Source organism: Microtus pennsylvanicus, chromosome 3, assembly GCF_037038515.1.
Source record: "Microtus pennsylvanicus isolate mMicPen1 chromosome 3, mMicPen1.hap1, whole genome shotgun sequence".
Lineage (NCBI taxonomy): Eukaryota > Metazoa > Chordata > Mammalia > Rodentia > Cricetidae > Microtus > Microtus pennsylvanicus.
This window is the reverse complement of record NC_134581.1, coordinates 105,549,992-105,671,887: the sequence shown is the minus strand read 5'-3', so window position 1 is coordinate 105,671,887 and position 121,896 is coordinate 105,549,992. Positions and strand designations below refer to the sequence as shown.

The window sequence follows — 121,896 nt, the reverse complement described above, 5'->3', positions numbered from 1 at the left end:
TCTTTCATTAGGCAGACTGTCACAGTAATGGAAAACTAACCCACAAATTATTTCCTTGCTTTTAAAAATTAAAATTTTCTTTAAAAAAATCAAGTAATTGTATTAAATTAAATCTAATTTGCATCAGCACAGTTATATTTATCCTAGCAAGTAATTTTTAAAAGATTCTCTAATTTATAAAAATATTTTTTGCCTTAATTTGACTCTCCATATGTGTGAGAGACTAAAGCGGAGTCAGGTAGAAACCTTCCTCTAATATTTCCCATCTTGTATCCTGAGTAACAGAAAGTCACTGGCATCCACAGTCCCCTTTACCCAGATCCTGCTCCCTTATCAAACTCCATCTCCACACTCCCTTCCTGCTTTGCAGGGGAATCTGAAGGAGCACGGGATCTGGAGAGGAAAGTCCTCTGTTTCAAACACTGCATCCAGCAGTGTTTGTGTCTAGTTCTTTTTGAGAATCTCCCAGTCTCCCCCACTCTCTCTTCCTTGCTGTCCACGTGCCTGTCAGTCACAGACCCACTCCCAAGCCACACTGACCCACACTCTTGTCACAAGGGATCTGAAAACTTCAACTCCATCCCCATTCTCCTCTGTATAATGATGGTCAGAGGTGGAAAGAAATGTAATTTTCGGCGTTTTCCCTCCGCTTCCCCACTTGGGGTGGGGGTGGGGAGCAGCTGGTGGTACCTTTCTCCTACCAACCATTTGTTACTGGTCTGTGATCCTTTAGCTTTCGCTCGTATTAAATTTGTTAGATTGTTTATATGCGTGCTCCGTCTTAGACAAGCTTTGTTCTAGGCGGTTTACGTCTACAACTCACTCACATAGAAGGAAGCTGGTGTAAATGCAACAGGAGGCAGTGGAATCTGAGTCTCCTTTGCTTCACAACGGATTCTCAAGTATGCTGTACCTTTTGCTATCTCTAACCTCATTCTTCAAAACTCTTAGCCCTGGATCTCCCCAGGTCTCTCCTTCCTCCTCACCCCCTCATCCCAGTCTGCCCACGTTCTTCTACTTTTCTCGACTCCACCGCTTCCAAGGCTTCGCATCCTTGCGTCTTCTCTATGATATACGGGCGTTCCCTTCCCTCTGAAAATTTTCCTGTCAGCTCAAAGTCTCCACCCGGCTGGCCGACTCCCTCTCCTCACGCAAACCTTGCGCTGGGCTGCCAGGGCGCATGCGCAGGGCCCGGCTCAGCAGGGCCAGGGGTCCCGGCTCCCAAGAGCCCCCGCGCGCGGTGCAGGCTGGGGGAACATGGCCGCTTCCGGTCCCGCACTGTGGCTGGTGCTAGGCTGACCGCTGCCGAGGCCCTGTACGCTCCTCCCTGTGCATCTCTCGCCCGCTGCCGCAGAGGGTGCGGCGGCCTCCTGTTCTCGCGCCATGGAGAAGAGCTCGAGCTGCGAGAGTCTCGGCGCGCAGCCCCCGGCGGCACGGCCACCCAGCGAAGACTCACTGTCCAGGTGGGGACGGAGGCCGGGGCGGGCGGGCGGAAGGAGAGGAGAGGCCAGCGGAGGCCGGCGGAGGGGCAGGGGCCGCTGGAGAGATGGAAGGGGCAGAGTTGTGCGGGGACGGAGAGGCCGGAGCCTTGAAGAGGGGGAAGCCGCGGACAGCCGGTGCGGGGATGGAGAGCCCGGCCGAGCCTTGGCTCCTCGGCAGTTTCTCTATGGCCTCTACCCTTCTCATCCCTATCCACTTTCCGCTCGTCGAGGTTGCTCCAGTTGTGTTTGAGGATACAGCGTTTTAACTTTAACAGGAGGTCTGTTGTCAAGGGCTTGGTATTTTCACTCTTCTGTCCTCCTTGTCACTGAGTTTGGGGGCCACCATGTCACCAGACAAGTGGCGTTTGGGGACACTCTGGGACAAGTATGCTTGGGACACAGCCTCACAGAGCCAGTGTCTTAGCTTAAACATCAGTGATATTACCAACGTACTGTGCATTCTATGTGGTGTTTGTTTGGAACTCTCTTTAACTTTAGAGAATCGCTTCATTATAGGAACGTTTTAGCATAGTTTTAGCTTAATGGAGACAGTCACAGGTGATTCTAATGTACAGGCAGGGCAGACTATGCTATTTCTACTAGTGTATTTTAGCTCAAGTTTCGTTAGTCTACGAAGGACTACAGGTAAAGTCTGGATGTCTGTCTCGTCACTCTAACGTTGTACTTTGTGTTTTGTTTTTATTCAGAGAGCAAATAAATTTTCTTATGAATTCGCCTTCGTACACTCTACAAAATAATCTTTTATAGTGCTTCATGCATCACACAGTTTCTTTCACCCAGTAGATTGATAAATTGAGTACTATTTAAAAATTTTTGTGTGTGTTTATGCTTGCATGATTTTATGTATACCACATGCATGCATGCAGGAGACCAGAAGGTCAGAAGGGGATATCAGATTCCCTTAAACTGGAGGGCCAGGCAGATGTGACGTGGGTGCTGGGAACTGAACCCTGGTCTTCTGCAAGAGCAGCAAGTGCTCTCACTGCCATCTCATCAACGTTGACTTAAATTTCTATTGAGTTTAGCTACAAGAAAAATTAAGCAAAAATGATTACTTTCAGTTTGTTGGAAAATAGAAACTGTTTCCTTAGCTAAGCAAAAAAAAAAAAAACCCTTCAAATTTATAACTGAAGTTGATAAAACACTCATCTCTGATGGTCTCAAATGCTTCTATGATGAGATGAATTTGGATGAAATATTATGTCTGAACAGTTAAATAGTTAATAGATAGTGTATTTTTGTCCTTTCTGGGAAGAATTTACAAAGAAAATGAACACTATAGCTTGTTTCAGGATCCCTTTGTTTTGGTTTTTCAAGACAGGGTTTCTCTGCAGCTTTGGAGCCTGTCCTGGAACTCGCTTTGTAGACCAGGCTGGCCTCAAACTCTCAAGAGATCTGTCTGTCTTTGCCCCCCGAGTGCTGAGATTAAAGGGATCCATTGTTTCTCTAAAAGAACATACTCTGTTGAAGTTGGTTTAAAGGGTTTGGAATGTCTGTAGTTCCTACTAAAAGTGTGTTGTCTTGATGAAGTGTGATGGGTTTTTTTAGAGTTGTGCTGGTTTAACTTTTCTTCTGGGTCAGCATAGATCTGACTGATCTTTTTGGCTGTAGAAGACCATTTATTTTTCTTTATTCAGATAGTTTCTAATGAACTGTAGTAAGCAGTGTTTGTGTTGAATCTTGCTTTGTATGGCCCTCTTTAGGCAGATCTTGCCTACTCTGCACACATGTAGCCCCCTCCCCGCCAGGGTGTTGAGACAAACTTTACTTTATTGTACTGGTCATCCAACTGTTTCTATAATTTTACTTGTGTTGGTCTCACTCTGATTCTTGGTGTAAGTAGGACTCAACGGAATATAAATATAAATACGTCCTTGCATAGGCCAGTTGTGAAGGCTGGGACAGACCTGTCCTTCAGCAACGTATTGTACTATTTTACCACCTACTTTAGTTTCTGTCTTCCAGGCTGTTAACTGTAGATTGCACTGTCTGAGTAGGTTTCTTTGATGTCTGCTTTTTACAGTGTGTCGTCAGATGCTGTCTATCTAGTAGGTGCTCTGAACATTGAAACAAAGGAACGTTGATGTATGCTCACCACTGGTCTTGTTGGTTGTCCTCATTCGGAGGATTAAAAGGGACTCTCTCCTGTTGTGACTGACCTGAACAGTTTGACTTCAGGTTCATCCTCAGCTTTCTTGTCTGTGAAGCACTGGTGTGGTCTTTACTGACAGCATATTCTCTCTTCTATGCAAGGTCCTATCCATGTGTCCTCCCCTTGTTTGTCATCCTTCAATCTTGGTCACTTTGACTCCCTATTCTCTAATTTTCCATGCCAGTCACTTTAATGTGTCTTTTTTCCTCACCGCATATTCTTGAGCTGTAGTTATTCTGGGTAATACTTGCTTGTCTCTGGTTATTTTGATTTATCAGTTGTTTTCTAGTTGATAAATAATTTAGCATGCATACTCCATGCCCCATTAACTTTCATTAACAAAACAAGATTTACACACGCACAACTGATTGCTTTTTCTTTGGGGTGGGGAGGACGGCTCACTGTGTAGCCCAGTCTGGCCTTGAACTAAAAAATTTTCTGCCTTAGTCTCCTGAGTGTTGTGATTACAGGTGTGCACTATCCTACCCTTCAACTTAATTGCATTTTTAAAGTTGCATATCTTTCTTAAAACTATCATCATTTGAAATAGTGAATCCTGGGCTACTGTTTCTGTGGATTTTAATTATAGTCTAAGGTGGTAAAGAGTTTCCGGGATGCCGAAAGCATATTTTGTTACAAAATCTCATCTGTAGTTTTAGCTTGAAAGTGATATGTTGGTAGGAAGTATCTTTCAGATTTTTTCGGTAGTGACGGGTTTATATCATCACATCCTTGCCTATTCAGTGGTGTGTTTTCTGGGGCAGTGTTAGAAGTTACTGCTTCAGGACAGAGTGACTGTCTGGTGGAGTGTCTCCTTTGGCATTGTTACTGCTGGCACTGAGTCAGGTACTGATTGTAGTGGTAATCTAAAAATCATTTTGAAATTTATTATTTCTAGACCATAAAAGAGCTTTAATCTCTATGTAAGGCCCAATATTATTATGAATTTACGAGTACTTATTATCAAGATTTTGTATGAAAGTTAATCCTGAAACTGGGTTTGGGTCCTGTATACTTTGTTGTTGTTTATTAAATCTCATCTTTAGAGGAAATTTTCTGAGTATTATTAATTTTCAGTTGTGAATAACATAAACAAAACTGTAGGCTCTAGGACTTTTTCTGAAAATAGGGATCCTAATATAATGCATTATAATATGACACATTTATAAAATTATTATATGGAGAAATAATGTGAGAGCATAAACAAACCAAACCAGCAACCTGACTTGTCCCCAAGGGAAGGCAATAACTCTGGAGGGCACATTGGTTCAGAAGGCAGGAAGTTTATTTTGGAAAGCTACCAAATTAATGCTATTGTATTAAAAACCACCAGGGCCTAAGATTGCATGTGATTGAGGATTTTGAGTAGTGGAAATTCCCCAACAGATTCTAGAATAGAAGGTTTTTCATTTTTAGGAAAACTGGCTTTGAATTTGTAAAGTACTTGCTATATTTGTGTCAGGACCTGGACTGATTTCATAAGAAGTCAGGTTAAAAGCGGGGTTCTAAAGGTGGTGATGTCAGAGCACAAGGGACTATGGGAGATGCCCTCCTAATGTAGCCCCTCCTGTCACTCTGTAACACACAGCTGGCTGCTGACCCCTGTACTGTGATGGTCACTGGAGGCCACTGAAAGGACAAGTGACCTGACTCCTCGCTGGGTGCACAGGACCCATTGGTAGGAACCACTTTCCTTCACAGACTATGCTTCTGTGAATAACCTTGAGCTCTTTGAGGACTTTTCAGTCCAGATACTGAGCTTCAAATGTTAAAAAGTGAACTTTAAAACATGCTTTAATGTATAAGCCCCACCCCCAGCCTAAAACCTAAAACCTGGTATATGAGAAATTCCTTCTTTTTAGGGTTAGGCTGTGTGTATGTGCACCTGTGCTTGTCTTCTCTCTCTCTCTCTCTCTCTCTCTCTCTCTCTCTCTCTCTCTCTCTCTCTCTCTCTCTCTCTGTCTCTCTCTCTCTCTCTCTCTCTCTCTCTCTCTCTCTCTCTCTCTCTCTCTCTGTATGTGTGTGTGTGTGTGTGTGTGTGTGTGTGTAAGAGAGAGAGGGAAGGAGAGAGAGAGAGAGCACAACTGTGTTTGTGCTTGTGGAGATGGAGGCTGATTTTGGCTGTCTTCCTCTTGTCCTCCATCTTACTTTTGGACAGGGTTTCCTACTTAGCCAGGAACAGACTGTTTGCCTGGAGTGTCCAGCCCAGGAGTCCTTCCCTCCTCACCATCAGCCGTTTTCCACTTCCAGCACTAGAGTTACAGATACATATGCCTGGCTTTATCTGTGGGTGCTGGGGATCCAAACTCAGGTTTTCATGCCTGCACAGCACACACTTTACTTACTGAACTGTTGCCTAGGTCCCATGTTTTATTGATATTTAGTTATGTTTTGTAGTGCTCATGAAGGAACCCAAGGCTTCATGCATGCTAGGCAAGTACTGTACCTTTGAGTTATGCCCACAGTTGGCATTAGGTTTAGCACGGTACAACAGGAAACATACACTAATGATGATTTAATCCAACAGATTTTTCTTTTCTCACATGAAAGTCCACAATTGTAATGCAGTGGATCTGAGTCAAGAATCTAGATTCTTCATGTGTTTTAGATTACAAAATTGCTATATGAGCCACGATGGCAGGTAGAGCCTGACGTTGCATTTTCAGATGAAGGGACAGTTCCTCTCTTTAAAAGACATGCTTTAGCGATCACAAGTTGCTTTTAAGCTACTATCCAGTTGACTCTTGCTTGGTCCTGTGGCCATGGCTAGCTGTAAGACGGTCTAGGATATTAGGTTCTGTAGGCTCTTTTTAAAGGCCTTGTGCTAAGGCAAAGCGTGGAGGTTTTGACTTAAGGAATAGAAGAGAGAGAATATAGGAGACAGGCAGTGATTCTCCCTCACACCAATGAACCATTTAAAAGCAAGAAGCACGTTCCTATGATGCTCATACAAGCTGGAAATGCCTCTGATTGCAAGGCAGTGGTCACAACAGAAAATGAGTGGCATCAAAGCCATTAACAAAAACATTTTAACCTTAGCCACATGGTGGTGGTGGTTTTGCAATCCTTTGATACCATCACTCGGGAGGCAGAGGCAATTCTATGTGAGTTCTCGCGGTCAGCCTGGTCTACAGAACAAGTTTAGGACAGACTCCCAAACTACACAGAGAAACCTGTCTCAAAAATCAAAAAAAGAAAAAAAAAGGGAGAAAAAGAAAGGAATGTAGGAAGGAAGAAAGAAAAACAAAACCAAAACACCACCACTACCGCCACCAACAACAAAAAGTCTTAACCTAACTTTACTAACAGTCTACATCTTTCTTAGAATGTGGTTGATTGTTAGTCTGTTCCAGCAGCAATGCTTGCAGAAAGTCAATCACTGTTATTTTAAGTACCAGTGGCACTGGCCAGACAGGGGCTAGGGACCCCTGAGAGTTTCCATACAACTTACAGATTGTAAGGGATGTGGTGATAATAGCATCGAGGTCCGAGGAAACTAGTCCTCAGGGCTCTGCTTCTCTGAGACACACCCACCATGATTATGCTAACCAGTGAGAGTTTTCCGTGAGTTCCAAAGCTGCTTGCTGTTCCTCTCCATGGTTCCTGATGGCAGCAAATGAGTGGCTGTTCAGGCAGTTTTATGTGTCTCACCTCAAGTTTGCGCTTCTGTAGAAAGGACAATAATTGATGGACCAGTGACTTTGGGCCATAGTTTTCTTAAACTAAGCAAAGACACCTGCCTGTAAAGGTCAAAAATAAAGTTAATCTTATTTTATTAATATTAAAAAACATTCGCTATATCAAAAGGGGTAACAAAAATAGAAACATCCAGGGTAAGTTTTGCTTTTCACATGATAGTTGTTACAATAGCAAATTAATAGAGTTAATAAACAACATAATGTAAACAATAGCCCTGAATGTTTGTTGTAGGCTTACTATGTGCTGTGATGCTAGGTTACTTAGGTGCTCTTCTCACGTAAGTCTATATTAGCTTGACAGTATTAAATTTTCCGTTTTACAGATAAGAAAACTGAAGATAGAGTGGATTGTCCTTGGAGTCCAAGTCTGTCTGGCTTCAGGGTCTGTATGACACAGAAGTGATTGTACCTGAAGATTAGGTGCCTGAGGTTCAGACAGCTTTGCAGTTAGAGGACAGTTCCTGTACAGATTGACACTGGCCATGTTCCCTGTGGAGAAACGGGAAGTCACATTGGTGAACTGGGGATTTTCTTTAGCTTTGAGTATTTCTTCTTCCATACAGAAAGCAAGGTGCTGGTGTCATATAGTTTTCATTTGCAAGGACAGTTTTCTGTTTTGAAGATCACGTGAATTATGCAAGGGAAGCCTTTCCCCCTCTTTCCCTGCCCCTGAGACTTTGCACAGTCATTTAGAATACTTAACTCTGGGCTCATTCAGTGTCTGAACCCCTAAGTTCCTTTGTGTTTGTTTACAGTTAATGTGTTAAGAGCCATTGACATTTGAAGATCATCAGAAGTGAAGATAAAAGATCTCAAAAATTATAATGTAAGTGAATGGGAAACTATGAAAAATGGACAGACATAATTGCCAGTATATCTTTGGAATCTGATGTTATCCCAAATGAAATGTGTGCACATGAGTAATCAGTGACTTCAAACTTTAATCTCAGTTCCATGTCTGGTCCAGAACATCCTGTGATTTCTTGTACCTGGGGAGAGCAGTCATTAAGTTTTAGTCACCCAGTAATTTTCCATTAGACTTTGGGGCACGGGGGTGCTTCTGTGTACTTCCTCCCTTTTCTTCCTTTGAAGTTTGATGTGAGAACAGGATGAATAGGGTACCAATTGCATTTATGTGGAGACTTTGTTTTCTGGCAGTAGATACGTATGTGGTTTATGTTGCTGCCATGTTGTATGTCTTCGTCATAGAGAGGACAGTTAGAGGCAAGTCTTCTCCTCCCTTTCCCACCTGTTCCTTTCTTCTCTGATTCTTCTGTGAGGATTCACTATGTATTACTCTATGGGCTAGATCCTACATTTTTATTTCCCTCCTGAGAGTCTAACATAGCCCAGTCTGGCCTCAAACTCACTTTGTCTCTGAGGGTGGGCATGACTTCTGATCCTCTTGCTTCTATTTCCCAGGCACCAGGACTACAGGAGAGCGTCATAGCACTTGGTTTATGGGATTCTTCAGATTGATTTCTGGACTTTTTAAATGTGAGGCAAACTCTCTACCAATTAGTTCTGAATTCTTGATAACTTGATGCTGTGATAGCTATATTACAGTTAGGTCCATTAGCATCTCTCTGAAAAAGATGCTCTGGAGACTGCACATTCTAGTTAGGTGGTGCTTGGTGAACACTTAGTTTGCAGTTTCTAGCCTGTTCTGGATCATTGGGAACAGATCCAAGGATCTGTACTGAAGCTTGAGATCCGTTAGTTCAGATCCATTTTGTACTCTCAGTCCACTCCAAGTTTGCAGATGATGGAAAGATGTTGGGAAGTTTATTGATCCAGTTAATTTGGGGAGACTGGGAAAGCTTAGTGTTTTTTCTCCAAAGTCTTCATGGGTCATGTTGTATTTTTTGTTTGGCTAGACAGCCTCACTATCCTTCATGTTTATAGGCCCCTCCTCTGTCTTAGATGTTAGTTAGCATCATGACCATTGTCCCTGGAAAAACCCAGAAGCCGCGGATGTATCATTTTCCTGAAGATTGCACACTTTCTCAGTCTTTAGCCACATGTATGGCTAATTCTGATTTTGAAATTATTGGGTAATAATTTTGATGGAGAAAGAACACTTCTTTTTTAATGTTAGACATTCATACTCTTGTCTGGATTGAGTGTCCTATACTTTTGAAGATCTTCACTCTTTTTAGAGTATGTAAGTGGGAGGTGCAGGCTAGCTGTGCTGTGAGCAACTCTGTTTATTGTTTGTCTTCCTTTGGGCTCTGTGAAGCAGTGTTGGAGTCATTGAGTTTACAGAGGTTGCCTTTGAAATTAATTGTATTTGTAGTATTTTGTCACAGTGTATTTGTAATACATTGGCATTTATTGACAACTTTAAGGAATGTTTTGAACCATACATTTGGAGTTAATTTTTTTAATTTACATATTTCATATTGTGTCTTACAGTTCCTGAAATATACCTTGTATTTTTAAATGAAGTTAGCTCCGTTTTTAAAAAAATATCCAATAATGTTGGAATTATAAGAAAGTTAGATTACTAATGTTACTATTCAATTTCTGAGTGTTTTGAGATATGTCTTAGTTTAAGGATGCTTTTCAGGTGTTAATAATTTGCTTTTGTAATGTGGGAGACCAAGCCTAGACTAGGCTTGCACATGCTCAAAGTGCTTGTTTAAGTAGCTGTTCGTCTCTATACATTCATTATCCTTGGCTTTCCAGATGCCAATTCCATTATCATTGATGTTGTACCCATAGGCTCAAATTTGCAAATAGATCATCTCCAGAAAGGGACTTAGCCTGCAAATGTAGCTCATTGGTAGAACAGTGTTGGGCATTCACAGGTTCAATCCCCAGCATCATAAAGGAAAAAGAAAGAAAAAAGAACTTTATTATGTAGTGTTAATTCCCTTCCAAAGGAATTGACCTAAGAAATTTCATACATGCTGAAAGATACTTCGGAATGACACTGTATTTCTTGGATGACCTGGGAAATGTGTGGAAACCTAGAATGTCACAGCTGTCACTTACGGAGTTGCCCTAGTATTTACTGTATTTATTTAATTGTATAAATTTAATTTAATTTAAATGTTTGCCATTGATTTAGTTTAAAATCAGAATGAAAAATGTATACACTGGTCTCTTGACTTGTTTCTTATTTCTTGCGCTCAGATTTTACTAAGTATTTAAGCATGTTATTAAAGTAATCTTTACACAAATAACCTAAATTCTTTCACTGTATAAGAGTCTGTGATGTTGTCTACTTGACAGGATCTAGAATCCCCTGGAAGAAGGGCACTTGGCTTGCCTGTGGGGAATTATCTTGATTATGTTATTTCATGTGGGAAGACCCTTTTTAATAGAGGTTAGGACTACTCTCTGGGCAAGGTCACGTAAGACGAAGAAAGTGAACTGAGCTCCAGGACATGCATTTCTGCTTCTTGACTCTGGATGTGAGGAACCTACTGTTTCTGACTCCTTAAATTGATTTGTCAGGTCTTTTATCACAGCAACAGAACAAGTAACTGGAACAGAGTCTTAGTGATCAGTCCATTCAGGCCATCACCTTCAACACACAAAACACTCAAGGATGCTGTATTGAAAGACTTCTTCCAGGAACTAGTCACAAGAAAATGATTAACAAACAAACAAATAAATAAATAAATGAGCATCCACTCGTCTGTTCCGTCTAAACCCAGTAGCTAATAAGCGTGCAACTAGATGTCCGTTTTATAGTTGCACAGCTCTTTTGCTTGTGCAGTCTGTGATTTCTCAAGAGCCCTGATGATAGATAACAGACTCAAAATTTTACAGTGTCCCTACTAATGAAAGATGGAACTGGAATTTGGATTTTCGCAAAACTGCTCTGCTGTTTACAAAGTGCTCTCCCAATATAAACTGTCGAGGGGAGTGGTGAAAGTTCCTGGGGTGTACATTTTGCTGAATAAAAGAAATTTCTTGTTGGAAACCTGATGTCAGGCTCAGTCAGCCCCATTACATCTAGCTACAAAGATCTCCCTTTGTCTAGGTTGTCTCTTTCTCTGTTCATTTAAGACTACCTCAGAAAAGTAAAGTAAAAAAGACTTTCCTTAGTCCTGTCATAAAACAGAAAAAATGAAAAAAGCAAGCTAGTAGTTATGACTCTAATGGCCTGTTACTCTAGCAACCAGCTAGTCTGGAATATAGGGAGCCGCGTTCAAAAGTCGGTGCACACTATTGTCGGGAGTCATAACTCAGGTATTAAGTTTTCCAGGCTGGGAAGAGGATGGGGTATGGTGTGTGCTTTCTTAGTGATGGGAAAACAAGCAAACACAACCCAACTCCACTTCTTCATCTTCACCCAACACTTTGAAGTCTATGGAAAGTTAGTTAGTTGGAAGGACAGTGACTTGTGAGTTATGTGTGCTTGACCTGGGAAAGTACCTACATAGCCTAAGGAGTGAATGACACCAGTTCATTTAACAATGAATTCACATTTGCCTGTAGCATGAGAAGATTATACAAAATGTCACTTATTAAGACACAAATGAGGGCTGAGGAGGTAACTTGGGTCAAGAACACTTGTTGCTCTTGCAGAGGACTCAGGTTCAGCCGTCAGCACCTACATGGCAGTTACACCCACCCCTAACTCCAGTTCCAGGGGATCCAACATCCTCTTCTGACCTCTGCAGGCATTAGGCATACGTATGGTGCACAGATGCGCATGCAAGTAAAACACGCACACAAAATAGACAGATGTGTGGAGTCTCAATGTGCATGTGTTCTCTGTGCTTGTTGAGGTCAGTGTTGCCCAGATCGAAGCTTTACTAAGCTGACTCTAGGTAGCATGAATTATAATCAGAAAAATTCAGTTTAGATTATTTCTCTCTGCTAACTTATGTGTGAGGAGCTTTCCCTGTAGGCTATACATGTAGTCCACTTAAGTACTAGCTTAAGCTGCTCTCTGAGCATGTAAAAATCATTTCAAATCAATGTTTTTTAATAAAATACACTTTGAGTTAAGTTATGTTAGTGCTGCTGTGGCTGCCGGGCTAGTGCTGGTGCTGGTGCTTAGCCCAGCCCTGGCCTTACCCCACCTCCTGTTGACACTTTGATTACAATGCTTTGGTGCTTACCAGTTCTGTCAAACCATACTGTGGGAAAACAAGTCTTGCAGGCTGTTATCAGTATAAATTAGCTGTTAGATTTATGTTGGAACTAACAGATCACATGCACTGAATTGATCTGGAAATAAAATGATACCAATATAACTGTGTGTCCTGGATGACCTGTTCTTACTTTGTTCTCTAAATGAAGATTCATTTCTGACATACAGTGTGATAACACATTGTTTCTGACACCTCTCTTGTCCTGTAGATTGGTGACATTTAAACATCAGAGCTGGCATAGCATTTTAACAGGACACAGTACTGTGTTATATATAGTGAGGTATCCTCTGTTTTGGAGACAGATATTCTGACAGTAAGTTTTTGTGTTGCAAAGCACACTGCAGGCTTTTATTACTTTAGTAAAATTTTCAGCATGATGACTAACAAGCACAAGCTCATACAATGGTTAGGAAGGACACTGCAGTCCATTGTGTGGGTGCTGAGAGCAAAATTAGCATTCCTAGAAAAGCTTTCTCCCAGTCAGAATACAGAACGCATTCTTTAATATTTGTGGGCGACAGCATTATTAGGAAGAAAACATTCTGAAGGTACCTCTCCTTTTCATGGGATACTCACCAAAAATGGAATTGTCAGTGAGAGAAGCTGTTTAAACAAGGCAAATGGTTTAGATCTTACTTTAACAACTGTGGTCAGCTGAGCCTGGGCGTGGAAGAAACATGGCCGACAGATCCTGAACCCTCTTGAGACTTGTTTATGAGGACTGAAAAGCAGGTGACGTGATCTAACTTTCTGGGCTGTTTTGAGTTAAGCATGTGTGATGCTAGTAACGTTTCCAGTGTCTCCGATGTTCACGCTTACGAATAGTGGGTTAGCAGGAATCAAGCATGAATGTTGGAATCTGTTAGTGCTTGGATTTTATTTTCTGTCTGTTATTGTTGAGCGCTGCTAGTGATGAATGACAAGGATGTAGTATGATTTTATTAACAATCCAGCAAACCAGGTGTCGGAGACAGTACTCTACTGTTGTTTTCATTAAAAGCACTGGTGGTAGACTTGGCCTTGTGATTGAAGCTTGAATTAGTCTTGAATGAATTGAAAGTTGTGCATGGAGTGTGTGCGTGAGTGTGTGTGTGTATGTGTGTGTGCTTTTAAAACTCTCTCCTAATATTTGTACTCTAAGGTTAAGTGTTGACTAGAATTATTTTGAGTTTAGAAATTTGTCAGTTTTCCATTGTACATGAAGACACTTTACAGTGTCAAGCTAGTGAAGATGGACTTTTATGCCTAACTGTTTAGTTTGATTTTCTTTTTTTAGTGGTTCCTTATTTCTCATTTCATCTTGTTACTTTTCTAATATGGAGCTCTTGTATTTACACAATGCAGTTGTTTAACACTTTCTACTAGTTCAATATTAAACACTGCTTTTATATAGTGTCAGCAGTTTATTGTATGGATAAAGAAAGAGCTTAGATTAAGTTGATTGGATTTATTTGTCAGGTGGTGAAACCAGGATTCTTGGACTGAAAGCACATGTTTCAGCCACTGGATTCGCTGTCTTATTCTGGGTTTTCCTTGTTTCCTTTACATCTTTTATGAACCTTCATCCTCACTTTGGGCTGTGATGAGATGCCAACGTATCAAACTAGCACCTTGTTAGCCTGCCGGTCTCTAAGACAGTGAGCCTACTTTTTACAATACATGATACACAATAACATATGTTGGTTATATAGCAGAGGCAGAAGGAAAAGAGATTTAAGAAGTTCCTGCTCCTCAAATGGAGAGAAAGAGGGAGAGAGTAGGAGGGCAGTTAGCTGACCCTGCAGTTGGAGGGAGAATTCCTCAAACTCCGTCTTTCTGGGAAGCTGAGGTAGTGCTTCTAGGTATAGGGATGTTTGAGGTGGTGTATGAATCCTGCTGTCTTCAGACATTATTTTTTTCTTTAGCAGCATTAACAAAAGATGCTTAAGTCTGGTAGTCTCAGTACTTCCTTAGGTACACATAGACACTGGCATTCATTTGATTAGGAGGGATTTTCTCAATTTGCAAGTTTGTGTATTAACCACTTCTGAAATATGTGTAGCTGGGGGACAGGGGCTCCCAAGTAAAAGAAATCCCAGTAAAATAGAAGTTTCTTTATGTAGTCTTTTTATATTGTTTAGGACAGAGAAATTCCCGCCTGCCTGTTGGGTTACTGTTCGCATCAGTACTGCACTTTGTGGTGGTGAAAGTTCTGAGTGGGACAAGGAAGGGAAAGAGCACTATGGTACCGCAGCGGTGAGCAGGTGTGTGAGGGCCACTGCGGCAGTAACGGGGTCTGTCTGGTTCTTGTGGATGAAGCACAACCACTGGCGGGGGTGGGGAGGGCTGGGGACAGAGACTGAGTGCTTTTGCTGCTCTGTGCCCTCTCTTACTGTGTATTTGTGTATTTTTTCAGAGGTTTGTGGGAAACAGAAATTAGCATTCAAATAACACCAGCTTTATTCTCCTATGTAGGAACTAAAGAGTGTAATTTGGGATATAAGGAGAAGAGAACTTAGATTGACTTCCATTTTTTAAAGTAATGCTGAAAAGATAAATGCATTTGTGGTGGGCATTGAGCCCGTGGGTCTTACTTCTGCTAGGCCGCACACAGCCATTAAGTTACACCCAGCATGTTTGTGAGTTGTTAATGGCCTTCTTATGGGATATTATATTAGAGTAAAATCGCAATGCTGTTGTGAGGGTACTCCTCAGAGGAAAAGCTGTCTACGTGAATGCTGTTGTGAGGGTACTCCTCAGAGGAAAAGCTGTCTGCATGAATGCTGTAAAGTACAATTGATGTCTTGGATAGTGCTGGCTATATTCTGACCAGCTTTGCTATAATGTTCATTAATTTCTAAGATTGGTGCTGTTGATGCTTCCTGTTTTGGCATAACATGCTCACCTCTCTGAAGAGATACATTAATGCTCTGGGGCACGGAGTGTTGTAATCACTTCATTGTAGAACACAGTCAGTTCTGTGTTACTTTGAATCTTACTGGTACTAACATGTTATCCAGTAATGGCTTTTAGTATATGTTTACTAAGTGTGTGTATGTGTTTGTATGTTGTGTTTATATAAGTGTTGTGTTCATGGGTATGTATTTGTGTTTATATGTGTGTGTTTGTATGTATGTATGTTTATTTATATGTATGTGTGTGTATTTATATGTGTGTGGGTATTTCCATTGACAAATATACAGGAATAGAAGAAGATTGTAATTTTTAATTTAATTTTAGCTCTTAACTCTAATCTTAGTTCTTAACTCTGCTTACTGGCTTGGGCCAAAAGGTCCACACTGATCGGGAATGAAAAACAAATGCTGCTGCAGATTGAGAACTTTTGCTCGGGGAAATATTCATTATAATTAAAGAACGGTGCTAAGGAACAAGGTTAGCATCTCTCAGATATTGACATTGTGTGTGTGTGTGTGTGTGTGTACATACCGAAGAGGGGAGAGTTGGGAACTATCCACTATCAGGGGCTGAAGAGTTATGAAGACCCTGAAAACTAGTTCAGCACAATGGTTTCAGTGTTTACAACTATGGTTCTCAGCCTCAGTCAGTCTTGAGCTCAGTCTCTCTACTGGCACTGCTGATCATGGTAACTCTTCTGTTTGCTTTATTTGACGTAGGATTTCATCATTTATCTATAGGCAGGCTAAAACATGCTATTTGCCTCTGCTTTCCAAACTGTAGGGTGACAGGCCTGACATTCCACATCCTGCTAGCTGTTTCTTGATGTTTTGGTTGTGAGCCTAGCCTTTAAAAGATGAGCCATATCTCTAGCCCCAACTGTTTCTGTAAGAATCAAATTGTTAGTTTCACCCATTTTAACTTTACACTTCTGTATTTAACTGCATGGTGATCATCTAGGGTTTCTAGTTGTTGGGAGGAGTCCTTTTCTCATCTTCGTTAGAATAATAGTGGGTTTGGTATTGCTTGCAAGATAAGGTGCTATACTGTTACATGTGTTATTTTATTTCATCATCCTATGTATATGAATAGCTCGTAGCATGGGTAACAACTCAGTAGATATTAAGTAATTTATCCAATAAATTTAAACGTGTGAGTATCTACTGTAATGCCAGCTATTGGGCTAGGCCAGTGTTTATCATTCAAGAAAATTGTTACCCTCCTAAGGAACATTTTTAAAAATACATTTCTCTCTGTTTTGCCCCTTCCCCCCATGCTCACAGAGTGAATATGATTTTATCTACTTTGTTTTGGGATTGAAATAATAAAGTTTTCATTGATTGTGTTGGTACATGCTTATAGTGCCAGCACTTGAGCAGTGGAGATAGAAGAGTCAGGAATTCAAAGCTAGCCTGGGCTACGTGAGACTTTATCTTAGAAAACAAAATAACTTTAAAATTTTTTTTGTTGTTTTGTTTGGCCCTACCTCTAAGGGCCATTTATTCACACCTATGGCGCTCATGTTCTCCCATTGGGAATACAGATTCTTGACTCTGGGGATCCCATGATGACCAGTATAGACAAGATGTGGAATCCTTAAAGGTTTGTACTTTAACGGATATGGGAGACAGAATAAACACATAAGACAAAATGTGATGCTGTGGAAAGAAAGGAAGGAAGCAGGTGGAGGATGGGTTGGTAACAGTGCATTTTAAATAAGAGAGCCCCATGTGAGCAACAGTTCTGACAGGAACAAAGGGAAAGCAGGAATGTGTGCAGGAAGAGTTATCAGGAGTGGTGCCCAAAGGTGCAGGGGAGCCCTAGAGCAGATAGGAGATGAGGTCAGGACAGCAGCAGATAGTGAAACAATGCGTGGTCATTTTAAGGACTTGGACTTCCCTAGCAGTGGCATGGGAAGCTTAGGATAGTTGAGAGGAGATGAATGATGATCAGCATCTTCCAAAGGCTGCTGTATGAAGAATGAATAAGAACAGAGCAAGGTATCTGTTTAGGAAATCATTCCAGAAGAAGATGGCACACTAGCAGAAGAGGTGTGTCACAGTGGAGAAATGTATGTGTTTTGAAGGCCAAATAATTTCTTGAGAAAGTGAAAAGTGACTCAAGTTTTTGGTTGGAGGAAGCGGAAGGCTAATTGCCATTTACTAAGATATGAAAGACTTTGGAGCTGGGTAAAGAAGCGTAGAGTTAGGTTTGGGGTCTGTGGAGGTACTTAAATAAGTCATTTGCTGAGAGTCTAGAGAGAGCTCTGGAGTTGACCGGAAGTCAAGCTTCCCTTGTTTAGAGGTGGTGCTATTGAGAGACCAGATGAGATTATTAAGGAGGGAATACATATAACCCCAGGGAAAAGGCTCAGGGTCCTGATGGAGGTAAGGGACAGTCCAGTGTGAGCCTGAGGCCTGGAGGAGGGACCATTTCAAGAGACAAGAAGAGTGGCTTCTGAATAGGGGGAGACTGACTCCATGGGCTCCACATGTGACTCAGGTTGTCATCCTAGGTGAGGCAGCCTGAGGTACCTGGTGTAAGTTGTCAGGGCAAGCCCAGGCATGGTGACTTCCCCATGTTGTCAGCAGTGCAGGTGATTGTTCTCATAAGCTTCTCAAAAGCTGCTGGCAACAAAATTAAAGGATACTGTTTGGAGTAGTCCCACAGGTTGTTTAGGGACTGTGATCTTTGAGCTCATAGAGATCCAATCCTCCTGCCTCTGCCTCCCAAGTGGTAGGATTAAAGGCCTGTGCCACCACTGCCTCTTCGTGCTAGAGTCTTAAAGGAAGTGTTCTCTCTAGCCTCTTAAGGAGCCTTTGCCTGGGAGAGGGGCTCTTGATATATCGTACATAAATGCACACACACAGGACTCCAGAAAGCACAAACCTTGCTTTTCTTTCACCCACCATCTTTCTCTAAGTTTCTTTTTTATTTTATCTGTGTGTCCTCATCGTGGCCTCTAAGGGGTTTGATTTAAATCATCCAGTCTTTTGATCCTTATTCTTTCACTCATGTATTTACCAACAAGGACTTTGCAAATATCTGCTTGTTGCCAACTGCATAGGAGATTCTAGGGACAGAATGGGGGTAAATAACATTCTTCTTTCTTGACATTCCCCTTCCTTCTTGAAATTTGCGGTCTTATGGGATGTAGTAATTTATTAAAACACAAGCTATGTAGGAGCAGATTAGGATAAGTGGAAAGATACAGAAGCATCAAGTGTCATGAGCTTGCTCTGTGGGTCCCACATCTGACAGGATTCATGAGGAGATGATGTGTAATAAGTCTTTTGTCCTACCAGCCAGCTCCCAAATAATGACATGGAGACTTCTTATAAAAACTCAGCCTATGGCTTAGGCTTATTCCTAGCTAGCTCTTAAAACTTAACCCATTTACATTAATTTACTACATTCTTTTCCATCTTGAACCTCCTGCCTCTTCTCTGTGTTTTCCGGCATCCCTTGCATGCCTAGATTCCTCCTTCTCTTCATTTCTTGCCCCAGAAATTCCACCTATACCTCCTGTGTAGCTGTTTGTTCAGCTTTTTTTTGTTTGTTTGGTTTTTTTTATTCTTTTTTTAAATTTATTTATTAAAGATTTCTGTCTCTTCCCCGCCACCGCCTCCCATTTCCCTCCCCCTCCCCCAACTAAGTCCCCCCCCGCAGCCCGAAAAGCAATCAGGGTTCCCTGTCCTGTGGGAAATCCAAGGAACCCCCACCTCCATCCAGGTCTAGTAAGTTGAGCATCCAAACTGCTTAGGCTCCCACAAAGCCAGTGCATGCAGTAGGATCAGAAACCCATTGCCATTGTTCTTGAGTTGTCAGTAGTCCTCATTGTCCGCTATGTTCAGAGAGTCCGGTTTTATCCCAGGCTTTTCCAGACCCAGGCCAGCTGGTCTTGGTGAGTTCCCAGTAGAACATCCCCATTGTCTCAGTGTGTGGGTGCACCCCTCGCGGTCCTGAGTTCCTTGCTCGTGCTCTCTCTCCTTCTGCTCCTGATTTGGACCTTGAGATTTCAGTCCTGTGCTCCAATGTGGGTCTCTGTCTCTGTCTCCTTTCATCGCTTGCTGAAGGTTAATATTCAGGAGGATGCCTATATGTTTTTCTTTGGGTTCTCCTTATTTAGCTTCTCTAGGATCACTAATTATAGGCTCAATGTCCTTGGTTTATGGCTAGAAACCAAATATGAGTGAGTACATCCCATGTTCCTCTTTTTGGGTCTGGCTTACCTCACTCAGGATAGTGTTTTCTATTTCCATCCATTTGCATGCAAAATTCAAGAAGTCCTTGTTTTTTATTGCTGAGTAGTACTCTAATATATATAAATTCCATACTTTCTTCATCCATTCTTCCATTGAAGGGCATCTAGGTTGTTTCCAGGTTCTGGCTATCACAAACAATGCTGCTATGAACATCGTAGAGCATATACTTTTGTTGTATGATATGGCCTCTCTTGGATATATTCCCAAGAGTGGTATTGCTGGGTCCAGGGGTAAGTTGATCCCGAATTTCCTGAGAAACCGCCATACTGCTTTCCAAAGTGGTTGCACAAGTTTGCATTCCCACCAGCAATGGATGAGTGTACCCCTTTCTCCACAACCTCTCCAACAGAGGCTATCATTGGTGTTTTTTATTTTAGCCATTCTGACAGGTGTAAGATGGTATCTTAAACTTGTCTTGATTTGCATTTCCCTGATCGCTAAGGAAGTTGAGCATGACCTTAAGTGTCTTTTGGCCATTTGAAGTTCTTCTGTTGAGAATTCTCTGTTCAGCTCAATGCCCCATTTTATAATTGGGTTGATTAGCCTTTTACGGTCTAGTTTCTTGAGTTCTCTATATATTTAGATCAGACCTTTGTCAGTTGCGGGGTTGGTGAAGATCTTCTTTACGCCAGTCACAGCAATACACCTTCACACCATGTACATGTATCCCCACAATAGTTCCCCCCTTTTGTATAAATTAAAAGGAAAGATTTTAACTCTAACATAGTAAAACCACATACAATAAGAACAATTATCAACTAAGAATTAAATTCACAATTGCTTAGTCCATATGTATTTGGCAGATTTGGAGAAAGTACTGTATTATCTATTTTAGTGAGTCCAGAGTTTTATACTTAAACTGTTTTCTATCATAACTTATATTACTACCCTAAAAATATCTTCTTAGGTAAACAACTTAAACTTTTATGTTTCTTAGCCTTACAAATTTACATCTCTTATGTAAGTTTCTTTTCTGAATTTGGTAACAAAGAAAACTAGAACCATCTCATCTTCATCAGAGACCCCAGAAGGAAATAACATTATCCGAGTAAACAGTGTGACTTCCAAGACTAAATAAATGACAGAGTCATCTGGATGCCTGGGTAGTCACCAAAGGTTTCTCTGCAGTATTCAGACACCCATCCTTGGTCTACAGGCTTAGGATATCTGATAGACTTTTCTGTGAGGAAAATTTAGAAAGACTGACTTACTTTGTCTTGGCAAAGCTCAGCAATCTTTTTTCTTTGTGTCCTGCTTGTCCAGTTTGTACAGTGTATTGTCATCAGTCAAGGCAAGGGCAGTTTCTTGCCCAAATGGCTAACTTTGACACAACGGAAGTGAATTCCACATGGAGATTCTTTGGTGCCCACCATCCTTTTATGAAGTAGATTGGTGCTGCCAGGAGCAGATGTGTCTCACTGTCATGAAAAGCAGGGTATATACTTCAGTAAAGATGGAAGAGCTTGGTCACCTGACCTGGCTCTCAGCCAAGATGGTGGCGAAGTCACCTGACCCCAGTCAAAATTGCAGCAGCCACGTGTTGTATGAAAAAGCCATAATTTTTGAGCTGTAAGGATTTTAAGCCTAATAAGAGGGACCTAAAGGTGTGATCTACCCTGTCACTGAGCCACAATGCCACACCACAAGCTGCAGAGGGGAGCAAAAGGCTGGAACTGAAAAAACTGCACCATGCCACGGCTTGAATTTAAAAAAAGTCGGGGAACATTGATGGTTGCTATTCACAGCCGAAATCATGAAAACCCGCGAAACAGCAGCACCTCAAGGCCTATAATGGGAACATCTCACCGTATAGGTGGGGTGCAAATCAGCACGAACACCCAGGACCCATGAGCTGGCCGACCCCTAGCTCCAGGTGGGGTGTTATGGCCTGGCTGGATCTGGTTGGTTGAGGTGACTCAGAAACCAGAGAGACCAGAGGCCACTCCGAGTGGCGTTTTACGACAAGGGAAGAAGAAGAAAAGAGAAGAAATGGAAAAAAAAGATGAAGAATCTGAGGAACCCTGGGTCCTCAGTTGGATGCACCGCATGGGGAGTGTACAGTGCTAGTGCGGGTTGACTGGCCCTGGGTCAGTCCAAACATGATTCCAGTTAAGGGAAGCAACCGTAGCAGAACAGGGGAGACTCACCGCTTGAAGCCAGGAAGCGGGTGGTGGGAGTTGAAAAAAACCGTGGTTCAGGGTCCTGACCCTGGGAGAGGAGTTCTGGGCAGGAGCGCCTATCCGAGTCACACGGCACCAAATGTTATAAAGTTTTGCTGTGGGTCCTGGCAGCTTGCGTCAGGTCCACAAACCAAGGTGGCTGGTCCCCTGGGCGTCCCCAGCAGCTAGCCATGTGGGCGATGGGTAGGCAAGAGGCAGACAGATAGGCACACCATGCAGATGGGTTTGCTGTAAGCTGCCGGGGTCCCAAGCAGGGACGGTGCCCAGGACCACGCAGACGGTCTCCATGTGACTGCCAACGGTGGGCGAGAGAGATGGATAAACATACTATACAAAATAAAGTTAGACATTTATTAGATGGGTTATGGAGAGGAAGGAAAAAAGGGGAAAGAGAGAGAGAGAGAGAGAAAGGAAGAGAAAGAGGAGAGAGAGAGAAGAGGACAGAGAGAGAAAGAGAAGGGGGGAGCCGGAAAAGGAACAGAGAGAAGCCAAGATGGCGAGGGAGGGATGCCACCATGGGCTAAATAGTGAGACTAATTTAAAAGTGTGTTTGTGTGTGTACTTATGTGTGCACGTATGTATATTTTAAATCTGCATTTTAAGCTTTAATGCACTGTCTTTTCATTTTTTACTTTTTTTAGACTATTTTGTGCTGCTTTAGATTTTGTAGAAATAAAAATAAGAACATAATTTTTATCCTTGAGGACTGAGTTACATATCTGAGACTAATAAATAATAAGATAATAAAATAATAAAAATAGAATGTGATCAAGTATCAGAAATTGTATAAGAATTTAAGAAAGTAATGTAACTGTTGAGTGTGATTACTTCCATAGTCATTCAGGACAGGCTCAGTGAGAGTCTGGAGTCAAATGTGCAAAGGGTCCCGGGCTTGTCTACACCTCCAGCTTTGCCGAACCACACATGGTTCCTTGGATGTTCTTTGTTCTTTGATGTTGCCATACCTTTGTAGCAGTTTTTTTACTCATGAAAATTTATTGGATGACTCCTTATTTTTAAATGTTCAGTTTTTTAAACTTATAATACTGTGTTATTCCCATAAAATAGTATTAAATGATACATTGTGTAAAAATGGAGTAAAACACAATGTATGTTACAGATCCCCCTCACACTCAAAAATTCTAAGGCCCTCCTACACTTCTTTGTGGATGTAAAGACTCCTCAAACAGCATGTGAATACATTTTTAAAAAAGAAAATAATTGGGAAAAAATTTAATAGCACTGTACTAACCAGCCTTAAAACCAGGGCTGACTCTAAATTGAATGCTGACTTTTATAAGTAGATTATCAATAATGCTTTGTGGTCTTAGAGCATGCTCACGAATCAGCACCTGAAACACAAAACCGTCTGTAATTACCACTTTAGTTTGTTTACTGAACCATCTGGTTTATATCCATGGCAACATAACTTTTCAGTAAAAACTATGTGGCTGGGTTTTTTTCTCCACCCAAAACCTACTCACTAATGTAAAATATTAATCAACCCGCTAGTGAGACACTAACAAGAGAAATTCACAAAAATAATCTTTAAGTCTTAGCTATTTTGTTGCATCAACATAGACTGTTTGGAGTGCCAGTCAGATATCATGCCTATGTACTGTGGACAGAAATTCCTTGCAGTGTTTTTTGTTTGTCTTTTTTAGTGGCCTGGCAGTTTGCTCTTTCAGGATTCAGCTCAAATGCCCTTCTATGTTCCTAGGCCCTGGGGTGGGGGTGGGCTGCTGCAGGAAGACTAGGTTCCCTGCCTGGTAAAGGCATTGACTACTTGCACCTAAACTGAAGTATTTTTACAAAGGGCTGGAGTACAGCTCAGTGGAAATACAGCCTGGAATGCGCACGGTCTGGTCCAGCCCTTGTGTTGTGTAAAAGGCTCCCATCATGTGCCATTGCCTACGTTCTCCCTGAATTTTCTGATGTGTGTGGAGGAGGGAGCTCTTATCACGTGGCCTGTTTATTCATTTGCATGTTTTATCACAAGCTTGTGAGCCACATGTACATGGGGACTATGCCAAATTTGCCTTTGACTTGCTGTGCCTGATGTAATGGTTTTGCATATTGGAATGGTCTTTAATTTTTTTTTACATTTATTTATTTTGTGTGTATTTGTGTTTCTTTGGATACTCATGTGCATTATATTATATTAAAGAACAACTTGTGGGGAGTTGGGATCGAACTTACATTGTCAGGCTCTGAGGCAAGCACCTTAACTTGTTAAGCCATCTCACTTACCCCCTCCCCCATGGGTAAATAACTGGATGGAATTCAGAGTACTAGGAAAAGTACTAGGAAAGTCTGTCCAGACTTGAGTGTCAAGCATACTTAACTCTTAAAGAACAGTCTGTAATTTTTCTGTCTTTAGGAACCATGGAAGAGACAACCCAGGACCCACTTACAATGCAGTTTGCGTTAAATATTGGAGTTATAAATGCTTCCAGAGCAGGTTGCAGTAAATATTAGAGTTATAAAGCAAACATCTAAAATTGGTCAACATAGCCCCATTTTCCAAACATACCGTGTGTTTTTATATTTTGTAGTGCTTCTACTTCTCATTCAGAGAACTCGGTGCATACGAAGTCAGCTTCTGCTATATCTTCAGATTCCATTTCAACTTCTGCAGACAACTTTTCTCCTGATTTGAGGGTATGTATGCTGCATGAACATACTGAGGATATCAGGATATTCATACTATTCAGTGCCTGGCCAGCACTATCAGTAGAACCTTTAGTAATTATGTAGTTACCTAATAACAGAGAATTTTCAAAGACCTCAGTCTTTACAAGTTATTCCAGACCAGACTGGCAAGTTTGAATGCTTACTTACTATTTTAAAAAATTTATGTTTCTTTCCATAAGTTAATACTTTTAAATATTTTGTTTAAATTTTTTTGTGGTATTCTTTTCTTGATAGCTTCCATATTAAGAAGGAGTAATAGCTATCATGCACTGAGAACTTACCATAAGCCACCAGTTGCTCTAAGTGCTGAACTTATATCATCTCTTGTAATACTTGTGATGTTCTCTCATGTCTCCATAGTACCTCAGATTAAGTAATTTGTCTAGGAACGCATAGCTAATATCATAGCTCATCAGTTGTATTGCCAGTTGCATTAGTCAACGTTCTCTAAAGGAACAGAACTGATAGAATGAAAAATATATGTGTAAATGAGATTTATTAGAGTGTCTTGCAGGTATGATGTGAGTAGTCCAATGAAGGCTGTCTACTGATGGAAAGACCAGAAAACTAGTAGTTTGTTTGTAATGTGAGACAGTGGTCTTGTACACTGTAAAGATTTGTCACTTTTTTTTGGTTTAATAAAATGCTGATTAGTCAGTAGATAGGCAGGAAGGATAGGTGGGGCGACCAGAATAGGAGAATTCTGGGAAGAGGAAAGGCTCAGTCTGTAGTCATCACCCAGACGTAGAGGAAACAAGATGAGAAAGAATGCTTCACTGATAAAAGGTACTGACACACGTGACTAACACAAACAAGAACTATGGGTTAATTTAACATGGAAGAGTTAGTTAATAAGAAGCCTGAGCTAATGGGTCAACCAGTTTATAATTAATGTAGGCTTCTATGCGTTTCTTTATGACTTAACTGCTGCAGGACCGGGTGTGACAGAAACCTCTTATCAACATGTGCAGTCCCAGTCTGGTTCTGGAATCCCAGAGAATTTATAGAGAGCTCCTGGTCTTTAGTTAGGCTCTAGAAGTAGATTCTAACAACAGTGAAAGAATGCCTCAGCAACAGAATAGATGAACTTTACCAGCAAGAGTGAGGACAAGCAGGCAAAACACAAAAATGTCCTTCTTCTATGTCTTTTAAATGGCTGCCACCAGAAGGTGTGACTTAGATATAATGCTGATCTTCTCACTTCGAATGATCTAATCAATAAAATCGTTCATGGGAGTGCCCAGCTGCTTGGGTTTTAACTGATTCCAGATATAGTCAAGTTGACACCAAGATTAGCCACCACATCGCTGTTTTGTCCTGTTGAGTCCAATTCTATAGTTTAGTTACTTAAGCACTAGTGTGATGCTCTCTGGCAGCAGAGAGGAACAGTTTCTATGAGCTGAACCCTGTACAGCCGTACAAAGGCATATTTATTGATTATTACACTAAAGTTGTTATTTGGGTAAAACAAGTTCCTCATACTAAAGCCCTGATCTCATCTGTGTGTTTCATGAAGGAAATATCACACCTTAGTTTTTATTGTGTATTGTGTGCAGTACCCAATAGTGCAAGATGCTCCAGGTATGCCAGGATTGTCCTGACTGAAGTGGCACCACAATAGCTGCTTTAGCTTTTTTTCTATATAAACTGATTCGCCCATTAGCTCAGGCTTTGTATTAGCTCTTGTAACTTATATTAGCCCATTATTTAGTACATGTTAGCCACATGGCTCAGTAGCTTTTTCAGTGGGGCAGGTCACATCCTGCTTCTTCGGTGTCTGGACAGGAATCTGCTTTAGCTTCTTCAAAAGAGCAGCTTAATAGATAACAAAAAACAATCACTATTTCCACAGTGATTTTTTAAGTACTTCCAGAAAACAGTTCCATTTTAAAGTTTAACCATAGTGAATTTACTAATTTTTCCTCATGGTGGAGAATATAAATGTCTTCAGCAGGGAAGTTCTTTGCTGTTGAATATTTATTGAGAATACTATCTTTTTCATGTAAATAAATACATGAAGATAGTTTAGGAGTATCTATAAAGGTTCTAAAATATTTGTCATTATTTTTGTGAAACTTCATGAAACATTCGATTAGAGGCATTTCTCCAGCTCCAAGGGTTGTCTTCAAGGTCTGTGAGTGCCTTGCTAATGACAGTGGCTTCCTGCTCTGTTGACTGGAGGGAATGGTGCAGGCTTGGTGCTAAGTGGTGTGCTGTTGTTGTTCTTACTAACACTGATAGATATGTGCTTTGTAGCTATTTTTGTCTGTTGTTGGATTAATAAATTACTTTAAAAAGTACTTAAAAAAGTAAAATAGGGCAGAAGCTTGATTTTGAACTGTTTTGATCCACTTGTCAGATCTTACTAATTAAAAACAGAATTGGTTGGAAATATAATCTTTTCAGTTAAAAATAAAATTTGCCTCTATTGTCACCATCTTTACATAAAGCAGTGGTTCTCTACTACTGGGACAATACTCTCAAAGATATTTATGATTCTTAACAGTAGCAAAATTTCAGTTATGAAGTAACAACAAACTAATGTTCTGGTTGGGGTCACCACAACATGAGGAATTGTATTAAAGGGTTTCTGCATTAGGAAGGCTGAGAACCACTTGGCGGATAGACTTCTTTCATTTTCTTAGGATTCTATATATACCTTAAGTAATAAGTGGTTGGCTCAAGCTTGGGCATAATGAGGATCAGAGTGTTCATTTGTATGTAAAATATTTGTTAGTCTTATTAGGTCAACTTAATTTTAGATCAGTTTAGAGTTGAAGAAAAACTGCACACTGCTATCCCTCATAGGTCGCATATGGTTTCTCGTGTTGTTAATGTCTTAAGTTATTAGTATGGTGTGTGTCGCATATAGTGGACCAATACTTATTCTGGTTACTAAGGTAGCCTTTGATTCAGATCGCCTTAGTTTAACCCAGTGTCCTCTCTTACCCAGATCATTTGACCTTTGTGTTTCTCAGGCATCCCAACACTGTCCAAGTTCAAAGACTTTGTTTGCAAAAGTGACCAGATGTTCTCTAGAATACATACCATTTTAATTATTGTTAAACTGGGGTTCCAGGTCTTGGAAAGGCCTCAGAGATGAAGTGCTGTCTCCTCAGCCTTGACAGGGTTCTGTCCTGTCACCTCATTCACCACCACCATGTGCACCGTACTGATTGAGGTGCTGAGTTTATTCCGTTATAGTACTGTCTCCTTATACCTAGTCTTCGGAAAGAAGTTGTTGCATACAACCCTGTAAAGTTTCTTTTGCAGCCTAACAAGTGGCTCAACAAATCTCCCCACTGACGCAATAATCCAAATCAGACCAAATCAAACTGAATAAGAAAAATCCCAGGTTTAATGGATGCCAGTGCTTCCAGTGGCCCTCAGGCCCCCCCGGGGAGGAAGACTTGGAAACCATGGAGAGGGGAAAGGAGAACCAGATGACCAAGTGTTGGTTCTCTGAGAGGCAGTTTAAATAGCCTGTGGAAGTGGTCTTGACCCTCTCTGGGGAGGAGGGGGGTCACCATTTGGCAGGTTTTTTTCAAAGGTAGAGTCTGGACTGCAGCAACTCCCAGGGGAGGTGGGCTTGGTGTGGAGCTTCCAACTACACATGCCAGACTCCTTGGATAAAGGGGTATCGGGGCTTGGGTAACACTTTCAACCAAATATCGCAGACTTTTTGGATAAGGATGTTAGGGGCTGAGGTGATGCTTCCAACCAAACAAGCCCATCATTGAGACCTGACCCAGGGCAAAACATCTATGTAGAGCTTTTGGTATTATTTATGGGAGATGCATTTCTCTGCCCTCCTTTTTTGAGTTAGTTACCTAGTCATTTACTTCATTATGGGTCTTAATATTAGTGTACACCTTACAGTGACCAGTGCTCTCACTGTGGAAACTGCCACTGGGAAGATATTTTGGTAAGGTCCCACACCCTTGGTGATGTTTGAAAGTTTACTTTTTGCGTTGTGAGGTGCTCTTCTATACTGTGCCCTGGTTGTAGCACCATAATCTAATTTTTCAGAGGCTCCTGATTTCTTTTTATCTTTGATTTATTCTTTGCTATGTAAACAACGGATCTTGGTTATATCTGCTCTTAACTACCTGCTGCAATTGCCCCTACCACCTAGTCAGCTGTCCCCCTCACTTCCTGTTCCCTCCTCTACCTTCCCCTCACTCGCTCTGGTGGCTTCTTCTTACACCGGTACCCATAGCTGCAGTGTGTTTACCAGTGTAATGGCCACCACATATCCAAAAACGCTCTCCAGAGTTTTCCTTTCCATCCTTTGGCTCTTGCATTGTTTCTGCCCCTTCTTCTGAGGTGTTCCCTGAGTGCTCTCTCCCCCACCCTATGTGTGTCTGTGGGGGACTGGGGGATGCATGACTGGCAGAGTGGGGATACAGATGCCTATTTAGGGCCAAGCACTCAATAGTCACTTATTCTCAGCATTCATTACTGACCACTGTAGAAAATAGCATCTCTGGCCAAGAGGGCGGCAGTGGCACTCATGTACAGCAAATATTTAGGGGTCATCTGACACGACAGTATGGCCATGATTCTGTGTCTGTTTCTTGGGAAAGTAGAGCATATTTCTCTGGATCAGGATTTAATTTAATACTTTTTTTCTAATAAGTTGGGAAGAAAAGGGTTTATTTAGCTTACACTTCCACGTTGCTCTTAATTGTTGAGGAAATCAGGACAGAAACTCAGACATGGCAGGAACCTGGAGGCAGGAGCTGATGAAGAGGTCATGGAGTGGTGCTACTTCCTGGCTTGCTCCCCTGGCTTTCTCAGCTTGCTTTCTGAGCACCACCAGCCCACAGTGGGCTGGACCCGCCCCCATTGATCACTAATTTGAGAAAACACCTTACAGCTGGATTTCATGGAGGCATTTTTTCAACCAAGGCTCCTTCCTCTCTAGTGACACAATACCAACCAGCACGGGCTATTTATCAGTATGACTTAAAAATTCTGTAAATAATAAATGTACACAAGGATCTGACTTTGTCCATTGTAAATGCACTCTGCACCCTTGGCATGATTCATTTGGAAGGGGAGTGGGCTTTGGACTTCCCTACCGTTTTTATGGAACCTAGACTGTTGTTTTAGCTTTGTGACTTTGAATAAGTTAACTGCCTTTTGGACCTATATTTCCTCACCTATGAAATGGGGATACAAAACTTGCTTTATTTTTATGGTGTTTTTAGGATTTATTGTGAAAATAAGCAGTTTTTGATATGAATGCAAGATCTTATGATTCTTAGGCAATCAGGAAATACTTTTAGAAAAATAACAGATTCATATTGTATGTGGCATCATTACAGTTTTTATAATTTGATTTAAAGTAGCGTAATAAGATTATAACTTCAAATAAAAGCAAACAGTCTTAATGAAATTTGAATGAAAATAGCCTTTGAATAAAAACTGTTTCCTTCTTGCACACCCCCGTCTAGGTCCTGAGGGAGTCAAACAAATTAGCAGAAATGGAGGAACCAAGCCTGCTTCCAGGAGAAAACATTAAGGACATGGGTCTGTAATGGTATTTTTAAATTGTCTCTTTTGACTGTGCACAGCTGCTCACTCCCCTGTAGCTCCCAGACTGTGTGCTGCAAATCCAGATCAAAGTTGTTGGGAGTGTTCCTGTCTGACTATTCGGAAATAGGCAAATTTATGTTATTCTTTTTAGATTGTTGCTAAATTCTGTGAAGAAAAGTTTAGTTATTTTGAATTACTCCATTCAGATACTGGGTTGTCTAGCTAAACACATTGAACAAGCAATTTTTATTAAAGTGCAGCCTCTCATTTGCTACTTTTTATAATTTCCTTCCTTGGATAAACTCAGGTTAATTTTTGAATGAAGTCTTTCATGTCCATTGCAGAACAGGCGTTGTGTTTGGAAATGGTCTGCTGCCCAGTGCACTGCTCATAATTTAGATTCTACAGTGGGAATGAGCGGAAAAACTGTACTTTTGTGCTCTTGTTTTGTTAATGCTAGCTCACAAAAATACTCCTAGATTTTGAAGAGTAGAACATTAGGAGGGTGAAGAAAGGACTCTCTTTTCTAAAGTAAGCACCGTCTCTCATATATGATCAGTCATACTCTTTTTTCCCTGAGTGTCACTTCTAGTGTAAAACAGGCATGCCAGAGCTAGGACGTGCCCTCAGAGGGACTGGTGGTAACTGCCAGCTTTGCTTCTTAGCATTGCCTGCCCTTAGGATTTTGACACTAACTTCCTCCATCTTTGGTCCTCTCAGCCATGTCTATGACTAAGCTTGATCTGGTGATCTACTATTGAGTTTACGTATATCTCATGGGATGCTAAGTAATGAGAGGAGTAATCATAGTGATTCTTAGAATAATATTGTGGGAAAGACATTAGCTGCCTCAGCACAGGGGCCTTCCTAGCTAATAAAACCACAGCTCACCCAGTTGAGCCCAGTGCTGCTACTACTTCCACTAAAGTGTGTGGTCTTAACAAGAAAATCTTTTACATGCCCTGGGACTTCATCCACTATGGATTTCCTTCTTTTCAGTTGGTTATATTCACTTAGTAGATTTACCCACATATATGGGTTAATGACTACAAAAATATGTGTTCCAACCTGAGCCACCACCCTTCTTTAAGTGAACAAGTGCCTCTGCTTCTGTCTGAACCAGGCTCAGCTGTCCCGGGCATCCCTCCCTATTCCAAATGTTAGCCTCAGCCTCATTTTTTATCTCACCCTCGGGGACTGCTGTCTCTGCTTCTGCTCTTTTCCCTGAATTGTCCTCTTGGTTACCACACGTAGAGTTAGAGTGTACAGAAGCAGGTCCCTGAGACCGAGTTGACGTGGAGTAGTGGATAATGATAAAGAAGTCTGGGCGTGAGTCATTAGCACATGATGTCTGCTGAAAAGAGGGAGGGGTTGATGGAGTTGAAAGCTACGTGCAGAGAGCTTTGATGAGCACTGACACATGGTTCCATGAGAGGAGAGCTGGGCAGAAGTATGGTGTAGAACACCCTGGGGAGCCTTCACTTGAGTATGCTCTGTGCTTTGTGCAAGGCTGGCTGCCAGGGTCTCCTGCTGCATGAGTGCTGCTTTGTTAACTCCCACCCCATCCCTCTGCTTGCCACTGCAAAGACTCTTGTGTCTGCATGTCTGTACTGCTTGAGTGCTTCTCTGACCCTGGGGCTCAGTGGACTTGTCCTTCTCAGCATTACTTCTTGGATTATGTTTGTTTGTTTGTTTTTAAACATGGTCTTTCTACATGGCTGTCCTAGGGGAATTCACTATGTAGACTAGGCTAGCCTCAAATTCATGGAGATCTGCCTGCCTTTGCCTCCTTAGTGCTAGCATTAAAGACTTATGCCACCATGCCTTGCTTTTTTCTGTGTGATTTAAACAGGCTCATTACCCTCTTCGTGCTGGATCTTTTAAAGTATCTATTAGGAAGTCTTCCCTTGGTCTCTAACTAAGATAAGGAGATCCAGGGTACCTCAGGACCAGTTGGCAGCATCATTGTTGCCAAATTTAAAGAATACCTAACATAACATAAAAATGTTTAGAATCATCTTCACACAGTTATTCAAAGCATAAATTTACTTTAAAAAAAGTCAGAAGGTTGACAAATGTGCATGTCTTCATATTAAAACACCTTGGATTTTACATTGACTTAATATAAATCTTTGGTCTCGGTGCTTTCTTTAGTAAAATTGAGGACTGGTGAGGGGGCTCAGTGGGTAAAGATCCTTGCAGCAAAAACTGACAACATGACTTCAGTCCTTGCCAACCACATGGTAGAAGGAGAGTTCATACTTCTGCAGCCTGTTCTCTGACCTCTACATACATGCTGTGGCCACGGCATAAACACATCCACATACACATACAAATAAATGCAATAAAAAGTAAAAATGGTAGTAGAAGCATTAAGTGAATACTGTAGGGATTAATAGTCTCAGAGTATTATGGTCTGGTATTCCCACGCTTCAGTTATTTAGCCTTTAATGTAGGGGTCAGACGCTGAGCAACAGTGCTGTTTCTGGGTCAGCTTTGTGAAGAGGCATCCTGACAAGTCAGAACTGGATCCAAACCAGAGTGCTTCTACCCTTTAAGTTCTGTGGACCATCGCTGGCTGGTTCTGCCCTTTACTCTGTTCAGGGTGCTAGTCAGAGTCTCCTTCCTCCCTGGTGTGAACCTGCTAAAACTATCTCTCAGTACCTGTAGTGAGAGAGCATGTAGAACAGTGTAGACTGGTGTTGGCAATGTGGCATTGCTGTAGACCTCTGTGTTTGCATAGTCCTAACAACTTTGGGAACACACACATGCATCTTCTCTCCTTATCACAAGAAGGGCGTCAGTGGTGACTGTAGGAGAAGAATTCTGACTGCTTTTCCTGCGTAGGAAACGGGCTCTGATGGCATCCAGAACCATTTCATTGGCACCAATAAACCTTTTTTAGGTTACAAAAATCTATCTTTATATAGTGGTGGGTTTATATGATTTTAAAAGTTTCCCTATAATGAAACATGCATTGGAAATTGATTAAGAAAATGTAGCTGACACTTCTGGTGGAGCTGATTAGAAGTTTAGAGACAGTTGCTGAAAGACTGATCTCATTTCAGATCCCATGTAAAGTGGTCAGCCTCTCAAATGGACTAATATGGAGCAAGTCAGGAAGCTTCAGTGTCTTACAGATTGTGTATGTCCATGTTGCCCCCAGAGCACCCTGGGGAGGCTTGTAGAAGGTTTTGGTTCTGCAGAATTGTCCTGCATTTTCTTGGGGGGATAGTCTGATGTTTTGCTCTAATAGTGGCATGAAGAGAATCTTTAATATTTCAAGATTAAAAGAAAATCCCTGTACTGGGCATTATAAAGTCTGCCATGGTGAATGTCTTTTGAGCTAGTGGTTGCGCTTACCATGTTTAATCATGTGGTACCTGTTTTTAGAACTATAATGTCATAGAGCACTATCATTTAGCATGTAATAAACATTTATTATGTTTATTTCTAAAATTTGATGTCAGTTACTTGGTCAGGAATATACTATTTTCTTTTTAAAATATTTTATTCCAAATTGCCTGGAGAGCTGACTCGGTGGCTGTGAGCACTTGCGGCTCTGGTGGAAGACTGGATTTGATTCCCAGTACCGCCCGGGCTTCCGTCTGGCACTCACACAGTGCTCTTGCAACACATAAAAATAACATGCAAAGAAATGTTCCTCTGCCGCAGTCTTTTAATGCCCCAGGCGTGTAGTCAGCTCAGAACTTTCTCGTGTGTATATTGTGGTCATTGTTTTTAAGAGAATTAGTGCAGACTGAACTCTGGCTCAGAAGACAAAGTGGTAGGTGCAGGTGGGAAGCTGGGAGGTGAGTGTTGTCTCTGTGTTCATACATTGACAGTCTTCCTGCCACTCCAGCCTGTGGCTTGCTTTATTCAGTAGATACAGCAAGCAATCTTTGCTCCTACTTTTGCTGTGTCAGGAGAGGCCCCTTCTGCCTTTCTGTTTATTCTACAATTCTTAGATTAAGGCAAAGCTGGAAGCATGGATTAGGCTTCAGGAGGTTTTTTAAATTATTCATTGTGTGATTTATTTTGTCATAATTAGATAAGCATTAAAATTGATTTTATAAAATGTGCAAGCTGTTTTTAATAGCACCTGGCATCAAGTAAACTATGGCTATTTTGTCTTTTCAGCCAAAGATGTGACTTACATATGTCCCTTCACTGGTGCCGTACGAGGAACGCTGACTGTCACAAATTACAGATTATATTTTAAGAGCATGGAACGGGTGAGGCTTCCTGGGGTTGGCTTTTGCCTGTACATTTGCATGGTATTTGGGGTGAGTTTGCTCAGTTGTGATTTAATTTTTATTATTGAGACAAAGTCTTAACTATGTAATCATAGCTATCCTCTGTAGACCAGGCTGTCTTGAAAGATCTGCCTCCTCAGTCTACAAGTGCTGGGACTAAAGGTGTGCCCTCCATGCCCAGTTCATTTGTGGGTGATTCTTGATTCACAAATTTCTGGTTAAGATTTTGAACATTTTTGGGGCGATGAGTGTTGGAGATTGATTGAACCCAGTGTCCTGTTCTGTTCCTGTTATTCAAGCACTTTACAGTTTTTTAGAAGTTGTGTGTTTTCTTTTCATCTTGTAGGACCCCCCTTTTGTTCTAGATGCTTCTCTTGGAGTGATAAGTAGAGTAGAAAAAATTGGTGGTGCATCTAGCCGAGGTGAAAACTCTTATGGCCTGGAGACTGTGTGCAAGGTAAATGCTACAGTTACTGGTGTGGTTGTATTTGCTTTGTAAAACTATTAAACAGAACCTATACTTGGAAACTGGTATGAGTAGACTTCATACTGGAAATTATTTCATAGTAGCAAATGCTGTTTGCTAGTCATGAACATGGCACTTAATACCAGGATCTAATCATCACCAGTGCCCACCTCATTCATTCATTCATTTTGGTTTTTGCTTTGCTTTGTTTTCCTGAGACAGGGAAAAACAAACATATCTCTGTATAGCCTCAACTGTCCTGGAACTTGCTCTTTAGACCAGGCTGGCCTCAAACTCGGAGATCTGCCTGCCAGGCGTGCACCAGCACTACCTGGCTTGTCCAGATCCCAGTTTCAGACCACATCACTTATGTCTTGTTCTCTCGGTGCCCTAAGTAAGAGAAACAGTGTGTGTATCGTCCAGAACGCTTGTGTATGTTCATCTTAGAAGTTTGCTGAATCTGATGTTAAAATTAGTGACTCAGTGACTGGCATTTTCTTCCTGGTGTCAGAAGAGCTCCAGGAGTGGACTGCTGTCGTCTCTTTGCACAGTACGTTGTTCTTGTCATTTCTCTTCAGCAGTAAAGGTACATAAAGTGAGACCGTGTGAAAGAGGCTGACTTGGAGATCTTAGCGTTTTAGAAATGTTTTTCTGTGGGCCTATAACATTACAGTTGGGTCTCTGCTGGAGAGAGGATATCCTTTACTAGAGAGTTTACTGGAAGACATAAGTTCTCAACTTCAGTGTACACATGTATTTTCACAGAATGGTTTGGCTCAGATTTGCAGTAAGCTATTTTATTTGTATTGAAAGCACACTGTGTAGTGTCTCTTCATGGTATTTCATAATTATTTGGTGTGTGCTGTGCCAGGAACAGATGGGCACTCTTGTGTCTTTCTGATGTCAGAATTGTTGAAAAGCAGCAAATTCACATTTTCAGATTTTGACATCAGTGTGCCTTACAGTCCTAACTACCCTTGTAGCCTAGCCAGTCTTAATTGTGGAAATGAACTCTCAGGTCACACAGTAAATGTTTCTATATATTGTTTGGCATATATGTGGGTTACAGAATGAACACACGCTAAAGAGGCTGTGGTGGAATTCAGGAGGTTTCAGAAGTAGACAGAGAGTCTGTGTCCATAAGGAGACCAGTGCTGGAGGGAACAAGCTGCCACTGGGATGGAGGCCAGCCAGGGCAGGAAATGGGTCTGAAGCAAGGAATGCGCAGTTAGATTCAGATGGGAGAGCACACAGGCAGTTAGGAATTTGAGTAGGTTAGCCCAGCCAGAGCTCCAGGAACAGTTGGGGACTTCTCAGTTCTTGTCACACCAGGTTTCAGGTGATGTGGAAGCCATGGGGTCCAAGTGAGGGAACTGTATCTTTTTCATAGTCTGCTGTGTCTGCTAAGTTCTTGGCCTTGGTTTCCCTAATAGGATGTTAATATACCCTTATATAGTATGCCCTTACAGCCTCGATCCACCCCGGTAAACTTACAGGGTAGCTCTCTTTTTCTAAGGAGTAAATCTTCTGTCAGTCTGTATTGGGTGGCTGCTGTTTCTGAGTCCTCTTGGGGGTTGCAGTCACCTTCCTCTTAATGGAGTCTGAAATTGTTTGTAAAATGGAGTCTTTAGGGAAAAGCTCAGGATTAAAAACAAACAAAACTATTTTATTATTAATATATTACTATCCCATATTGTATAATTGTATATTGTATAATATGGGATAGCATGGAATAGGACACAACCTGATCTCAATGGTAATGAGACTGTAACATAGTAAATTCAACTTCTGCCTAGGTTAAAATACTTAAATAAAAATGAATACTTCTTGGGGGCTGGAGAGATGGCTCAGAGGTTAAGAGCACTGGCTGCTCTTACAGAGGTCCTGAGTTCAATTCCCAGCAACCACATGGTGGCTCACAACCATCTGTAATGAGATCTGGCACCATCTCCTAGTGAGTATATATATAATAAATACATTTAAAAAAAAGAATACTTGTGAATCATTTTACATCTCAAGATTTTTCATAAATGCTATGAGAGCGTAACCTAGACTACGAGTGCCATCCTGCTGAGCCTGGGATAGCTGAGCACATGAAGGAAGAGCCCCTGCCATCCAAGTGTAGAGCTGGCTATTAAGAATGTCCCTGAAGTGGAAGGAGTAGTTCAGGCAGTTTGGTCCTGTCTGCCTAGCAGAGGAGACATAAAGTGAGCCCTGGGAAACAGTAACAAATAAGAAAATGGTCTCCACACGTGATGGAAATGTAATAAGAGCTGATAGTGGTTTTTATTTTTAAACTCAGGTTCTGGGAATTGAACTGAGGTGCTTGTGGGGCAAACATCTTATCTACTGAGCCATCTCTCTCACCTAGGACAGGACAGATGTTGGTAGTGTGTACTCATCAGAACTCACACCATTTACTTCCCCTTTGGCCCTGTCTAGCCTAGGAGCACAGGTCTAGACTCTGCCATGTAGTCGAGTACTTTGTGTTTCTTGTCTTCTCGGTGAACCAATGCATCCTATATGTAGAGCTTCTCCTTTACCCAACATTTCCAAGTAATCTTATTTGCTTATTAAAAAGGAACACAGTGATTTAACTGGATACTGTATCTTTTCTAGGATATCAGGAATTTACGATTTGCTCATAAACCAGAGGGGCGAACAAGAAGATCCATATTTGAGAATCTAATGAAATATGCATTTCCTGTATCTAATGGCTTGGTAATTGTTTTTTGTGATCTGTATTGTAATTATTAATGTGAACAAACTCAACTAGGTTGTCCATTTCCTCCCCTTTGTGTTCCTGCTTTGGCACTTAGCCACTCTATTTCAATAACAACATCCTATAATTATGTTGATTTGAGGGGAGGGGAAAACTGGAGATTAAACCCAGGGCTTTGCACATGCTAAGCAAGTGTGATACCACAGAGTGGTTTTGTTTATTTATGTCTTTATTTGAGACAGGTTGTGAAGTTGCACAGGCTGGGTACTCCTGCCTCAAGTCCAGGAGGCCTAGGTTATAGCCTGTGCCACCATCTCAGCTGTCTTGTTAGGGTTTCTGTTGCTGTCAAGAGACTCCATGACTGCACAACTCTTATAAAGGAAAACATTTCATTGTGGTAGCTTACAGTTTTAGATGTTCAGTCCATTATCGTTTTAGCAGGAAGCAAAACAGCATGCAAGCAGACATGCTCTTAGAGAAGGAGCTAAAAGTTCTTACCTCTTTACTCACAGGCTACAGGAAGTGGTCTGTGGAGCTGGGTGTGACTTGAGCATATATGAGACCTCAAGGACCGCCTCTGCAGTGACACACTTCCTCCAACAAGGCCACACCTCCTAATAGTGCCACTTCCTTTGGAGCCCATTTTCTTTCAAACCAGCACATCAGCTTATATAATATTTTTTTTTAGGATGTTTCTGTGATTAAAAACTTTATGTAGTCTTCATTAGGGTTTGAAGCTAATGAATTTGGGGCAGGTGTAGTCCAACAGTATTGTGACAGTGCTAGGTTCCCTCATCTGCGTGAGAGAATTTCACCTCATGGCCGCCTTCTCATATGAGAGCCAGGACTCTGTGATTCCAGTATTGGGGTTAATAACTAGATTTCTCACTTTAGTTGCAATTTATTTCTTAAACACCATAGTTTTTTCTAGTTACATATTTAAAGTGCTTGCATGCTAAAGTGTGAAAAAGTTCCTTAGTGTATTAGAACATAGAGTCACTCAGCTGCTGCTGCCTGCTGTTGGACCAGTCATTTCTGTTGGACAGTGCGTTGTTTGAGATGTTGTTTATTACTTAGAATTAAACCTACAAAAACTACCAAGATATTTAAAGGAAATAGATCAGCATTTAGTAAATTTCATGAGCGGGTCTTTCAGCATTTCTGTACTTTTTAAAGCATATAAAAATATTTAGTATTGTAAACAAATTTAATCATAACACTCCAACTATTTAAAAAGGGGCAATGTTAAATACTCTTGCAGATAAGTAAATAAAACAAATAATTATAACCTTTTAAGGACATATTTCTGATTACTTTTTTAAATGTCTCTTTAAAGCTGTTAACTGTTTATTTTGTAGCCTCTTTTTGCTTTTGAGTATAAAGAAGTATTTCCTGAAAATGGGTGGAAACTGTATGACCCCCTTCTAGAGTATAGAAGGCAGGTACGTGCTTTTGTATTCCAGCTTTTGTGTTCTATATTATTTTCATTACAAGCAGTAGGTCGAAGTAAGATGTTCTTTCACCGTCTCTTCCTTTTTGGTGTAAGTGAAGGCTGGCCCTGGTCTGCTTGGCTTCTTTCCCTTTCCTTTGAGTTGCTTCCCAGAATACACTAGTGATCTATGAATCTTTACTTACCTAGGAGTTTTAAGTATCACTTTGTTTAAAAAAATGTTTGCTCAGTATAAAGATGAAAATGGGATCAGTATGTAGAAAATTTAATGTTCTTATATGCCTTAATATTATTCACTCAGTTTTTTTCTTCTTAGGCATCCTATAATTTAATTATGAAAACCGTTAATTGTACTGCTTCTAATTTAGCTCTGCAAGATTCTAGGTTTTACTCTTTACAGACAATTGAGTAACACTTTCTCTTGGGCTAATGGCAGTATTGACCTACTTTGATCAGTGCCCATATATTTTAACTTCAGTGTGTGTGTGTGTGTGTGTGTGTATGTATGTGTTTGGTCAGTACTCATACATTTTAACTTCAGAGTGTGTGTATGTGTGTGTATACAAGTATGTTTGGTCAGTGTCCGCGTGCGTGCGCGCATGTGTGTGTGTGTTTGGTCAGTGTCCAAACATTTTAACTTTAGAGTGTGTGTGTGGGGGGGGAGATTGGTCAATGTCCATACATTTTAACTGTGTGTGTATGTGTGTGTGTGTGTTGTGTCTGTTCATATTTGCTTGCATGCTTGTTGTGCAATAGGGATTGGTTCATGGCCTCACATGTGCTAGGCAAATAATCTGTTACTGAGCTATATATCTCCCTTTTACATTAGATCAAAGTTTAATTTCTGTTGATAGCTTTTCAGATATTTTCTACTCATCTTTGATTCATTTAAACTTGATGAGTATTTATTAAGGCCATATGTGTCCCGTCTGTTTTTCTTTACTGGATCTGTTTCCTCTGCTTTTTGGAGCAGTCATCTGTTGTTTCTTTGGTATTGTTATTGCTTGTGCTCCAATAGGGAAGGTACTGACCAGTTTTCTCACTGCTATGTTATCAGAATGTAGCAATGCCTGACATGTCATAGACAAGTGACTGTTGGATGATTGAATGCATGAAGGCTAAGGAAGGAATTTGCTTACAGTGTGTGCTCTCTGTGTTAACTAACAAATGTTTGTATACTGGTTTTATTTACTAAACCATGTGGTACTTAAGCACATGGTGTAAAAGTACTAAATATTATCTTCATTGCACAAGTAAATTGGGGCACAGGAACATTAAGTGATCTGTCAGTGCTCAAATAGTTATTAATGTGACAGTTAGGATTTGAGTTCGCAGAATCTTATTTCAGTAGGTAAGTTAGGATTAGTCAGTCAGACTAATGAAAGATCCAATCTGTGAGTGATGCCTGTAAAGACGTTCACACAGACACAGGGTCACGCTAGAACACCAGACTCACAGAGTCTCAGAAGTAGCTGGAAGAAAGAATTACTCTTAGCTGGTGAGGTGGCATTAAGCACACAGCTTGGAGACCTGAGTTTAGTCCCCCAGATTCACATCAGGATAGAAGCAGAGAACCAGCTTCAGTCAGCTGTCCTCTGGCCTCAGTGGGTGAGCTGTTGTCCCTAACTTTACCCTTCCCTGTGCTCACTCCCCACCAATAATAGTAGCTGATTTCTTTGTATTACTGTCTTTGAAGGCAAAAGTTTGACTGGCAGGTTGTAGAGTGAAATGTGCTAACTAAATTTGCCAGTCATTGTATATATCCTGCAGAATTGGAAGTGAAATAGAAACATTTCCTGACAGGTCTAGAGGATGTGCGCCTGTGTATCTACCACAGCAGTCAGTCATCTCGTCACCACCTGAGAGGGCGCTGGTGAGAGCAGGACACTGCCTTCTTCCTGTTCTCTCTCCCTCCCCAAATATGCGTAGCACAGGCGCATGCCCTCTGATAGTATTTAATGAATCGATAGGCTACTAAACATTTTATCTGATCCCTGCCCCAAATGCAGACACCCTCCCCCCTTAAAATATGTGTCTTCCTAAAAGCCTGGCCCTGACCATTTGAGCAGTCTTAAGATGAGAACTGGAGAGAGGTGAGGTTGACTACTGTCCTGGTGTGTCTTCTATTTTAGCTGACAGTTTGTCTTGTGTTTTGTGTCATTTAGGGGATTCCAAACGAAAGCTGGAGAATAACAAAGATAAATGAACGCTATGAACTTTGTGACACATATCCTGCCCTCTTGGTTGTGCCAGCAAACATTCCTGATGAGGAGCTAAAGAGAGTGGCATCTTTCAGGTCACGGGGTCGAATCCCAGTAAGTAGGCTGTGCACCTTGATGAGACTCTGTAGGTCCATTTCAGTACAGGAAGATAATGGTCATAGCTTTTATATGAGAATATCAGAGACTGAGTTAAATTGTAAGTTAAAACAGAGTTGCCTAGCTCCTAACTAAAAAAAAAAAAAAAAATTGCCCTGTGCATTGATTACTATTCTGTATCACATACATATTTTTTAGTCATGACAATAAATTTTTTTTTCCCCAAGAAAGTAGGAAACTTTACAAATTGATGATGTGTAACTGACTGTATCTCAGTAGAGCAGATGAAATAATATTAGGAGAAAAGTGTAGAATCTGAGTATTTTACAATTTTACTGATATGTTTAGTTCTGTTTTAATGTACTTTTTTCTAAAATAAGATTTCTCAACAATGAGTTTTACAGCAGTATCTGATTAGGAAGTAGGCAATTCTGTACCAGTTGGCTATAAGAAGGGTGACATGTTTTCCTGGCATTCTGAGGGCCCCTCAGCTGTCCGGGTCGCGGTCTGCTCACTAGGAACCTCACTGTCAGGGAGCAGTGTCATCATGTCCCTTTCATTAAGGTTTTATCCTGGATTCATCCTGAAAGTCAAGCCACAGTCACTCGCTGCAGCCAACCCATGGTGGGGGTGAGCGGGAAGCGCAGCAGAGAGGACGAAAAATACCTTCAGGCCATCATGGACTCCAACGCCCAGTCGCACAAAATATTTATATTTGATGCTCGGCCAAGTGTCAATGCTGTTGCCAATAAGGTGAGTTTTTGTTGTTGTTGTTGTTGCTGGCTCACCTTGTCTGTGCTGTAGCCTGTGGTCAGACCCTGTGGAGGCCAAGAGAAGTCAGACTATTCTGAGGTGATGATGCTGACTTTCCAGGACTGTATTTCATACGTGCTATAGAAAATTCAGTTAATGCGCTTAGCTAAGTGAAGAAAATGCTTTAAAACATCCCTGAATTTGGAACATCATTAACTTTGCTTATACTTCCAGATCTATGTAGTTGTCCATAAATATTTGAAATGAAATGGAATAATTTTTTTAAGTTAACACAGTTTATGTCAATGAAAACTTTAATGTCTGATAATAATCTCAGCAAACGATAGATTTTTTTTTTGACCTCCCATTATGAGTGGTGCTTGAATGGCCATCCTTAACTCATGGAGGAGGATAGTCCTCACTCTGCAGCCACACAGTTGACACGAGGGTGCTGGAAGCCCAGATATTCTTTGCAGATGAGCTGAGGGAGGACCATGATATCCTCAGTCATTGCAGCTGTAAACCATGGTTATTTGGTTTTACCATTTTTTTATCAGTTAAGCTGATTACCTTTATTGGGGTTAAAACTACAACCAAGTTCATCATAAAAGATTTTGTAATGAAAACTTCTTTCATTCAATGAGTATTTAATAATTTGAACGTGTAAAATCACAGGCAGTTTCAAAAGTACTTTCATTTGTACTATGAACATCACACAGGCATCATCCACAGACATGCTTTATCATGACTTTAATCACACTGTTTAACAGGCTGCACATCGCCAACTGTCTTTCTTCTTTATGCTATCCCTCTTGATATTTTACAGAATGAGATGCATTAATGAAGCCTGTAGCCAGGAAGTCAAATGTATTCTCTAGCAATGCTGATTTTCCTCCCTAAATTCTAAGCCTTGAATAAAAGCAAGAGTCAGACTTAGCTGGGAGGAGAAAAGGATTAGAAGGCAGCAAAGTGTTGATGTGGTCACTTCCCCCCCCCCCCCACGTCACTCTGGAAACCCTGAACATCACGTGTGAAGTGTGCAGCAGGAGAGGAAGAGCCGTTCTCACAGCTGATGAGTCACTGGTGTGACTGCTGCCGTGGCCAGGGCCCTCTGGCAGTCCTTGGTGCCTTGCACTCACCGCACATCTTTATGCTGCTCTGCAGGTGTGCATCTCTGCACTCTGCACTTTCGACTCTTCTGGAGTACTCTGTTCAGTGTCTTAGGAGTCTGGGTGTGTGGCCTCCTCTTGCCTGTCCACCTTTTCCTTCCATGTCACCTGACTGCATAACAGCTTGAGTTGTTTTTATTTTGTTCCCAAATCTCTGAGACAAACCTAAGGTTTATTCAGATTTAGGTTCCATTGTTCTGTGGGCCCCTGCTGACCACTGAATCTGAGTTACTTTGATTAACTTGGGTTAAAGTAGTACTTTTAAATATACTGGTTGAATTCTTTTTATAAAGAGATGCTTTGTCTTCGAATAATCAGGTGAATGCTTCTTACTTCTCAGAACTGAAAGGGGTACTGGCTGCTCAGGTAGGAATTTGTAGAGATTATGGTTCTTGCCTTTTTAGACCTACTCAAGTTCTTAGCATGTGGCTTTCAGGATGGAAGGGCCCTCCCAGTTTGGTGTAGTCTCTCACTGGAGAGCCAAGATTAACTTGGAACTTGCAGAGATCTGCCTGCCTCTGCCTGGTGAGTGCTGGGGTTAAAGGTGTTAGCTACCGTGGCTGGGTTAGCTACACTTCTAAGATTAGAGAAGAAAGGCAAAATAGCCAAAACAAAACTAAGAACTATGACTTTCTTGAGGTCTTCTGTCTGCGGTCACCTGTATCTATTATAGTCTGTTGCCTCCCATTCACTGATGGCGGTCAAGCGGTCAGCCTTTAGGGCTCTTGGTAGTCTGCCCTACACTTCCCTATACTTGACATTTTGAGACTCAGTAGAGTTTAGTTTTAAATGATTTTCCTGTTTATTCTCTAGTTGCCCTTTAAAGAAATACTTTACCCTAAGAACGGGTCCACGCCGGTAGTGTACTCACAGCCCTTCGTGGTCTGTCCCTTGTCTGCCACGGGTTTGGAAAGTAGCTACTGCCACGCCGTGGTGGTGTGTGTTCCTTCTGTTTCTGTGATGGCCTCCTAAGGCCAGTAGTTACCACTACCATCTTCTGAGATTCATTGCAACAAAATTTCTCTATCCTCAGTCTTACCTGGTTAGTTACTTTTTTTATATCCTGGGGTAGAATAACTGCCGGGGTCCCTGTGAGCGTGTGCCACTTACTCCCTGAGGCATGCTGGGAGAGACAACTTCTAAGGCCTCACATTATAAACATCTTCCCACAATACCCCAAATTGTACTAGCAGCTAGGGACCAAGTATACAGTACATAAACCCATGGGTGACATGTTCAAACCACAATACCATTCTCACTCTCCAGAAGTCATCTTTGTTAACATGAATTACTACATTAATTTTTGTAGCCGTCTTGAATATAAACTACTTTATAGACTAGAAATCTGACCAATTTTTAAAGTTAGTTTGGAATTGAATTCAAAGGTGTCATAGTCATGATCATATTAGTGGAGTTGTTTCACTATCCTCCCAATTTGTTTTAGTTAAGGCCCTCAGAAGTGTGATTTTTATATATGAGTTAGGCAAGATGGAGGATTTTTTTAAACATAAAAGTATAATATTAAACTTGGGAAAATCAGATTCTTTTTCAGCTATAGCTTGTTTTGAAAAGCATGTATTTTCTTATTTTATAGATTTATGCCAGTGGGATTCTGTTTTATGTGTTAAATTTAAAATGAATTAGCTGCTTATAAGTAAACTGTACAAGCTAATCTTGTCAGTTTGATTGAAAAGAGGGCTAGCGTTTCTATGAGGGCATTTTGAGAGATAAAAGCTTTGACCTGCCCAGTGGGTCCATACACTTTTTGATTCAGACTTTAAATTTCGGAATGGTTAGTATACAGGAGGTGGAGCTTAGCTGGTGGAAGCAGACTGCTTGGGGTGTACCATTGAGGGATGGCCCTCTGTCCCTCCGCTACTCTTCTCTGTGCCCTGGCTGACATGGGTGAATGGTTTTCCTTTGCCATGCTCTTTGCCCATGATGAACCCCATACTCCAGAAATGTGGGGCCTGCCTGTGAACCTGAACCCTGTCGAAGTGACTGTGAGGTATATATCTCCCAAATAAATCCTTCAAGTGTTTTCACAGCAGTAGAACACTAACTTGGAAGTCATAAGGCTACAATGAGTTTTTCTATTTTTATTTTTGGTTGTGAGCCTAGCCTTTATGGCTAAGCCATTTCTCCAGCCCTTTTCTATTTTTAAACGTGAAATGATGTGAAAAGAAAAACAAGCTTAAGTGGTCCAGTATAGGGTTTGTGCATATGGAGTTGATGATCTGACTATTTCAGTAAGTTTGAAAGGAAGTTTTTGTAAGTAGTTAGAGAGTTAGGGAAAATTATCGTGCTGATCTCATAGGCTTAGAACAGGCTCCGTTTCAGACATGGTGTGAGGTGGTGTGTGTTTACTCCAAGTGGTCCTGGCCTCCTGCTTCCCAAGGGTTTCCTTATCCTCAGCAGTGTTCATCCTATTTCATACATTTTAGAAATTTTATGGCCTTTTGTAATGGATTTTCTGTGATGTGTGCCATTTGCAGGCAAAGGGAGGAGGTTATGAAAGTGAAGATGCCTATCAAAATGCAGAACTCGTTTTTCTGGATATTCACAATATTCATGTTATGCGAGAGTCATTACGGAAGCTTAAGGAGATTGTATACCCCAACATTGAGGAAACTCACTGGTTGTCTAATTTGGAATCTACGCACTGGCTGGAACACATTAAGGTGTGAATTTGCTGCTATTTCTCAAAGCCCCTTTGTGTGCCTTGGCTTTTGGAACTGAAGTCAGCAGGCAGGACCTGCTGAGCAGTGGAGCCAGCGGCAAACACACGGGTCTGACAGGACTGCAGCCTGTGCGCTGCCTGCTTCTGCTGCTTGTTTTCCTCTTCCATCTTGTCTCTCCATGCTCAGGATGGTAGTGTCTTTCACTTCTAACAGTCTCCCCATATTATACCCATTTCCAGTCTCTTCGGTTCTCAAACTCCACCCCACTGAAAATGCCATTCTTCATTTATTTGCCTGGTTTTGAGGCAAGTTCTCATTCTGAAGTCCAAGCAGTTCTCCACCTCAGACTCCTGGAATTACAGGCATGAGCCTTGGCACTTGCCTCCTGTTTATTGATTGTTGATGGATGCTTCTTGTGATGAGGTGGTTATATGTAATAAACTATTAAGTTTCTTTTAGGAAGTGTCTTCTTGCCTTATGACTGAGGTGGTTATATGTAACAACTATATTAGTTTCTTTTAGGAAGTGTTTTTCTGAACTGTCATTTTACAACTTGTTTCCAGCTCATCCTTGCTGGCGCTCTTAGGATTGCTGACAAGGTGGAGTCAGGGAAGACGTCTGTGGTGGTGCACTGCAGTGATGGCTGGGATCGCACAGCTCAGCTCACTTCCCTGGCCATGCTCATGTTGGACGGATACTATCGCACCATCCGAGGATTTGAGGTCCTCGTAGAGAAAGAGTGGCTAAGCTTTGGACATCGATTCCAACTGGTGAGTAAAACACTGATTTTACTGTATGTGGGGGCTTTGTGTGCTCATGTGGGCATTTACATTTGTGTGCAGGTCAAGGGTTGTTGTTTTCTTCCTCAGTTACACTGCCTACCCTTTATTTAGAGACATGGTCCTTCACTGAAGTACAGTTCACAGATTCAGGGTAGGCTGCTAGACAGCAAAGCCAAGAGCTCTGCCATGTCTGCCTGTCTATGCTGGGGTGACAGGCAGGCATATTATGCCTCACTTTTACTTAGGTGTTGGGTCCAGACTCTGGCCTGTTTTTGTGGTAAATACGTTACTGAGCCATTCAGCAACATCATTTTCAATGTTTCACAAGCATCTTGTGCAAGATAGAAAATTGGCCATTTATCCAGGAGAGTGAAGTCTCAAGAGCACTATTCTTAACGTCATGCATTCTGAACCCAGGGTGGGCCATCTATCAGGCTTCTGACTTTCGTGATCCTTTCCTAGAAATTCAGCTATTACTAATGGTTGTGGTGCTGTCCCTCCAAATACTGCTAGCTTCCCCTTTGGGCTTGTATGAAAATGACAGTGGTTCAGTTATATATAATATTGCTAATGTAGATCAGGGTCTAAAATAATTAGGAACCAAAATAATGGATTAAAATATTCTGGGGTCCCAGTGGTTAAGAGTACTTGCTCTTGTAGAGGATTTGAGCACATTTCCCAGCACTCAGGTCAGGTGGCTCCCAAGCACTAGAAGATCTAACATTCTTCTGGTCTTTGGGTGTCAGTCTTCACGTGCGCACACTCAAACACATATAAAAATAAAATTAAAAGTTTAACTAAAATTGACTAAAATTGGACTAAAATCTACCTCCATAATTATGCTTTCCATAAATTTGGAAAGTGGTGCAGATTCTCTTATGGAAATGACAACATTTTGACTTCTGTATTATTCAAAGTTTATTATTTATTTAGAACTTGTGGTTAAACCCAAAGCCATATACAGCATAGATAAGTACTCTACCACTTAAAAAAAACAAATGTTTTATTTTGAGACATGGGTCTTGCCAAATTTCTAAGGCTGAGCCCTAATGTGCTTTCTAGTTCTATTTGTGATCTAGCCTCAGCATCCTGAGCACCTGGACTTTTCTGTCTGCACCACTGGGACTGGGCTGATTATTTTTATAGTGAACTCCAAAATTAGGAGGTTCTGAGAATGTGTTGTTAGTTGGAATAAAAAGTTTGTTTATCCATGAATCCAAAGTATGTATCTAAAACAGCTAAGGTGTACCTGTGAAGTTAGTTTTGTATTCATATCCAGAAACAAGTGTATATCCTTTTCTGAGGCCGTCATTCCACTTAGATGCTCTGCTGGAAAGTCTTTGTGATAATGAAATGAGGCTTCCTGCCACACTCCCTTTGGAGACAAATGAAAAGCATTCCTTGTTGCTTTTCAGATATTTGACCACAGCTGTCCCTCCCCATCACCCATATGCTTCCCCTTTCCAGGATGAACATCTTGGTCTTCTCTCCCCAGTTGTCCACCAGCATTGCTTAAAACTGTCTACAAGTGTGGTACACACAATTTATCTCAGTTCTTTAGTGAAATGGGATTATGTCCTCCTTGAAAAGAGAAAACATTTCACCTTTGCATCCCTGTGCTATGCTTTGGACTCAGAGCCTTCTTCAATGGGATGTTAAATGGCGTCCGTTCAATGCTGTATTGGAATCAGGAAATCTGGGAACAGCAACCTTGTCACTCTATCCATCTGTGTCATTTGTATTGGAATTAGAGTGAAGACTGGGTCCTCTTCCCAGGAAGAAGTAGGATGAGCAAATGTCTGGGTTGAGAATGAGTAAATGAACAAGGCAAGAGTCTAGTTGAGAGAGAAGCCAGAGTATTAAAGGCCTAGAAGGCACTGAGGATGTGGGTCAGTATCTGCATAGATGTTCTTTAGTATTACTCTTTAGAAGGGTTTACTAGCAGTGTTTATAAGTAACTTGAAAGAACTGCCACCTGAAATTGGTTGGCTCTTTTGAATGTCAACTGTCAAGCAAAACTAGGCATCTGAGGCACCCCCCTTAGTGCCTCATGTTTTCCCACTCTCCTCTATACAATGTACTTAACAGAAAACACTCTTTAAAACAAATTCCTTCAAAGTGCTATGTGTTTCAAAACCATAAACTCCTTGATTGCTTGCCCTGGTCACCCATTTCACTCTTTTTTTTATTATGTTAAAATAAAGACCATCCAGTCAAGAAGGCATGCTAGTGATTAATGCTACAATCAGTCTATTGAAGTTTATTAAGAAAAATCCTATGTAGGTAATTTTTGTTTGTTTGTTTATTCTTTTAATTTTTATTATTTATTTATTTAAAATTTCCACCTCCTCCCATCCTCCCATTTCCCTCCCACTCCCCCTCCCCCCATGTAGGTAATTTTTAAGAGCCTTTTTGGAAAATTATGGATGTTTTGAAATCTGTCAAAACTTAGCAATAGTAATAAATTTCTTAAGGTTGTGGAATCCAGAATTTTTTTTTTGTCCCTCCTAAAATCTTTTGGTCTCCTACATTTTCTATAATTTTTTGTAACATTATGCATTGGTTATGCAGAAAACACTAGCTCATAGTTATATAGAGCCGCCTGATTTATTATTTCATTGTGTTGTATCAGGCATATGCATGTGGTTTTATCAGAAAAGTGGATATGCAAAAATATACTGAAACTTTTATCTTCAATGATTAGCATCAAATACTGTCTATAGTATTTTACATTAAGGAAAACAATCTGCAAATTCTTGGAAAACATCCATCAAATATTCAAGTCTTTTGGAAGCCACAGTTAACAATAAAATGTTATTTCCTCCCATTCAGATGCACAGTGTAATAGCAAATCACACATGTGCCTTCTCCATTTTGTCACAAGATTGTTTACTCATAGGAAAGACTTATTAACAATTTCTCTGCTTTGCCAATGATATTGTCTTAAGAAAACTTGATTCTTTTCCTTCAGTTGTGAGCATCTGGCAGGATAGAATACATGCAGCCTACTGTGACCCATCACCACTGCCCAGCTTGACAACCAATAGCAGTATGTATTTACACATGAATACCAGTACTGCACCCTGGGAAAGGCGAACCAAAGCCACATTTTAGGATTATGACATGTATGCCTGCCCCAGAAGTTTTATACCCCAGTTTCTGAATGAATCCTTGCTTTGGGATTTTCAAATTGTGCGGGTGAGAACCCATTTGTATGAAGAACATACAACAAACCCAAGTATTTCTGAAAGTTCTTAACATTTATGCTAATGTAGCTATCTCCTGAAGAGGTGCCCTTTGTCCAGTGACCTTTCATAAAGAATATCACAGGAAGTTAAATCTCTAGGACAAGAATCTGGGCTCTAAGAACTGTCTGTCCTCTGTTTCAGAATCTAGTTTTCTTTATTAAAGTAGTAATGTGGCAGTTTGCATGTGGGAATGTTATTTTTGTTTGGTAGAGTTGTGATTTCTACTTTACAATACTTTCAAAAGACTTTTTGAAGAAATTAAAAATACTAACCAAATTATACTTTTAGAAAATAAAATTCTACTAAATAAAATACCCTACATGTGACATTTCATTCTTTGCTTCAGAGAGTTGGCCATGGAGATAAGAACCATGCAGACGCAGACAGATCCCCTGTCTTCCTTCAATTTATCGACTGTGTCTGGCAGATGACAAGACAGGTATCACATCATCCACTATCCCCCCTCTCACAGATCCCTCTAAGCTCAGAGTGAGGGAGACGTGATCACTGACTGGTCTATGATTCTTGGGTAGAATTCCCAGTGATTACAACTGTTGTTGTTGGGTATTAAAACTTGTTTTTAAGAGAAATACTAATGAACAGTTGGATACTAGTAGCATCTCAACCAGGGGGCTGATAAAAATGAAAAGATTCCTCCTTTGGTCTTTTGCTCATTGAAAGCTCTATATACTTTGCGAAGGAAATTGAAGAAACAAGCTATGTTAATTCCAGCCAAAACCAAACACTATTTTGAGTCATTTTAACTGTTTTAAAAGAAGTGTTGGGACAGAAACTATAAGGTAGGGATCACATAGCCCCTTCTCAGTCAGGGAGCTATCAGAACCCTGTAACAGTCTTTTGGGCAGCATGCTTATTTAAAGCAGCTGTGTAAACTGTTTTGGTCTAGAAAGGTACTAGAAGATAGCACTTGGTTAGCGATAGGAAGCAGAGCCTCGGGGTCTTGAAATGGTTTTAGGAGTAGGGTTAAGCCATAAGGCATAGTTCTTGTCACTGGAGACATGCCAGTAAAACAAGTAAGGCAAGAATATGGCCCAGCTGTCAGATTGGTAGATGCACCAAACCCTAACAAGTATGACCTGGGAGCTGGGACCAATTAGGGTGTTGTTCAGATAGGATGGGAAGACTTTTTAGAAATGCGATATAATTAAAATCAAAAGGGGGAAAAAGCAAAAGTTGAAAGCATCTTATCAGTATATTATCTAGCTAAAGAACTGTTAGCAGTAAACTACATGTCTCCAGAGTTGAGTTAGGTTGATAGGGACTGTTTCGAAAATACCAAGGCAGTATTTTTCCAGGTTGTTGTGGAATCTTTCACAAACTCTAAGAGAGACTTACAAGTAAGTTTGTGAATGATTTTGCAATACTGATAGAATGGATTAAATTAAGCTTTTTACTACCTTTCGGTGGTAATTCCTTTGATGGTCCTCCAAAATTGGGTTGTATAAAATTAAGACACCCACTGAGGCTTGGGTAAGGGTGAATTCTGTGTTGGACTGATGTGAATCAATCACAAGGACCTTTTTGTCTTGTAAGTTATCTGCATAGCTGTACAGATACTTACTTCTGTGTATTTACTGATCACATTTGCTGGGTACATTTGATATTATTGATTTATATGTATACAGTGTTATGCCTGCACACCAAAGGCGGCACCAGATCTCATTATGGATGGTTGTGAACCACCATGTGATTGCTGGGAATTGGAACACAGGACCTCTGGAAGAACATCCAGTGTCCTTAACTTCTGAGCCATCTCTCCAGCCCCACATTTTATATTTTTAATTCTTAGAAATAAGACATGTTAGCTGGATGGTGATGGTGCACACCTTTAATCCCAGCACTTGGAAGGCAGAGGCAGGCAGATCTTTGAGTTCGAGGCCAGCCTGGTCTACAAGAGCTCTTCCAGGACAAGCTCCAAAGCTACAGAGAAATCTGTATTGGCAGGAAGAGGGGGGAGATAAAAAAAGAAAAAAGACATGTAGAAAGCATGAAGACCAGACTTGTCAGAATTGCTTTAAGTCATAGATCAGTGGCTCACAAATATAGGGTCAAGGCAGAGCAGGCACAAAACCAGCATTAAGTCCACTCAATACTGCTGCATTAGAGTGACTCAGAGGAAAACAGATTATAGCTTAGGTAGTTTCAGATGTGTTAAAAACTGCTTTAAAGAATCTACTCATGACAGGGATAAAGATACTTGAAAAATGTCTCATGTTTGTTTGTGGTGCTCAATTTGCAGTTCCCTACTGCGTTTGAATTCAATGAGTATTTCCTCATTACTATCCTGGACCACTTGTACAGCTGTTTATTTGGGACCTTCCTCTGTAACAGTGAACAGCAGAGGGGGAAAGAGGTAAAGTATGAGCTCTGGCTCTCACTCTGGTATGTATTTGGTTTTACTATACCTCACAAGATGTACTAAGATTATTTCTACCCATGAAGTGGGGATGAAGGAATCACACCTATAATCCCAGAAAACTCCAGAAGGTAAGGGAGAAGGATCACAGATCTGAGGCCAGCCTTTTAAAACAGACCCCATCTCAAAAGAAGTCTGAAGATGTAGAGGATGCTGGAGATGTACACTTCCGTGATGGATTGCTTCCCTAGGTCTGTGAAGTGCTGGGTTCAGTCCTGCTACAACAAAAACAAACAAAAGAACAACTCTGTAGAGGCGTCACTGTAGGTGGTATCGGTAGCACCTACCATGCACATCAACTTTTATTCTGAATACTGTCAGAAAATAGGTCATTCTGGGATAGTACTCACAGTGAAAAGCCTTGCTACCAAGTTTAGATGTTAGACTCACAATACCCATCATGCAAATTCATTTTTGTTTTTGGTCAAACAGGCAAATAGTGTTAACTTTTGTGAAAATTAAGTGCTTCTTAGATCGTGCCTTGCAGGTATAGCTGATAGTGAATGTATTTCTGTGCATATGCTCTCCATATGGAATGGGGTATTAGATAATCACAAATAGAGCACAGCAGTCTTCTAACCACTGTCAATCTTTTGAGACACCCCCCTTAAGTCTTAATCATACAACTTAAATACCATAACCCCTCTTTTAAAGTGATAATTTAATGATATAACCACAGAATTTGGACCATCACCATTTAATTTAGAGCATTTTCCTCACAACAAAGTCATCCCATACCTGTTTGTCCACATCCTCTCAGGTCTGGGCAGATACTAACCTGGTCTCTCTATAGATGGGCTTTTTGTGAACATTTCATTTGAATGGAATCATCACCATGTGACCTCCATATCTGGCTCCTTGCATTAATATCTTTTCAACATTTATATCATAGCACTCACTTTCTCTTCATGGTCAGATAATCTTCCATTGTGTGTACCCATCAGTTGACGATCTTTTGGGTTGTTCTTAATTTGGTTGTTGTGAACAGTACCGCTTTAAACATATGGAGCACTTTTGTGTGGGTGTTTGTGTGTGTGTGTGTGGGGGGGGAATGTGTTTGTGTGGTGGGATACCAGAGAGAGTATTGGATGCCCTGAAACTGATGTTTTGAACTATCCAATGTAGATGAATTTTGATCTTATCTCCAGCACTGAGGCACTTTATGTACAAGTATTTTTCAATCTGCAAAGACTAGAATTGCTGGGTGCTTCACATAAACTGTAACTTTATTTTCATTGAAGTAGGTCCGTTCCCAAAGAGTCAGCCCTTTCCTCTATTGTTGATTTTAATGACCATGCAACACTACACAAATTTCACCTAACGCTTACCTATTTTTCCTTCTTGCAGAATCTTCCTAAGAGGACAGTGTCACTGTGGTCCTACATAAACAGCCAGCTGGAAGATTTCACTAATCCTCTTTATGGGAGCTACTCCAACCATGTCCTTTACCCAGTAGCCAGCATGCGCCACCTAGAACTCTGGGTAGGCTATTACATAAGGTGGAACCCCCGGATGAAACCACAGGTACAGACTTCCAATATGCAGTATGACTCTACTAGGTCCCACTCACAACCCCCACTCTGTTCATTAGTTGGGTGTAATCCACAAAGTCACAGACACTGCACCATCTGACAGTCAGGAGACTTGTCTCAAGTGTACACACCTTCAAGAAAATAACTTTATAAAAGTCTAAAAACTGTAGGTCAATAGTCCTGAAGAATTTTAACTAAATGGTACACATTAGTATCTTCCAGAAACACATACGGACATTGAAAGATCAGTGGTGTCAATAAAACCTGAATTTAAGTCCACTGAGGAACTGAAGTTTGGGGCTGTCCAACTGATGAGACAGCCAGTGTCATATAGCACAGAAAGTGGTTAAGATCTTGAGGTTGGCTGGGATTCCTATTGCAGTGATTTTGTTTGCTCTTGCAGGAACCTATCCACAACAGATACAAAGAACTTCTTGCCAAAAGAGCAGAGCTTCAGAGAAAAGTAGAGGAACTTCAGAGAGAAATTTCCAACCGCTCAACCTCCTCTTCAGAGAGAGCCAGCTCTCCTGCACAGTGTGTGACTCCTGTCCAAACTGTTGTATGAAAGGACTATTAGGTCAGGGGCATCGTTGCCAGGAATTTGACATTACAGCACCTTAGCAGGCTTAGGGTAGAAAGCCTTCTGTGTTTTAAATCCATCTATGGGAGAAACCTTTAGATGCTGTATTTATTTCAAGTCTCTCTTAGATGAGTTTAGAAACGTCCGCTGCAGGTGACAATGGAAATTATTTCATTTGTAATTAAAGTATGACACTAATCTTAAGCCACCCAAAGAATACTAAAGTACTGGAATTCTGTATCCACGCATGGGAACAAATTTTTAATTCAAAAATATCTTAAAACAACTGAGTACCTGGTAAGATCTCTAGGCGGCAGAAAAGCAAGAGCAGCTGTTCTTATACCCAAGAGCGTATGTGATCAAAATCACCCTTCTCAAATTTCCTAATTTTTGTGGTAATATAGAAATTATTATGGCATATCAGTAGTTAAAAATTGCTGCTGACATTGTAATTAGGGTATTTTCAACAGCAGTTACTAAAGGTTGATGCCTTATATATGTGCTTGGGGGGAGGGGGAGTGAAGGGACAAAGCAGTAGCTGTTATCCAAGAATTGAAAGAACATTCCACACCTTCAGACTAATTTCCATTTGTATGCTTATCACTAATATCAAGGAAGACATTTTAGAAACTGTTACACCACTTTATCTTAATGCTAATTGGCAAGTTTTAAGACAATATTTTAAAACCTTAAAAGTCTGACTTTAGTGCTATGTTTAAATTTCACATGAACACTTTACCAAAGAACACACTGCATGTAAAGACTTACAATCTCAGTGCCAGCAAGTAAAGCCTTGTTTCTCTACTCACCAGAGTTGGGTGCTGGTGTGAACAGTTGACCTCCTGGTGTCCATTTACTCTGTCTAAGAGCCATATGTAATGTACTGTAACAAAGGAGCTTATTACCACTGCGTCTTTTAATTAAATGCTTTCAACTTTTGTCCCTGTCCACAGTTGTCTAAAGTATCTCCCCCAATCCAACTACCTAGAAAGTTCAATTTGAGCCCATCTTTCCTTGACTCCTAAACAGCCCTTTTCTGAACTGTTGTCCTGTTGTTGATGCTAGAAAACACACACACATGCATACAGGTCTCCCCATCCCTTTTATTTTTGCTTGTCTGGACAGTGAACCCAGAATCTCATACTTGCTAGGCAAGTGCTATACTACTGAGCTATATCCCCAGCATATCCAGTATTAACAAAATTGGTACTAAATGATTTGGTCTGATATGGAAATTTTTAGGAATTATTTATGTTACTAACCAGTATTCAGATAAGGTTTCTATAGTAGTTCACACTTTCCTCTCCAGACTGTTTCCCTCATGGAAACTTTTATCATCTTGGTATGGCACAAAGGGTTGCTGCTGAGATCCAGACATTAAAGATGGTCATACAATCACTCAAAAGCAGAGGAATATAAGTGAAACTCTGTTGTGTTTCCCTTCAAAACCTTCCGATGTCTTCTATGATCTCCAAGAAATCATTGTGGAGTCTGCACACTAAAAGCACTTTCTGTGGAATCCAGCTGCATTCCTGGCACTCCTTTGTTGGCATCTTGTACAGAGTACAAAGGAGCTCTGCTGTGAATGAGCAAGCAAGAAACTGAAGCAGGCTCAAACCCAAAGCCCACAGTTTGAATCCAGCTGGAGATAGGTAAGATTTAATCAGGAGTTGGAGCCATTACCACTCAAATGACAATTATACAGTTTAATGTCCTGATATTCGAACATATATTAACATAAGTGGAGCAGTTGAAGTGATGTTGAGATGTAATATTTCCCATGTCATCAGAGCAATTTATCACCTTTCTGGGGTCTATGGACTCACTGTTGTCATTCATTGTTGCTGCAAACCTGCTTGTCAGAAAATTGCACACACAAGTTTATATACAATTTCAGATTTATAAATCTCAATCTATGTAATGACTCTGAGAATTTTAACTAGAAAATTGTAGCATGAATAGTGCATGTTTTTAAGCTGTAATCCATAACTTCCACTTGAGTTCCTTTAGTATATGGCTAGCGTGTTCACCAGCCTGTCTAATAAATCAGTCAGTCATACTGGGCATAGGTGGAAGCAGGAGAATGACAACCATGCACTAAATACTGTTTCTTGATCAGGATACTAATATGCACTCTTGAGATTGGACAACAAATGACACTTTTGTTAGCTGGCTACTAAGTGAAGTTTAAAAATTGCTTTATTGATTTCAGTACCAAATTTATAAAGTTTAACATGTCGATCTATTCAAAAGTATAATTTACATTGACATAATGATAGTTGTGTGTGTTCAGTTCACACACTACCCTTTATTGTATATGCTAAAAGCAATGGGATTCTCTAAGAGTCAAGATTAAAAAAAGCCAGTGCTTAACTGAACAACATGATTACAAATAGGCATTGTCTAAAAACTGCAGCCGTGTACATTTCATAACATCCCTCCTAGTTCTTTACTCCAATATTTCATTTATTTCATTAACAGCTGTTTCTAGTTTCATGAAGATGTTATATATTTCATGAGTAACTTACTTAAAATGTTTTGGTCTTTAAGAGTCAATATCTGAAATACCAAAAAGTAGAACAAAACAAAGTCCTCTTAAATAAATAAATATTTAAATACAGAAAACCTCTATCAGTAGTTGAAACAGTACATTTAATGGTATTTGGAGAAGGGAAAGGTAGTGGTCACTTCATGCCATGGGAAGATTTTAAAAACGAGACTTTTCAAGCACTGACTCTGGGGAAAGCCTCATATTCTAAATTTTCAAACCCAATTTACATATATTCCTACTTAAAAAACACACCCACGGGTAAAAAACTGGTCATCTGTTTACAAAGTGCAGTATAGAGGTCATAGAAACAGGGCAGCTTCTCAGGCTGTAAAACTCCATTTCCATTTAGTTGTGCTGCAGAACACAAGAGATTATAATGAAGCTTGGGCCCCTTAATACCTGCTAGTAATGGCAACATTAGCAAGCATGAAACCTGGAAATTCTATCCAGTAAGGTACATCATTTATGATCTGATATCAGTAATCCCAACACAGATTACTGCTCTGCAGTGAATTCTGTATGGTTTGCATGTCCTTCAGTAACTGAAGATTTTTCCTGCTTTTTTCTCCAGGTCTGTGTTTGGCAAAATCCTTCTTACTTGTGGTCCTTGTGCCTTCAGATGAGCGACTGCTGCTGTTTCCTTCTTCCTCAACAGTCTTTTTGTTAGCTTTTAATTCCTTCTTCTGCTTATCTATGTTTTGTTTCTCCAGCTATCCAAATAGTCAAGGCAGGGAAAAAAAATCAAATTCAATAAAAACATTTTCTTTTAGCTCAAGTATTTTGTTTTTGACACACGGTCTTGCTATATACAGTCTTAAATTCTTGATCCTTCTGGCTCTGCCTCCTGAGTGCACCAATACCTTAAACAGTCTTCCTCTAACATTCAAATGATACATTCTAGGCAAGGTTTTTTTTTTTTAAGCATATAACCTGCAGAAATCATCAATCATTCAGTATTCTAAGTACTTAAGTATGTAAAAACACTAAGTAAAGGTAGGAGGAGGTGTACTCACATTAAATAAACCTCATCAGGGCTTTCATCTAGAGAACTAGACTGTGGTTTTGAGATTACTGTGGAGCAGAGCCAGAACAAAGGTGGAGTCCAGTTCCTGGACTGACAATAACTGAAGTTTGGGAATAAGTGGGCAAAGCTGAAGTAGGTTTTGGTATGAGCAAACATACTACTTTTTCACATATTTAATCAGACTTACTATGTTGAAAACAGAAAAACTCTAGGTGTGTTGTAGACAATTTAATTTGGTCAAACTCAACCATTTAAATTATCCATAAGTTAAAATTTATCCATAAGGCTAAAGATGTTAAATATATTCAGTAAAGACTTATGAAACCTAAGTGAGAATTAACACTTCTTTATTAAACCACGTAACACAGACTGACTGTTCCTCAAGAATAGCCTGGACAAGTAAACATACCTTAGCATCATCAATTAATATAGACCAAGGGGGAAACTTAGTCATGACCAACAAGTGAGGGGAAGGAGTTACCTGGGCTTGGTATTTTCGAACTTTAGTTATCTGGTTGGCCTTTGCTTCCATTCTCCCCACTAATGCCTCCAATTCACACTCCAAGTTGTTTTTCAGTTCCTCAGTCGGTGACTCCTGGATGAGTTTAGCAAGCTGCTGGTGATCACTACACACAAAACACAAGTGCAGCTTCCTTAAGTTTCTCATCTTTAACAATTATATCCTTTAAATCTCGGTATGAATGACCCACTTCTTCCAGGGAACCTGAGTTCATTCAGTTCCAGCACTACACTGATACATAAGTGGTTCACAACCACCTGTGACCTCAGTTCCAGGGGCTTTGGTGTCCTATATTCTGGCCTCCTTGGTCACCAGCCCATATGCTATACACATAAATAAATAATACAAAATGAAGGTATACACAAGTATTCAAGTTCGTATTCATCCAGGGTTGTAGACTAATATACTTGTATTTGCTTTCTTCTCCCTCCATCAACATTTCATATAAAGAAATTCTACAGGAGGACACTGGTTTCTAAACTGTCCTAACTCAGTGACATTTAGCTAACCCTAAAAACTATTAACATTCACATAGCATTAGCCATCTAACAAAATTAGAAAGGGAGGTGGTAGCCATGTCAGTTACGTTTATTTAAAATAACTTCTAGCCACTGAGCTAGTTTAAGGATTATGCTCAACACCTGTTAACAAACAAAATTAGGATTAATAAATTCAAGCAACTAAAAAATAGGATTTTAGAGCCAAATGTAATTTAAAATTAAAAAACTTAAAACTCACAAGCTCATTTGCCCAAATTCATCCTGTAGTGTCTGTAAGACATCCGACAGCTCTTCACTGACACTGCTGGAAGGAGGTGTCACTGGCTTCTTACTCTTGCTACCTCGGGAACAAGCTTGCTTTGCCAAGGGAACACTGTTAACAACTCGATCATTGCACAAAGCTTTACTGTGGTGCTTCATCAGATGCAAGACATGCTGAACGTTGGCTACTACGGCATGGCTGGGACTGGTGGACTAAAGACAAAGTAAGTTAAGCAAACAATATCCTCTATTTCCATTTTCTAGTTCTTAACCTGAGCAAAGTAAACCACCTCTTAAGTCTAAGGCACAAACGTCCTACACTGTCCACCCTGTGTCACACACAGACACACACACGTCTAGTATCATATATGCTGGGTGTTAGTGCATACCTGTAATTCTAGCACTTGGGAGGTGGAGGCAAGGGGACCAATAATTGTTCATCCTGTGCTACATAGGGGCTCAAGACCTCATCTAAAACCAAAGACAAACACCACCAAAAACACCCCAACTGGCCTTCCTGCCTTGGCCTTGTGTTCTTAGCTCCACCCCTATCATTCATTATTCTTCCTGATCCTGTGATGTGCTCCCAAGCAGCCAAACTCCTTAGGACAGAGAAAATGGCTCTATACGTGTAGAGCACAGCCTATACTTCTGCTCAACCCTCTACAGTCTCTTGACTTAATTTTGTGAGCAAACTGTATTTGCAAATGGTATTTCTTTGGTGAAGCCACTTTCATACCCTGCCTTAAAGCCTAGTTAAACGTACCATTTCTAAGCCGGGTGGTGGTGGCGCACGCCTTTAATCCCAGCACTCGGGAAGCAGAGGCAGGTGGATCTCTGAGTTCGAGGCCAGCCTGGTCTACAAGAGCTAGTTCTAGGACAGGAACCAAAAGCTACGGAGAAACCCTATCTCGAAAATTTAAAAACAAAACAAAACAACCCACAACGTACCATTTCTAAATGCCTGGGAGATTAACTGATCCACTTCTCAGATAGCCTGGCAATTTTTATATCTGTCTATCATTGTTTATCACAACATAAACTGATGTGGGATCCCCCTGTATGCTGTGAATACCATTGGTTAATAAAGAAGCTGTTTTGGGCCTGTGATAGGGTAGAGCAGAGCTAGGCAAGAAAAACTAAAAATGCTGAAAGGAGGTGGAGACAGAAGCTATGAAGCCGCCCCTGGAGAGAGACACATCGACACTTTGTGGTAGACCACAACCTCGTGGTGGTTCACAGATTAATGGAGATGGGCAAATTAAGATGTAAGAGTTAGCCAATAAAAAGCTAGAGCTAATGGGCCAAGAAGTGATTTAAATAATATGGTTGTTATGTTTGGGTCTGAGCTACCAGGCGGCCAGGAAACTAATAAGCCACCTTACTATACAATACTCTATGTATCTGCATGTCTATTTTATGTACTCACTTGTTCTTCCAGGTCCTAGAGCAGTGGTTCTCTACTGCGACCCTTTAATACAGTTCCTTATGTGTGGTGACCCCCAACCATAAAATTATTTCGTTACTACTTCCTAACTGTAATTTTGTTCCTGTTATGAGTCGTAATGTAACTATCTGTGTTTTTGTAAGTGCAAATATCTTGAGGTGCACACCATGCTCAGCTTCCTTTGAATAATAGAAAGCACTCAAGTATATCTGTCACAGCATAAACACAGAAGGAATAAAACCTGATAGTTGTCTCAAAGTTCTTGTTTTCAATGGGAAATAAGACTCTTAATAGTTGGCTGGACTTGTTGAGCTCCATTAAGCCATCAGCACAACTTGTTTAAAATGCAGATTTATAGGAAAAACTTAAGCCCTAATATGCTCATTGCTTAAAAATGTTTCCTTGTAAGTGCTTAGTTTGAGTTTGTCCTGACTAACCTTAGTTGGTTACATCAGGAAAGGAATCTTACATCAGACCCAGTGGGGTGATCCTAGGAATGCAAAGGTGGCTAATGACAATCAAAATAATCACTACTTGCCAATAACTTACACACACACACTCACTATGTATATTAATATGCAATGAACAATTTTTGTTGCTATTTTTCTGATTGAGTATAGATTGAGTATAGTAATGAAAAATTTGGGCTAACAGTCTTACTTTTCTAGTGACTCAAATTACCAAAGACAACAAAATGGGTATGACTCTGGACAGGACAAAGAATGATATTGCCAGGTGAAACAGGGTAAATGTATCACTACAGAATTGAACAGTATGATGGCTCAGTAGGTGAAAGCACTCTGGCTGTACAAGCCTGAAGCTATTGTGGAAATAGAGAACTGCCTTCAGCTTGAACCCTGACTTCAGATGCATTGATGCCCCCTCATTGAAAACAAAACGTTTTTAATGAACACAAATTAAGAAGTTTGTATAAAGAGTAACTTCACAACCAAATTTACAGAGGCTTATATTAAGACTCAGGAGAAAGTCTGTTCTTTGAGTTGATGTTATAAACAGTAGTGCCTTCTAAAAGGGTTTCCTAGAGCCAGGTACGGTGTTGGTTCATTCCTATAATCCCAGAAGTTCTGAGGCTGAGGCAGAAGAAATTTTTTTTTAATATCCCATAAAATGTGTAATAAAGACTAAAGCAGGCTGGAGAGATAGTTCAGCCATAAGAACACTGGCTGTTCTTCTAGCGGAATTCCAGGCTCAGTTCTCAGCACCCATTTGGCAGCTCACCTGGAACTCTAGTCCCAGGGGATCTAACACCCTCTTCTGGCATCTCTGGGTATTAAGCACAGATGGTACACAGACATACAGGCCAGCAAAACACTCATACACATAAAGGGAAAAACAAACAGACACTGAAATAATTTAAACATGAAAATCAATAGCTACATAACTCACCTTTCCAGCAACAAAGGGCATATCGCCTAAGCACAATCTGTAATGTGGCTGTGCACCGAAATAGTTCTTAGAACCTTTCTGGATGGAGATAAAAGAAAGCCATTTCATTTATTTTGGTGAGCTAACCCAAGACATCAGCTCATTGTGGAACTACTAGGTACCTAGCTGTACCAGCTACTTTTTTGCTGCTGTGACCAAGTAGAAACAAGGCTTCAAGAAGCTACTTATGAAGGAAGAACTTACTTGGCCCACAGTTTGATCAGATAGAACTCATCATGAAAAAAGTTTGACAGCAAAGCTTGGGGTTGGTGGTATTCATCATACTGGACAAGAGTCAAAATGCAGAGATAAAGGACAGTGAGCCAGGCTAAAAACTTCAAGGCCTGCTTCCCAGTGACTTCATGGGGGCCGTTTCACACCATTTCACATTCAAACCACAATGCCTTTTATACATCATATTACTTGAGGCCTGAATGGGGGGGGAGGGGGAGACAACTGGCAAAACAGACCTCAGAGTTAAGTAGAGGAACAGTATTCATAAAGCATTTTAAGAGTGAAAGGTGATAAAGGCAATGAACACAGATGCATATTCCTAAATGTTTATGTTCTTTTGTAGTTCCCAATGCTTTCATATAGGCCCTCACTACCAGGAAAAGAATTCACAAGTAAATTTTATTTCTCTTCAGCCTTGAGTACAGAAACTAAGAATGAAAGAGACTCACTCTCCCAAGATCCTACTACCATGTGGCTCGAGTGTTGTTGGCACAAATTATTACACAAAATTGGGACTTAAAGATTGTGATTGGTTCAGTTTCCGTACCTTTTCTGGCGGTTTTGACTTCTTTTTTTTAATTTTTCTACTGCTGGTTGGAACATACGAAGAAACTGTCTTATCTTCAAAAATAAGTCTGTTTGCTTCTAGACCAGTCTGCAGCTAGAAAAAATTAGCATGGAGTTAATGATGCAAAATAAAAGCTATCATTCACATTTGAGGTACCATATAAAAGTCTCTAACTATAGTGGTAATCATCTCACTGGTAGAAATGGCATGGCTTTAGAGTATGCCTTTAGTCTCTCATTTATGTGAACCGCTGAGCTACAGTCGGCCATGCCTTGCAAGGAAGCACTGTTCCACTACTGGTAGTTACTCTGCAAATTCTACTTCAGGAATTAAGTGGAATACATATAGCTCTAAACTGACAAGCAAGCAAAACACCCATATCTATAAAATAAAAGTAAATCTTGGGGGAGTTGGGGGAAGCTGCATTTTTCTCTTTCAATAGCCCTGCTCTTCAAAAAAACTGCAAAAGTGGTTATTTTGAATCTCTATATATGAAAAGTAGTCTGGAGTTTGGTAAAAATTCTAATACCAGATTCCTCCTCTTAAAGAGCTTAAAAATTCCAACTGAGAAAAAGTTCCTCAGAAGTTATGACTGACTTTTAAGAAATAGCACAAGTAATGGATTAATGCAAGGAATACTGAAAACAGAACATTCCTTACTCATCTCATACGCTCTAAGGACAGGGTCGTCACTGGCAGTGGAATGCTGGACTTTCTATCCCAGGAGCATGCCACACTTGGACATACTGAGTAATATTATACTAGACCTAACTCCACAGGATGCCATCCCTCTGGAATACTTACACTGTCAACAAGTGTGAACAACAGTAACAAATGAACCATTTAAGGGCTACTTTGAGCTGCTTTTCTAGCTCATATCTAGTTTTTCTAGTGAATGTCTTCTATGTGTGCCTGAATTTTAAAAAGCTTTTTTTTAAAAAAAAATCATTTGTTTGATTTCCCTAGCACTATAACCCAGGCTCTGGAGGGCTAAATACTCTGTTCAAGGTTTTATAAACCAGACCCAGCAAGATACAGAAATGCATTTCCTCCTCCACCTGCCTTCCACTAGCGCAGCGTTCATCATCAGAACTCAAACTGACAAGAATTCATCAATCAATAAGTTTGTCAAGATTTCTGTTTAGCATACAAAGACTATCCAATTTAATAAAGAATAGCCCATACCTTTGTAATATTACATGTGAGGAGCAAAGACATCTTAAAACAGCGATCAAAAATGGTTAAGTGGCCATTTAACAAACACACAGAAAAATAAATCTACAAATCATATCAGGTTTAATAAAAAAATAGGCATACCCAACCAATAAATGATTCAAAGAAGCACTAGAAGAGTAATATTTCTATTCTTGCATCAGCAGCTCAACTACAACAGGTCCATTAGTAACTTCTAAGATCTGCTTCGTGGGTTACTATGATAAAAATTAAAATACTAGCATCATCTTAAAGAGGTTGGAAAAGAGAGACTATCTAGGAAATATCCAAACAACTAGTTAAAATATAAAACAACTTTATCTTAGCATCTAAGAAAGACTTTCTTATCCTCACTGTGCCCTCTATAAAGCAGTTCTGGCTAGAATACATGAACTCATGTCCTGAATCATCTACACAATTCTACCACCAGGTGGCTAGACAGGATAAAATTCAAAACTAGGAGAGGACAGAGTTCATTCTTCTACTAAGGCAGGCAACTACCTTAATTTCGGTCCCAGTATCTTAACAGCCTCAAGGAAAGCAGCAATTTTGTTGCTGCAGTACTGAGGACTGAACCAAGTGTCTCATGAGTGCTAGGCAATCAATCCTTCAACTATAACTCCAACCCAAGACACATTCTTACAGTGGATACTGAATGGTTGGCGAGTGGCTCATCATACCTAGTGATGTAATGAATATATGTGTTTGGCATGTTTTTACTTCACAAGTATTTTTTATGTCTATGGATTTATATATTACAAAACTGCCTGCATTTATGTATGTGAATGTGCTTGGTGCCCCAGGGTTGGAAGCATCAGACTCTGGAACTGGAGTTATAGACTGTTTTAAGTCACCATGTGGGTTGCTGATAATGAAAGTCAGGTCTGCTACAAGGACAACCATGTGTTCTTGATCTCTGTACCTTCTCTCCAGCTCCAATCTCACAGGTTTTAAAAATGCTAATCCAGGCTGTAATCTCAAACATCCAAAGAACTGCCCAAATTTTCTTTGCAAAGTTACATTCCTAATTTCCAATACAAAGCTATCTGAGGTCTACTTATGGATCTGGTGCTCATGCGTAACTGTTCCCTATTAAAACACATTTACCTGCTCATCATTCCACTCACCTCTGCTGCCTGAGCCTGCATACGCTTCCTTTCCTTCTCTTCTTCACGGAGTTTAGATTCCAACTCTTCCATTTTTTTCTAGTGATAAGAATATCAAAACAGATAATGGTTAAAAGTATCTTTTTGTAGAGCTTTAAGAATAGTCAAAATAGAGGGCTGGAGAGATGGCTCAGCGGTTAAGAGCATTGCCTGCTCTTCCAAAGGTCCTGAGTTCAATTCCCGGCAACCACATGGTGGCTCACAACCATCTGTAATGAGGTCTGGTGCCCTCTTCTGACCTGCAGGCATACACGTAGAAATAATATTGCATACATAAATAAATAAACAGTCAAAATAAGCATGTTAGTTCACTCTGGTAATGGCTCAGGCCAACAAATCAACTAATAGTTATTAGTGAAGTAGCTATGAGTTAAGTGGCCAGAATTGGGGGGGGATGGGATCTATGATCTATGTCCAAGAACACAGTTTATATAAAGGAAAATATTGCATAAAGACAAATCTAGATCTTCACTCAGTAGTATTAATTTTTCAAGTAAAACACAAAAGTAAAATTAGTTCAGAAAAATTACATGATGTAAGTTTTAAGTATAAAAAACATTACACCCTTCACTGTTTTCAAAAAGAGCTACCTTATGTCCAGCCACCAAGATTACAAAATGTCAACATTCCTTTTCAGATTGCTTTCTTTTTAAAGACTATGTATAAGACCTTTGCATTATAAATACCCACATTTATGAACAAATAGTGACAACCACAGAACTCTACATCAGTAAAAGTAAAAGTCATGTGCACTGACTTCTGCAAGAGCCTGCATTGTGGTAAGCTTGTTGTATTCCTGTTCAAGAAGATCCAGTTTCTCCAGCTGGCTCTGAACGTGGGTTTGATCATGTTGCCGTTCTCTTTCTAGGGAAACCTGAGAAACACCACCAAAATGTACTATGAGATGATTAAAAAGTTTTAAGCACACCACACATCCAGCATAATTCTATGTACTTTGCCTGTTCTTTCACAGACCTGCTGGATATGAAAAGGAATTCTAGGAACAGAACACTAAGAGAAGACCTTGGGGGTGCCGATGATCCGTGTCTTATTTTGTATGTATATGCATAACGTGCCTTTGGATATTAGAGTACATCTTCTAAGAACTGGTACCCTCTTTTTGCTATGTGGATCCCCAGTATCAAACCTGGCTTTTCAGGCATCAATGCAAGTGCCTTTATCCACTAAGTCATCTCACCAGCCTTGGAATATTATTCTCAATATAATACTTTACCAAATAGTTTATATAAGGTTTTATGTAAAGGCATATATCCTTAAACCCTAGGATAGAGGATTTACTAGACACATACACAAATACACAAATATTTCCAGTTAGTCTGATCCTATTAAGTACTTTCTTAATGACTATAAGAACTTGTATCGCCGGGCGGTGGTGGCGCACGCCTTTAATCCCAGCACTCGGGAGGCAGAGGCAGGCAGATCTCTGGGAGTTCTAGGCCAGCCTGGTCTACAAGAGCTAGTGCCAGGACAGGCTCCAACGCTACAAAGAAACCCTGTCTCGAAAAACTCAAAAAAAAGAACGTGTATGCATTTATTTCCTTTGAATGCAAAACATACTCTTTTTTCCTTCAAACTTAGGGTCTATATACTTAAGGAACAACAGTTTCACAATAAACAAATCAAAATAAATGGGCAAACATACTAAATGGATATATTTGGAAAAGCCTAACACTAAGTATCTGAATATGCCATTGACATTTCTTCAAATTATACAAGAGGGAATTCTGCAAGAGAATTCTGGATAATAAAACAATCCAAGCAGTAAGACTGTGAAAAGATGTGTAACATGATTAATCAGTGGCACATTTTTCCCAACTCTGCTGTGTAACTGCTTAAACATGTAAGTCTAGAAAATAGTATTTCTCTTTTAAAACTGCAGATTATGCATTTAAACACGAAGAAATCAAGTTTTGCATAATAAGGTTGAACTGTCCATATGAAAAGGATGTTTAAAAAATATCGGACACCGATGTAATTATCCTCTACAAATGACAAGTTACTTAAATATAAAGACTACTGATGCAACAGAAGAAAGCCATTTTGTTTAAAATTTTACAAGCGTAGTAGTTGGGCACATAGCTCATCTGGTGGAGTGCTTGCCTAGCACTAGAGAAAGCCTTAGGTGCAATGTACAGTATCACGTACACTAGGTGTAATGGTGTGTGCCTGTAATTTCAGTACTTTGTAGATGAAGTCAGAAGATGAGAAGGGCCAGGTCATCACAACACAGTGAGCCAGCCTAGGCTCTATGAGGCCCAGTTTCAATAAACAAATTAATTACCAGGCTTTTTTAACTGCAAGGAATTTTATAGAGTAGATTTCAGAGGTACATATGGTTATTTACACATTTGATAATACAGACTCCAAGACACTGACATGACTATTAGTGAAATTTAAGCACAAGTCTACCAAGTATAAGAATCATACATAATAAACAGTCAGTCAAACCATTATCTACTACACTGAGCCTAATAAATTTCAGCATGAGGCTTTACTAGCAGTGCCATCAGGCCTCTCTGAGGTCTACTAATCATCTGTCACCATTACTCATTTCATGTGGGAGGTGTCATACCTGCTTTTCTAAGACAGATGTCCTTTCCATTTCTGCATGCTTTATCATATTTCGCATGTACTCCAATTGTTTTTCTAAAAGATTACATTTATTTTCTGCAGCTACCAACTGGGATGTCAGTTCTAAAATGAATACACACAAAAAAGTAGTAATTAGCTAACACAGAGGCTTGTTCCAACAGCTTGTATACAGGAACTGAACTTACAGTACATACATGGGCTAGAGGTAAGGTTTGTGGTAGAGTGCTTGCTCAGTATGCCCGAATACTGCAAAACAAAACAGCAGCCCTCCAAAACTGCCAGCCCCTCCCAGTAGTCCTAGAAACCTCTCTGGGTGACTTATGTTCTTTATGCAAGTCACACACTGCCAATAAGCATGATGTCACGTCTCCTCACAATAACGCCTGATTGTGATGTAATTCTGTCTTGGCTAGAGTAACCATCACAATGTGGAATTCTAAAATAATTTACATCTGGATAGATCTTAGTTTCCTTCTTGGTTAAACAAACCTTGATTGTGCTTTGATTCTTTATTCTTTGAATTCTCTCTCTCTTGTATCTGTTCATCCAGTACTTTCTTATATTCAATTGTTTCCCTAGACAAGGTTTTCACACTTTCTTCTGCCTGAATCCTTTCCAGTTCCAAGCGTCGAATCTTATCTTGAAGATTCTTAAGAGCAGAAAATATGGCTGCCAAGTAGAAAATGCACAAACTTAGGTTGACAACGCACACAGAGAAGCTCACCAAAAAAGAAATTTTCTTCTGACAGAATGTTATTCTGTACCCTAGGATGACCTCAAAAATCACAGTAATTCTCCTGCCTTAGTCTCCCAAGGGCTGGGTTATAGGTGTGAGCCATGGAGTTCAGTACTGAAAAGTTCAGAAGACTGACAAGTCCAGTGGGAGATCACTCTCTGAAAACAGGGCCTTATTTCCTAATTCAAAAGTCTTCCAAGGGGAGCCTTTGGCTAATCATACATAAATTCACAACTGTCCTGTGGTGCTTTGAATAAGAAATGTGCCAAAAAGCCTGGCTTTTTTAAAAAAAGTATTGGTTTTGTTCATCCTCTGACAATTTCATATATGTATGTATGTAATGTACCTCAATCATGTTCACCTACCTCTCTTCACACTCCTCCAGGACCTGGCCCAACACACACACAGCCTCCTAATGTTTGTCTTCTTTAGAAAAATATAATTCAGAGTCTAATCAGTGCTGTCTACATGATGACTGTGACTTTTTAAAAAGGTATTTATTTAATGGGTATGGGTGCTTTGCCTGAATGTATATGTGTGCCCCACGTGCATGCCCAATGCCCAGAGGCTAGAAGAGGGTATCAGATTCCCTCGGAATCGAATTACAGACAGTTGTAAACTGCCATCTGAGCACTGGGAACTGAACCCAGGTTCTCTTGGAAGAGCAGTTAGTGTTCTTAACTACTAAACCATTTCTCCAGCCCCTGCCTGAGACTTAGGTTCCTGACTGATTTCTGGAGATGACAGACTAGTATTAAGTGACTCAGAGTATTTTAGCTTCCATTATTTGGTGGATAATGTTCAACAGCCAATATGAAGAGCTCTGTGAATTCACAGAAATAAAGGGGAAATATATATTATTCAAATTTCAAAACAAGAGAGGTCAAAACTAAGAATTTAAAACTAACCAGTAAACAAATAACATTTACTCTGTTACAGTTGGTTACCTCTGCTGTTGCTTTCTGGATAGGCAAGTGTGGGCTTATTTGGGGAGCGTCGCAGATCACTATTAAGGAAAGGCTTATCAGGTGGATATAATACATATGCAGATGAAGAATGACGAACCATATTTCCATTAGACCTTGATGGTTCTGCTAGGATGTTCTGAAAAAGAAAAGAATGAAATTACCTTTCAGACATTTAAAGCAAATACTCATGACTGAGAAACACAGTATGTTTCTCTAAAAGGCAGTAGAAAAGAAAAACAGCATACTGATCTCACAGTAGAACCCAACCTCTATTAATTTTTGTTTAGAGATGCGACGTTTTGGGTTAAACAGCCACATGGCAAAAAACATCATGCTCACAACAACCTCAATACAAGTATTTAGGCAAGTCAAATCTTTGTTCAGATCAGAGAGGCACAAATTGCTGAATTACTCTATCATCAATAAACAGCATATTTACCAAATATTTATAATGAGCAAAAATCTCCCTAAAGAAAGCATGTTCTTTTCTTAAAAAAAAAATATTTAGTTAGCATGAAGAGGAAACTACTATAAAATATTCAGACTTATATATTCTCATATAAAACTATTTCTTCACATGCACCATCTGTCACAAATCTGTATGCCCCTGAATGTAAACTGGAATTTTAGTAGCAGGTGAGTTTGTGGTGAAGAGGGAAATAATGGAGATGCTAGAAGCTAAGGAAGACAGGATGATTGTTCAGAATTCTCACATCTAGTTCTTTACAGACTGCCATACAAACTAGAATTTTCAATTTTCTGAAGAACTTTATTGCTAAAATATTAGTGTAGTCTGTAGGTACAAAGCATTACAACAATAAACCGCTTTCTAAACAAAAAAATATCCAAATAGATACATAATGAAAATTTGTATTTTTGTGCAACAGTAAGACAAACTTCCAATGGATTCATAAAAGCAATTATAAAACACACTGTTGCTATGAAAACTACAAGGGGCAATGAGCTCAGGAAAGTTAGAAAAAGAGCCATGGTCACATAAGTGCAATCACTTCTCAGCCTTTTGCCTAAGATCAAATGACAGCTCTACCTGTTGTAACATGGGCTCAGGCACTAACATTTATCCTTTGAGAAGTCTAATAGCAAAATAAATAAAATCCAATGGCAAACTGAGGTTTTGAAAGTAATTTGAAAAACGGAAGTTTTTAATTTTTAAAAATATCATTGTTATTATATAGCATAATGAATTGTCCCATACACTGATCTTGTATATAATTACAGAGAACACTGGGTTTTTATTGGTTAGCTAGAAACTGCTAGTCCCATCATTTAACTTTCAAAATAAGCTAGTGGTTTTTACCGTTAAATTCCCTTATAGAAGCAGCAGAATCTGGTTACGTTATCACTGCAACCAAATAATCAACTGGTTCTAAATAGAAAACCCATGAATAAGCCCTTCTGTGTTCCAAAGCAAGCAGCAAGCGTGACTTTTTGTTGTCACTTACCTCTCAGCGCCTATAAATAAACCCCTCCTGGTACCTCTTATTCCCTCTCCACTACCTCCCAGTGCCTTGAAAGGATGAAGACAAAACCTCTCCCTGGACTCCAAGACTCCTAAACACTAGACTGATTTCTGAGTTTTTAAAGCAAAATCTAGGTCAGTAGATAAAGGTGCTTGCTGAACAAGCGTAAGGAGCTGAGTTAGCCCCCAGAACCCACTAAGGTGGAAGGGGGCAACATCAAAGCTGTCTTCTGCCCTCTAGGAGTAAATTGTGGCATGTGCTGCCCGCACACGGTATCACTATGAAAATTTTTAAGTAAAATAATCTTTCTCAGAAGCATGGATCACAGTCATCATTTACCTAAGCACTTTTTACTCAGTGGAGGGGCAGCGATGATCTTCCTAGGGCTCTCTTCATAAACTTCCTGCATCTCTCCTCCCACTTTTATTAAATGTCAGAGTTCCCCAAGGCTTGGTCCTCAAGGTTCCTTTCTTGTTCACATAGATTCTCTTTTTAAAAATCTCTTCTAATCTGAGGCCTCTTAATTTTTATTTGCCAGTAGCTTTCAAGTTAAATATGGAATTGAGGTCTGAATCTAAAACTCCAAACTCATAACCTCCTCAGTTATGGGTTAACATGGCTATAACTAAATTCTTGGTTAGTTACCAATCAGCTCCTCACGAGCTTACCAAAACAAATGGCACTGGCTCTGTACAAAACCCTTGTATAGTCATTTCATTCGCCCACATCTAATCTCTGCAAATCATTCATGGCTCTTTCTCCATAGCATACTCTGAATCCCTAACGCCCCAGATGTTGCTGTAGTGGCTATAGGTTGTTCTTTCTCCACTGAATTCTCTCTCTTCTTACAAGAGCGTTTTCCTAGAGACTGAGCTCCACAGATAATCTTACAAACGCCAGTGACTAAATTCCAGCGCTAGCTTCTCCAAAGCAACAATTTCCACAGCGCCCTAGCGATCCCGAAGGAAGCAGGAGCGCGGGCTCTGGCCGCCAGGGTCGCACTCCGGGGGCCCGGGACGCCGCAGACCTGCACAGCTACCGAGCGGGGCCGTTACGCTCACGTGACCACGCGGCTCGGTTTGCACAGGCCCGAGCGCACCGGCCCGGCCGGGACAGCGCTCCACAGAGCCGGTGGCGAGGACAGCGAGCTCAGGGTGGCAGGGGAGGCGGGCAGGGCTGCACCGGAGGACAGGTGCAGCCTCCCGGGGGGACCCGCCGTCCGCGCAGTGCGGCCGACGCCAGATCCGGGGCCACCAGAAAAAAAGTGAGACAACCCGGAGAGCCGTCCCGGCCCACCCGAAACCCAAAGAACACGCTGCTTACCGAAAACTGAGACTCAGAAGCCGCCGAGACCGAGGCAGCCGCCATGTTCCCGCCTGCGCAACGCGTGCCGCCGTCCTCGAGCTCCTCCGGGTTCGACAGCAGCCCGCTGGGGGCGAGCCGAAGCCGAGCCCCCGATGGAAAGGGCGGGAGCGCTGCGGACCGGCTGGGGGCCTCGGCTTCACACCCTCCGGGGACGCCACACTCCGCGAGCACTGAAAGAGCTCCGCGCCCTGACAGACGTCTTCATTAGCCAATCGCGAAAGAGGACATCTTCTGGCGGCAGGCTAGAGCCCGCCTCCTCTCGGTGACGTCACAAGGTAGCGCGCCGCTGAGCCTGCGGGATGGCGACGCTGTGAGCCGACGGCCGCCACTGTGTATTCTGGACAGGGCTGGTGTCGTGGAGGAGGGCGCGGAGGCCGGGGCCGCTGGAGCGCCCGGCGGCCGCTGGGGCGGGTGACAGCGGCCGAGGGAAGCGAGCGGAAAGTGCAGACACGCCATCAGCACCCCAGCAACAAACTCCCGGGCGCTCGCCTGACCACGCCTTTCCAGGTGAAGTGACGGCCTTCCGGCCAATGACAAACAGGAGTAGGAGGGGCTTAATGACACGGTCCAATGGAAACCCATGGCTGAAAAAGCGACGCTTCGTGACTTGTGTCCCAAGGGCCCGGGAGCCCCGCCCACACCAGGACCCGCCGTGGCTTGTGGGCAGGGTCTCTTCGGAGCGGATTTCGCGCGCTCAGAGCACCGGCCTCCTATTGGTTGTTGCTTTCTTGTCTTTGTGGGCGCTCCCTGCGTAACCTAGGCCAAGGGTTGGGCGGGGTTTCCGAGTGACGTGAGGTTGTTTGTAGCCAATCATAGAGTGGGACGCGAGACCGAGGAGGAAGCGGAATCCGCAGCCCAGCGCCCGGTTCGTCTCCCTCCGCCGCGTTCCGGGCCTAAGCGGGAGCGGCGGGGCGGGCTGCAGAGGGTGTCCCGGGACGGCGGCAGAGGCGGAGGGAGACACGGGGGCCTTGGGGGTCGCTAGGTAGGGGCTGCAGCGGCAGAGGAGCCCGCGGGCGGGGCAGCCGAGTTCCCGGAGGCCCCGCCTGAGAGCGCGCGGAGGAGCTCGAAAGCAGGATGGCGGCGTCGGCCCTGTATGCCTGCACCAAGTGCACGCAGCGCTACCCCTTCGAGGAGCTGTCGCAAGGCCAACAGCTCTGCAAGGTCGGTGGACACCGGGCGCTCGGCGCACCGATCCGCTCCGGGTCCCGGGCATCAGGTGGGCGAGACCGGGGTATCTGCGTCCCGCCTGCTCGAATGCTGGGGCCGGCTCCGCCTTACTCGGCGGTCTCGGGTGGGGCTGAGCCTGGCGGCCACCAGTCCACAGCGTCGCAGAGACCCGATGCAGACTCTGATCTCACCCCAGCCTTGTCAGGGGCTGCCCTCTCCTTCCACTGGGAGGCAGGATGCAGTGTTTGCACTTTCTTGCTAGGAACCCGAACCCGAAGCTGCAGAGCTGATGGCATCCTGCTTCCTGTCCCGGAAAGTGAAGCGACTGGTTTGGGAACAGGGTGCTCTGATTTGGAACACCTCCCATCCTGTAAAAGCTGAGATGCTGTCTGTGAGCCACCTTACAAAATAGATGTACAAAGTAACACATGTAACCGTCCCTGGAAGTCAATCCTGACAGCTTCCTTAATTTATGTGTTCCATATCCCACCACATCCAATATAAATAAAAAATATCTATGGCCTCCCCATGAAATTATACTGTGTCTAGCCAGTGATGGGATAAGTCACTCAGTTGTTTACGTTGCCAGCCAGGTTTTACTAACATTTCAGACACTTGACTGGGTTGAATAATTACCAGAAAAGTGAGATTGGATCTATAAATACTGACTAATGTATTCTTATTACAGGAATGTCGGATTGCACATCCTATTGTAAAATGTACTTACTGCAGATCAGAATTTCAGCAGGAGAGGTTTGTATACTGAACACATTTTCACTGTTAAAAATTCCTGTAAGGAATGTCTGGGGATTGTCATATTTGTGTTAAAAGTGTTTGAAAAAATACTTATGCTTCTGGAATTTAAAATTAAGAACTTTTATACATAGTATGAGAGAACACATTAACTAAAATGTCCTGGTGTTTATTTTAGAATTAGGGTTTAATTTGAACATGAAAAATTGGTAAGAGAAGTTTAGAAGCAGAGAAACACAATAGGGCTTTTGCTTTGTTTTCTTTACAAAAATTACAGAGTAAGTTGGTTGCCTGTAAGCACAGTGTTTAGAGGTGGAGGCAGGAGAATTACCACTTAGAAACCAACCTTGACACACATATCCTAAGACCTTGAGACCCTTGTCTCTAATAAGTTAATATGGAAAGTTTGTCTTTAAGAGAAATAACTTTGCAATCATCCTAAAATTAATAGCATGGTTTAAGAAGCTACTTGTTGTGAATTAGAGTAAGTAATCTACAAATCTTTTGACTCGTCCGTTCATTACAGATGAGCATGTTTTACCTCCCTAGGGGATATGAGTAATCACCTGGATATAATTTCCTTTTCAGCAAAACTAACACAATTTGTAAGAAGTGTGCTCAAAATGTCAAGCAGTTTGGAACGGTAAGTATGTTTTTCATTTCTTGTCATTGTTGTTCATGACTCCCTCATAAAACAGCCCAGTTTTAAATCAGCATAGGGAATAATCGTGGAAGAAAAGCTCCATAGACTTAATGGGAAAATGAAAGCATTTCAAAACAAGTGCATGCTTTATATGTTATGGAGTGAAGATACAATTACAGCAAATTCCTTAATGTGGCGAACCTATTTGTTTACAGTGTTAATGTAATCATACTTTCCCCCAATTTCTGGAACTTTTTTTGTGGCCATAGTTGAAGGGTTCAAAACTAATGACAGTCTCCCGTTACAAATTGGCCACATATGGGTTGTAGATGTTACCCATGCTATATAGGTCAAGTGCTGCTGGCCTTAAGCCTCCATACTATCCTGAATCTCAAAGAAGGCAAGTTTATTGTTACTTAAACTGAATATGCTTATGCTAGTTTTTTATATTGTCATTTACTGTGACAACTACTTACGTTCGATGAAATTCTTTTTAGTTAAGTAAATGATCTAACAGTTAAGTCAACTAATATTTACTACAGGTTCATTTCCTCAGATTATAGGTTCTTGAGACTTCTGTGAATAATTGTTTAACCTCATAAGCACATTTTGTATTATGTAAATGCTATGTAAGCCCTGAGTGTGTTTCCCCCAATGGCCAGATTTCTGAGCATGCATAGTTGAACTTCTTAACTGTCATAATAAAGTTTAGTTGAATGAATAGACCCATATTTGACTTTGAACACGTACTTGGCAGAAACAAATGATTTTAGCTTAATTTCTTTCATTAACTCCCTAAATTTTTACCAACACAGATTGTGTCTTACACAACAAAATTTTAAATAGCTCAATTAAACTAAATGTGTTTATTTTTCAGCCCAAACCTTGTCAATACTGTAACATAATTGCAGCATTTATTGGTACCAAGTGTCAGCGTTGCACCAATTCAGAAAAGAAATATGGACCGCCTCAGACCTGTGAACAGTGCAAACAGCAGTGTGCTTTTGATCGGAAGGAGGAAGGAAGAAGAAAAGTATGTTTTAGTCATGCCATCTTCTAGAAATCAAATACCGAACAGCTTGGCGATTACTCTAAGTATACCTCTCAGACATTCGTTTCTGACACCTGGAAGCAGGAGGGGAGTAGCAGCATATCTGTCTGTGGACCGTGTGATCATGCTGGTAGTTAGGATGACGACTTTAAAAATCAGCCGTGCTTAATATGCTGTGTGCCTGTGTAGCTCTTTAAACTACAGCTGGAGGGCCGTTTAAAACAAGGAATTCCAGAGCAGCGTGACAGTACAGTAAAGCTGTCAAGGTTTTTCATTTTGTGATAGCTGTTGTGCCCTGTTATCCTCACTTCAGTTTGCAGTAAGTCCCTTCACTGAAGTTACTTAGACTTGTTGATGTGACGAGAACACCCACTGACATTAGCACATAAAATTCGAAGTTAGCATTCTGCCTTTTGTTTAGGCTCATGTTTGTTTCTCTCTGCCTACAGTGACTTAATTATTACGTGTACAATGGCCATTCTGCTGCTCAGCATTCACACAGGCCTCCTGTTGTCTGTCAGTTTCAGTTGCTTTGGAGGATGACTGTCTCTTTGAGGGGCTTACCCAGATACCCCACAGCACTGTATGTACCCTAGTTGTAGGACATGTCCCTCCAGCCTTTTCTGTATGAAATGAAAGAAGGCAGAAACTCTTATCTTAATTGTCCATAGAAGTCACTCTCCCCTGGACTCACGTGGTTCATCTCATTATTTGCAGTTGTTGGGGTCCATGAAACGGCCAGAAACACCAGTGGCTGGCGGGCTGTGACTTGTAAAGGGAATGCAGGGTTAAGTTCCTGCCTGCCCATAACCATTACATGCTTGTGTCTGTTCAAGACAGCTCATATGTAAATGTAATTGAACCCAGGGCCAGGAGAGTGATAATACCTGAACAAAACATAACCTAGGTTCATCACAGCTTTTGGAACAATTTTTAAAACTAAATGACAGTAGTAAATGACCTGTGGAAAGAACAGTGTTTATGGTGTGATAGGGGAAGCGTGGAAGAGTATCGCCACCATGTTCTGCTTTAGTTGGGGCTGTGATGTCTGTTCGCAGGAGTTTCCAACTGCTCTAGCTATGTGAATGGCTGTAAATAGGGTTTTAGACTTAGCAATCTATAGGCAAATCTACAGAAAAACAAACTGAATATGATGAGTATTGATTATAGGTGATATATTTACCATTGTGAGAAGTACTCTATCATTTTGGTAATTACACTGAGATTAACATTCAGGCTAGATTTCTTAAAAACAATTAGCCATTTGTACTTCTTAAAAACATTTTTAAGCTTATTTATATATATATTAGTGTTTTGCCTGCATGTGTGACTACCATGTGTCTGCCTGGTGCCTATAGAATGCATTAGAACTGAAGTTAGAGGTTGTGAGTCACATGTATGTGCTGAGAACTGAACCCAAGTCCTCTGTAAGAGCAAAAAAAGTGTTCTTAACTCCTAAGCCATTTCTTTAGCCCCTGTTGGAGTTCTTTTCTAGAAATAAATAAAGTTACTGTCTCAGAATTAAAGGGCTGTAACAGTGCCAGAGGTATATAAATCAGTTCTCCCAGCCAGTTTAATAATCTCTTGCAATATTATCTCAAGTGTCGGATGTCTTATTTTTTTTTAAAAAATCCACATATTGCATTCATACTCTGCATTTTTATAAAACTCATGCTGTGGCCCAGGTGCTGTGAAGGGTGATTTGCAAGTTGAGTCTGCTGGACTCACTCTTGGGTTAGTTTACAATGCACTTAATGCAGATACTTTCTTTAAAGGTCGATGGGAAGTTGCTGTGCTGGCTCTGTACCTTATCATACAAGAGAGTTTTGCAGAAGACAAAAGAACAAAGGAAGAGTTTGGGGTCTTCACATTCCAATTCTTCATCTTCGTCTCTCACTGAGAAAGACCAGCACCATTCGAAACACCACCACCACCACCATCACCACCACCATCGCCACAGCAGTGGCCACCACAAGTAAGCACTTTGAAATCCTTTGTCAAAACCCTTCCTGGCATTGCTAATGGTCTTTGCACACCACCTGGACCACATCATGGGAGTAGTGGTAAGGTACTAGGGCAGTTTGTGTTGCACCTGGTGAGCTGCCTTCGTATCTGGTTGTACTGTGAAAATTTTCCACACAGTATATTCAGTGTTATGAAAATAGTAAAGAATTCATCTGTAAAATTCTCGTGTGTGATATCAAAATATATCTGCATTATTTGGCATTTCAATTATGCTAATTAACAAAAGCTTTAATTTTAAATGAGATTTTAGGGTTTTATGTTTGTACGTTTCATTTATTTTTTTTTAATCTTATGAGTGTGCATACCACCACAAATTTAGAGATTGGAGGATGATGTTGTAGAGTCCCACCTTATGTGGCTTCCAGAGATGAAGCTTAGGTCGAAGGCTTCATAGTAAGCCCTTGATTTTGCTAAACTAACTTGTCCCAGGACCCAAAGTTAATTTCACTTGCCATTCTTTTATCTTACTAAAATCATATTTAAAACAGCGAGGAAGAAAAACAGCGGATTGTGGAATCCCTTGTTTCTCTTATACTTTTTTTTTCTTTTGTAGTAGAGATTGAACCTAGGTCCTATGTGCTTAAGCACAGGTTCTACCATTGGGCTACATGCCCAGCCCTTACAGAAGTATTGTTAAACTTGGCAATTTCAAAACGTACTAGATAGTATTTTTAACCATGGGTACTATGTTTTTGATTTTTGTTGGTAGTTGGGGTTTTTTTAAACATAGGTGTAGTAGTAGTGCTGGTCAAATCAGACATCTTAATTTTTAAAGTGATTTCAGGCGAGGAGAAATTATGTAGTAGTAAGATCTTAACTGTGTGTACTCTCTAGAGGGTCTGTTTAGATGTAATTTTAGATTTTGTAGGAAAAAAATCAACATTTAAACAAATTAAATATGTAAATGCAAATTGTAAATAAGGACATGATGTGTACCCATTTTTCAGAAGAATTTGTTTTTTCTCCAAATTTTACTATTTATCTTTAGAATTTCATATAGTTATTTAAAATAAGATTTTATATGTAGGAAACAAATGGCTGCCACATTTTGCAACACAAAAGTTTTAGCTTAACTGCCAGCAAACACCTCTTAGATTGTGAGGAGTCATTGGGGCCTTGGCATTTATTATTATGTTGCCATATTTCCTGGACTGACAAAGGTAAACTGCAATACAGTGACATGTGGTTCAGTAGTATCTGAGTAACCCAAGGAGCAAGTGAATACAAGCCTTGATTCTGTTTCTTGCTTCAAGAAGAATGACAACTATGTACCATAAGTCCTAGTCCTCAGACCCTAGATCTTCTTCCCTGGCTGTCTTTCCAGGATTAATTTTCCTAGCGTGATAGCAAAGACCAAGATGGAGAATTAGGTGACAGCCATCTAATCTTTTAAAAGGGAAGCGGGGAAAGACAATGTTAATTTTCCATTTTTTTTTCTCCTTTGGAGGGGTGGATACATTAATTCCTTGTTATTCACGGGAGATCCTTTCTAAGTCCTTTGGATACCAAAATCCAAAGTGCTACAGTCTCCATGATGTGGTCTAGTGTTTGCATGACCTATGCCTTCTTAAGCACTGTAAATGATCTGTATTAGCAATACCTCACACAGTGGGTATGTTCATAACTCAGTGTCCATTATGTTATTTATGCAGAAAAGGCAAAATGGTCTGTATTGTTCATTGCAGACAACCACTATAGGCTGACCTACATTTTCTCTGCAGTTAGTTGAATCCTCACATGCAGAACCTGGCAATACATAGGGCTGATGGTACATTTTTTTTATCTGATGACTAATATGGATAGGCAAGCCAATGTGTTGGGTTCTGAGGACCATGGATGATATGGTGATTGATGGTGAGAGTTCATTATAGCAGGGCACAGCGCTAAAGTCAGTTTGGATCCAGGTATGACAATCCTCAGGTCACTAAGATGGAGATTCCAGGAGTTTCTGACAGATCATCAGTGTGCTGTTGCTACTTAATGAGTAATTACATGATTTGGGAAGGCTTACATGTAATGAGGTTTGTTTTAAACATACTTACATACATAAAGAGGAAATCCTTACAACTGCAGCTGCCAGGTAAAGTGTCCAGCTTTATAGGATCACAGCTCCTTTCTCCCCACTTCTTCATTTACAGCTCCATATGAGTAATATGATTTTCAAGGCTGTTTATTTGTTTGTTTTGGTCTTCTGGGTACATTTTAATCCCTTATTTTACTTTGCTTAAAAGCATAACTGAGCGGGCCATGATGGTACAGGACTTTAATCCCAGCACTCAGGAGGCAGAGGCAGGTGGATGTCTGTGAGTTTGAGGCCATCCTGGTCTACAGAATGAGATCTAGGACAACCAGGAAAACCCTGTCTCAAAAATTCAAAACAAAGCAAAATAAGACTGAAAATGGTCTTATATAAGTATATATATTATACATGTTAGTACTGTATTAGGTGGTCTTAAACACTTGTAGCCATAAACAGTGAATTACACCTCTGTCACAGATATGTGATGTGGGATTTTAAATAGCTTTAATAAATCATTATACTACCTTTATGTAATAAATTATTACTATATAAAGGTCACACAACCTAGATCATGTGCATTTTTTAAGTTGTATTAATATGGTTTCTTGTTCGTAAATAATGTAGTGAAATTAATTTTATGGCAAAATGGAAAGGAAGTCATAGCATTTTAAGTGAAATCAGTTGTTTTAATGAAATTTTCCAGTATGTTCAGTGTGACTTCTGTATTCAGTACAGACCAAGGAGAGACTACAGATTTTAGAGAGGCTGCTTAGGGGAAACCAAACAGAAATGAAAGAAATAAGCTATTTCCTGGTCCAGCTCGAGTTATGCGAAAGAGTTTATCTGCATTTGGAATAACCAGATAGATGCAGGCTTCTGTATGGAATGAATAGGGCAGTTGACATTGTCATTCCTAGATTCTTAAATGATCCAGTCTACCACTGTTCGTGTCTCTAAAAGATTTAAGCTGGCTAGTAATCATTGCTCTAGAAGTTTATCCTCTTAGAATGGGATTCGTTCCCTGTGTTAGATTATCTAGCTTCTGTGAACAAAAGATGATAACACAGTTTGATTCTGTGGGGAAAGATGTTAAATGTATCTGTGTTAAATAAATGTTATCATATTACTTGCATGTTTTTCAGAATCAGCAGTCTAAGTCCTGAGCAGGAGCAAGGAATGTGGAAACAGAGGTATGTATGCTGGTGTGTGCTGTGTGTTTGCAGTGCACTTATGTAAATCTGCCTTTCTAATGTGGTTATTTAGATCAGCAAAACTAGTGATGTTCAGTGCTATTTCAGAGGAGGAGTATCTTGTCACTTAATGCTTCTGTCTGTCTTATCCTAATCATCTCTGCTAATGTTTGCTTTCAGCCATAAATCTTCTGCAGCAATTCAGAATGAAACTCCAAAGAAAAAGCCCAAGTTGGAATCTAAGCCATCTAATGGAGATAGGTAAAAATGAATTCTTTAGTACTGTGAAAATTAAACTTAATTGAATAGTTCTAGTTCATTATTACTACATATTTTATCTGAGAATAGAAACATGGGTCTCACACACCTTCTTTATGTCACATGACCAGTTAAGAAGATTTTAATTTTGGCAATAAGAAAGTGGCACTGAACTATGTTGTTTTAACTGGGGAATAAACTTGGGTTTGAGGAAAGAACAAATCTGAGAATAGAACATTATAGTAATTGTTCTTCAAGGAAAAGAAACACAAATCTGTGGTATTTTTAAATTGGCCTGCTTAGAAATGTTTTAATTTAAAATATGAGTATGACTTTGTTTTTAGTTCATTAGCCAAAGTTTGCTGATGTTACTTACTGTACAAATTGGCTGCCTATTGCTTTACACTAGAAGTATTGACCCCCTAAAAGCTAATACTGAATTATATTTCTGCAGGTGTATGTAATGTGTGCCATTAGTAAGGTAATTTGCCAGTTGCATCCATTTCTGTCAGGTACATATTTTTTTGCATTAGCCTTAAGGATGTTTGTGGAATTGTCTAATTTATGCAATTTGAACATCTGCAGGTTTTCCTTCTACTTTATGTAATTCTGTTTTATTTTTTTCTTTTTAGTAGCTCTATAAATCAGTCAACAGATAGTGGGGGAACAGACAATTTTGTCCTTATAAGTCAACTGAAAGAAGAAGTGATGTCTCTTAAGCGTCTCTTACAGCAAAGAGACCAGACCATTTTAGAGAAAGATAAAAAGGTAAGAATATATATAGCTCAGTGAAGCCTGGTAAGATTTGCATTTTGGCTTTTATTTAGCCCTTGGAGAATTTTTTTAACTGATAATGTTTGTAATGCATGACTTTTACAGAACTACAGAAGCCCAAATTGGGTCTGAAACATCTAATAAAGATAAGTTTAAAAAATGGTGTATTGTAGTAATTTTTGAGCATTTGTTTTCAGTTAGCATATAAATTTAAAATGAGATATATGGAATATATATAACAAATGGAGTATATAAATTACTGTAGTTTCAGAGGTAATTGAAAACAGTCTTTGATTGATATGTCTCTGTCAAGCTATCAGCTGATGAGAAGTAATATTCTAATTCCTGTGGTAGTGATTACCAATAAGTGTTTAAGAGAGCATTTTGTAAGAAGGAGGAGGTGTATTTACTGGCTTTATGGTATTTAGCCACATTCAGGATGAAATCCCAATCCTGGCCATTTTTATGTGGCCTTAAGTAAAACATGCTCACTAGTTGAGGTCTTGGTTTCCCATTTCATAAATGTGTGCTGTGCTGACCGTGTGACGAACTTCCTGCTGCCCTGGGCAGCATGCTGGCGCTGCTCTGTGTCACATTGGAAGGGACCTGACTGCATACTTGGGTCTCAGACAAACATCCACTAGGAAAACAATGAAATAATTTGAGTGACTCCTAAAAATCATTAGTTGTGTTTTCAATAGACAAAAGAAATGAGCACAAAGAAGACTAGAATCTTTAAAAGGCACTGGCCATCAGAAAAAAGGAGGTCAAATTTAAGCGGTTTCAATAGGGTGTAAATAGAGCTAAGTCCACATCCAGCAGTGCCAGGGCTGCAGTTCCCACACTAGATGGCTGGCGCTCGTCATTTTATCTCTGTTTACTTCTTAGCTTTTGAAAGAGAGTGCCACTGTGTAACTTCTGTAACTCGGGACCACCTGCCTTTTCATCTTAAGTGCTGAGATTAAAGACAGGCGCAGCCTCTTTATTTTAGTATGTACCACAGTTTGAGTAAATTCAGTGTGTGAAAATTGGCATTGGTGTGTAATATAAAGTTGGACAGTTGTAGCTGTCTATTTTGGGGTTCTTTATGCACAGCAGAAGTTTTAAATTAACTTGCTTTTATGGAAATGCGTACACAGAGCTTTCATTTATCACGCAAAGCCAGCTATGTCTGCATTAACGTAGAACAAAAGTCAAATAACATGCCAGATTTACTGCAAACTAGCAGTAGCAGATTGTAGAGCAGTGGCCCTCGCCCTTCCCAGTGCTGCAGCCCTGTATGTGATACAGCAGCCCTAGGATCCAGCTCCTTCCATGGTGTGACCGACCCTTAACCATAAAATTATCATCAATGATAGTTCATAACTTCAGTTTTGCTACTTCTGTGAATTGTAGTGCGAATATCTGTGTTTTCCAATGGTCTTAGGTGACCCTCGTGAAAGGATTGTTCAACCCACTAAGGGGTTGCGAACCACAGGTTGAGAACCTCCATTGTAGACTCTTTGGTCCTTTATCCCTAGACTGTTGTGTTGGCATTTCCTGCTTTACTGTTTGCAAATCAAAAGCCTAGCAAGTTTATAATTAGGGTTGTAAGGAAAATAATTATGTATCTAAAATTAACTACACACTTGATGTTTTTCTTTATAATTCTAAAGGGATCAAGTTAGTTTCCTGTCCCTGTTTGAACTCTTGAGTGATTTTTAAAACCAGGCACTGTACTAGGTCAGAAAGAGTCACAGGCAGATAAATCAATGGTGTCTTTACCCTCTAGCGTTGACAGTCTGGAAACAGATCACAGTTCAGCAACTAGAATAATTACCAAAGTTGGTAGTATAAGAATTGATTGGCGTTTCACAACAGACGTCTGTTTACAATGTACAGTATTGGCCCAGGAGAGGGACTAAAGCCCTTTGGAAGGATGAGTATAAAACTCGATTTTCCTTTCGGCTTTTGCATCTTTTCATATACTAGGTACTTGATAATCAGTACAAACTTTGAAAGGTTACATAACAACAGAACCCTGAAGCTGTGTCTGTATTCTGTTAATAGCAGTGTAGGTTGTAAATTTAAATCATAAGATACTACACTTTTGTTTGTGTTCATATTTATGGAAGCATTGTCCCGTGGTCTCTATACCACTGAATTTTCTCTTAATACTTAACTAATTTGGTTCAGATTTTACAGTAATTGCTTTTCCACATGCATTGATTGTGTTTCTGTGCTGAGAGGTGAATGGAGTGTAATGGCTTCATGTCCATAAGACTGGGTGCGAAGGAACAGTTACAAACACTGTTGCCTTTGTTTGATGACTGTTGTGTACATTTGCACATCATTGAAAGATGATTTTAACTGGAACCTGTTTACTTCATGTGAAGTGTATTTGGTTGGCACACTCTCCAGGATACAAACTGTTAAGCTTTTCTTTGGCATGCTCATTGTGAAAGTATGACCAGTTAATCCAAAAGCAACTTCTCCAAGATGATCCTACCATTAAAATCCTGACAGTAGTAGGAAATCCGCTCTTAGTGACATAGAAGATGCAGCTGCCACCACATTTCCACCTGCATGCATCGCAAGTGTGCACCTGTGTTGACTATTTAAGTGGTATGTTTATGAAGGGATAGATACATGTAGACATGAGTGGCTTTTTTTTTTTTCATTTCAGTTAACGGAGCTGAAGGCAGACTTTCAGTACCAAGAGTCAAATTTGAGAACTAAGATGAACAGTATGGAAAAAGCTCACAAAGAAACTGTGGAACAACTTCAGGTAAATGGTGTTATTTATGTGACGTTTTGAATTGGGCTGGAGATTTAAATCTGTATTGTAGTATTTCTTGACTTAGGTAAGTTGGTGTTATTACCCCTATTTTGTGCATTTCCAGTTTTAATTCTGACTTTATAAAGTTTTGCTAATCTTAAAACAGCGTTTACATTAAGTGGGCTTCCTGGAAAGCAGTGAAGACTGTTCACTTGACTGTTGAGCTAAGGTGAAAATATAGTCTTTACTCATTCTTCCCATTTCCTTTTGGATACCGGAAGGGAGGTAGATAAAGAAAACCACTTCTCAAAGACCATGATTGAAGGGCCTTTATGTTGTGTGCAGGTGCCGCAAATCAAAAGCCCTTAACTGTGGACTGTCTGAAAGTGTTACAGTTTATTAGGTTCACTATTACAGAATAACTGAAGCTGAGTCTCCACCCTCATAAAGAGGGTAGACAGCGAGCATTAGCACAGAAAGGGTTATTCCTTATTAAAACTTGTTTGTTTTACACATTTGCTATGAAACCTTTATTTCATGTTCTGTAGTTTATAAATTGTCACATTCATAGAGTTCATCTCTGAGTACCAGGCTCAGGGTTTTATTAGTTTATTTATGCCATTCTAGGATCAAACTCTGGTTCTCACACATGCTAGGCAAATGCTCTCTGCCCCTGAGTTTAACTCCTAGGTTTAGCAGCTTTGAATCTTAAGCATACAGATGACGTCATATTCAGACTTGATACTTGAAAGGAGGGTGTAGCTTTGAAAAGAGTGTGTGAATATTACTTTATTGGTATGTTTTATTTTCTGCTGAATTTTTTTTTCCGCAACACCTATGGATATTTTCTGTTCCTGTTGTAGTTTGCTATGCTTCATAATTGAATAATATTTACATATTTCCTGAAGTCCAGATATATATTCCCTGCTCATTAACTCTTTTTACTAGTGGCGGGAATCTGAAAGGAATCCACTGTAGCACCAGAGGCATGGTGAATGTGTTCAGGGCACTTGTTCTTGGCTCGTGATTTGTGGAAATGTATTACCTTCCCTCAGAGATGGTCTCTTGTTCATTAGTTAACTAATTTTACTCACCAACCATTATGCTGTTTTATATTATTCTTATTAAGCTATGTTGAATGATTACCTGGGCTGTAATCAACCTCCTATAACATAAGTACTGAAGTAAATACTTCCAAGTTATAGAATAACATGATAAGTACTTTCTAGGTTTGATTTAACCTGGTATGTACTTCCCACTGCTACAAAGAACAACAATTACTTTTGTTATAATCAGTTGTAAGAGAAACATTTTTGCTTTAGCCTGGTTGGTGTCTTCAGCTTACTTCCTCTTAGTTGAATTTTTCTATGTTGCCACTATGGCAGACACTCACACAGAAGGGAGGGTGTGTGTGTGTGTGTGTGTGTGTGTGTGTAGTCAGTGTGTTTTGTATATGCTGTTCATATATGCTCCTTATAAGAGCTGACTTATGAACTGCCCCCATCTTACTGGTGAAACTGATTATGTAATTAGTGAGATGTAGAATACGTACATTGTGTGCCTTAGGTTTACCCGTACGTTCCCCTGTTCTGCATCGGCTCACAATTCAGATTACTCCTCCTTAGCAGTTGTTTCCCCAGACAGTAAGTTTCTGCCAGAGACACTCTTCACAGCTAAGTATAGTCCCCACCCACTTGTTTTAGTAGCAGTTACTGAGGTGAGTATACCTAGTTGATGATTTTCTCATTTTGTTTTGCTTTTGAGGTAGTACTTCGCTGTATAGCCCAGTTGGCCTCAAACTCAAAATCCTCTTTCAGCCTCTAAGTACTTGGACTTGTCCCTTTACTCCTGTCTGTTTTCTTAATCTTTTATGATATACAGAAGATAATGATTAACAAAGTTTATCTTGCACTAATACCTCTTCAAATATTTTAAACTATCAAACCTAGGAACACAGACTGAAATTTATACCCCAAATGGTATACAATCCTCCTAAGTACCAAATAATGCCAAGTAAAAATTCTCTTTTTTAGTAAGACAAGCTAAAAGGAGAGGGCAGTTGCCTGTGAATGTTTTTATGCCCAGGCCACTGCACTGTGGCTGTGTGATTAGTTCTTTGAGCTCCTTGAGGCTCTTGTGGATAAGGTGTCCTCCAGTTAAGTGTGGGTAAGTAGTTAGGCAGGGTCTATGTAATTATTCATTGAACGCTCTTCCTTTATTTAGGCTGACATTTTTAAATGTTTCTGACTTAAATATTGAAATAATTTCATTGGCCGTACGGTGGTGGCGCACGCCTTTAATCCCAGCACTCGGGAGGCAGAGGCAGGCGGATCTCTGTGAGTTCTAGGCCAATCTGGTCTACAAGAGCTAGTGCCAGGATAGGCTCCAAAGCTACAGAGAAACCCTGTCTCGAAAAATTAAAAAAATAATAATAATAATTTCATTGACTTCTATAGGGTATAAAGTCAGTATTAGAATAAAATCTCACTGTATAAATACTGCACTGCAGTTTATATTGCAAATGTTTAAAATAAGACTGATTAAGTTTATTTAACAACCAATGCACCATTTTTCTTAAAGCCTTTGTCTTATATAATTTATCAACAAATTACTAATGTCATTGGGAGACTAAATCTATAAATACATATTGAAAAACAGCTGCAAAAGTATTAAAGAGAAAAAATGCCTTCAAGGTCTATTTCTTTAGTTCTGCATTTTAGTATAAGAATGAAAAATGTAAGTTCATTTTTTCTTGTTTGAAAGTGGAGTTTCAATTTTTGGTAAGCCAGTGTAGATACTTGTTGGTAACTATCTCTGCAGACCTGGTGAGTGCCTTCCTATTGGTATGCACTCTGAAATTTATTTCTTGGGTTTTTTCCTCTTCTTAGCTGGTGGGTCTGTTGGTTAAATAATACATAGCTACACTGTTACTATTTAAATCTGGCTAGCATTGACTGGGATTTGTCAGAGAGTAACAGCTTAAGCTTATGAGTAGTGCAGACATCCCTTTGTGTGATTTATTTTAGGATTGCTTGTTTTTTGAGTAGTGCCAAAGCTCCATACTGTTTCTTTTGGTTTGGAAACTTTAGAACTGCCTTGATAACTTGTAAAATGTCTGTTTACTCAAGGAACTTCCATTATCTGACTGAAGAATGAGAAAGACTCAGTGAAGGTCCTACCTGTAAATTCCCACAAGCACCACTGGTACCAAACAGGACCCTACAGGCAGTGTTCCTGTCTGATGACCAGGCATTGTATAGTCAGCTGAAAATTCAGATTATTGGTAAAGTGAAATTTTGAGTCCTTTTTTTTTTTTTTTTTGGTCTTTCAAGATAGGGTTTCTCCATGGCTTTGAAGCCTATCCTAAAACTAGCTCTTGTAGACCAGTTACCAGGTTGGCCTCAAACTCACAGAGATCCGCCTGCGTCTGCCTCCCAAGTGCTGGATTAAAGGCATGCACCACCACTGCCCTGAGAAATTTTGAGTCTTTGACCAGAAAAAAAGAAGAGTTTTTTTCTTATGAAATTATACTAGTACTGTTAGGAATTTGCTTAGATGATACTAAAGTCATCGTCACATGAAAGGACCATCAGGGGCTGGTAAGAAATGGTAACAAACAGTGTCTTACTGCTAAGTCTTACAACCAGAGTTTGATTTCTAGGTCCCACATGGTGGGAACAGGGAATGAGCCCCCCACAATCTTATTGTGTGTATACACAAATAAATAAAAATTGTTTTTTTAAGAAGGACCTTTGGCAAAATGATAGAATGATTTTTATAAATAGTCTTATACTTTTTCTGCACATCAGTAAACAGCAAATGGAAGACTTCATTCAGCTCTCTGAAAAGTTCTCCAGAATAAACATTCGGTTCATTCTTTGATGATATCAGGTGTAGAATAACATGAATTTAAATAGCTTTCATGTCTTTAAAAAAACCAAACCTTTTTTCTTATTTTAAATTTGAATCTTGTAGGGAGAGAGCCTCTTGCCATTTCTGGACAAATTTTATTAACATTTGCCAAGAGCTGATAAACCAGTTTAGAATTTTCTTTCTACCTATCTAACCTTAAAAAGATTAAATGTATGGATCTCTTAGTGTTTCATTGATAAAATTTTTATACAAATGAAAAAGAGTATGAAGTAGTAGTTTTCAGCATAACTTAATAGTTCAAACGTTTTAAACCTTGAATTTTTGTCTCTCACAGGCCAAAAACAGAGAACTTCTCAAACAGGTTGCAGCCTTGTCAAAGGGTAAAAAATTTGACAAGAGTGGAAGCGTGCTAACATCTCCTTGAGAAGGTCGCTTGTGTAGCATTTCTGCTTGACAGTGTATATTTGAGGGTCCTGTGAAGCCCTTATGCTCTGTGCAGTGGAAAATATTTTTACATGCCAAGTAAATTGGTGTGTTTCCTATTCACTTTTATAATTGACACAGCATTTTTTAAGTTGTAAACATGCAGATAAAACTTCAGCTGGTTTGGAGTGACTTCTTAATTCTTTGATACCTAGAACTTTTTTCTAGTAATAGTATTAAAGGTTGTGGGGTGCACGTATGTGCGCTATATAAAATGCAACATGCAATAATGGAGTGGTTAGAAGAACAGCAGCAGGGTTTTGTGTTTTGCTTTTGTTTAACACTATGCTGATTTCAGATAAATAGTTTTCAATTTAGAAATGCAAAACTTTTAAACAAGGAAAATGGTGAACACTGGTTTTTTGGGAATTGTATTTTTACTTCGCATCAACATAAATTTAGAGAATCATGGTGCTTTTATTAAAAGAGCTTCAGAGTATATGTAAATATGTTTTTAAAAGTTACATCACTAACATTAGTTTAGTAATCTAACATTTCATTGCTGTTATAGGATTGATGTTTACTGTACAGCATCCAAGATAAAATGTGTTTTTGTTTTGTAAAAACTGTAGATTTTTACTTACAAGTGCCTTTTGCCACCTAATGTTTTTATTTATAGGAATGCTGAACTTTTGTACATATGGTTTGTTTAAAAATCATGTTAATACGTGTTTGTATATAAGTGCATATGTACAGAACCCAATTTCATAAAGAAATCAATTGTCAAGACTTCATATTAAGAATTAACTGATAATGCATATAGACTTAAGTGATTTTGTGCTTTGTTTCTGTATCATAAGGGAAACTATTGGTCATTGAGTTCATTTAATTATGTTGAAATACTTTCCTAAAGATTTAATTTTAACTCCGCTTTGATAGAGTGATTTTATTTTTATGTTGTGTGGCTTCACGTTTGTATTTTGTGAGTTACATGTTTTACTTTATTTTTATATGAAATTTCTTTAAAATTTATAATGTTTCTATAACGGTCCATATATCTGCTTTTTTTTATAATGTGTTGCTAAGTTAATATTTATGTACACCATACTTTGTAAATTTAATACAAATCTGGAAAATTAAATAACTTTTTATAATCAAATCTGTGCTTAGGTCTGAATAATAATTGAAATCCGTAAGATTCAGACACTATTTATAGTAATTTGTCTCAAAGTATAAAATTGTCTATAAAGGAATACAATAGTATGGAATAGATTCTGTGAAATTGCAAATTAGCTTCTGAACTCCAGTGGTTTTAAGCCAGTAACTGAAATTGATTACTTTATTTTAGTTGTGGTTTCGAGATGAATTTTAAAATAAAGGCATTTCTAGAAACCACATATGGCTTTTTTTTTTCTTAGAAATGTGCAGTTAAACTTCTTTGAATCAGCTCTGAAGGTTTTGTTTTTATATCAAAGTTTATAATGGTCTTCATATCAAAGATTAGTGTTCTTAAAGCATACGTAATTATAACAGTTCTTTTTAAATTATTCAAGTTTTAGTAAACTTCCCACAGTTGTTTACTACAAGTGAAGGAAAATCTACCAATTTGCAAACACATAGTTTTCAAGTAACAGTAAGATTGAATGGGTCAGATTTGGAAAAAGCAAGGCATTCTGTTCTTATGAGGCCCTCACAAATAATGTTAATTTATTATACTGTTTTCAACCATAGGAGATAATGCCTTAATGTGGATGCTACGTTTGGAGGATTTCCTACATTCAGAAAGTAGTCATTACTTTGCTTTAAATTCTGTAATTATTTGTATTACAGTTTCCTGGCCACTTTTCAATCCACAGTAGTCACAATTCTAAATGTGTAGTTCTGGTACTTTATTGGAGACAATAGAAACGGAATCCTCCTGTCCTTCGTTAACTAACATGGAAATTGAGAATCTGCTTAAAATAGTGAAGCTTTGTAAAGTGAAAGGCCGAAACCTAAATTTAGGGACTTCAGGCCGTTCAGTTCTAATTAGACAAACTCTTTACTTCCATGACCTTATTTTATAACTTTTCTTTTTGCAATTGTATAAATTAGTAATTGAGTCCCAGTCCCAGATATGTAGTGTGTTGACCGAATGAGTTGATACCCTTTAAATGTGGACCTGTCCAGAGATACTATGGTGTTCTGTATTGTGCTTCTAGCCTGTTCACTGCAGTTAGCATAGCCCAGTGAGGGCCATTTGAGCTCCAATTATCATGTATTAATAGCCTGTGAATATTAAGGTCATCTTTAGAGTGTATTGGTCTAAATATGCATTTTACAATGAACCTGTTAATGCTGGTCACATGTATAAATTAATGAAATACTGTACCTGTACACATCTGACTGTTGACATTTTGTACTTTTTTTCTAAACCCAACTATTTCACAATAAAAAGGATGCCAAAAGTTTTGTGTTAATTCTACTAGGACAGATTACTCTAACTTGGGTGGAAATACACACAAAATAAATCCTAAGGGCCACAAATCCAAAATTGACTTCAGTCTGAAATCAAGGTGTTAGCAGGGTGGTCCTGGATATGGGGGGGTGGGGCTTGTCAGTCCCTCTCTCATCCCACTGTGAGAGTTCCCTTCCATTTACCTCCAGAGCCCAGAGTCACCTCCTGAAATCTCCCTTCTTTCTTACAGGGTGTATTGTGCCCTCCTGCGTCAGCATACTCTCCCCATCTCACACTCTTAGATATATCTGCAAAGTCCCAGTTGTTCAGTAGCGTGCCATATTTCCAGGTGTGAGAATCTCATTATGAATGTTTGAGGCAAAGCATTATCGACCATACTCGAAGGTTCATAGTTTTTTCTCCCAGTGAAGTCCTAGCAGTAGATAAGAGGAAAATGACTGGGACTAAATATTAGAATATCCTGCCCAATTCATTCTGCCTTAAGTGACATGGATAAGCAAATCTGAATATACAGTTTAACATAGTCTAGAAGGTAAAAGTGATTCATTGACGCACTGAATGAATCTATGTTCATAGTTAGACTAAAGAGAAACATAAGACGAGCAGTAATTGGTCACCATTGGCCAGTGGTTAGGGACCAGTTCATTATTTTGAACATTGGTATTAATTATTTTCAAACACTAGACGAATAGACTAGAGGCGCTTTTAGGAGGAAAATCTTACTGAATGCCAAAATTTAGGATGGAATAATGATCTGTTTTTGCAACTTGCAGTAGAGAGAGGGCACCAAAAGTAGCTAAAACTTAGGAAAAGACACAGTTAATCTGAGTGTTTCTGGTAGAGAAACACTCCCTATAAAAGAGTTGCCCAGTTGGTAGGTTTAGCTTCTTTCAAAGTAGCAGGAAATAGAACCCCAGGTCGGATTGAAAGGTACCCCAAAAGGATGTGATTGGCACTTTTATTCATAAATTGCAAGGGGGATGAAAGCTCTTGAGGTAGTACCTGAAGCTCTCCAATACCCAATCACTTGGTGGCCCTCATTTGGAATGTGGAACAAATTTCAAAAGGTTTTCTTTCAAAAATTTATACAATGGTGGAATTTGTATACTGGTTATCTTATGTGATTGAAGAATCATCTCCCATTGTGATAATCACGTAATTACTCTTTACAAGTCCTTGTGATAGCTGCTAAATACATTAAATGCTTGGCTAATCACATGGAGAGATGGCTTGGAATAGAAACAAAGCAGGATTGGTTGAGCTGCTGCTTTTAAGTGACTGATGTATAAATTACTGTCCCTTTTTTTGTGAGGAGGGAAAAAAAGCAATGCAAACAGCATTATGAATGCCTGTAATTCCAACACTTGAGAGATTGAGGCCAGCCTGACCTGTGTGATGAGAGCCTTTCTTAAGAGACAGAACACCAGCACCAACCACCCCTACCAAATTACACTTAGTTTGTGTGTACTGAAGAAAAAAATGTGAGTAGAATTAAGTTCGAGTAAGAAAGGAAAAGGATGTACCCAGCACTCCCGGTTGTCCCTGGAGACATTGATTGAGTCTGCTCACTTTCTTCCAGCGACGCCTGAGTAATGGCTGTTGTATGCTGCAGTGTAATTTTGGTTCCTGCTTCTCCCTCCTAACAAACGGTATCAGTGCCACAGAAGAACATAGGCTGGAACTGAACTCTGGTAGAGACGTTCCATTCGCCCGGAGTTGCTTGGAGTTACAGGTGCAAAGACCAGATGTGCACACACCAGATGGTTACAGGGAGCACAGAGGCTGTAAGGGATTGCACTGCTGAGAGAAGAACTAAAGTGTTCAGAAAACTGAAGAAGTTCAGGGCCCAGCTTTGCCACAGCTGCCTGTGTCTCCTGCCTTGTCCCTGGCCTTAGTCTCACCTCATCCCTTATATGGAAAGGTCAGAGGTGATCAGGCCTCTATCCTGTGTCTCTTTTTAAAATTTCAAAACAATATTCATTTCCTAGGTTCTTAAATGTTACCTCTAAAGTCTAGTGTTACATAAACATATAATAGCAGACCAGATCCACGTTCATTTCCACACTGTATCTCGGTGCAACTTGGCAGTTCCATTTAGATGTCTAAGCCTCTTACAGATATCTTACTATTTTACCTTTTTATCTACCGTGTGGGGTATGTGTGCATGAACACACACAGACACACGATGCACACCAATGCCACAGTGTGCGTGTGGAGGTGTGAGCACTAGCAGGAGTCAGTTCTCTCCTGTGTGAGCCCTGGGATTCAAGCCCAGGCCATCGGGTTTAGAGACAAGCACCTCTACCCGCTGAGTGATCTTGCCGGTCCAAACCTCTTCAATTTATTATGTTCAAAGTTGTTAGCTATGCCCCGACCCCCAGTCAAAATGGCAGCCCAACCAGCCCCTCTTGGTGTTCTCACCTTAGTGGAAACCATTCAGTTAGTCGGGGCCCAAGTCTTCAGAACTGCCCTGCCTCTTCTCTTTCTGACACTCTGCCCATTCTTTCAAAATTTCTACCAGGTCTAACTTCAAACAAAGCCAGAATTTGACGACTTTGCCCGTTTCCACTACTCGGTCACTTGGCTGTAGTTGATTCTTAGAGTAAGCCTACGAGGTCACCTTATCTCTGGCCTCCAGTGGTTTCTTTTTTGAAGACCTTTCCTGGAGACAGTTTTAATGATCAGGGCAGCTGAGGTTAGAGAGGGTCTGCTCCTGGGATGAAGCAAATAAAGGCTGGTCAGCTTCCATGGTGTAGCAAACAAGCCTGCACAAGCAAGAGCTGTTAGTAAAGGTGGCTGCAAGTTCAGGCCGAGATCACCTGACCTAGTGCAACTTAGACTGGTGGATTATTAACCCTGATTCTCACAGTTTCACAGGCCAAGCCCATGAAGGCACTGGCTGACTTCCACTTGTGGAGGGGGTTCATTCTCATCACCTCCTCAGGGGAAAGTCAAGGCAGCTGGCTTCTCGTGTCTACGGCATGATCTCATGTCTTTCTACTGCCATCACTTGGTGATCCAGCAGAAGAGTTTTGGAGAGAAAACAAATGCAAACTCCTCTGACTGGAAGCCGGAAAATGGATTTACATCTTAGCTCTCCAGTAGCCTAAAGACCTTGACTTTAAAACCTATACAAAACTACAAGTCGCTGACTCATGGGTAGCTATCCCTCCATCTTAAAGTCTGTCCATACAAGAGGAAATGAAGACTCTTGCTAAGATTTTAACCTTTTTGTTAAAATTCCTACCATTGTCCACCAGAGGGAGGGCTCTGCTACAAAACCATACTTCCTTTAGCCATCTCAGTCCTAGGACCTGCCGTTGTTAGAGTAAGCTTCTCCAGTTAGTTTATAGTACTGGTTGTGAGCCTACTCTTTAAGGGCTGAGCCATTATCAGCCCTCTAGTTACTTACAGTTGAATATTTTGTTATATGTGAGAATACATTTTCAGAAGCAATTAGTTTTAGGAAATTTCATCATCCCCCCCCCCCCAATCCAGTCAACCAAAAAGCTCAATAAAAGCAAATTTTAAAATAAAATTTTCTCTTTGGATGGATTGATTTTAAATTCAGAATTGCTGTGGGAACTCCTTCAACCAATAGCCTTTAAGGTACCAGCCCACTTGGGCATGGCCTCTTATACTATAAATGCTGCTGTAAAGCTTGCACACACATCCGCTCATGCACTCGCTCTTGATGTGGGAGTGTCATATATCAATCTGTTGATTTCATTGGCTAAGCAATAAAGAAACTGCTAGGCCCATTTGATAGGCCCACCCTTAGGTGGGTGGAGTAAACAGAACAGAACGCTGGGAGGAAGAGGAAGTGAGGTCAGACCCGATAGCTCTCCTCTCGGGAGCAGACGCCATGCTACCGGCTCCTGGGCAGACACACGCGATGAAGCTCTGAACTAGAATCTTCCCGGTAAGACCGGTGCTCACAGATTGTTAGAGATGGGTTGATTGGGATATCAGAATTAGCCAGTAAGGGCTAGAGCTAAGGGCCAAGCAGTGATTAAAAGAATACAGTGTCTGTGTAATTATTTCGGGGCATAAGCTAGCCGAGCAGGGCAGGCGGCTGGGGTGTCGGGGACGCAGCCCCGCTGCTCATATTACTACACGCTCTTTCTCTCCTGGCTGCTGGATTTGGTTCCTGTTCTCTGTTCGTGCAGAGGACTGTGATTTGAGAGTCTACTCCTAAATAAATAAACCTTTGTTATACTCAATTCTGAGCTAGTGTTAGATTATTTTATAGCATTCATCTTCATCTGACAAGAAACTGCTCTTGCCTGGACTGCTAGATGTCATGTTGTACATGCAGGAACCACAGAGAAATGACTGCTGAACTTGCTTAAAGATGAGACGGTCCTTCGGGGTTCCTGCTTCATGAACGAGTCTGCTAGACATTCTGCAGGACACAGAAGAAAGTGACTGACAAACTGCCAAGATAGGTGGAACTGTCTTTGAAATTCCCTGCCTCATGGGAAAAAGTCTGCTGGATACTATGGGTCCACAGGCTGAAGATGGATGCTCCAACTGTACAGAAGAACTTTGGGTGACTGTCCAGGCAGCGAGATGTCTCTGTCAATTCTAGAGTTTTGGAAGTTGCTTACAATGTACTTCCTCTTTTTTTTTTTTTTTAGCATTAGTAATAGTTTTTTTTTATTGATAAAAGAATAAAGAAAAAAAAAACAAATTTCCACCTCCTCCCAGCCTCCCCTTTCCCTCCCCCTCCTCCCACTCTTCTCCCCCTCCTCCCACTCTTCTCCCCCTCCTCCCACCCCTCTCCCCTTCCCCCCACTCCTCTCCCCCTCTCTCTCCAGTCCAAAGAGCAGTCAGGGTTCCCTGCCCTGTGGTAAGTCCTAGGTCCTCCCCCCTCCGTCCATATCTAGGAAGGTGAACATCCAAACTGGCTAGGCTCCCACCAAGCCAGCAGATTGCGTAGGATCAAAACTGCGTGCCATTGTCCTTGGCGTCTCATCAGCCCTCATTGTTCGTCATGATCAGAGAGTCCAGTTTTATCCCATGCTTTTTCTGGTAACAGTCCAGCTGGCCTTGGTGAGCTCCCAGTAGATCAGCTCCACTGTCTCAGTGGGTGGGTGCACCCCTCGTGGTCCCGACTTCTTTGCTCATGTTCTCCCTCCTTCTGCTCCTCATTGGGACCTTGGGAGCTCAGTCCAGTGCTCCAGTGTGGGTCTCTGTCTCTATCTCCATCCATCGCCAATGTACTTCCTCTTAACTTAGGAAATATTATATCCTTCTGCGGCCTTTGATGGGGTTGAAAAATAGATAGTTATAATTATGGTTTTCCTTAGTTATGGTGAAAGATAAATTAGGTATAAATATTGTAGCTGTAATTCTTGCTTGACACCTGTTTTGTTAAAACCTTCCTTTTTATTTAGACAGAAAAGGGGAGGTAATGTGGGATTCCCCTTGTATGCTAAGAATGTGTTTGGTTAATGAATAAAGAAGCTGCTTGGGCCTATTGCAACACAGAATAGGGCAAGGCAGAACTCCAAGCAGAAAAAGGAGGAGAGAATAGGTAGACTCAGAGAAACCATATAGCCGCTGTAGGAGATAGATGTCAGATGCTAGAACCTTACCGGTAGGCCACAACCACGTGGCAATACACATATTAATAGAAATGGGTTAATATAAGAGCTTGCCAATATGAAGTGTGAGCTAATAGGCCAAGCAATGTTATAATAATACAGTTTCTGTATGATTAATTCAGGTCTGGGCAGCCAGGAAGGACACTCACAAGCAGCCTCCACCAACGCAGAATTAGTATTTTTTAAGTTGCTTTGAGAACCTCAGATGGAATATTTTTTAATTTTATTTCCCTTTCACTAGTCCCACTAATGCTTGGATTACAGTATGTATTTGTCCTCCTCTCCCCAGTGGGTGCACCTAGAGATTTTCCTGTTCTTAGGACATCGTGGTAGATTAGAAGATAGCAGTCCTGAGTTGGATGCCGAGAGCCTATAAAGTCAGTGTGTCCTGGGAAGACGTGGCCTGGATAGTGCATCCCTGTGCCTTCTGTGGGTGCAGCATGCTGCCATGCAACACAAAAAATTGTGCAGCTGTGACACTGCTCCATGTCTTCAGTCCCACCGAGTCAGAAGTGACATGCTTTGAATGGCAAGCTTAAAACCAGCAGTTTCTCAACCTGTGGGCCTCAACTGGCCACTTTGTGGGTCAAATATCAGATGCTTACGTTATGATTCATAACAGTAGCAAGATTACAGTTATGAAGTAATAACATTTTTTGATTTTTATGATTGGGGTGGAGGCCACCACAACATGAGGACTGTATTAAAGGTTCACAACAGTAGGAAGGTTACAAACTGTTGCTTTATAGATGGTCCTTAAAGCATCGTTGCTTGATTTGTGATTTCAGGTGACAGGCTTCTCCATGTATGATGAGGCTTCCCTTTGCAAATTGGACAGTTTGGGAAACCAGGAGTCCTAGAGGCTGGGCTGTTTAGCTTTTGTTGTAAATTCTTCTTGTATTGCTAATTTTCAAAAAAAAATTATGTCTCCTTTGCCATGTGAAAGCCTCACAAATTTTGGTAGGATAAAGTGTTTCAGTTTGCTTTGTCAGGGGAAATTCTTAGCAATCGTTGAGTGAATGTCCCGTGTTATGGAAGCACTGGGCCAAATATTTTAGTGTGCCAGCACCTTGAATAACACACCTGGCATGTTACAGCTTAGTCGCTGTATAATTTAAAAGATTTCTGAAAAATGAGTGAAATCCAAAATAGGGATGGAACAGGTCTGAAGATGGAGTCATGGCACTTTGCCATGTTGTTGTTAGTGTATCTGGCACCTCACTCATGGCTTTCAGCCTTATGGTATAATGTATGCGCGTGTTGCATTTAAATTCCAGTCTTACGTTCCACATCTCTGCAAATGCTTCCAGAGGTTCCTTAGCCCAGCACCTAGCATTCCACTAGGTGGATGGTTGTCTACCGCCATTTGTGGTAGTAGAGAGGTCATGGCCCTTCTCTTCTCCAGCTTCCGTCTGCCCACTCTTTTCAGTTTAGGTCCTTTCTGGCTCAGCTTGTACCAAAGCAGGGAAATATGAGTCATGTTTTACTTTGTTTTTGTTGGCCTTGAACTCAATGTGTAGGGGCAAGAGTGACATTAAACTCCTGACCCCTGGCTCTGACCCCTGAGCAACACAGTTACAGGCATATGCCCTCATGCCTGGCTTCACTTGAAAACTTCACTCTCTGGACTCCGCAGATGTCCATAGCTGATGTCCTGAGATGGGACAGGCAACTGAGCAGAGCTGTGGCTTCCCCACATTGCCCTGAATGCTCCCTCCAGAAGTCACTGAGACATTTCACCTCTGTGATGTGGGCATGCCATGCTTCCATGGCCTTATGCTGGCCTGGAAACTCAGATTGATTTTGAGTCCTAAATGAAGATTCTTTGCTGGATTCTCTCATGGCTTACTTCCCTCCCTCCCACCCACCCAGAGCAGTCTTGAGAAAATATGAGGACACTGTCAAGCCAGCTGGGCCTCACTTCCACAACCAGAAACCTCCTTCACAGCTCAGCTTTGTGCTTATTCCGTCTGTTCTATTAAGAATAAATCAGATTTCAAATCTTAGCTGAGAGAATCTGTTGGGGGTTGCATACCCCTGGCCCCTTGACTGTCTTTGCCTGCCTCAGACCCTCTGCCTGCTGGAGAGAACTGAGCAAAACAACTTGTTTCCCTGTGCCTGCAGCTGCTCTAGGAGACCCTGATGGCAGGGGAGTGGGTTCTGATGGGTCTGAAGCTGAAAGATCCTGAGAGCTGGGGCGTGGCTATCAGTTAAGGATCACTATATAAGCTTCCCTGGAGCACAATAAAATTGGCATTCTTGTAACAAGGATGACCCGCGTCCCCGTGTCTCTGTCTGCCTGTGTGCATGTGATTTTAAGTCTCCAGCCTAGTTCCTGGCTTGAATACTGTCCCCATAGTGCAGGCGCTACAAGAATCCAACTGACTGACCTGGCCCAAGTATCTGTTGCAAAACCATTCAGCTCTGGCTAGGGGCACAGACCTCTGCAGTCTTTATGGCCACCAGATCTCTACACCTTGGGAAAGGCAGTCCACATGAGCAGTCGTGGATGGTGCTGATACGGCCTCTCAGGGTACTACAGGTAATGTGTCAACTTCCAATACACACTTAAACTTGTTTTGAGCAAAGTTTAGAACAATTTTTTTCCTCACAGACTTCCAAAGTACACTATAGGATATATTTACATTGTAAAGTAAAATGTATTATATCAGTTTATCACTCTACTTCTTTTGTGTTTTAATTCTGATGGGTGCATGTACCCTCTCATGAAATCATATTAACAGCCTATGGATGCTGTTTCCTAAAGACTGGAACATTCCATCCTACAAGGAAGCTCCTTACGCTGGGAAGTAAACAGCTCAAAATAGCTTCTGGAAGTCCCCGAAACTGATCAGATTCACTAGATCCCTACCTCCCAGAGTAAAGAAGCCAGGCTGCACTGGGAACTAAGCACTGAAATACATGCGTCTGTGGGGGTCATGAAAAACAGCGCCTCCAGGTTTCTCATCCTGACGTGACACTCCCTGGAGGATGACAAGGGGCTAATGTACAAGTTCTTGTTCTGTATCTTACTCTTAGAAACAAAGGAACCACTCTGTTGCTCTCCTGGTTTGTAATAGGATAAACTAGGTAATAGATCAGTAACAAAATGTCCTAAAGCCTTGGTGACTTCAAATAAGTCTGCTTTTCTCTGTTGCTTGTTATGCTAGTTCAATAAAGGTGCTGTCTTAGTCAAAAAAAAAAAAAAAAAAAAAAAGGCCAGGCTGCAAAGAAAAGACTCTCAGACAAGCCAAGCTACAAAGAAAACTCAAAAACAGTGGTTCTCAACCTATGGGTGGTGACCCTTTGGGGTTGAATGACCCTTTCCCAGGGGTCTCCTGAGCCCATTAGAGAACATAGATATTTACATTACGATTAATAAGAGCAGCAAAATTACAGTCATGAAGTAGCAAGGAAAATGATTTTATGGTTGGGAGGACACCACAACATGAGAAACTGTTTCAACGGATGCTGCTTTCAACAGCATTAGGAAAGTCAGACCAGCTACCTGAAGAAGCATAAACCAGCTGAGCTCCCCGGAAGAGGCTTAGACTGCAGTCACTCGGAAAGCACATTCTCCAACCTGGAAAGTGCCTGCAGGCTGTGCACTGTGCTCCAGGGTCCCAGCTTTGTGAATTGTCGCCCATGCTGGGGGGTTTTGGGGGTGCAGCTGTTTGTGAGTCACTTCTGCCCCTGTAAGTTGCCCCTCATCCACTTTCCTGTAAGTGTAAGTAAGTAAGCCCCGCCCAGTTTACCAAGTTAGACTTTGGTGGTATCCATACTTTGGTCTGTCATAGACTCCCTGTCTGGGGTGAGTAGACGTGCGTCTCTCCAGGGAATGACACACCAGTGCCATGTTCTTTAAATGTTATTCAACATCCTGTTGTGTCTTCTGCTGGGCAGGCAGCATTGTCAGGGAGTGATAGGCACTTTTAGGAAATGCAGGAGCAGGAGCATGGTGTAACCTGACTGTTCAGGAGATTTGGTATTTGTCGATCAGTGGCTGTCTGACTTCCAGCAGCAGAACATGCGTGGTTTTAAGGTATAGTTTATGAATGTTGTTGAACTTACAATGCAGACAATGCAAAAAAGGGAAGTGCACTTTAAAGTTTGAAATCTGTGTGCAAAGCAACGTTAAAAAAACTTCAAAGCAGCACTAAAGAGATGGCTCCGTGTCCTTGCAGCGCCTCCAGAGGACCAGAGTCTGGCCCCCAGCGTGCACTCTGGGAGCTCACTCACCTGTCACTATTGCCACAGGATATCTGATGGCCTCTTATGGCCTCCTAGGGCATCTGCATGGAGGTGCACATGAACACATTCAGACAGACGCAAAGAGAAAATAAACCCTTAAAAAATTAATCTGCAACCTCACCATACCAAAGTAGTTACAAATGCCTGTACTTAAGTTGTGTAAGCACCACACAGAGCTTCCCTCACTTGCTGTAAGACTGGACATCCTGCCCAGCTTTATGTCCACAGCTCCTTCAGAGCTGAACTGCATGTGACAGGTCATAGAAAGTCACTGCAATGAGGAAATAGGCCAGCACCTGGAAAGGTATGCCCATGTTTTTGTATTTAATGAGTACCAGTAGAACTGGGGCTAGTGTAGTGTCCATGTTGGGCATTCCCAGCCCAGAGCTCCAGCTCCTTCCCTTTCACTCGTCCTCTATCCACCGGTTGCTGCAATGTGGAAGCTTCCTAATGCCTTTTGAGTGTTGATATTGACCTTCTTTACCTGTGTTTCACTCCCGTTTTCACTTCACAGCGTGGCTCAAAATCAACCCCTTTTCTCTACCATGCCTGGGATGGAACCCAGGAGCTTTACACACTAGTATAGCATTCTACCAATGAGCTACAGACCAAGCATGACAAAGAAGTCCTCTGAGTTTGTAAAAGACTTAACTGGCTCTCTCCTATGCCAGTTTGTACCGCTTAAGAAAATGTCAGTATGCTGCCAACCTGTTGCTCACTAGTGGCAGTGTGAGAACTGTGTTAGCTGTCATTAGCGGTATCAGAGTTTTACCAGTAGGGAGCAGCACAGGTTCATCCCCACAGAAGCTTTACCACACTCAGCACTCAGCATCAGGAACCCTGGAGGGTGGGACTGAGGCACGGGGCTACAACAGAAGATTGCTCCAACGCTACAGAAACAAAACTGAAAGTCATAAGACTTTGTGCCTCATGATGTGAGGACAGCAGGAAGTAGGATCAGGGCCATCGAGAAAGTCACACACAGAACAAAGACAGGCCCTCCAGCCACCTTCTTAGCTATCATGGCAGATATGAGATGCTAACAAATATTTTAGGAGAGAGAAAGTGGATGGTGAGCTCTAACTTAGAGGAACTGAGACTTAACACCTGCAGCGGGTGAAACAGTAGCGAGGCAGCTGTTGCTCTCACGGGACACAGGAAAGATGGGGGGCTTGAAGCAAGAGAGAGGATGAGCTGAATGGAAGACCCATGAAGACTTAAACTCTTTGAAGCTTTCTGCCCATCCCTATCAAGGTAGGCATTTAGAGGCTTGCCCAACAGAAAAATTAAATCAAGACACTGTAATCAGTGATGGCAGGCAAGGTCAAAGGCCAGAGTGAGTCAGCATGCTAGAAAAAGGGATGACATTACGTTCGGCCTAGAGATGGTGAGATCTTAAGTACACTTGTCTGTCTGAATCCTCAGCTAAATTACAGAAACTCGGTATTGCACTGAGTCATAAGTTTGGGGGTGTTGCATTGAGTCATAAGTTTGGGGGTGTTGCATTGAGTCATGTTGTATGAGGCTGCCTGGCAGCACAGACCCCAAATAACCACACAGAAGCTCTATTAATTAAATCACTGCTTGGTCTATTAACTCTAGCATCTTATTGGATAGCTCTTACATATTAATTTAACCCATCTCCATTTTCATCTGGGTATTGCCATGACGCTGTGGCTTACCAGCTAAAGTTCCAGTGTCTGTCTCTGGTGGGGCTCCATGGCTTCTCTCTGACTCTGCCTCCTTTCTCCCAGCATTCAGCTTAGTTTTCCCTGCCTAGCTAAGTTCTGCCTTGCTATAGGCCAAAGCAGTTTCTTTATTTATTAACCAATAAAAGCAACACATAGACAGAAGGACCTCCCACATCAGTCATAAGTTTGGAGGGGATTTAATCAGGCAAGGCAAGGACTAGGGTGGTTATTTATGCATTACTAAACTGCAACAAGGGGCTGGAGAGATGGCTCAGAGGTTAAGAGCACTGGCTGCTCTTCCAGAGGTCCTGAGTTCAATTTCCAGCAACCACATGGTGGCTCACAACCATCTGTACTGAGATCTGGCGTTCTCCTCTGGCATGCAAGCATACATGGAGGCAGAATGTTGTATACATAATAAATAAATAAAAATAAATAAAATAAAGTGCAACAAATACAACAGTACAAAACACAGCATTTTCCTGTGCCCGTATTCAGGCCTTCCACAGATCACAGCCAACATGGGGACAGATTTTATCTGCTTCACAATACCTAGAGGCTCAGTGGCATCAAGAGCAGTCCCAATAATGAAGGTCAGAATCCTCTAGAAACATCTTTAAGCACAGGCATAGTAGCTAACGGGGTGGACTGGGTTCTGCTGGGACAGCTGTAGGCCCATATTTCTATATGGTGTGGCAGCCAGGCTCTGAAGTCATGGGTCCCACCTGAGGTGGTCACATAGACCTGCAGACCGGCTGTCACTGCCTCAGCAGTAGCTAGGATGTGCTGCTCCTTCTCTTTTGTTAAAAATGTAGATCACCTGGGGAGAGGTGTTTGCCAAAGCTGATGACTAAGTTATAGGAGCTGCCCGGAAAGAAAATATTAATGAGGTATCCATCTCGGTTGGGCGGGGCGATATTAAGAGATGTTTAATATAATAAATGCTGGTAAATCTTGAGGAGGGAGAGAAGCCTGAGATGCCCTTCCGTGATGATGGTGTAAGCTGTGTCTGGTCATTTCTTGTGCCTCCGTACCAGTCCAATTAGGGAAAATAGTTTTCTATGTCGGGGCCCACGGACCCTGACAGACAGCCAATTAGAGTTCCTATGAGAGGTGTCTTCATGTAGTTTGAGTTTCGTGTGATGATTGACTTGTCCAGCAAAAACGGTTGATGCTTCCTGGCCACCTGTGTGTGTCATGTACTCTGCCACCTTGGTTGTTTCGTGTGGGCCAGGCCATAGCTACCCACGCAGGCACAACAGTGGAGAAAACACATTATCCAAAGCAGAGTTTCAAATTATATAAAGCTACATTCTCGGAAATCGAGGCAGAAGGTAAATGCAAAGCCAGGCCCACTCAAGTCAAAGAGCTACCTAGAGAGGAAAGAAACTTCTTTCAACTGACCCTGCTGGTGAGGTTTCTGCTATAGCCCCTGGCCGATTAGGAGGCTTCTAGGAGGAACATCTGGGCCCTGAGGGTAGGAACTGCTGAGATCAAGGGAACTTGTGGAGTCCTAGGTAAAGCAGCAAGCCCTTGTTTAGACTCTGTCTTAAGAAAACAGCCAGAAGCAGGGTAGTGGTGCTGCACTCAGGGAGATAAAGACAGGCTGATCTCTGAGTTCGAGGTCAGCCTAGTCTACAGAGCAAGTTTCAGGACAGGCTCCACAAAAGCTACAGAGAAAACAAAGCAACAACAAAAATAAAAACCAGAGCCAGGACCAAACGGGGTGGCACACACTTTTAAGCCCAGCCCTTGGGAGGCAAAGGCAATTGGATCTCTATGAGTTCAAGACCAGTCTAGTCTACACGATGAATTTTGGTCTAGCCAGGGATACATAGTGAAACTCTGTCTTTAAAAAAGAAAATAGTCAGGGAAGTTTAAACACTGAGAAACAGCATCAAATCAGAAGTTCAAGATCATCAACACCTACACCATGAGTTTGAGACCAGCCTTGGCCACAAAAGAAAAAAGAGAGAAGGAAAAAAGGAGTCCTTTCGAAGAAGCATGCTAAAATGTGTGCAGAGAAAATAATACCATTTCTTGGATTTGCTTCATAACAGCCAACTGGAGGGAGGAGAAGGGGATTGAGGCGTCGGATCGGCTAGATGTTGGTAATTACGGAAACCAGTCATAGCCGTAGTTCTTTAAATATTTTCTCTCCCTTTGTGTCTGCTTGTAAGTTCCACACCAGAAAATATTTTAAAGCTTAGACACAAACCCATGCCTGCATGTATGTGCATGCAGACTGGAGCTAACCTCCAGGTGGGGATTTGCTGTACTTCAGAGAAATGAATAATTTAGAATAAGTCAAAAAATATTTTCATTTATCCAAGCCAAATGTTTTTTTGTAGAGAGTGGCAAGGCCATGCTGCCCCACAGGGAGAACGTGACCTTGTGTCCATGCCTCCTGGCTTCCTAACACTTCCCTGTGTCTGGGAGTCAGCACAGCTGCTGCCGTCCTCACACTCTGATGCTCCACCTGAAGCTACATAAACTCTCATCCCCCAAATGCGCATGTGAATGCACGCAAAGGCAAATTTGGGGCGAGTGGTAAGAGGTCCATTTTCATGTGAAGTCTGCAGGCCTCTAGGTAGGCCTCTCTCTACCGGCATGACAGTTACATCTCTCGGGTCTTCACTGTTGCTCAGCCTCCGAGGAGTCCAGGCTGACTTTTCCTGCAGTCACCTGGTGGACCTGCTCCCGCGCTGCCCCCACTTCTTGGCAATGATCTGAACACAGCCAAGGGTCTGCAGACCTGTGTTTACACCTACAGCTCCTCACGACCCACAGAACAGTGTGTAAGTTAGTATTTGTTTATCTCCAGTTCACAGCTGGCTCGGGTATACTGTCCATCATCTAACGGTGGTACCACCTCCAGGAAACTGTCCCATGGCACGAAGAATTCATCTCCAGGCCTCTGTGTTGCGGCAGCTACAAGCCTGTCTCCTTCAGATGGAAGTATTCACACTGCATGCTCCTTCACAGAAGTGTGATCCTCACACTCTGTGACCTAGTTAAACAGATAGTGTTCCTTCCAGAGACTGTGTGCTCCGTGGCCATTGGACCACAGTCAGTTCATCCCCAGGGAATATCTAGCTCTGGGCACGACACACAAGAGTAAACACTTCTTGAGTTAATGAGCCAAGGCTTCCACACATATCCCTTGGTGAATTACTTAAAAGAGTAAAAAACAAACCCAAATTAAAAACCTATAAATACTTGCCAGGTATAATTTGTCATTCTCCAGAGATCAATTAGATAGGCAATGTTTTGAATGGTCCCTTCCGTTGCTCTTCTGATGACTGGAAGGAGAGAAGCGTGTTTTGGTTAACTGTTATTAAAAATTCTCCAATATTATTAACTACCTTTCTGGAGATGAACTTAAGTCCAGACCTAATTAAAGTGTTCCCTCTAAATGCCGGCTAAAGTGGCCTCCATTCCTCGCTGGATTGGTTAGACATTCTCTTCCGTATTAAACAATAAAGGCAGAACTGTTGTCTCCAGCAAGCATTTTCCTAAAAGAACAGGTGTTCTTACCTTGTTGTTTTTTTAAGTATAGCCCCAGAGCTAGCCCTTACCACCCCTGGTATACAGTCCTCCGTTCACTGTCCCTCAGTGGGGACTTGGACTCTGAACAGATGGATATGTATGCAGATTATTCTATTGAGAGATGTTTGAGAAGAATGTAGGGGGACTCAGAGCCAGGGAGTGAGGAAAAAGGATGGCTTGGCAGCAGCAGTTGCTCAGTGGAAGGGTCAGAAACTCCTTCCTTCTCAAGAGAAGCCTGCTAACGTCATCACCTTAGCGCTTCTGCTCGGTGGTCGAAAGGGACTGACCTGGTCTTTGAAGAGGAAGGCTAAGTCTTTGTGGATTCATATGACTCTTATATGAATTGGAAAGCTGTTTTGCCTAAAGTACAACAGTGATTAAAACAGTTCTGGCATGACATTTGTGGAACAAAGCCAAAGGTAGAAAGCCATGCAGAAAATGTGCAGGGAAGCCTGCCTGGGGACTCACCCCAGCCTGTTGCTGAAAAGGACTTCTCTGGGAGGCGGGGAGCAAGGGGCCATGAGCACTGCAGAGCACTGAAATTATCCAACTGATGCTTGATATGGTGGTTTGAATGAAACACGACCCCCACAGATTCATAGATATTAACACTTGGGGCCCTCCTGATGCAGCCGTCAGGAGAGATGCAGCCTTGCTGGATGAAGTACATCGCTGGGGGATGGACTTCGAGTGTTTATATTGTCACCCCACTTTGTTCTGTTTTTTGGTGTTTCTGTAAAAATGTCATCTTCCCATTCTACTACTTGCTGCCATCTCTCCCTGCCACTATGGACTCTACCTTTTAAACCATAAGGCATATATATATATATATATATATATATATATATATATATATATATATATATGTGTGTGTGTGTGTGTGTGTGTGTGTGTGTGTGTGTGTGTGTGTATGTATACATATGTATATATATATACATATATATACATATATATATATATATATATATATAAACGTGCTTTTATAAATTGCTTTTGCTCATGGTGTTTATCACAGAGATAGAAAAGTGATTACTGCATCTATTTGTAACATGAAGGGCCAGGCCTGCTTGTTTAGGTTTCTGTCCTGCCTGGTACCACCAGCTGTTTAGCCCCAAAGAAAATCACACATAGGTCTTCATAAATTATAAGCTGATTGGCCCATTAGCTCTAGCCTCTCATTGGCTAACTCTCACATCTTGATTAACCCATTTTTCTGAGCTATGTTAGCCATGTGGCTCTGCACCATTTTCAGTGGGGCAGATCACATCCTGCTGCTTCGGTGGTCTGGGCAGGAGTGGGAGTAATCAACTTCCTCCTTCCCAGAATTCTCCTGTTCTCATTGCATCATTTCTACTTCCTGTCTGGTTTTCCCGCCTATACTTTCTGCTTGGCCAATCAGCATTTATTTAAAACATGATTGACAGATTATAGACAATTCTCCTGCATCACTTCCCCTCTTTAAAAATAAAAAAAAAGGAAAATATCCATAGTCCATTTTTTGGGAATGTGGGCGTAGTATTCCAGGCTACTTCCAGCTGGTTGGGGGCGCTGATAATCTTATGGGGGCCTAAAGAAAATTCAGAGTTATGATCAAGTCCTGACTGAAGTATCCTGTGAGTCTTGATCATCTCAGGCAGCAGTCTTGAACCTTTTCTGGATGAAGAACTCAGACATCTAGGCCATCTGTTCCTGTCGTAGATTTTGCAAGTGGTCTTCCTTGATCAAAGCTGATTTTTCTTAACTCTGAATAAATCTACAGCCTCTCATTTTCTGTGGAAACAAAAGCAAAATCTCTTCTCCAAAGTAACATACTTTTTGACTTCAATTTTGAAGCCAAGGTATTTTCAAAATACCTATCTTGGATTAATTCTGCAGCATTTATAAGCAAATATCTTTTAGCAGTTGTTGCTCCTTCCTCAGCATTCAAACAATTTAAAGAGAGCATAATAGCATACAGTATCAAGATTCTCTGTATATTTTCCATCTTTACGTGGCTTTATTTTAACCTCTATTTCTTTTATTTTTACTTTTAACTTTTGGCTTTTTGAGACAGGTTTTCTGTATATCTTTGTCCTGGAATTCCCTCTATAAACCAGGCTATCCTTGAACTCATAGAGATCCGTCTGTCTCTGCTTCCCAGGCTACTCTCTTTCTTTCTTTCTTTTTTTTACTCTGAGAACTTTAACCTTTAGCCTGTATCTATTTTTAACACACTGTAAACCATTTAGAGGTTTTCTTTCTATTTGAATCTCTCTTTACTGTATATCTCTCTTTTTTGACCACATGGGTCTTTAATTTGTTAAGGAATATGGAGAAGTTTTTTGTCACAACTCTATGGCGTTTCAAGGTCCTTGCCAGGAAGCAAGCTGCAATAGTGTGTCCATAAACAACAGTCAAAAGCTCCTATGGCATTTTCTTGCCAGGAAGCAAGTTGTAACAATGTATCCATAGCTCCATAGTCCAGACCACCTGCTTGAAAGAGTCAGAGTTTTCCCTGGCAGGAAGGCCCAGAAAGCCAGCATTTTAAAACAGCTCAGCTTTCTTTCTTTCTTTACTTTTATTTATTTATTTATTTATTTATTTATTTATTTATTTATTTATGGTATGGCTGAAAACTGAAATGTTTTACTCTAGTCTTTTCCAAGCTTTTTCAGGCTTTCTGTGGATGGAGTTATCCACATGGGCGCCATTTTGTACCTTTGGGTAGTTTTTATTATAGCAATTTGGTAACTGTTTTTCTATTCTGTTTAACCTATTACCCTATCTTATTTGTTTATTCAGTGTTGTTTGAGTGAGCTTTATGTGACTATCATTGTCATCACTTGGGACTTATATCAGCAGGAGGTTTCCACTTTCATAAGCCTGGGGCTTCTTCCATGATGGCTTTGTGGAAAGCACTCAGTGAATGTGGGAATTTAGATCCCTGGTCATACTATTGTGAACTAGGTACCAAGATATCACAGCTCACGGTCATGTCATGTTCACATTGACATCATGGAAGGTGACACTTGCACTCTTGGGCACTCTTGCTGTAGTATATTACTTTTAACTAGGCAAAAAGTGTAACATTTGTTTATGCTGCGTTTGTCTAATTATGTACAGATGTGTTGCTGTTTCACCTTGCCTGCCTAAGGCACCTGATTGCTCCAATAAAAGTTGAACAGTCAATAGCTAGGTAGTGGAGGAATAGGAAGGGCTGGCTGCCAGAGAAAATATGTAGGAGGAGGAATCTAGGCTCAGAAGAAATAAAAAATAAGAGAGAAGAAAGAACGAGAGAGAGAGAGAGAGAGAGAGAGAGAGAGAGAGAGAGAGAGGGAGAGAGAGGGGGGGGGGGAGAGAGAGAGAGAGAGAGAGAGAGAGAGAGAGAGAGAGAGAGAGAAAGATGCTTAGGGCAAGAAGCCAGCCAGCCAGACATGAGAAACAGGAAAGTAGGGCATACAGAAAAAAAAGGAAGGAAGAAAAGAAGGAAGGAAAGTAAAAAGCCACGAGGCAAAATGTAGATAAAGAGAAACAGATTAAAACAAGAGCTAAGATAAGGCTGAACATTCATAACTAATAGCAAGTTTTTGTGTCACGATTTGGGAACTGGTTGGTGGCCCAAAAGGAAGCCTGCTACACACCCTCTCATTTCTGTCATTAAACAAGACAAAGCCTTAAGATTGTTAGGGCTGGCATGATCTTTGAGGATGAGTGTTGTGATGAATTAGGTGATTTTCTTTCCTTCTTTCTCTTTTCTGTTGACAGCACATTCTGACTCCATGAAGCTCATCAGTGATCAGGTTCCTCTACTGGCTGTGAATGGAAGCGGCTGCTTGTGTATTCATCACCAGGAGATAACACTTTGTCTCTGATTTCCTCGGATGGTGAACTGAACATACACTGAGATTTTGGCCTGCAGGTGCCTCGTTGCACGTCTGCTTGGCCAAGACCAGTGCCCACACCAGGCCTGCACAGGTAGATGGTGACATGAACCCGTATGTTTAGATCAGAAGTGGACTGCTACCCAAATGATGGATAATTCTGAATTCTGTCTTCTTGTATCAAAGTCTGATGGTCACTAGGAGTATGAGACTCCCAGACAACTTCACAATCCTATAGCAGATATCCAAAATTTTTGTATCTCTTAAGAAAATTTCTGAACTCACAAAAATGAATTCTTTGGAGGCTTAGGAGATGGCTCAGGGGGTAATTATTGTGAAATAATCTTTTGGTACACTGTAAAGATCCGTCTTTGCCAAGTCACCTTCTGATTGTTTTAATGAAGAGCTGAATGGCCAATAGTTAGGCCTTTATTTATTTGGGGGCAAACTGGTATACCTGGTGAGGTAGCCAGGGTTCAAATGAGCAAGCAGCTTTGTTTGCTGGAATTTGTACACGGCTATTTGGTTGGAAAACACACTTGTGACCACAGTTCTCTCTCTTCCATTTTATTTTTACTTTTCTCAGAGATCTGGCTTCTATAAAGGCACACAGATCACACTAGGAAGGGAATTCTTGCGATAAGGGAAGCATATTTTGCTTGGCTAGGCCCTAACTCTGGGTCAGCTCATTAACAGAGAGCAGGGTGTTGGAAACAGAGTGTACCCAACATGGCTGGAGACACAGTGCTTACACTGGACTTTTTAAAAACTCACTTTGTCATGATGAGGGTTGGAAATTTGTACCCCACTCCTCAGCCCCGACCCAGACTTCCTGGTCCTGGTTTGCAGATATTTTCATCCATAACACCGCATGCTTCTGGTTCGCTTCTTGTTTGTTTGTTAACAGTCTTACACGTCTCAGGCTGGCCTCAAACTTTGTACTTAGCTGAGGATGGCCTTGAACTTGTGAGAGGTTCTCTTGTTCCTACCTCCCAAGTGATAAGATGATAGACATGCACTTCCATGTCCACCTTATATGATGCTGGAGATTGAACCTAGGGCCTGTGCCTGCTAGTCAGCTCATCTCCACCCTCAGCTCCACTAGGAGAGACGTTCTTGTTCACCAAAGTATCCTGAGCATACATACCATGCTACAGTTTTTAAGTTTTCTCTCCCTACTCCCACACCTATCTCTCTTTCTCCCTGCCTCCCTCCCTGTCCTCTGGGTGGTATGCCATGTGTATGCAGGTACCTATACAGGACAAAAGGGGGCATCAGATCCTCTGGACCTGGAGTTATGGGTGGTGGTGAGCCACTCAACCTGGGTGCTGGAAACTGAATTCTGATCCTCTGGAAGAGCATCAAGTTCTCTTAATCACTGAACTATCTCTCTGGCTCCCATCTATATGTTTTAAATAAATATTCATTGCACAATGAATTATCTACCTTTAAGGAGCTAGCATGGAAATATTCTCATGGGATAAAGAAAAGACTGGGGCTAAATATATGACTTAGCAGTTAAGATCACTTACTGCTACATCAGAGGATTGGAGCCTGGTTCTCAATCCCCATGCTGGGTGGCCATCTAGATCCATGTACATCCTGGTTCTTGACCACAAGGTGCTAACTACCAACAAGGTTTGCTGCCTTACTCTGGCCCCAGGGAGAGAAGCAGATGGTTATAAGGTGTTGAGATAGGAGTGCGGAGCGGTGGGCTGCATTCCTGCTGCCCCAGCTCACAGCTGCCTGGCTAGCTTATGCCCCGAAATAATTACACGGAAACTGTATTCATTTAAACACTGCTTGGCCCATTAGTTCTAGCCTCTTATTGACTAGCTCTTACATATTGATCTAACCCATTTCTAATAATCTGCGTAGCCCATGAGGTGGCTTACCAGGGAAGATCTTAACCTGCGTCTGTCTGGAGTGGGAGAATCATGGTGACTGCCTGACTCGGCTTCTTTCTCCCAGCATTCTGTTCTGTCTACTCCCCCTACCTAATTTTCTGTCCTATCAGAGGCCAAGCAGTTTCTTTATTTAACCAATGAAATTAACACAAAACAGAAGACTCTCCCCCTATCAATAAGGCAGATGGTTCTTCTTATCCCCCCCCCCCCGAAATACACCTGTAGTGCAGTGAGGATGGGCTTGAGTTTGGATTCCTCTCTCATGATAACATGACAACAACAGATTAACTGTGAACAAAGACCAGGCCATTAAAGGGACCACAGACTCAGGGAAAATAAGCAGCTTGCTAGAATTTCTAGAAAGACTGTCACAGATAAATCCAGATGAGGACTACCTAAATAAACACTTCGCTTTCAATTCCAGATCCTATGTACGCATCAGCAAGGTGTCATCAAGAACTATAGAGTATCTTATTTTGGACACTGCCATAAATTACTAATATACTAATAAAATACTAATCAACAGGGGAGAGCTCTCAGAGAACTCTGAATAACTGTTATGAGGCTTGAAGCAAGCAGAGCAATGTTTCAATATTATAAGAGAGAAACTTAGCAAATAGATGGAAGCAACTAGGGTAAACAAATACAGATGATAAAACCTGCAGCCAGCCAGTGGTGTGGTGCATCAAACAGAAGGGGGAGTCTGTGAGCTCAGAGCACAGGTGGAGAGGGACGGAGAAGAAGGAATGAAGGGAGCGAATGCCAACGGGAGCTGGGGGCAGACAGTGTGAAGGGCGCAAACACTTGGCTCATTAGGGGTGGAAGGGCTTGAGAATGCCACAGTGGCAAAAGCTTATTCAGAGAAGTAGCACAGAAAACGTCGCCAAACTAGAAAGAGTACAAACAAGACAACACAGGAAAAGCTCAAAGGTTACCAGTCAAATGTGGCTTATCCAAGTCTGCCTGAGACTTTTTTAAAAAGTTTTTTGAAAAAGAAATTTATGCGTACAAGTGTTTTGTCTCCATGTATGGGCGTGCACCACAGGCTGGGAACTGATCCCAGGTCCTCTGGAGGAACAATAAGCACCCTTAACCACTGAGCTATCTCTTTAGCCCCTGCCGGAGGCTTTTTAAAACCAAGTTCTCAAAGGCTTATTTGCTTTTGTTTATATCCGTATGTTCACACTAAATTGAGCTTATTTTGAAATAGTTTATATTCAAAGATGCTTTAAAGCCTCATAGCAATTACCAAGTGTATCATTCCCTTTCTGTTGCTGTGATACAACATCATGACCAAGACAATTTATAGTGGAAAGACTCCATTTGACTTAGAGTTCCAGAGGGATAAGAGTCCATCAAGACAGGGAGCATGGCAGCAAGGAGGTAGACATGGTGGCGGATGTAAGGAGCTGAGAGCTCCCGCCTTCAGCTGTATGAAGCAGACAGAGCTGACAGTGACAAGCTTTCACTCTTGAAGTCTGCCCCCCAGTGACATACTTCCTCCAGCTAGGGTGTGCCACTTAAAGGGTCTCTAACCGCACCATCAGTTGGGGACCAAATGTTCAAATGCCGAGATTAGGGGGACATTTCTCATTCAAATTACCACACAGATGCCTTTGGTAGACAAGCAAAAGCACAACAAGGAATCAAAACATACTATATAATAGTTCACTTAGCAACATGGAAAGATCAAGAAGGAAAAGGGTCCAGCATTATAAATCTAGAAACCAAGATACATAATGACAGGTGCCAACTTACCTGTCAGTCGTTACTGTGAAATAGTGATGGATTAATTTACCCAATTTGATTGACGTAGAACAACCTTAGGGATTAAGAAAAAACATCAGACCTAAATATATTTTGTTTAAAAGAAACTCACTTCACCTGGCAGAACACGTATAACCTGAAAGTAAACAGATGGATCCTAAAAGAAGACAAGGATAACTATACTTATGTTAGATAAGATGTATTCTCTTATCTGAGGGTTCAGGGTTGGGGAGATGGCTCAGTGGGTAAAGTACCTGCAGCCTAAGCATGGCGACCTGAGTTCAGATCCCCTGTGCCCACGTTAAAGGCTAGGTGCAGAAGTGCACATATGTAATCCCAGTGTTGGGGGGCGGGGTGCAGAGACTGAGGGTCAAAGGGCCAGCCAAAAAAACCAACCAATCCCCGAGCAGGAAAACCAACCAATTCCCTGAGCACCCTGACCCTGAACCCAGAGCTAGTGAAAGAAACACAGCCTGGATCTGAAACCTGAGCCAGTGAAAGAAATAATTTAGCCCTGAACCCAGAACCAAAGAACACCTTGACTCTGAAACCAGAGCGAAAAAAACATACTTTGACCCTGGAACCAGAGCCAGGGACAGAAATATGCCTTAGCCCTGAAAATAGAGAGAGAAAAAAAAATCTAAACAGGGATCTGAAACCAGAGCCAACTCTGCCCCTGGCCAACTAAACCAACCAATCACTGAGCAGAAAAGCTAGCCAATCCCTGAGCAAAAAAAATCTTCTCCTTGGGAAAACACCATCCCTAAGAAGCCCTGTATAAGTCCCCGATAGTTCAGTTGCTGGCTGACCTTTCCCAACCTGGCAGAGACAGCCACTCTTCTGGGCTCGTCCTCCCCAAATAAATCTCATTCTTAAAAAGAGTTTTGGGTGAAGATCTTCATTGGCTGGTGCAGAAAAGAACTTTTGCTGAGATGTCTCCTTAGGGGTGCTGAGCAGAAAAACCAGAAGAAACAGTTAATCTGCTAGTAAACTCCCTTGGGAGTCGAGCAGAAAAAGTAACTTTTCTTTTGAGCCAGAGGAGATTGCTACATTTCTGCCCCCTCCCCTTCAGCAGAGTGAAGCAGAAGTAACATCTTGGGCTGCAGCAGAAGCAGGACGCTCTGCTAGGACGTTCCCTTAGGGGAACAGAGCAGAGTTCAGCTATCCTGGCTCTATTTGGAGAGGAACGTGGTTACTACATCCTGCAGAGAGACCATCCCCCGCCACACCCCAGCTTCAGGTGTAGCCTGACTTCCTGGTAAGTCAGGATACCTTTTCCAGCCTCCAGAGCTGTTTAATGCAGCTCCCAGGATGGCCAGTTTCAGGACACCTTTCCCTCCAGCTCTAATCCTATTACAGCTCCAGCCTTCAGAGCCGTCCCTTTGCAGCTAGCTCCAGAGCCGCAATACTCGCTCACAGACAGGAGGATCCTTGAAGCGTGTGGCCAGGCAATCCAAGCCAACCAGTGAACTCCAGGGTCACAACAGACCCTGTCTTGAAAACTGAGGAGATCCAGGAGGGCATATAGTGTCAACCTCTGGCCGGTGTACCTGCAAGCATGTTTGCTCACACCCTCATGAACACATACACACACCACATACACACCACCCAAAAGCTATACCTTAAAACATAATAGGATAAATCCAGTGTAGTAATATGGGCGCGGCGGCGGGGCTGCGTCCCCAACACCCCAGCCGCCTGCTCAGCTAGCTTTACCCGAAATAATTACACAGACACTGTATTCTTTTAAACACTGCTTGGCTCATTTCTACCTAGCCTCTTCTAGGCTAGCTCTCGCACCTGGACTAGCCCATTTCTTATCATCTGTGTAGCACCGGTCTTACCGGGAAGATTCTAGCCTAAGTCCATCCTGGGTCGGAGCTTCATAGCGTGCATCTTCCCTGGAGCGGGGAGCATGGCGTCTCTGCTGAGGTGTCTGCTCCTGAGAGGAGAGCTGTCGAGTCTGAGCTCACTTCCTCTTCCTCTCAGCGTTTTGTTCTGTTTACTCCTCCTACCTATCTTCTAACCAATGAAATGGGCCAAGGCAGTTCCTTTATTATCCAATGACCTTCCTCCATCAATCCAGCAAGAAGAAACACTTCCAAGTACATATTCTCAAGTGTCTAGAATAGTGTAAGTAGGGTTTGACCCCATATAACAATGACTGGAAACTTTAACAACCTGTTTAAGGTGTAGAACGAGATGCAACCAAGACTCAGCAGAGAGTTAAGCTGTGCCTTTCACCAAGAGGACCTAACTGGGATCCTTCATAAGAACGCATCTAAATACACAAGTCATCAACACTCAGAGCTTTCTCCAGGACAAGCTGTAAGCTGCCCCTTCCAAAAAAAAAATGTCTCAATAATTTGTTTTTAAGTGAAGACAAAGCAAAACGAAAAACAAGAAACATTATAAGCCTCAATGCTCAAATTGACAGGACAGACAGGTCTTACTCAAACAATTTAGCTTTTCACCTAAGGAACTAGAGAAGCAAGAACAACCCAAATCCTGAAGAGGTGGAAGAAAAGGTACAATAAAGTTAGAGCAGAAATTAAAACAAACGATGCAAATGATCATGGCAAAGAGCTGGTTCTTTGAAAGACAAACATAAGATGCTCTTTGCTGGACAATGAGAGAGGAGACACATTGCAATTGATATGGTACAAGTGCAGTGGTCATTAGGGAATATTATGGATGGTTCCCAAAGGGAATAACCTAAAGACACTGATGGAGTCTTCAACACAGATTCTAACAGTGCTGGGTCGTGACGAGACAGACAGCTGAATGGAGCAGCACCGAGTTATGATTTTTGAATCTGTTGCTTAAATGCCACCCATTTGAGAAGCACCTGCACCAGCATTGCTGGCTTTGACCAAGCATTTCCAGACAAGCCAGCACCGGTCCTTCTCAAGTTGACTCCATAAAATAGAACAGGAAAAAATATGACCACTATTGTCTTGCTAGCAAAGCCGGATGAGAATACAACAGAAGAGGACAGTAGACCAATGTCCTCATGAACATAGATACAAAGCAGCCTCAGACTGGCTGGAGCAGCACACGGCACAGGAGGACGTTTCAGCTGACTGTACATCTGACCAGCGTTAGGTTGCGATAGTTAGGGTCAATCATCACCATCCCAGAATCCGGAAGCTCCCAGTAGATGGGATTCTGGGCTGTCCACATGGAGGAAGGGACACACACACAGCAACAACGACTCTTCTGACATGACGTAATATGACATGACATGACCGTCTGTTTCCACATGCCTTGATTCCCCACATAATGGACTGTACCGTGAACTCTCAGCTAAAACAAGCCCTTTCTTCTTTAAATTGGTTAGCATTATTTTATATTTTATATATTATTCACAATACATTTAGAAAAGTCAACCATTGCAAGAAACTTGGACTTAAAATAAATGTAACTTTCCCACCTGTCAGTCAGGACAAAAGCATACTGGTAACTTTTACATCTTCCTCTGATTAAGCAGTGCATTGTTCCCACGGTTTGTTAGATTGTTGAGCAGTTTAGAGCCTAGGTGACTCCCCCATCCCCCATCTGTAATCAGTGGCGAGGCTGTAAAAAATTCAACACTGCAGCTGGGCATCATAAAGACATCAGAGCTTCATCCCAGCTGAGGTGACATTGAAAATGCTTCTTTCCCCTTCTCTCATCATGAAACTCTTTTCATTTCTGAGTTAATTATAGAGTGGCTATTTTAAGGTTGTTTCTGCCTACGTGATGTTTGTGTTTTGTGTATTTTCCTTGGATGAAAGTCAAGCTTCTCCTTGAGTACTTGAAATCAGGACTGCAGGAGCCAACATTTGTTCAGTGATAGCTCCAGAGCTTGATTTAATTAAACTATCGTTGTGACCCTTGGAGTGGTACCATTCATTTATTTCACATGACCCAAGGCATGGAGCCATCAGTTTGTTTGTCCAAAGATACACAGAAGGGTGTTGAGCAGGGTGGTATTCAGAACTATATATTAGAGCCCACATAAGCTGTTACAACCCTTATGTTAGTCTATTTTCCAAAACACCGGAGAAAACCATCTTAAAGGGGGACTGACCCCCAGTCCTCTCTGCAAGGGATGCAAACACTCTAAATCCTAACCCGTTTCTGAAGCTCTTTTGCTTATATTTTGGAGACAGGGTTTTTTGTAGACCAGGCTGGCCCCAAACTCATTATAAAGCTGAGGGTCTTGAACTTTCTGGTCCTCCTACCCCTACCTCCCAAGTGCAGGGATTGCAGGTTTGAGGCACTACAGCCAGCACCCAGCTGTAACATTCCAGGGGATAAAAACACAAGTTATAGTCACAGAATGATGCAATGAGAGAGCCTGCTGCCCAGCCTGAAATAGAGACCGTGCTGCAACAACATGAGAGGTGTTAAATGGAGCCCAGGTGGTATCCACCACCAGAAACCCTAAGACTCTGACAGCATTCATAGGACCGAGCCCTGACAAAGCTGGGTGTGTTGATTTCTGAAGCATTGGTATCTTCAGAAGAGGCAGCTCTGTGCCTTAATTGCTCCCCTTAAAATAGGTAGGGTTTGTAGCCCAAAACTGGTCATTCCCAGTTCCTCAACTCTGTCTTCTGGTTTGTAGAACCATGAGATGGCTGTAGCACATCTATCAGCAGGAGGTAAGCCAAACTTTTCCTAAAGAGCGATTTTTGTTTTGTTTTGTTTTGTTTTTGCTTTTTCCAATCCACCCTTGGAAGAATAGGATTTGACCATGTGAGCTGCACTAGAATCAAAGAAATTTTTTAAAAGCTAGTTATTAAAATACTGCTTTAAAGATCAACACTCCCACAGGAGCAAAGCAGTTCTGTCTGTAGGTTTACCAGTGAAATCCCAGCGTGTGAGGACACGTGCTCTATGAGATTTAATGAAGGTCTGAAAACAAGATCTAATGTCCTGTGGAGAAAAACACCCTGACAGAATTGGTTTGACACAGAGTTCTCAGCACTGGGGACCATGCGTGTCCAGCTCCTGTTCTATGGCCTGGTAAGCAGCTGTCTCTTAAGAAACTTAACGATGGACGTGTTCCAGAAACGGTTTCTATAATTCTTCCACATTAGTGTAGAAATCAGCTAAGGCTGTTGAATGCAAATCAGTGATTTTATCATGCAAAATGTATTCTAATTTTCCTCTTGGGATAAACCTTGCAATTGAAATCCATCGGCTTTGAGTAGATCTGAGGCCCATTTTGCATCTGCAAAAACACAAATATTGAGCCTTAAACAGGAACTAATGGTCTCACCATCTGTGCAACTTTGTGTTGTGGAAAAGAAAAGCTATCTGAAATCTACCTGGCAAGTCATTGCCTTTGTAGGTTTCTTTTTTATTTATTTAAAGAATTAATAACATTACTAAAAATGTGATTTTTGCCAGGTATTGGTGGTACATGCCTTTAATCCCAATACTCAGGAGGCAGAAGTAAGCGGATCTCTGTGTGTTCTAGGCCAATCTGCTCTACAAAGTGAGTTTCAGGACAGCCTTCTCTTTGGCTGGAGAGGAAGTGAGAAGGGGTGGATGGGGGGAGGAAGGTGAAGAATCTTTCCCTGTTGGAGTGGGTTGGGTAGTCAGGGTTCAAGGGAGGGACCAGTGTCTCTGGTAGCATGGACACGGCAGAACTTTCAGGGTCCCAATTCCCAGATAGTCAGGAATCTGATGGCGCTGTGACCTTGGTGACCAAAACCGGTGTTGTAAGGCCCTGGTTACTGAGGGGGGCATGGGAGCTTTGAATTTCAGGTGCCCACATCACAAGTCTATGCTGAACCCAAAGCCTAAGGCAATGCATCCACTTTGACAGACTTTTGAGTTGAAAAAACAAACAAACAAACAAAAAACCCAAAAACAAATAAACAGAGGGGTGTGAGGAATTCCTTCAAAGCACATCTGATGAAGGAACCCCACAGAGACAATGCAGGGTCTCCAGAACAAGGCAGGTCCTTGTCCCAGTCAGGTTGGGAGCCTGGCATGACCCCTTTTTGCAGAGTGCTATAATCCGTATGAGGCCCTGGGCCTCCAAAGGCAATGACTTGGAAACCAGAACTTACCCGGATGAATCCGATATTAGCCTGGCAGAGAGCAGGTGCAAGGGAGGGCGTTTTCTTAACTCATGGCCCTGGGCTGGTGAGAAAAACAACTCTCTCTGTGGGACCTCCAGATGAAAAGTTTTTGCACCCAGATAAACCTCTCCATCGATGCAATAATCTGAATCAGACCAAGTCAAATTGAATTAGAAAAAGCCCGGGGTTAATGGCTACTGATGCTCCTGGGAGGCTGGGGAAGGAAGACCGGAAAACGTGTTTGTTTTAAATACCCTGTGGGAGTGGTCTGAGGAGGGGGCCATTGGTGAACTTTCTAGGGGGTGGAGTTTGGACTGGAGGAAGCTTGGGATGGAACTTTCCACCAAAACATCCAGACTTTTTAGTTATATGGATGTCAGTGGCTGGGGTGAAGCCTTAACACAAACAAGTACTAAGAGGCTGTGATATATGTGATATATATCACACACACACACACACACACACACACACACACACATATGATTTATACATATATAAAGGTTAAAAAGTATGAGCTATAATACTAGGGTTTGTAATGTTGTATTTAGGTTCTCTGTGCATTTTTCCATCATTATGTAGCTTTATTTTAAACTCTATTTTTTTATTTTTAATTTTTGTTTTTATGAGACAAAGTTTCTCTGTGTATCTTTGACTGTCCTGCACCTCATTCTGTAGAGTAGACCAGGCTATCCTTGAACTCAGAGATCTGCCTGCCTCTGCCTCCCAAGTGCTGGGATTAGAGGTATGCTCTACCACACCCAACTACTCTCTCTCTCTTTAAGACTTTATCCTTTTTCTTTTCTCTCCCAAGCCCACACATATTTTTAAACACCCTGTAAACTGTTTAGAGTTTTGTTTCCATCTGAATTTATCTCTTTTTTTTTCTGATCACATGCGTCTTTAATTTGCTAGGCAATATGGCTAGGATTAAAGCCATGACTTTGATGGCTGGATCCACCCCATTCCTTAGCTTTCTGAGTGTCTAGCTTTATGGTAGAAGTACTGGTGGGAGCCATGTTTATTGATAACAACTCTATGGAGTTTCAAGGTCCCTGCCACCACCAAGAAGCATGCTATTCATGCTATTCATAAACACCATAAGTGTTCCGTGGTGTTGCCTCTTAAAAGAACTGCAAGGTTTTTGCAGGTAAAGCTGAGTCAGGAAGCCTCTCTTAAATGAGAAGCACTTGTCTCTACCAAACAGAGCTCACCTGAGAAAATGCTGATCTGTAGTCGGAGGCTGCTCATTTGTTCCTGGCCACCCA

The 121,896-nt window shown here is 41.2% G+C and overlaps 3 protein-coding genes and 1 long non-coding RNA gene across 12 annotated transcripts; 2 read left to right on the top strand and 2 right to left on the bottom strand.

Moving 5' to 3' along the window:
• Nucleotides 1-1,170: 1,170 nt before the first annotated feature.
• Nucleotides 1,171-57,755, top strand: Mtmr2 (myotubularin related protein 2). Of its 6 annotated transcripts, none has more exons than XM_075966813.1 (16): nucleotides 1,181-1,463; nucleotides 24,362-24,467; nucleotides 29,960-30,035; nucleotides 34,182-34,276; nucleotides 34,644-34,754; nucleotides 37,383-37,484; nucleotides 38,844-38,927; nucleotides 41,101-41,250; nucleotides 41,818-42,006; nucleotides 45,671-45,856; nucleotides 46,420-46,626; nucleotides 50,233-50,325; nucleotides 52,147-52,260; nucleotides 53,671-53,847; nucleotides 55,912-56,087; nucleotides 57,558-57,755. In XM_075966813.1, the coding sequence occupies exons 1-15, from the start codon at nucleotides 1,384-1,386 to the stop codon at nucleotides 56,038-56,040; spliced, it is 1,899 nt and encodes a 632-aa protein (XP_075822928.1). In that variant the 5' UTR covers nucleotides 1,181-1,383; the 3' UTR covers nucleotides 56,041-56,087; nucleotides 57,558-57,755. The 6 variants fall into 6 exon arrangements, with proteins under 6 accessions (XP_075822927.1, XP_075822928.1, XP_075822929.1 ...); XM_075966814.1 differs by lacking the exons at nucleotides 55,912-56,087; nucleotides 57,558-57,755 and adding exons at nucleotides 8,108-8,178; nucleotides 54,259-55,374; XM_075966815.1 differs by lacking the exons at nucleotides 1,181-1,463; nucleotides 55,912-56,087; nucleotides 57,558-57,755 and adding exons at nucleotides 7,676-7,734; nucleotides 8,108-8,178; nucleotides 54,259-55,374.
• On the bottom strand, nucleotides 56,610-73,014 carry Cep57 (centrosomal protein 57). Its single transcript, XM_075966819.1, has 11 exons — nucleotides 72,486-73,014; nucleotides 69,661-69,817; nucleotides 68,467-68,646; nucleotides 67,958-68,079; nucleotides 66,122-66,238; nucleotides 65,326-65,403; nucleotides 62,966-63,079; nucleotides 62,146-62,223; nucleotides 59,269-59,504; nucleotides 58,492-58,636; nucleotides 56,610-57,696 (listed from the first exon to the last, which is right to left on the bottom strand). Exons 1-11 carry the CDS (start codon nucleotides 72,528-72,530, stop codon nucleotides 57,463-57,465), a joined length of 1,506 nt encoding a protein of 501 aa, XP_075822934.1. The 5' UTR covers nucleotides 72,531-73,014; the 3' UTR covers nucleotides 56,610-57,462.
• A 382-nt stretch (nucleotides 73,015-73,396) lies between these two features.
• Fam76b (family with sequence similarity 76 member B) lies at nucleotides 73,397-94,880 on the top strand. Of its 4 annotated transcripts, none has more exons than XM_075966820.1 (10): nucleotides 73,397-73,688; nucleotides 74,383-74,447; nucleotides 75,036-75,090; nucleotides 75,968-76,123; nucleotides 77,917-78,116; nucleotides 81,329-81,376; nucleotides 81,557-81,637; nucleotides 82,267-82,402; nucleotides 85,074-85,175; nucleotides 89,374-91,909. In XM_075966820.1, the coding sequence occupies exons 1-10, from the start codon at nucleotides 73,602-73,604 to the stop codon at nucleotides 89,461-89,463; spliced, it is 1,020 nt and encodes a 339-aa protein (XP_075822935.1). In that variant the 5' UTR covers nucleotides 73,397-73,601; the 3' UTR covers nucleotides 89,464-91,909. The 4 variants fall into 4 exon arrangements, with proteins under 4 accessions (XP_075822935.1, XP_075822937.1, XP_075822936.1 ...); XM_075966822.1 differs by lacking the exon at nucleotides 89,374-91,909 and adding an exon at nucleotides 94,790-94,880 and having other exon boundaries at nucleotides 73,453-73,688; XM_075966821.1 differs by having other exon boundaries at nucleotides 73,453-73,688; nucleotides 82,270-82,402.
• Nucleotides 94,881-106,743: 11,863 nt separating this feature from the next.
• Nucleotides 106,744-120,675, bottom strand: LOC142847390 (uncharacterized). The gene is made up of 3 exons (XR_012910158.1): nucleotides 120,620-120,675; nucleotides 114,546-114,609; nucleotides 106,744-106,773 (listed from the first exon to the last, which is right to left on the bottom strand). It is a non-coding gene; the product is annotated as an uncharacterized LOC142847390 (long non-coding RNA).
• Nucleotides 120,676-121,896: the final 1,221 nt, after the last annotated feature.

Excerpts from the sequence above, each read along its gene's own strand:
- Cep57 (XM_075966819.1), bottom strand. The coding sequence starts at position 72,530 with ATGGCGGCTGCCTCGGTCTCGGCGGCTTCTGAGTCTCAGTTTTCG. Across the intron at positions 63,080-65,325 it reads TGCAGGCTCAGGCAGCAGAG|CTGCAGACTGGTCTAGAAGC; the intron begins GTGAGTGGAATG and ends AATTTTTTCTAG. Across the intron at positions 59,505-62,145 it reads TGCCCTTTGTTGCTGGAAAG|TCCACCAGTCCCAGCCATGC; the intron begins GTGAGTTATGTA and ends CTTTGTCTTTAG.
- Fam76b (XM_075966820.1), top strand. The coding sequence starts at position 73,602 with ATGGCGGCGTCGGCCCTGTATGCCTGCACCAAGTGCACGCAGCGCTAC. Across the intron at positions 73,689-74,382 it reads AAGGCCAACAGCTCTGCAAG|GAATGTCGGATTGCACATCC; the intron begins GTCGGTGGACAC and ends TTCTTATTACAG. Across the intron at positions 85,176-89,373 it reads AAACTGTGGAACAACTTCAG|GCCAAAAACAGAGAACTTCT; the intron begins GTAAATGGTGTT and ends TGTCTCTCACAG.
- Mtmr2 (XM_075966812.1), top strand. The coding sequence starts at position 1,384 with ATGGAGAAGAGCTCGAGCTGCGAGAGTCTCGGCGCGCAGCCCCCGGCG. Across the intron at positions 1,464-24,361 it reads AGCGAAGACTCACTGTCCAG|TGCTTCTACTTCTCATTCAG; the intron begins GTGGGGACGGAG and ends TATATTTTGTAG. Across the intron at positions 24,468-29,959 it reads ACTTTTCTCCTGATTTGAGG|GTCCTGAGGGAGTCAAACAA; the intron begins GTATGTATGCTG and ends ACCCCCGTCTAG.